This window comes from Gymnodraco acuticeps, unplaced genomic scaffold, assembly GCF_902827175.1.
Source record: "Gymnodraco acuticeps unplaced genomic scaffold, fGymAcu1.1, whole genome shotgun sequence".
Taxonomy (NCBI): domain Eukaryota; kingdom Metazoa; phylum Chordata; class Actinopteri; order Perciformes; family Bathydraconidae; genus Gymnodraco; species Gymnodraco acuticeps.
The window spans coordinates 8340410-8484588 of record NW_022990238.1 but is presented as its reverse complement, the minus strand read 5'-3'; the positions used below and the strand labels follow the sequence as shown (position 1 = coordinate 8484588).

Sequence of the window (144179 nt, the reverse complement as noted above, 5' to 3'; positions counted from 1 at the left end):
GTCTGAAGGAAGGGGCAGATTTTTTTCAGCTGAATACTTTCAAATTCTAGCGCACTCGAGCGGGTTTCTCCATTCTTCCCTACCCTACCTTTAAGTCAATCTTACCAAAAACGTTTATTTTAACAGGTTTTGCACTTCAGGAGACTGCTCAGGTGCATGGATTGCCGGTGTAGAGGTTTTTGTGAGATATCATGCAAAAACGTATGGCGCATTTCCACTACAGCGCGGAGTGCGGTTTAAGCGTGCCGTGCCCGGCCCGTTTTTGGTTGCGTTTCCACTAGGCGTAGTTCTGGCTAGCTGGTACTTTTTCACAGTTTTCTGGCTCTCCAAAATCAAGGTTCTTTCTGGGCCAACAACCGGGCTGAGTATGCTAAACTAGTGAGAGAATCGCTGGCAACTACAACAAAATGAACATATTTTACCGTGATTTAATTGTAATACACGTTTCAAAATGATGCCGAAGTAACAACATACTGATACCGGTTAGTAAAAACCATGAATTAATGCTTTGACAAGTCTGCAGACAGACGGCAGGCGAAAAACCTTTTTAAATGCATGTTTTCTGAATGGAGATCAGCTAAGCTAACGCAGTATATGCCCCGACCGTCCACACTCTATACCGTGCAAGGCCCTGCAGTGGAAATACGCCATTACATGCTATGTTGTTAGTGATCTAGAGACATGATGACAGTTCCACAGCACAATGTTTTGCTGTTTGTGACTTGGGCTAACAAAACAGTCCGGCTAGTGTCCCTGACTAATAATCTGTTGGGCTGTATTCAGGCCCGGTTCTACGGGGGTGCATAAGGGTGCATTGCACCCTCAGTTGAGTTGTTATGTACCCTCATTTGAAAAATGAAAAGTGAAAAAAATGAAAAGTGAAAACTATTGCATATATAATAATAATAATAATAATAATAAGAAGAAGAATATAGTTGAAATAAAATAAATTGTAATTGTGGTTAAATAACATTGTCTGCTGCATTTATTTGGTCAATTTAAACGTTAAGTAACGTTATTATGTCAGGTGCGCGTGACCTGTGCAGCTGCGCGTTCTTCATCTGCAAGGTGCAGATGAAGCAGTCAATGATGGACATCAGAAAATGGTTAAAACAACCAGCCCTTATCGCCAGCAGTAACACTGCATCTACTGCAGGTAATAACAGTTCAGATCATGGGGCCACTGTCGTGGACAGTCCTCCCGCCCGACTCGCCGGCTTTGCCCGCCTCGTTCACGGAGGCGGAGCAGCCGCAGCCGTCTTCTTTGCCCCAAACACCGCCACCCCTCGGCGGCCCGCAAGTGCCAGAGGACCTCGGCAAAACAGAACCTGCCCAGGTATATTTAAAAAACTACCCAACTCGCCTGTACAGTGGGGTAAGGCGCTCATTTTGCAGCTCATGTTTTCAAAACAGAGATTGGCTGGAATATTCATGTACAAAAGATGCCATCTTCTGCTATGCCTGTAGACATTTCGGTCTTAAAAGGGGAGTGATTTGTAAAATATCCAAAAAGAAAATCTGATTACAGTTCTGTTTCATATGGGTGTTGAGAGATGTATCCATAGATCTCTTCATTTTGCTCTCAAAGTGCACCAGATTGATGCTTTTAACTTCAATATTTCAACAAAAAAAATCTTCCCGGGGGAGCATGCCCCCGGACCCCTAGAGGAGGTGAGGACCCCCCTAGAGGGTGTTAGGTCCACTCCCCACTACAAAAAGCACTGCACCCTCTCAAATCTCAGATGCACCCTGAGTCATTTTGTTCTGGAACCGGGCCTGGCTGTATTTCCTTAAAGCACTTTGCATAAAAATAGGTTGGCTGAGCATTGTTTTGAATTAGACACAACACTACAGCCCTGCCAGCGAGCTTAGCATCGCAGTGGCCAACATCACCAGACAGGTTGTTAACATGTTCCCACTTTATTTGTGTTCAAATTACTTGGACGCGATGTTGACTACTTCCCCAGATCTCAGTGTTTAAGTTGGCGAGCAAACATTTTATTAATAGGAATTATGCAAAACCTACACAACCAAAACTGTGTGTATCTGCAAAAAGAGATTCAAGGTTTAACAAACCATAATTTTGATTTTACTTGCTCCTATTGAAACACTCTGCACCAAATCACTCTCTTTAAAATCTGTAAAAAAACACGTCATAAATATGTAATGTATATGTAATGTAATACAGTGTGTTTCTTCATACATTAGATACATAAACAGATAACTTCACCAATGTGTTTCTAATACTTGTATACAAAGACCGGGCTTAGAATAATGAGATATTAGGCTTATATTGCACAGACAAAACTTGTGGAATTGTCGATTCATAATCAAAAAAGGTACCTGAGATATTCTTGAAGGAAAGCCTTCAAGACTCCTGGCTTTTACATTTAAACTTTATGCACTTTTTTCCGGCTGAAGCACTTCCATCTAACAACAGCATTAATCATTATGTGGAGCGAAAGGAGAGACAATAATAAACAAAGACTTATCTCTACTTACTGAATATATTTTAGACAAATGATGATGAACTCCAATCAATTTCTCATCAAAAGCTGGATTCTGTATAAAGTTTAGGTTTATAAACCACTAACCTAAACCAATCCCATACTGGAATAAAATAACATTTCACTCAATGACCCACATTTCAGTCATGTTAAATCATCAATAATAAAAGTGGAGTATCACATACTGTCACCTGGAGAATATATGAAAGAAGATACCTTTATATACGCAAAGAAGATTATTAAGAGCGGTGGGAAGAGATTCAACTGGGTTTATTCATGGTAGAGGACTCGGCTCTGCTAATCACATTGTGCTCCGTGCCTGATGCTGTAAATAACGCTTATATCAGGCAGGGATTAATATCCAGTTGTCATATTAAACAATAAATGGTGCTGTTGGTGGCAAGTGGGTGGAAGAAGATCAAACAACTGCCATGGTGATGGTTAACTCTACTTAGTCTTATTGGGAACTGGGGTTATGGGATTTATGTGTATCTAGGCACTGCCTGGAAAATCCAATCAGGTCCTCATTATATATTCTATTAGGCAGAAAGATGCACAAAGCGCTCTCTACCTTTACATTTACACACTTACAAACTTCCACCTATATTTATTAATGTTTGACAGTTGCTTTTAATTAGATACTCTTTGGTTATTAACCTCACAGTAATTACTGCAAAATGCCCTATCCAATTTCAGTGAAGCAATATTAATAATGGAGTGTAATGAGAGTACAGTAGCCTTTGTATGACAGCCACAGCAGTATGTGACTTCTTAAAATAAGCAGGATGTTCATAAATTGTTCGCAGCTTTCCTACGAAAAGTTTTGTTCTGTAATTTGTTTATATTCCAAAAAATGTATTTGTATATATATTTAACTTTGTTGTGAAGTATAAAAAGCGAAGAGGTCTGCCTAGGGAGGAGGACTTTAAAAAACACCAGATTTTATTCAAGAACACAGCTGTTGTTGTCCCATGTGAAACTTCACTTTTGTAGTTATTTAATCCCAAACCGTGATCCTAAACCTAACCAAGTAGTTTGTTACATTGACCTTACCAAGTTTTTTCTTGTGTTTATTTTGAAAATACCTTATGCTTATTTCAATAGATATCTCTGCCACACTAAAAACACATCTTTCACATAAGATCAACACTGTTATATTACACATTGTGTGGTACACCCCAAAAATGGTACAATTATTTGTGTATTTACTTTTATTTATTTTGCTAAACAGTGAATTTATTGTTTTGAAAAGCTCAACATTATCTGTATTTATTTTGGTGACATTCATATCATTTTATGGTTTATCTGTACTGTTTGAGAAACAGTAATAGTAAGTAGCATAGATGGTAAGTAGCGCCAAGGTGGAACCTTTGGCAGGTGAGCGGTAACGCCTGGGTTATTTTAGGGGGAACACTTCCGCCCCCTCCTCAGAAGCAATCCAGACGATCAATTGGATCCTGTGTCTAATTCTTGCTGCTGCACTTTTCTGTTTTCTACAGGTCAGTACATGATACAAATGATCGATGTTAACTTGTGTAAATGAGATATAATGTTAGAGATGTTTAAGAGAGTGTCAGAAAGTTTTGAGCATGTTTGACATAGTAACGGTATTTTAAAAATACTAAACTGTCGGCAACTATAGATGCCATTTCCGCGGGCTTCAGCCGCACCGTGTGTAAAGGTAACCTGAGCAAAGGCTCGCAGGCAGGTTAGCTGCTGCGCACAGATATCTGTTTTGTTCACCTGAGTGTAGTCTTGCAGGCACATTGCCTCGTTTTTTGTTTATTAACACTGACAGTGTATTTATGTGAGCTCCATAATATGTTATATTTGGTAAAGATAGATATATTGATAGAAAGTATTATTTGATAGCGTTATGTGTTTATATTGTTTATTGTTGAATTTCTCCTTGAGATACAGTAATTGGCTGTGACAGACGGATAACTTAAATGGAGAAATGTGATATGTTTGTAAAGTACAGCTATTTGAATATAACTATGTGTACTTTGAATTTTGAATAGGAAGCAATCCAGACGATCAATCGGATCCTGTATCTAATTCTTGCTGCTGCACTTTTCTGTTTTCTACAGATATAATTTATTGTTGCTGTGGTACCCAAGCTTTTGGGACCCGTAACACATTTTGGGGACTCGTCCTGGATCTGTCTTCACAAATCAAGGGGAGCAGATCCAGAGATATCAGAACCACGAGGCCAAGGTGAGGTGATGTGACTGCGTCTGTGACGACAGCTGGTGGGTGTCCACGAGGGGAGAACAGAGCCAGGAAGGTCTTCATTCTGCCAAGGGAACCGCACTGCTACTGTGTCGAGCCATCGTACATCATGTCCATAGCACGCAAAGAACTCGCTTGGAGCATAACAAATAAACTGTTCAATCTCTCAGGCATCGAGGTCTACCAGCTTGCCCGAGACATCGCAAAAGACAGTTCAGGTACACACGACTTAGAGTCTACTGATGAAGAAGGTTGGGTGGACTATATCTTAAGTTATATGCAGTCTTAGGAACTACTGAGTTCTGAAGATGAAGGTATGAGTCAATTGCTCATGTTAAATGACCTTGTGTGTAATATCATCCATAATGTTGATGCAGATTTTGTCACAAATGGGCTAACACACGAACAGAACACATTCACAGCTTCACCTGTTAGGGAAAGTAATGCCAATACATCTTCACATGCTAACAGTGACATGTTAACTGCCAGACATAGTACTGCACACACAACAGTCTATTTTACACAACCACCCACTGACATTAACACAGACATAACTACCCAAAGTGTAGAGCAGCTCCAGCTAATGCACGAAGAGCTAGGCAAGAAGCTACAACACCACAAAGATATGGCAAGCCCAGCACGCAGTAAATACCAGAGCATAGGTGAGCCAACACCACAACACACCACATCAAATCACAACACAACACACAGAAGGCTGACACTGAGAAGATGGTTTCCTTAAAGGACTTACCTTATCTCCAGCGTAGAGAATTCAAGGTACATGACGGACAGATTGGAGACCAAAACTCTGAAGTAACATATAGCAACATCTCCAAACAGATAGACGAGGGAATCAAAGATGGCTTCACAGAGACAGAGGTTATCCGAGGTGTGCTGAGGATTGTTAAGCCAGGTGCTTTCAAAGACATGCTCACCAATAAAGAAGAGATAACAATCAGTGAACTCAGGGGATTCCTCAGGTCTCACCTTGGTGATAAGGCCAGTACAGAACTGTTCCAGGAACTCATGTGTGCAAAACAACATGACCAAGAACCACCCCAGCAGTTCCTGTATCGCATGATTGGACTCAAACAGAAAATCATCTTCCAGTCAAGACAAGCTAATGCGGACATTCGCTACGACCCTAAAACCATTCAGGAGGTTTTCCTTCATACTATTTACCAGGGTCTAGGATTCAAACATACAGACATGAGACAGCAACTGAAACCACTCCTCTCAAACAGCCAAGTTACTGATGAGGAAATTGTCAGTCAAGTAATGAAGATAATCAGTGATGAAAACGAACACCATCGCAGGTTAGGTTATGCTTCCAGACCAAAAGCAACACATACACATAGTGAGTTCAGTTTGATGGTGGAGAGCAGATCAGCAACAAGAAGGAACTTTAAACAATACAACAGCTCAGCGCTCAAGTGGAGAACTTAACAAAGATGATGGCAGCTTTGATGGATCAGCAAAAAGCAGTGATACAAGCGACCTACTCAAGGGTTTTACCTCCTCCCACATCAGGTCAGCTTCCTCTCACAAGGAAAGGTAAAATCCCCCTCTGTGTTAACTGTTCACAACAAGCCTGTAGCCATTGTTTTGTGTGTGGAGAGCTTGGACATCGTGCAGTTGGCTGTTCAAAAAGAACAAGGCAGCCGGGAAACGAGAGTCGGTATCTGTTGAGGGACAGCCAGAGACCGTTTCACAGCTCCAGTCCCACTCAGTAAGCTCCAAATGTAAGCAACAACACTAGGCTCAAATGTTCTCAGAGAGATGATAAATGGACAGGTGTCCTCTACTAATGAGCTTGACATGGTTATCAGCCTCTTACGCAGAGCACTCGGCGTGGAAGAAGAACAGGCAATGGCTATGGTTAATTTTATTCAGGTCCAAGAGACATAAAGCCACAACATGGCCACAATCAGAGTAGGTAGAGATGACATATGTGACCTGCTCTATCGAAATCAGTCGCATTGACCCGAAGACACATTTTGAGTTGAATACACTGCTGGAAAGAGGATATTCCTAGCTTTCTAATGATATCAGGATTGTTTTTGTACTCCAAATATTAAGCGAAATATGTCACATTATATAATGACTGTCACCGAGTCATCATTTTGAGAAAAATGCCTTCAAAGTTTTCTCTTCTCTGGAATCCATCGATCTGATTGATTATTAGCAGAGCAAATGATCAAAATACTACGGAGGGAAGATATTTCCGTTTGGATTACTGGTCTGGGGGAAGCTCGCGAGTGTGTGTATACGTGTGTGTGTGTTTGTGTAATTTTGCGTTTGTGTGTATTGTGTTTGTTTCCCGGGGAAAACCCTCACGAGAAACACCGGCTGTTGTTATGCCTGCTGTGACTTTAAATTACTCTGTTCTCCGCTTGTAATTATGCCGTCACAAGCTTCAAAGTTGTATTTATCATCTGAATTTGCCGAAACAAGTTTAATATTCTGAAAGCCAAGACTTTGTTTAATTGAAATCAGATGAAAACAAACTGTAACCGGACCCTGCCGTGTTATTTATGATTACTCTACGCTTACATTCATAATGTCAGCCGGAGGGAGGGGGGGGGGGGCGGCGCTGCAGAAGAGCAGATTGCCTGTCATCTTCCCTTTACAAGCTTAAAGAATGTATTTATCGTGTGAGTTTGGAAATAAAAGTTTCATATTCTGAAAGCCAAGACTTTGTTTGTTTTTTACGCAAATCCACGTTTATTTTTAAATGAGCCGTTGCGACTTCCGACTGATTTCGATAGAGTGGGTCACATATGTATTCCAGCAGGAAGGACAATGCATGTAAGGTGCAGAGTACCGCCTAGCTTGGACACATCTGACCCAGTTGTCCTACTGTATATGTGTTACGAACTCAGGCACTTAGGTGGTAGGACCCAATTGCACGACCCGGGAGACAGAGGTAAAGTATTGTAAGATACTTTATTTTTCCATGAATAGCAAAAATGAACAAAAAGGTAACCACCAAAACTCTAGTCGAGATGACAAAAAAACAGAGAACAAAAAATGAAAGCGCTTACGCAGTGAGGAATCAAAAACCTTTCAAGAGTACCAGGAGCATAGACCTTACCATGACATAGACAAGACGAACTGACACTGAACACTGGGAGACAGGGGAATTTAAACACAGGTTAACAAGACACAGGTGGGAACAATCAGGGGCGGGGCTGACACTGATGAGCACAGAAGACACATAAGGAGTGACAGGTGAAAACAATCAGGAAATTAGACACACCAGGGAAACTAACGACAGACATGAAAACACAGGGGAAAAAGACCAATTGCACGACCCGGGAGTCTAAGTCTCCATATGCTGCACCTGTTGTGTGTGTGAGAAAGAAAGATAGGTCATTGCGCCTGTGCATTGACTACCGACTGCTTAACAAGAAGACTGCCAGATAAACATCCGCTTCCCCGCATTCAGGACCTGATTGACTCGCTTGGAGGCTACAGCTGGTTTACCATTCTAGACCAGGGCAAGGCATATCACCAGGGCTTTATTGCCGAGGGTTCAAGGCACCTGACTGCCTTCACGACCCCGTGGGGTCTATATGAATGGGTCAGAATGCCCTTTGGCTTGTCAAACGCACCAGCAGCCTTTCAAAGAAGCATGGAGGAAATGCTCGAGGAGCTCAGGGATGAGTGTTGCATCCCTTATCTAGACGATGTCCTCTGCTTCTCTAAGTCTTTTGAAGAACATGTTGAGGTGCTGCGACGTGTACTGAAAGCTCTGCAGCGTCATGGGGTAAAGTTGAGACCAGAAAAGTGCGAGTTATTTCGCAAAGAAGTAAGATATGTTCGATGGCTTGTGTCTGCAAACGGGGTAAGAGTGGATCCGAAAGACGTCGAGGCTGTGCAAGCACTGAAAGAGAAGACACCACAGACTGTAGGTGACGTCAGGAGGCTGCTGGGTTTTCTGAGCTATTACCGAACATATGTGCAGGATTTCTCACGAATAGCCAGACCACTGACTATACACGCTGCTCCAGATAAAGTCTGGCTCACCTCAAACCAAGCCGACCAAGGGTAAAACAAAGGGCCCTCAACTGCCTTCACGCACCCCAGTAGAGTGGAACAGAGAGCACCAGCAGATCCTTGAACGTCTCATTCACATCCTAACCAACCCACGAGTGTTGGCATATCCAGACTTCGAAAGTCCTTTCACACTCCACACAGATGCCTCTCAACTAGGTCTTGGAGCTGTTCTTTACCAGAACCAGAATGGAAAGATGAGAGTGATTGGCTATGGGTCCCACACACTAACACCAGCCGAACAGAGTTACCATCTCCACAGTGGGAAGCTCGAGTTCCTGGCCTTGAAATGGGCTGTATGTGATAAGTTTAGAGACTACCTGTTTTATGCCCCACATTTCATTGTCTATACTGACAACAATCCTTTGACTTACATGATGAGCACTGCTAAGCTCAATGCAGTGGGTCATCGCTGGGTAGGGCAGCTTGCAGACTTCCACTTTGAAATAAGGTACAAGCCAGGCAGACTCAACGTGGACGCAGACACTCTTTCTCGTTGCCCCCTTAACATTAACACCTACATGAGTCAGTGTTCAGAGAAACTGTCAGAAGAAGCAGTTTGTGCCACCTGGGACGGTAGCAGGACAGCCGAACAAGGAGAAGTTGCATGGGTGGCAGCACTGAACATCTCATCTCAACAACAAACACACACATAACCTTTCCCAGTTATCGACCACAATGAACTGGTAAGCGAGCAACGGAAAGATCCTGCCATTGGGAAAATATTGCAGTTAAAAGAGAACAACGCAGAAATGACTGAAGAAATACGCGGGACTTTGGACAAATCGACCAGGAAAATCTCAAGAGAGTGGAGCAGGCTGTACTTGGAAAATGGCCTCCTGTATAGGAAGACGCTTGGTCGCAAACAGCTAGTCTTGCCGACTACCTATAGGCAGACAGCCCTCACTCACCTGCACGACAATATGGGACATGTTGGTATAGAGAGAGTCTTGAGCCTTGCAAGAGAAAGATTTTATTGGCCTTTTATGAAAAGGGATATTGAAGAGTACATAACCAGGAAATGTCATTGTATAAAGCAGAAGAAGCCAGCTTTACATGACAGAGCGCCCATGGGCGGTCTAACATCAAGCTCACCTCTTGAACTTGTCTGTATTGACTTTCTCCACCTTGAGACCAGCCGTGGAGGGTACGAGTACATTCTGGTGGTTGTCGACCACTTCACCAGGTTTGCCCAAGCATACCCCACAAGAAACAAGGCAGGCAAGACGGCTGCTGACAAAAATATTCAATTACTTTGTCCCTCGGTTTGGATATGCTAAACTCCACCATGATCAGGGAAGGGAGTTTGAAAATGAGCTTTTCAGAGCCCTCAGACAGTTTTCCGGTGTGAGCCATTCCAGGACCTCCCCATACCACCCGCAAGGCAACCCTGCTGAGAGGTTTAATCGAACCCTGTTGTAAAGGCTCCAAACACTGGGCGAGAAAGAGAGAGAGAGCTGGAAAGATCACCTGCATCATGTCGTTCATGCATACAACTGTATCAAGCATGAGTCGACGGGTTACTCCCCACACTATCTGTTGTATGGTTGTCACCCACGACTTCCTGTTGACCTACTTTTCGGGTTGGTAGCAGAAGACGAACCAAGGACAGCCAGAAGTTACGCAGAAAAATGGGCAGAGAAAATTATAGAAGCATATAAGATAGCTAGCACCAACAGCCAGAAGTCGAGTGCTAAAGGCAAACATTATTATGACAGAGAAAACAGAGGTGTGACTCTTCAGCCAGGAGATAGGGTCCTTGTCTGTAATCTCGCTGAACGAGGAGGTCCCTGCAAGTTAAAGCCTTATTGGGAAAAGACAATCTACGTCATCAGAGAACAGCTTGGTGATAACCACGTCTATAAGGTGAGCTCAGAGACAGGGGGAGGTCGCATCCGCACTCTCCACAGAAACTTGTTGCTCCAAGTAAACGACTTACCTGTAGAGCCAGTTGTCACAAACGCACCAGCCAAACCACAAAAGAGAAACGTCAAGACAACAAGACTATCAAACACGATTGAACAAAGACATGATGATGACACAAGTGAATCAGATGAAGATGAAGCTCCACGGTATTGGCTACGTATGCCAAGAAATGAACAAGCCAGGCCTCATCTAAGGGTTAACTGTGGGACACAAAACCCGCCTGAGCAGATAGAAGTTTGTGTTGAGGAAACAGCTCCTGTTGAGCCTGAATCTGAAAGTGTTACTGAGGAAGAACAAGAGAGACAAGATCAACAAGTGCCAAGCGCTGGTGAGCCTCAGCCCTACAATGAGCAAGTTCTGTGTCAGTCCGATGACCAAGAAAGACATGTCAAGAGACTCAGCCTGCACTAGGGCTGTGCAATTTAATTGATCCTGCGAAATATATCGATATTTAGTTTTCCGAGAAAGTATCGATATTTCAGCCGCGGGTATCGATACATTAAGTCTGATAACTGTGTTTGTTATTCTCGCGTCCAGGAGAGAAGCTTTAAAAAGGAGACTAATTGAGTCTCTGAGAAGGTTCAAATGTATACTTTAATTAATATTAAGCGCGGTAATGTTACAAGCAGAAGATGATTCAGTCAGAAACACAGCTGTGTTCTGGCTCTCATGAGCGAAGGGAAGAGAGCGAGCTCCACCTTTCCAGCTGTTAAATATCCTCTGCTGGCTGCTCCCTGTGGGCCGGTTGGCGCTGCTGGGGGCCGGCCCTCCACGTCTCCAATGTTCGTTGTTGCGCATTACAGAGGATTCAGACATTGTACATTAAATATATAACTAAACACGCCTTTTCTCCTCCTTATCTCTTTCATGACTTTTCATTTAATACATTTTAAACGCTGTAATCAATACTCCAAAAATACCTCACGGCTGGTATCATTTCCGGTAGTTCCGGATGTTGTCTCATGCTACCCACGTCTGTAAACAAACGTATTCAAATAAACTGTACCTTCATTTAATATTCAGCAATAATAATATCTCGACGTCTATAGTTGTAGTGTTGAAATCAGTAGGTTTCGGTGTGCAACACTCCGTGTCATATCGCTACTAAATTCACCTCTATAGTAAATGGTATATTAGCCACATGCTAAATGCTAACCGGAGATGAAGGATTTTCAGAATAAAATCTTAACAACTGGTTGTGCCCAAGAACTTCTGGTTTTTCAGTATAAAACAGCATTTAAACTGACGGTATGTTTAAGGTACTTTATGCCATCAAAACATTGATTTTAATTTCTAACAAGTCCCATTCAAATCCCCCATGTTCCGCCACCTGCTGCACCTTTTAATTGTCCATTGTGATACTGCACTTTATGTACTTACGTTTCAAAGGCTTGTAAGCTACAGTTTGCACTGTTTCAATAAATGAAACTAATTTTCTCACCACATCTTTTGATTCATTTTGTCCAGCATTTGCAAGCTGTAGACTCTCTGTCAGAGCCATATATTGTATAATTGATGCTTTCAGTTTTCAGTTGAATTAATTCAATCCAAGTCAATGCAACACTCACAAGATGTCACCAAAATCACACTGTCCCTTTAAAATCTTTCAGAAAATGATATAAGTGTATCGAATTATATCGAATCGTATCGAATCGTATCGTTGGCTGAATATCGTGATATATCGTATTGTGAGCTGAATATCGTGTATCGTATCGTGAGATTAGTGTATCGCTACAGCCCTAGCCTGCACTAAGAAGATCTACCAGAGACCGACGCCCTGGCCAGATGTTCACATACACATCCCTAGGTCAACCGACCTACCAGCCACGTATCATGATAAATACCATAGGGACACAGCCCACAGTCTACACTCACCAGTATCCACAGCCATATTTTCACTCATTTCAACACGCACCCATCATTCCTCCCACATACCTACTACCATACACATATCCTATTTACTGTTATTGAATGGTTAATAGACACTCACACATGGGTAAGGTTCTAGTATTCAGATGTTGGGGTATCCCACAAGGTTAAATGTTTTGTATATTGTTGAGAGTTTAAATGACCAAGGGAGTCGAACTGTTTTAAATAGGTAGTGTCAGGAGCCACTTTTGTTTGTGGGGGAGTGTGTGGTACACCCCCAAAATTGTACAATTATTTGTGTATTTACTTTTATTTATTTTTGCTAAACAGTGAATTTATTGTTTTGAAAAGCTCAACATTATCTGTATTTATTTTGGGTCACATTCATATCATTTTATGGTTTATCTGTACTGTTTGAGAAACAGTAATAGTAAGTAGCATAGATGGTAAGTAGCGCCAAGGTGGAACCTTTGGCAGGTGAGAGGTGACGCCTGGGTTATTTTAGGGGGGACACTTCCGCCCCCTCCTCAGAAGCAATCCAGACTAGTGATGGGAATTCCGGCTCTTCTTGGTGAGCCGGATCATTTGGCTCGGCTCACCAAGAAGAGCCGGCTCTTTCGGCTCCCAAACGGCTCTTCAGTTTACCACATATTATACCTTTTAATTAAATCAAATGTAGCTCTGTTTTGACTAATGATTTATATGTGTACACATATATCACTTAAATTATTCAATACATCCTTTGTACTGAAGTATTCAAAAGTAAAAAATTACATGTTTAATATAAATGATTTGCTGTGGCAAATTGTTTTCATTGCATTTACAGACCCATGTAACTCTCTGATACCACCCAATGAATTCATTGACTTGCTTGTAGAACCACGCTACACAAAACAGATAGCAACACCTATAAAAACTATTTTAAAAAAGGGGCTACTGTATCGACCTATATAAAGTATATAAATATAGTTTTTTTTTCAAAATACCAAAAAGATCCTGCATTTTAGCCATGCCTCATTTCGCTCTATTTGCTCTTTCCAGCGCTGTTTTTGCAGGGGGCTGATTCTGTGAGCTGCAGCTGACCACGCCCTCCTGCAGGAGAGGGGAGCGTGCTTTGAGATCAGCTGCTGGGCTGTCAGAAGAGGGGGAGAAAAAGAGAGCTCCGTCCTCCGTGTTTTATTCTTATAGAAGTAAGAGAAGTAATGGGGCAGAAACCCTCCTTTTTACGCAGCGGTCCAGACATAGACATCAAACGGCGACACATATTCAGTGTGCAGTTACTTTGGCATTAGGGCAGGGATATCTAGATACTTTCCAAGGTTTGACATAATGAATTGTGCTACTTTTAAAGCAAGCAACGATGTTTTCAAATCTGTAATCAAAAAGCTCCTCAAAAACACTATTGAAGCAGTTCCTGCCGTTGCTACGTTAGTTCAAACAGTAACAACGGACTACTTTTCTTAGCGGATGCATGTCAATTTAAATCAATACATAAAACAATTTTTTAAATCAATAAAATCCTTTTCTAAATCCACAAAAACATTTAAATTAATATTGGGAGTCATGTCGTTACTTTGTTGAGAATGTGGCCATGTGTAATAAGCGGGATAATGTGCACATTGCACATTGCATAATGTGCCTTCATGCCGATCTAGATCCCTCCGCAAAAAAGAAAAGAAAAAACGGCTCGTTCGCGGGCGAGAGCCGGCTCCCGTCGTTCACTTAAAAGAGCCGACTCTTGAACTAACCCTTCACATCATATTAGATCGGTTGACCTTTCTGCTCACTCCCTTCCTGCTCACTCCCTTCCTGCTCACTCCCTTCTCAGACAAATACACTTTAATACTGTAATTATTAACTTGTCTTAGCTTGAGTAACAGTGACATCCAGCTGTACATTTGTATGTAAACTGTACGTTTTTCATTCAATTATACTGAGTTGTGTATATGTTATGACAGAAAATAAATGTCAGTAAAAATTGCTATGACTTGGCACTTGCTCTTTGGGTTAATCCTTCTCTGAGTTTTCTGTACATATTCCATAAGGCCCTTGTGATTAATTAGTTATTGACTGAATCTTTTTCCTTTGAATTTCGTCAATATTTCATTGGTAACACTAGGCAATGTGCATATCAACAGAGAGCTTTAAACGTACTGTAACATGACAGAGCTGTGGGTTTTCTCACTTCAAAGGCGTTCATAGATCAGCTGTCACTCGGCTCACAGCCTGCAGCTGAGAGCCACTTCAGCCCGTCTGTCAGAGCGTATACGACAACCAGCAACAAAGACTTTGGCAGGATTTCACACAAATCGCCCCCGAAAATAAGTCTTTACTAAAAAAACTAATGAATTCATGCACATCTGTTTTCATCCTTAAGGTTCTTGAAATGTAAATCACAAGTAGAAAGCCTGCAATAACGCCAGCGTGCTGAAGATATAGAGCTGTGATATCAATACACATCAAGCCTCCTACTATTTCAAGTACCCATAAATTAGAAGGCTGGGTCACTTTTCCACTGTCAATTAAAGCCTATAACATAATGCAATGGCACAGTTCACTGTAATTGAGTAAATTACCGCTGGTGGCTTGACTGTTAACACACCTCCCATACACACACTCAGGGGTTGAAAGGTCAAAACACCTACGCTGCCGTCATGGAGAGCTCCCTAGAGAGGGCTGCTCGGGCGGAAGAGGACGTCACTGTGGCTCAATTGTAGCCTTTATTTAACCAGGTGAAGCCCCTTGAGATCAAAAGATCTCTTTTTCAAGGGTGACCTGCAGGACATTAGTTACACATGTAACATAAAAACAACAGAACAACAATAAGGATGACATACAACATAATGTACAGGGTACAGTTTACAAACTCTATTTACAGAGACAGGTACCATGAGTATCAAACAGCATGTCACCCAGCTGAGTTTTAAAATGATGCAGGGGAACCAAAGTGCTCAGTTTTAAACAAGTTTGCAGACTGTTCCAATTTAGTGGAGCTGCACAACTAAAAGCTTTCTTCCCTAAGACAGTCCTAGCACTTGGCACATTTAATAAAACAACATCATGAGATCTCAGGCAATATGTACTTTCAATTTGTCGAGAGATCAGAGAGCATATATAAAAAGGTAGTTTACCCAACATGGCTTTGTAAACGAACATGTACCAATGACTGAGCCTCCGTACAGTTAGTGAAGGCAGACCTGCCTTGGCATATAGGGTACAGTGATGAGTAAGTGCTTTACAGTTAGTAACAAATCTCAGGGCACTGTGATAGGCGGCATCTAACTTTTCCAGGCAATGGGCAGGTGCATTCATATAGATCAAATCACCATAGTCCAGCACAGGTAAAAAGGTCACAGTGACTAGCCTTTTCCTGGCTTCAAAAGAGAAACAGGACTTGTTTCTGAAAAAGAAACCTAGTCTAACCCTCAGCTTTTTAAGCAGGTTATTGACATGAAGTTTAAAAGTAAGACAATCATCAAGCCAGATACCTAGGTATTTATAACTGGTAACCACTTCAAGTACTTGTCCTTGCATAGTAACAATATCCAAAACAGGCTCTGGTGTCTTTTTAGCTTTTGTAAATAGCATTACCTTGGTTTTATCAACATTTAAAATAAGCTTAAGTTCAGCAAGCTGAGTCTGAATAATGTTAAAAACAGCCTGTAATTTAACACCAGCCTCCTTAATGGAGGGACCTGCACAATACATCACAGTATCATCAGCATAAAAATGTAAAGTAGCTTCATCCACATTTTCACCTAAACTGTTGATGTAGATGGAGAATAAAAGTGGACCTAAAACAGAACCTTGAGGAACACCATTAGCAATGTTTAACCACTCAGAAGACAGCCCATCAAAGTGAACACATTGGGACCTTTCAGAGAGGTAGTTCACAAACCACCCCACTGCATGGCTGGATATGCCGATACTGAGTAGCCTCTGCTTTAAGATGCGATGATCGACGGTATCAAATGCTTTGGAAAGGTCAATAAATAGAGCTGCATAACTCTGCTTATTGTCTAAAATACTCGTAATGTCATTCACCACTTTCATTGTGGCAGTGATGGTGCTATGTTGTTTTCTGAAGCCTGACTGATGTTTAGACAGGATATCATTTTTACATAAAAACTCCTTTACCTGTTCACTCACTAGGCGTTCGAGCACCTTCGCCAGAACTGACAATTTAGAGATTGGCCTATAGTTATTTAATAAGGTGGCCCCCCCTCCTTTTAGCAAAGGCAAGACATAAGCTGACTTCCATACTTTTGGAATTGCATTTGTGCTGAGGGAGAGGTTAAAAAGAGTAGTAAGAGGAAGAGCAATAACATCTGCAGCTATCTTTAAAAAGAAAGGTTCTACGTTGTCCGGGCCAGCCGGTTTCTTAAGATCTAGCTTAGATAAGGCTTCATGAACAACATTGACAGTAAAAGGAGTAAAACTGAAAGGGTTTTCCAGACCACATTGTTCAGAGTCACGGATTGGGGTGTTCACAGAAGCAGAGTTAGTCACAGAATCAAACATAGAACCGCAGGACACAAAATGCTCATTAAAGCAATTTAACATAGTGGCCCTGTCCGATATAGTGCCAGATGCTGTGGTAAGGCACGGAGGTAGCTCATTACGGATCTCACCGGTGGATATCGATTTTATTGCTTTCCAAAATGTCCTAGGATTATTTAGGTTTTCTGTGGTAACTGACAAATAGTACTTCGACTTTGCACTTTTGACATTTGAAGTGAAGCTATTCCTTAGCTGCCTAAAACGCAGCCACTCTACCTCTGAGCCTGATTGCCTAGCCTTTGCCCAGGCCTTGTTTCTCTCATGAAGGAGACTAGACAGCTCAGCAGAAATCCAAGGATTGTCTCGTCCCTTTACTCTAAATTTACGCATGGGTGCATGTCTATCAATGATCTCCATAAAACCAAGATAAAAATAAGACCATGCGGTTTCCACATCAGCACACAGATCGATTTTACCCCAATCAAAATCAAACCGATCATGCACAAAACCCAATGTATTGAATACCCTTTTAGCTCAGGTTGAAAGAGTCGTTGAGGGTGGTGATAGACAACTCAGTCTCACATTCATCACACCAGCTAACATGCATGTAAGGTTAAAAGGACTATGAAGAATTGACCCTAAAGCGACAACAAACTGAAGCAAAAAAGTATTGAATATCTGAAGCTTGCACATTTGTGCATCTTGATTCCTTTAGGCAGTCATGAAAAGATCTATTGCTGAGCAGGAGAATAAGGAACAAGTCCAACTCTTCTGTCTCATGCTTCTTTGATGTATTAGCTCTAAAGTTATCTTTTTCTGCCCTCACTCTTCATCTAGCTGCTCTTTTTCAATCCTCTCCTCGCTTGGGATTCACTGAGCTCCAGGATTAGATTAGCTATCATTTATAGCAGGCCTGGGAGGCTGTGAAGAGCAGACTCCATCAGATGGAGAGATAATGGTGCTTTATGATAGACCCTGGCTAATGAAATGCCACTGTCTGTAATGAGATCAGTGAAAAGTGAGCTTTTGACCTTGTGAAAAGAGCATGTTGAGAAAGTCTACTGACAATGTTCTTGACGTCTAAGATTTCTGCCCTCCTGTTCATGCCCGATCCTTCTGAATTCATCACAGTACAAGCTTTTTTTTTCCAGAATAAAACTGAAAATGTCTCACAGGCAGCACTGCATTAATACAGACCATGGGCTACACTTTCGAGCTGCAGCTCAACACGAATCTCTCATGCAAAAAAGTACAAATAGTGTAAATGCCAAAATGCTAATGACAAAATGCTAATGCGAACGTTTACCAGAGGCTTTGAGGTGGGGCTGTTCAAACTGCGCAGAACGTGTAAGGTCAAGAAGGTGATTACTCATTCTCCGTGTGCCTCAGAGGTCTACGCATTAGGGGTGCAACAACTAATCGATTCAAATCGATGACCAAATTAGTTGCCAACTAATTCAGTCGTCGATTCGTTGGTGACGTCATCACGTGTGTTTTACACGCCGTTAAGCTCCAACGTTATCGGACGTTCTTTTTATCGGTATTGGAGACATTTAAAAAATATATGTCATGTATTATTGCAACTCGTTTCTAATATGCAAAAAGACAAAAATATGCGTCTATGGTGTATTTTCGATCTTTCCAATCGAGACGAGATCTATCTCTCCCGTCTGTGTGCGAGGGGGCGGGACAGTTTACATACACGCTCTGCTACATGCAGCAACACACGGCTGGGATGGCGGAGAGAAGCGCTCCAAGGTGTGGTTAAACTTGAACTTTTGTGGACAATGCTCGTTGCCAAAAGTGCAATAAGTGTTTAGCATGTAAGGGCGGCAACACGAGCAATTTGTCTAAACATTTAGCAAAAGTGCACCACATCCAGACGGAGGAATGCACCGGGTTCGACTGTCTTTCTAGTAGCTCTGTAGCCCCATCCACGAGTAACGTTTTCCACGTCAGGTGTTATGTATGAGTTAACTCAATGATACAAACATGGGTTAATGATTAGAGGTAACTGAGTTATTTATTTTGTTAAAGTTTCAGCTATTCTGTTTACAATTATGTTATCACATTATTTGATACGAATTGTTAAAACATTGTTGTTTCTTTTGATGTGAAATTTTAATTTAAATAAAAAGCTATGTTAATTCTGTTCACAATTTGTTTAGTTAATTTAATAATATAAGTATTTTTGAATCAAGTATTCATCTTTATTGTCTTCATTGTTAGTTTCCACATGCCTAAAACAACCTCAAGCTAAATCTAAAAGTTGATAAATAAGAGCGTTTGATAAATTGTGCAAGGCATAATAGTCCGAATAGTCGATTAATAATTTCATTAATCGATAGATTAATCGATTATCAAATTAGTCGTTTGTTGCAGCCCTACTATGCATCTGTAAAACAGCACAAATACACAACATCATTCCCAAATGCAGCATGAAGTGTGAAAGGCTGAGCCTACTAACAATACAACATTTAATGTCACGCATAACTACCTAATAAAATAAATAGATACATCTTCCAATATCAATGTTTAATCTTAAACCCCCAACATAAAAAAAAAAAACTATTTGTTAAACGCCTATCCCATTTTTAGCCACATTTTTAATTTTATTTTTTTACAATATAACAGATAAATAAATAACAGAGAAAGTTGGTTTATCATCCCCCAGTATACATGATCATTATTATGAAACTCCTGAAACATTATCGGTCTCATGATGGAAAGGAGGAGGCAAATCCTACTTTGATTGAGCTAAGTATCGTTGGTGTTTTTAATTTTTAATTTTGTTGTTTAGCCCCTCATGCTATAATCATGTGTATTTTCTCCATTCCTGTTCATGTGTCTTCTCGCAATTATCACTGGCCCCGTGTATCTCGTAATCGATATAACCGGCCTGCTCTCGTCTATCCCACGTGCTCCACTGAGATCCAACATCTAGTTTCAGGTGGCCTGTGGAACTGCCAGTCAGCTGTTCCTAAGGCTGACTTCATCTCTGGCTACACCTCCCTGCAGTCTCTGGATTTCCTTGCTCTCACTGAGACCTGGATTACTCCATCCAACACATCCACCCCAGCAGCTCTCTCCACTGCATATTCCTTCTCCCATACACCCAGACCCACTGGCAGAGGAGGTGGCACTGGTCTCCTGCTCTCTCCCAAATGGAGCTTTTCCCTCTTCAAGCTACCTAATTTTACTCCTTCCACCTTTGAGTTCCATGCCGTCACAGTAACCCATCCTATACAGTTAATCATTGTTGTTCTCTACCGTCCACCAGGCGCCTTGGGGGACTTCTTGGAGGAATTAGATCATCTCCTCTCACACATCCCTGAAACTGGCCCTCCCGCTGTACTTCTCGGAGACTTCAACCTCCAGATGGGGAAGATAGACGAACTAACATCTCTGTTAACCGCCTTTGCTTTCTCACTCTCTCCGTCCCCACCGACTCATAAAGCTGGCAATGTCCTTGATCTCATATTCTCAAGGAACTGCGCTACTTCTAACCTCTCTGTAAACCCGCTCCACACATCCGATCACTTCTTCATTTCATTCTCTCTATCACTTTCAAAACATAACAAACTAATCTCTTCCCATCCTACACTTGTCCGCCGTAACCTTCGCTCCCTCTCTCCCTCTACCTTTGCCTCGTCGGTGCTCTCAGCCCTCCCTTCCTCTGATTCGTTCCAACTACTGCCTCCAAACTCTGCTGCAGAAACTCTCCTCTCTACTCTCTCATCCACTCTGGACTCGCTCTGTCCTCTGACATCTCGGCAGGCTCGTCAGTCCCCTCCGGCTCCCTGGCTAAATGATGCACTGCGTGCTAATAGAACCGTCCTTAGGGCAGCAGAGCGGAAATGGTGGAAATCCAAACACCGTGACGACCTCCTAACCTATCAAGCTCTCCTCTCCTCTTTCTCTGCTTCGATCTCTCAGGCAAAAAGCACTTTTTTTCAAGATAAGTTCCAATCTTCCTATTCCAATCCTAAAAAACTATTTTCCATCTTCTCCACCCTCTTGGACCCTCCAAAAGCTCCTCCCCCCTCCTCACTTCTGTCAAGCGACTTTGTTACCCACTTTGAAAAAAAGGTTAATGATATTCGCTCTTCTTTTTCTGACTCACCTTTACTCACCGCTGGGTCACCAGACCTTCCTTCCACCAACACACTAACCTCCTTTTCCCCTCTCTCTCCAAGTGAGGTTCTTACCCTCATTACCTCTGCCCGCCCTACCACCTGTCCTCTGGACCCTATCCCTTCAAACCTCCTTCAGACTATCGCTCCTGATATTCTACCGTTTCTCACCCATTTCATCAACACTTCTCTAACTTCTGGTCACTTTCCAAACAGTCTCAAGGAGGCAAGAGTAAACCCTCTCCTAAAGAAACCCACTCTCAACCCGTCTGATGTTATAAACTACAGGCCTGTCTCTCTCCTCCCGTTCCTGTCTAAATCACTTGAACGCGCTGTCTTTAAACAACTCTCCTGTTATCTCAATCAGAACAACCTTCTGGATCCGCACCAGTCTGGTTTCAAGGCAGGTCACTCCACAGAAACTGCTCTCATTGCTGTCACGGAGGAACTGCACACTGCCAAAACTGCATCCCTCTCCTCTGTCATCATCCTGTTGGACCTGTCTGCTGCATTCGACACGGTGAATCATCAGATCCTCCTTCGCACTCTCCAAAAACTTGGAGTTTCAGGCTCTGCACTTTCCCTCCTCACCTCATACCTGAAAGACCGTACCTACAGGGTGACTTGGAGAGGGTCTGAGTCCGACCCTTGTCAATTAACTACGGGGGTCCCTCAGGGCTCTGTTCTTGGTCCCCTCCTCTTCTCCTTGTACACAAACTCGCTCGGATCAGTCATTAGCCCGCATGGTTTTTCTTACCACTGCTACGCTGACGACACCCAATTAATTCTGTCCTTTCCCCGCTCAGAGACCCAGGTCGTCGCACGCATCTCTGCTTGTCTAGCTGACATCTCTCAGTGGATGTCTGCTCACCACCTCAAGCTCAACCTTGACAAGACTGAGCTGCTCTTCCTCCCGGGAAAAGATTGTCCAACTCTTGACCTGACAATCAACATCGGCACCTCAGTTGTTTCCCCCGACTCAGACTGCAAGGAATCTGGGTGTGACCCTAGATAACAACCTGTCCTTCACTGCAAACATCGCTGCTACAACCCGTTGCTGCAGATACACGCTTTACAACATCAGGAAGATACGTCCCCAGCTGACTCAGAAAGCGACTCAGGTTCTGGTCCAGGCTCTCGTCATCTCACGCCTAGACTACTGCAACTCCCTCCTGGCTGGTCTACCTGCATGTGCCATCCGACCTCTGCAGCTCATCCAGAATGCAGCGGCTCGTCTGGTTTTCAACCTTCCTAAATTCTCCCACACCACTCCGCTCCTCCGCTCCCTTCACTGGCTTCCGGTAACTGCTAGAATCCACTTCAAGACACTGGTACTTGCTTACCGTGCTGCGAATGGATCTGGCCCTTCCTACATCCAGGACATGGTTAAACCGTACACCCCAGCGCGTGCACTACGCTCTGCATCAGCCAAACGACTCGTTGCGCCCTCGCTGCGAGGGGGACCCAAGTTCCCATCGGCGAAAACACGTGGGTTTGCTATCCTGGCTCCAAGATGGTGGAATGAGCTCCCCATTGACATCAGGACGGCAGATAGCTTGCACATCTTCCGGCGCAAACTGAAAACTCATCTCTTTCGACTCCACTTCGAGCGTTAGAACGATTAACGAAGCACTTTTATACTAATAAAGGACTGGATTACCTAAAGCCAGTTGAGTAGCACTTGAAATGTTTGGCTCTATGAAACCTGATATACTTATATGATTCTGTTTTCTTCAAGGTTGTGTCTTCCTGGTCGAATGTACTTATTGTAAGTCGCTTTGGATAAAAGCGTCAGCTAAATGCAATGTAATGTAATGTAATGAAATAAATCGATTTTGCTCTCATTAGTGGTTTATGATATTTACATTTACTCTTTTGCTTGCCTAACTTGTCCCTTTATCCATCATAAACACACTGTATCTCTTTCTTATCTCAAATGGTCTCATATGGATACTGTTCTGTAGGAATAAGAGTAAAATGAGATGAACACAATATACACAACATACCAATTACAAACCGTATGAAAATACAATGTTTTTATATATTGCCTGACATATTTTTACCTAATTCATAAGACCTGACCTATTTTTTTAAAATGCGGCATTCAAGTAACCAACGCAACATAAATGTTATAACTATTTTTATACATTCATGTATAAATAAAGTGTTTATACTTCTTAAATGTGACAACGTTTCCCGTCCCCCATTGCCAGACATGAGCACCTGACCTCACACAAGCACCACTAAAAATCTATTAATAAAAAAACATACATAAAGACAATTATCTTGATTGCATCTTCCTCCTACACTTACCTCATGAAATATGTCCTGCTTTCGCTTTGTTTTATTGCTTCCTACTTCACATGCCGTCAACATCTCCTGTCCCCTTCATTTTCTTTCCACTCTTCACTTTGCACTCAGTAAGCCGAGGAGTTGTGTGACATCAAAACAGATCTGAGAGCTGTCATCTCCCCCTCTCTCATCATCCCAGGAGCTCAGGCACATGTTTGAGTCTCTGAAGAGAGGTCAAGGGTCAGGCGAAGTCATCTATAGCTTGGGGAGAACTCAGGAGGGGGCTTTTATGTGACTGACAAGTTTTCATTTACACCTTCTCCGCATCGCCTCACTCGGCTTCATTTTTCATCTCTGCTGCCATTCCCGGGGGAACAGCACATACTTGCTTCCCCTTGGAAATATGTGTTTAGCATCTCCGAAAGAGAACGTTAAAAAAAGGAATAGTGTTACAATTCTTTCCTCATACATTTCTTTTTTAAATAAAAGGCATAATGTGGCATTTTTCAGTGATTGTTTGTACACGCAACATACAGAGTTGGCCCCTCCTCCAGCTCAACAAAGGTTACGGTGCTCACTAGCGGATGATACCATGCTACATGTCGGTCTTTGTCCACTTGCTATTTTTACATTTCTTGGTGGTTTGTCCAATGGTATGTGCACCATAGTTTTAGCTTCTTCTACGATGCATGCTCACTATCTGGCTCCTGGTTACTAGGTTTTGCTACGTTTTTATAGAGGTTGACACCCAGAAACACGTTGAACACAGCAACATGTAAAGTACAGATAAAAACAGGCAGGTTCAGGATCTGTCCTGAAACTGCGACTTAAGAGCTGACAACTACAAATGGCGACTCTCTATTTGTTTGTCAAGCCTTTGCAAGCAGCTTCAGATTTTCTTATTATAAAAACTGCTGTTATGTTAGTACATTTCAACCACTACATGTGCTGTGAACTCAATCTGATTGTGTAAGCTAACTTAACACTATTGACTAAACCCAGAACGAAGAAGGAACAATGCTTGTGTTTTTTTATGACTGACTATAACTGATGCTTTAAGTTTTTACTAACATATAAATCACCATTCAGTCCAAAAATCGTGCTCACTGTGTTTTAAGGAAAATACAATGCATTGCTCATTTTAAAAGTGTTTTATTATTTATAGCCATTTAATCATGCCGGTCACAGTGGCTGTTTTCCTGCAGAGATTTTCCTAAATCTACTTGGCTGTCAGTATACAACTCACTATAATTATTACTTAATAAGGTTGACCTGTAACGACACACTAAATTAATTTAAAATATCTTCAACGAACATCAACTTTCCCAGTCTGCCTCTCGCTGACAGGAAGCTCGCCCACTGGCTGCAGAAGAAAGACCAAAGTGTCCTCTTCTACTTTCTAATAACAATTCTATTATTGTCAAGAAGTCATTTCCATGGCTAATCCCCTTTGGAAATGGAAAGAGAGAAGTCACTGAGTCAAATGTGTTTTTTGCACTTTATTTTAATGGAGGAGTCATGGCAGGATTATATTTTATTTGGTCTATAGGGGAGCAGCCGGTCCTGGTGAGGCGAGAGAGGAAATTGATTTTGTGCCCCACATCCTTTCCTGCAGTCACTGGCACGCGTTAAGATTGCACGGCACATTGCCATGTTAGGGCAGGCGGGGATGCAATATAGCTTCATGCATTTCTTTATCTCTGAGAGTGGGAGGGCGCTTGGCCGTTTTAGAGTATTGAGAGTGGGTAGGAAAAGACTGATCTGCTTTAATGGATTTCTTGACTGTGGGTGTAGTTTATAGGCTAATCTAGTTCCTGCCAAAGGTCAGCACACACTTGGGAAACAAATATAAATGCATCATTTGGATATGAACGGTTAATGTGCTAATATAAGTTAGAGACTTTGCCAAAAGTGATTCAAATGCTCAGAGCCATTCAGATTAGACAGGGTTCAAATTCTATGTAAAATAACACAGAAAAAAGTAGTACTGATGTAGTATAATTAGGCCAAACATCAGTGGTAGCAGTTAATTTCAGTTCTGTTGTGAAAAGTAGCAGTCCCATTACATATTCTCTGTAACAAATAAAAGTCCTGCATTCAAAATTGTAAGTAAAAGTAAAAAAGTATCAACTAAAAGTACCAAAAGAAAAATAACTAATTATGCAGGATTGTAAAATGATGTTCACCGTATACTATTATTTTATCAATAATGTGAATTACCTTGCTGGGTAAAATGTGAGTTTCAGGGCAGAAACAACCTTCTAGTCTAAAACTGCACATACATTATTTTGCACAATAAAGGTCAAACAGTAAAGTAACAATTAGCAAACCACCCTTTTGACTGGATAGAGACATGCTTTTGTATATTCTATTTGAGATAAACACAGTAGCTTTGTGTTACACCCATACAGTTAAAATACCAGAGAGTGGCATTCAAATATCTCTGTCACACTTCCTATCCCGAACAACAAAGCTCCATCAGCTGCTCGGCAAGTTTATCCATGTTCATTGCGGCCAAAGGACTGGCTTTGAATTTCAACTACGATGCCATATCTCTGGATAGGAAGCCCTTTGAAGATCCACAGAGCCTGAGGGAACACTGACCCCGGTGGACACCTCCTGTCCACTTGGCATGCTCTTAATATCATGACCAGTGATCGCCTCGGGTGCCGCCGACAGGCCTAAATGTGCTAAACTGACCTTTTGCTTCTAATTAAAGTGTGCTTTGTGTGGCCAACCAGCATGTCTGTGGAGAGGGTTGCATTTCCTAAAGCTCTTCTCCTGTAGCAGCACATCACATTAGCTCATTTTCCTAACCGTCACCTCTTTAGCACCATGTTTAGAAATGTGTAAAGCCCTGACACCCAGCTGATTGCTGCATGGGCTGCTGTCCTTGAGGAACGTTAAGTGCACCAAAAACACTGATCCAGCATGTCCTTCGACCCGAGGATGAGTGGAAAACTACACACACAGGTGGCAAACATACAGTACACACAGTAATATACACACATACACATGTTGGCACACCAGGGACATTAGAAGATGCTCTACATCTTTCCATTTATTTCTTTACACATCACCAGGAGCTGTGAATTGAAACATTTCTCACTATGGGCACCGTCATCCTGCAAAATAGTTTTCTCTGGAAACGATCTGTGAGTTCAGGGAAAAACTGCACTCACCGACAGTACTTTCCCGTCCATTTGGTATGTACCATTGAAAAAAGCTAGAAACAAATACATAGACAAAAGAAAGGAGGAAAATACCACTTATTTAAAAAAAATTGAAACATGAAACCACCAACGTGTTGTGAAATAGGCTTTGATCAAAAGTAAGGCAGCAGGTCTCTTCAGTTTGCTGGGAATAAAGATCAAAAGTGGAGAAAACCCATGAGAGGTCCTCAAGAGCTGATGTTAATTGCCTCTTTCTATTAAAGGTTAAAGCGTCTCATGGTGGAGACAGTATATTTTATTGTGGGAAATAGAACAAAAGTGCCTGTGGTATCTCCAATTCCTCTGAATAGAAATGTTTTCCAGCATCCCTTTGTAGTTCTATCGGAGATAACACAATACAGTAAACTATTTAAATAGCAATTATTGACTTTCACATTTACCTTTTTTAACACCGAGCTGTTTTTTGCGGCACAAGATGAGATGATGTTGAGACAAATTGCAGTTTTCTTTGTTGAAAAATTGCAATCCAAGCCTTGTGCAAACTGTTGAAAGGACAGTTTGCGCTTGTGTTGTTGGGTGCGTGTGATTAGTAGAACAGCGTGTTGTTTGCAGGAGAGCAGAAGGGTGCAGGCCAGTGGGGTCTCACAGGGAAACTATCTCAAGCTTCCAACGGTGGTCGTGCTTGTTGGCTCTTGAAGGCGTTAGGGGAGAGAGATTACTTTAAAGAGTCCTCACACATATTACAAAGCTGTCGCTGGCAGGAGTGTTGACAGCTGATCGCTCCGTGTGACGCTCAGGGAAACAGAGGGTGCTAAAATAGCAGTTGTCAGGAAGGTTAGAGTAGGACAGACTTTCCCACCGTATGATTACACTGATACCTCCATCTGTCCTCCTCCTGCAGCGCCCACACAGACACTGTTCGGAGCTACACCTGGCATTTAAAACAATCCTGGATGATTGGATTATAATCCCACAAATCCCATTTCAGGGAGTTTAGAGTTAGCAAACACATGTAGATCCAGCTCTCTCCAGATCACACATTAATTAATGGGTACATCATTTGATAATTCGAACTGAAGATATCTCTGTTTTGTAGTTTTTGGAAATATTTTATTAAAATGGAAACTAAAATAGCATCAAATATGGATGTTCATTTTCTTTAAAAAAAAAAAAACGAGTCTATTTGAAAAAGAGGAATTTGTGAGGGTTTTATTTGGATTGAGGTTTTATAATTTATTATTGCACTTTTACAGCAATGCAAAAAACCACTGATATCTGTGAGTTTTTGGGTAAGTCTGACAGTAGCTATGGAGCTAAACAGCATCATAACTGAGTGTTAAGGGGAACATTGATGGACTCAAATTAACTATTTAATCACATACACTAGGTCAGTCATACTCATCTGGTGTATAGTGCGTTTGCATATTGTACTGTCAGCCACAAAACTAAACATTTTCTTATTTGGATATGAACCTTTTACACCCTGTCCGTCCCCAAAAATGAAACCTTAATCCTAAACTATTAGAATCTTGAGCTTAACTAGAAAAACTAAAAGTGTTTTAAACTTTAACTCCACAGTAAGAGTTTCCACTCCTGCCTGCATGGACCAACAATCATTCCTTTGGTAGTTTCTAAACCAAATCAATCCGTCTTTAGTACTGGGAACACACTTGTGTTTTTGTTTGGGTGTAACATCACTTTCCATTCTTGCAGAGAATCTGATAAAAAATGGAGCACAACAGATACAACTATCACCCTGGGTTTCTAATCACAGCAGAAACACACAGAGATACATACAATTGTTACGTCAATCAGCTTGAAAATGGCATCTATGCTTTTTTTTGGTCTGTTTCTGTCTCATCATAACATCGCTTAGCATCACTTCTCCTTCACCAACAGTCAGCAGAGTTTAGTTGGGTGATGGCCTTTTTGTTAGTTTAGTTGGGTGATGGCCTTTTTGTTATTATTAGCAGTAAGGTCATACTGTGGCAGTTTGTAGCAGCCAATGGCGTGTCAGGACAGTGTTTCAGGTCGTCTGGAGGCTCGAGAGTCTGACAGGAAGGGCCAAGCTGACAGTGAGCAGAGGACGATCACTGACACACACACACACACACACACACACACACACACACACACACACACACACACACACACACACACACACACACACACACACACACACACACACACACACACACACACTTAGGATTACTGGCTGCATTATCTCTGTCCATTAGTGGCTGTCTCTCAAAGGCAGGAAGTGACTGATTGAGGCAGATGTGTGGGATTTATTTATATCACAGCTTATAGCTCCTTTATTGGCTAGTTAGTCGTCAGGCACCATTTGAAATAATATCCAGGAGATCTGTGACTGAGGAAGATAAGCAGACTGTGTATGCATGTGATTTACATGTTAATGTGTTTGAGCCTTTCTGTGTTGTGAGTGAGCCAATGGGTGCTTACTGCACCAAAACAAAAACAAACAAAAAGCTTTTTGTTTCAGAGCTCTGTTTTTACTGTTTTCTGTCCCAATTTATCTGCACAGTGCAAAGCCTTGATTGCTCTCACACAGAAAGTTTACAAAAACAAAAGGGAAAAAGAGAAGAGATCCAGCAAATCAGCCAACAAAGATAAACACAATTTAACATACAATGGTCAACAACACTTCATTTGTTGCAGAATGATGGGAAAACAAACAAAAAGCGGTCATGCTAATTACTCCACACTCTTTGTTCAGGTTTTAAATGTGCAATGACTCACATCCCATTAAAGCTACAACAAGTACAAACAAATACTACTCACTGATCAAAGCCCAGCTTGTGAAAATGATTGGCCAAATAAAAAACAAGACACAAACTTCACACAATCTAACACAACTAAGAGCAAACTCAAGTGATATAATACATTGAATGTTACCGCTGACAATAGTGCGTGTGAGAGAAGATACACATGAGGCCACAGAGCGAGTCAGTGATGGCGATGATTCCATTTGCTCTATTCATCTGAAGGATTTGGAGGTAATTATTTGTTTGTTTATTTAATGTTTTTTTCAGGACCACAGCCAGAAATAACGGACCTCGGAGAAAACTGATGAAAAACTGAAGTTAATAAGAAACAAGTCACCATCAGGAATAGAGCTAGGGCCTTACTTTTATATTGGGATGTGGTGTGGGCTAATGTTCTGTTGCCTTCTTGTCATCTTAATCACCACCTGAATTATGCTACAGTTTGTCTTACTCCCCCTGATTGGCTCTCCTGGCTGACTCCCCATGTACCCTTTGTTCCCTGGGGTCTCTTTGCTTCATATTTGTTGGCAATGCCTGCCTGTTGCTTTTGGAACAGTCCTTAATGCCCGTATCTGTAACTGTTTTACTCCTGAATAATTTCTGTCAACTGCCATTTTGTGCTAAAAAATACCATATCTATGCAGCTCACTGCAAAGACACTGGTATCTATGGAAATACCCAGAAAGGTTATCTGTGAGCACCTGAATCTTCACATTTCTTGATGTTTTGTACTGAAAATGGTCAACTGCTCTTGTGATCGGTGTTAAGGAGTCCAGTATTTCTTTGGGGGTATCATCAGCTGATAAATTGAAAAAGTTGATCTAGACATCTATCAACCTAAATGAAATCATCTTCAAATTCACAGTCCTTGGTCCAGTTATACAACAGCTAGATGCGCTGAAGCTGCAAACTCAAGTTTCCACCTGATGGATTTGTTTTGCCTTCCCTTACAAAGTGTTTTCATTAAAAGCATGTTACGAAGAGCTTGAAAGGAATTTCTAGTTGCAGTTTGCTGTTTAATATAAAACCACATTTTTCAGTATTATGTTTCTTTTTCTATCTTGTTTTCTATATATAAGACATTAAGAGACGCTGACATCGCCACACCAATATTTAGAAGCTGTGCAAATATGACAGCTTTTGGTAATATTCTGCTTCCCTCCACTCTGCCTGAGGTGCTCGCTCTCGCTCTCTCTGTCTTTGCCTTTAGCCTCTTAATCTCTTTCTGAAGCAAATATTAACCGAGCTATAGTTTTCTGACAGCTTCTTCTTTAATGTTTGGCATGCATTACCAGAGATGAAAAGTTTGTGAAAAACAAAAACGTCTCCTCTCTCCCTTTCTGTCTTCTTACAAAGCAAACTTGATTATCTTAAATTCATGTTAAACAAGGTAGAAGGGATGTCATGGTGAGGACATTTTTCCATCAGTTACTTGACTTAATTTGTCCGTTAGAGTGTACTGTATTTATTCATCCAGGTTTCACAAATGAGTCCCTTTTATTTTAGCCTGACAATGTTAGCTTTGTCTATTGAACAAGTGGGTCACCTCTAAAAGGATGTCATCTAAATGATAGCTGTTTTAAACATTTGTTTTCCCTTTTCAATTATTTAGTTGCCAAGTTTGTGTTATCATCACATTTTGTAATTCATTGAAAATGAATGAATGAGTTCTGGTTAGTGTGTCCTGCTCATCCTTAGCTTGGTATTGTGCTGTTGTTCTCTTTCTCCATGAAAAGTGCAGAACCAATCATCCTGCACTTTAGGGTGTTCACAAAATGACATGTAATAACGTTTGATCACAGAGTTTGGGTCCAATCCCTTTGATCTTATAAAAGCTGCAGGTCTACCAATGCATGGCATGGTAGACACATTTTAGTTTTTAACAACATCTCTGTCCAACATAAATGCTAGCTTTCCCCACGATCAAAAGCACATATTGCCTGTATCACAGGATGAAAACATGCCCCTCCTCTGCATTCTGCTCAACTGTCTCTATACCTATGGTGGCTAAGAGATGTTATAGTTGCTGTTTGTTTGTTTGTAGCCTTTATTTAACCAGGTGAAAGCCCCTTGAGATCAAAAGATCTCTTTTTCAAGGGTGACCTGCAGGACATTAGTTACACATGTAACATAAAAACAACAGAACAACAATAAGGATGACATACAACATAATGTACAGGGTACAGTTTACAAACTCTATTTACAGAGACAGGTACCATGAGTATCAAACAGCATGTCACCCAGCTGAGTTTTAAAATGATGCAGGGGAACCAAAGTGCTCAGTTTTAAACATGTTTGCAGACTGTTCCAATTTAGTGGAGCTGCACAACTAAAAGCTTTCTTCCCTAAGACAGTCCTAGCACTTGGCACATTTAATAAAACAACATCATGAGATCTCAGGCAATATGTACTTTCAATTCGTCGAGAGATCAGAGAGCAGATATAAAAAGGTAGTTTACCCAACATGGCTTTGTAAATGAACATGTACCAATGACTGAGCCTCCGTACAGTTAGTGAAGGCAGACCTGCCTTGGCATACAGGGTACAGTGATGAGTAAGTGCTTTACAGTTGGTAACAAATCTCAGGGCACTGTGATAGGCGGCATCTAACTTTTCCAGGCAATGGGCAGGTGCATTCATATAGATCAAATCACCATAGTCCAGCACAGGTAAAAAGGTCACAGTGACTAGCCTTTTTTTTTCCTGGCTTCAAAAGAGAAACAGGACTTGTTTCTGAAAAAGAAACCTAGTCTAACCCTCAGCTTTTTAAGCAGGTTAATGACCTGAAGTTTAAAAGTAAGACAATCATCAAGCCAGATACCAAGGTATTTATAACAGGTAACCACTTCAAGTACTTGTCCTTGCATAGTAACAATATCCAAAGCAGTGTCTGTAGTCTTTTTAGCTTAAAGCTGTGTTTGCTAAATCTGTGTTGTGGCTGATACAGCGTATATGCAGCAAATGTGTTTCATGGCTTTCCTTCGTAGTTATTTTGCAGTCCCGACTCCCTTTGAACTGTAAAGGAAAAGATGATTGATTTAAGGAACAATGTTTTCTTCTTGATGCCAAATAAGCCAATTACAAAACAAAGCTGGAGACGTACAGAACGCTGTAGTCGTATGCGAGTTAGAGATAATAAGCTCTATAGGACTATGTTTTATAAAAAGATGATTTTATGTCTCTGCTCAACAGCCAAATCCCACACATTCATGCTTTAACATAATTGTTGTCTTCCTAATTGTTGTTGCTTAATATTGTCCAAATGGTTAGAGGTGCCTCAATGCCTCATTTGTATCTCTATTAAATATATAGGCCACTATTGTTGTTGGATTTGAACTGTGTCCAAAGTAATATAGTAGATATCAGTAGTATAAAAATGTTTTCACTGCAACTCACTTAGTTCTTAGACAACAAAGGGCTCACAATACTTTTATAACAAAAAGCTCTGTTATGAGTTTCAGTAAGGATTATTTGGATGTTCCCAGAAAGAAAACTTTTAATATAGTATATCACGAGTTGGTAGAACATCAGCTTAATTGGCCTTTCCACAGTTTTGTCTAAGCAGCCTTCACTGATGGAAGTGAGCACCAGGGGAGGGTTTCTACACACAGTGTGTTAACTGTGTTTGACAGGGCTAAATGCAGGAGACCTGTGGTTGTTCCTCTCTCCACACGGAGCTGTCAGCATAATTTGGAAGCTGCCTCTGGTTAGCAGCGAGATGCCTTGTCATCGACTCGAACACTGCATTTGGCTTCTGCTCCCAAAGAAAGCATCCTTCCAAATTACATTCGTCGAAAAGATGCAATACATACTTTAATCTGACAATGGCTTGTACATTGACTAGAACAGAACAAACCGAACCAGAGCTTGTTATCCGAGACTCACTTTGCTCAATAGATCTGATTAAAACTGCCTCTGTTCTGATGCGACAGATCAACCAGATATCAGAGAACAAATTAGACCGGTGCATATTTTGCTCCTTTTAGACACACATCTCATCGTGGAAGAAATTGAAATAAGCACTTTATTTGATAATGAGTCTGAGATAACATCAAAGCTCCAACTCTCCTCGTGTCTCTCTGAGTCCTGACTCTCCATTGCTGCAGAAGTTTCCCTTACAGGGCTTAACAGGTATTAAGTATTACAAGACATAATGATATGATGATCTCGCGCTACGGGTACTTTGTGCGTGCATGCATGCAGGGCCGCCCCTGGCCAACTTGGGGCCCCAAGCCACATTGTGAGATGAGGCCCCCCCCCCCCCAACCGACAGGAGTGAAAACATTTTTTTTGGAAACAAAGTACTTTGCAAATATAATTCCTGTTTATTATTATTATCAACACAGTTACTTTTTTATACAGTGAGGTAAATGGTAAATGTGCATGCACTGAAAAAAGTGCAACGACTGTGTCATTTAATCAAAGTACATTTTTAAATTGGTCTAATTAAGAATCATGGTTTCCGTTTTTGACATGATTTTTTTCGTTTGCCCAGAAGCAAAACACACCCCCCCTGAAATAACTTAAAAACAATATTCAACCTAAATCGTTATTTTCACTTCAAAGTATGTCACATGACCACGTGACGTACAAAGCAAGGTATTATCTTTTTATTAATATGGTTTTATTATTATCCTAAACTAAGTTAATGTAGATGACTCAAAAGTATAATTGCCTGTATTAAAAAAAAACGTCACAAAAGAAACAAACAGGTGCTTGTTACTCTGTTTGACAGAATGAGCACCCCTCCCTTCATTCATTGCATGGTATGGGCGCCTGAGCAATGGAGCAAGCGGAGCAGGTGCATCCCCACAATTGACCTTGGGGGAGCAAACGTGTGCTTTTGCACCCCCACTTTTTGATCATATGAAAAATATGATATGTCCCCCCCCAATATATCACTGTAAACATAAGTATGTAATTTCAATCGAATTAATAATACGCAATGAAATAACTTGTGCTGATTATAGACACTTAATAGCGAGTTTTTAAGTTTCCAAAGATTGTGACCCCCCCCCCCCCCCCCCACGCATTTCGCTCACAATGGTTTGATCAACTGCCTCCCACCCACAGCAGTCCTGATGCAGGTAGGCTGAGTGTAAATCACCGCGATCAGTCTGTCATTGGTGGCAGACCTTTTCAGTAAGTTGTTCAAACAAAGAATATGTTAGACATGTCTTTACTTCTACCACTCAATACAATAAAACACATTTATAATCATCACCTTCTCTTCATTTTCGCTGCATTGAATTACAGGTCAGTCTTTATGTTAGCTAGCGGTTAGCTGACGTTTGCTAGCTAGCTACCTGGTAGATCGAAGCCCATTAGAGTTTGAGTTTATTAGGATCCCCATTAGCTGTTGCATGACAACAACTAGTCTTCCTGGGGTCCACACAAAACATAAAACATTACATTCGACAAGACTTTTACAGAACAGAAAATAAAAAACTGATTTCCGAAGTCCATTTTCCTTCAAGCATTGACTTTCATATTTTCCATCATATACCACTTATTTTCTGATTTCATTTCATTGGAAAGAAAATAATGATAATGATAATAAAATAAGAATAAAGTACTTATATCTATCTGCATTTACAGATGCCAGCCTTCAATTCTCTTAAGGTACAACTACCTGAAATGAAAATAAAAGAAGAATGAATTATAGAATGATAGAAGATAATATGATAGAAGCCCATCTCCTACTGTAACTAACCTGCACACTGTGTGTGTGTGTGTGTGTGTGTGTGTGTGTGTGTGTGTGTGTGTGTGTGTGTGTGTGTGTGTGTGTGTGTGTGTGTGTGTGTGTGTGTGTGTGTGTGTAGCCAGCCAACCAGGTAGAACATGGCAGAAAAAAGAAAAAATCATGTATTCAACCCAGTTCAGTGTATTCATACGTGTATTGCTCTCCTGTGTAGAATGATGTGGTGGTGACAGTGCAGACTCAGGGAGGAGGCAGAGAAGGAGAGAAAGAGACACAAGAGTTACAGGTAATGGAAATATCAGTCAGCTTAAAGTGTAGGATAAAATAACAAATTAAGACACAAATACTTGGATAATATATTCCCCCCTCTCTCCCTTTCTTTACAGAGTAGCATAAAGATTGTGTATTCAAACCAGTTCAGTGTACTCATAAGTGTATTGCTCTCCTTAATGTAGAATGATGTGGTGACTGTGCAGACTCAGGGAGGATGCAGAGGAAGTGAGAAAGAGACCCAAGAGTTACAGGTAATGGGATATCAGACAGCTTAAAGTGTAGGATAACATCCCTAGTCAAAAAATGCTATAGGAATCTCTATACGTTTTTGGAACCCTATAGGAATCCTTTAGGATCCCATAGGATTTTGAGACAGTTCTGTGCTCTATATTGCAGGAGATTGCACGTACAGGTGTTCATTAAATTAAAAAAATTCTGCCATGGAGGTGGTCTTGCCTGACCCACTCCAAACCACCCCTTGCCTGCCAGTTACTAATCTTGCACCCCCACTTTCAACTATAACTAGGCGGCACAGCAGCGCACCAGCAGCTTGCAGCTTGAACAGACTGACGGGAAAATGTCCTCTACAGCTCATGAATCAGGAGCTCAGAAACGAAAGAAAAAACGTCAGCAAGAGGAAAATAATAAAAGAGGTCGACAGCTAGTCACCAAGTATTTTCACAAGAAAGGTATTTATTCACAGAACTTGTTTTGAAGCCCATAACAGCTTGGCCAACATTTTGTGGCTGACGTTAGCTACCTGTTGCTATCAAAAATTAGATGAGTGTAGATGAGCCCAGTGAATTTGTATCCAGCAGCTATGCCCTTTTGCTATGGCTAGCTAACCTAACCTGTATAATGTTACATGCTAATCACATCTGCTCTAATGCACAGATGCGGCTTCAGGATCAGTACCCCTTCCCTCAGGCCAGCTCCCAGTTGAACGAGAGGGAGGGTAAAGCAGCAGGGCTTGGGGTTAACAAACAGATTTTAAATATGCTTACCATGCATTGAATACAACTTTAGGTAATATTCACATTTAGTTACTCTAGTTCTTCCAGTAATTGCAATACCATTGACCACTGGCACATTACATTGAGGTTGTTACAGTAGCTATAGCTAGATTTGAGCAATTGGAAAATATCTATACAAATGATTATTATTATTATTATTATTATAACAATTAAGAGATAGCTCGAGCTGTACTGTGTTATTACTATTATAGGGCATTTTATAAATTATGTACACTATGGATACTCTAGAGCCAGGGCCCTCGAGCAAGGCAGCCAACGAGGAGAGCAGAGGTGAAGAGGCAGAAGTACCAGTACAAGAAGAGGTCGAGGACCATGAAAGCAGCACAGATGAGGAGGAAGCAGCTATGGACAGTCAATGTCAGGGACAAAGTGAGGCTCCGACACAGGATGCCACAGATACTGAGCCACCTGTAGTGGTGTCTGAGGTAGAAGATCTGCTATCACTTGACCCAGGGTTGTTCCCAGCTAGGATGAATGACAAGGACAGGGCAACTATTGTAAAGAAATTAGCAATGCGAGAAACAGATCAAGAATTTCCACATGATTCAAAGGGAAAGAGATTTCCAGATTACTTGAAATACACCAAAGCAGATAAGGGTAGGGGAAAAGTGAAAAGGGACTGGTTGATTCACAGTGAAAGTGCAAATGCACTGTTCTGCATACCATGTGTTCTTTTCTCCAAGGAGTAAAAAATACCCTCTCTTAGTGCTTTGAGTAGATGATGTGGCGTCGCATGTATGATAAATTCCCAAGCCATGAAACAAGTAGGAATCACAGGGACTGTTATTTGCGATGGAAACACCTACAGTGTTCGGTTATGACTGCATGTGGCGTTGATCATCAGTTGCAGAGAGAGCTACAGTCTGAAATTGAGAAAAACAAACCTATCTTGCAGAGACTCCTTGATGTCACTCTGCACTTGGCAACGAGGAATTTAGCTTTCCGAGGTAAAACGCATGCTTTGGGCGATTTCCACAATGGAAATGTTGTAGGTACGCTAGAACTTTTGTCACGATATGATCCACTCTTGAAAGACCACTTAGACAAAATCAGGACATCCAAAAAAGGAAGCCAGCTAACTCATTATCTGAGCCCAGACATCCAGAACGAGTTTATTGAATTGTGTGGGGGAAAGGTTTTAAAAACCATTCTGACGGAAAGGGAGGATGCCATATACTATGGAATTATTTGTGATGCAACGCCTGACATTTCCCACACCGAGCAAAATGTTGTGCTCATAAGATATGTACATTATAATGAAGACACAGGCGAATGGGAGATCACTGAAAGATTTATTGAATTCAAAGATTTCAATGGAAAAACAGGATGTGAAATAGCAGGCATGATGGAGAGTATGCTTCTAGATCTAGGGATAGACATTAGTGATTGCAGGGGGCAAGGGTATGATAATGGGGCGAATATGTCAGGGAAAATCAAGGGAGTCCAAGCCCAAATACTGAAAAAGAATAATCTTGCTACTTTCTCACCTTGTGCCTCCCACACGTTGAATCTGGTAGGCGTGCATGCTGCAGAATCGAGCCCTGAAGTGTCCAACTTTTTTGGTTACATTAACCGCCTCTACACATTTGTAAGTGCCAGTCCATCTCGTTGGTCTATATACAAAAAGAAAACAGGTTGCTCTGTACATAGGCTATCTGACACTCGCTGGAGTGCGAGAATTGATGCTGTGAAACCTGTAGCAAAGCACCTACCTGGTGTCATTGAAGCCCTTGCTACCATACTGAGCTCATGCAGTCTCACAGGTGAGGCCAGATCTGAAGCTGTTGATCTGAGGAACTACCTCATGTCATTTGATGCCATTGTCCTTCTCACCATTTGGGTGAAAGTATTGCAATCTATTGATGACAGAAATGTGATACTCCAGTCAGGGAAAATCTCAATAGAGGTGGAGGCAGGTAATGTTGCTGCACTAAGAGATGAGATGCAGACTCTCAGAAATGGATGGGATGCTATTCTGTCTGAGGCATCAATGGTAGCTAAGGAAATGGAGGTTCCACCTCATTTAAAAAAAGAACTTTGCCGTGAGAGGAGGAGGAAGAGGTTTCATGATGAAACTGCTGAAGGAACAGGTCAGGAGGATAGGCCAGAAACAACATTCCGTAACACTGTGTTTTTCACTGCCATGGACCAGATCATAAGTGACTTGGACACTCGGTTCCAAACAACAGCAAATATTGTTGAAGAATTTGCTGCCATACTTAAAATTGGGAAGTTGAGTGACAGTGTCATGGCTTCTGTGTGTCAGCCACTGAGGGAGAAATACTCACAGGATCTCACAGATTAGTTTGAGAGTGCGATAAGGCATCTCAATAAAATATTTTCTGCCACTTTCCCCCCTGATTGTAGCTCTCTTGATCTACTGAATGCAATATACAAGATGGAACTCCAGAGCATTTTTGGAGACGTTTGCATTGCCCTCAGAATTTTCTTACCGTAGCTGGTGGTGAAAGATCATTTAGTAAGTTGAAACTTATCAAGAGCTATTTAAGATCTACCATGTCGCAAGAGAGGTTGAACAGCCTTGCAATGTTATCGATTGAAAGCAAGCTGGCTCTGTCACTTGATTTCAAAGAGCTTGTAAAAGATTTTGCCACCCAGAAGGTCCGGCGATTGGCGTTCGGGATTTAGGGATAAAAATCCAGTCTATGACAGGATTGTGGGATGTTTCCCTATAGTAAGCTGACAGGCTACAGCCCACATTGTGAACAATTACTATCTGATGCATAGTCCTCTAGCACTACATTTTTCATTGTTTGCTGTAAGTGTGTTCATGTCCTGAGAGTTTATTGTTTTATAATTGTGTTCAAATCTTCAGTTAATTTATACTTTTGTCCTTGTGTTGTTCAAATCTTAATTTAATAAATCAAAGAATGTTGAGATTTTTTGTTTGTTCATTCCTGTATTGGGTGTAATTTTCAATTAAATAGACAGAAGATAAAGTTGATAGTCAGTGCATGTTGATTTATTGCAGTCCATTACAGTTCATTAACTTCAACAGGGTTTTCGAGGTTGGGTTTCATCGTGTCGTTTAGGGGGTGGACGCAAGGTCATAACCCCACCAGTATCCAAGAATCCTGAATTGTCCCCACCAATAGCTCAACACTTGTCACTCGCGCCTCCTCGAATTACTTGCGCGTGTAACAGGTAGGGCTTTAGCACTCTGCTGAGAAAGGCAGCAACCCGGCCGCTACAGCAAAAAAGCTAGTGCTCTGCCCGCGACAGTTCAAAATCTGCTTCGTAAAAGGTATATCCAAGCAGGGAACGATTGTATACTACAGAGCACATCAAAATGTAAGTGTCTGTCAACCTAATAGTGTGCTTGAGTAGACTATTTGTGTTGGAGATGGGATTACAGAGAGACAGGACAAGTAACAGCTTTTGTATGTTGAGTATCAGAAAACATTGTCACAAGAATAGGGGAAAATATGCCTAGCTAGTGCGACTCAAGGTTCTTTGGTAGACTATTGCATTGGTCCATTCATTGAAGATGAACGCAATGTGAATTCCTTTACTAGGCTCACCCACCAACAGTTCAGGTGCTGAACTGCTGACCCGAATGTAAAACCATATTATGCGTTTTCATCAATAAATAAATGGCCACATTTTTTTGACCGTGCGCGCTAACGCGCACTCGCATGGATTGGGGGCCCACAAATAGATTCTTTCATGGGGCCCAGAATTTCCAGCTACGCCCCTGCCCGCAGCATATTAAATACACTAACGGCACGTCCACACAGCGGCGTTGGAAGCTTCTGCTGTTTCCACTGAAGGTCACAATGTATGCTGATTTGGTAAGTTCCAAAATGAACTGCAAGTAGTTTTCTTGTACGTTTAAAAAGGATTGAAAAACCCAAAATGGAGACTTACGGCCCGTCACGGCAGCGTGCGTTGAAGCCAGGGTTTGAGTTATGTGGGAGCCAACGGACGCAGTGAAATCATACATCTGTGTGGGTCGCTAATACATTACCAACAACCATTATTTTTATCAAAAATAATGCATGTGTCAATGTAATGAGTATTATTTATGCTAACGAGGTGAATAGGCTAAACTCAAAACATGTTTTCCAAAAGAACTACGCATCTCTTGAATGACAATATGCCTGCACTGCACTTCCAAGGTTGCGCAATCTATGCCTGTGAGCGTGCTGCGCGAGCCAAGATGATGTGTGTGCGTAGTTGAACCTTTTCATATTTAAGTTTGTGTGTGTGTGTGTGTGTGTGTGTGTGTGTGTTGTTGTTGTTTAAAGACCCCATAGAACTCAGTTTATAACTTGAATCCTGGTTGAAGCTTCAACGCAGCTTCCCATTCACTTTGACGTCACGCTTTGCCGAACTGCATTGTGCTTCCATCGCTTCACTTTGCCTCCGTTGCTCGCTTCAAAAGTTGAGAAAAGTTCAACTTTTCAAGCTTCGACGGAAGCGCCAGCCAATCAAATGACATGCCAGTACAAGCTCTAGCCAATCAAACCGCGTGCTTGTGTGTCCGGGGCGGGAGATCGATGTGATTGAATTTAGCTTCAACGCACGCTGCCGTGTGGACGCTGTGTTACTCTACTCTAATCTCAAGTGATAATATATCTAGTTAGGTACCCAAATGTTAAGTAAGGTAATTTAAAATATTAAAGTTAAATGAGAAAAAGTATGCATTGTACAAATAAATTAAAAATACAAGACTGCACTTCATTAATATTGTTGCATGTAAAGTCAATCCTCACATCTGTATGTTTATTGAACAAGAGCTACTGGTGGCAATCATTTGCTCTGTCATTCTAGACATGTCACTATTGTGAGACATACACTGACATTCAGTCGTCAGTGTATCATTTCACTATTACTAATATCATTGTTTATGTTCTTGTTTTTTCTAGTTCCTTTTGGGTTGCCTGACATGACCGTGAAAACGCCAGCCAAATTACAAATTATTCTGAATCCCGATGACACCAGGAAGCTAGTTCTGCCTGATGGAATTCCAGAGACAATGGACTTACTGATGAAGTCAGGAAAGTGTGTGAAATAGAGTGCCACAGTGACGCATCGTAAAACCCGGAAGTAAACTCCTTCCGGTTCTCTCGACAAAAATGCAATGCAATTTCTCCATAGGACTTTGGAAAATAGCTGGAAATAAGGTCTGTGGTTGACACACATTTAAGAGACGGATCACGTTTTGTTCAGCCGGATCATAAATCTAATTGATGGATTTATGATCAATAGATTTATGATTCGAAAATTATAAAAGTAGGGTAGACATGTGCATATTATCCGGCTGAACAAAACGTGATCCGTCTCTTAAATGTGTTTTTTAATTTACTCAATTAATTGTATTAATTTATTGATGTATTTATTTTTAATTCAACAAATATTGTATTTTATAAAACAGAATAGGTGATGCATATTTTAAAGACATCCCAATAAATGTTAAGATCTTTTGAAGAGAATATTCCTGTCTTTATGTGAACTGAGCTAAACAAAGTGTTATAAGTCAAATGTAATTTGTTTACAGTAAACAAAACACAGTATTGTATTGATGTACATTAAAGTGTTTGCTTTGTAATAAAAGAACATATTTTAAGCTATAATAAAAAATATTGCCTGCAACAAAATGAAGTATTTTTTTAAAAAAAATTTCACAAACTTAAAAACTCTACTTAGATCTAATATAAATATGAGGTTAGTCCAAAAGGAAAAATTAAGTTATAACAAAGTAATACATGTTGTGTGGTCTTCAGAATGAATCATCTTATTACTTTGTGTGAATGTAAATATATATCTTAGACAGCAGTGACATGCGGTGAAGTTCATGGCTGGTGAGGCACTGACTCTTTCAGAGTCAGATTTACAAATATTATATTTTGACCTTAATCGAAATATTCTGTTATTTTCAAAAGCTTTTTTGGTCTGATGTTTCGATTCATTTTAAACAGACCGTTCAACAAAAGGATACCCACAATCTAAATATTGGATTGTTCTTTCTTAGTAAGATCCCATTTTCATTACCAATGTGGTCTTACCTTGACTTGAAGATGAAGTCCATGCTATCCTTCTGGACAAGGACAACAATCTCTATTACTTTTTTGTAAAAGTCCTCCTTATCTTCCTCTAGTTTCAAAAGTCTAGCTTGTTGTTTGCGTTCCGTCTCTGCGTAGAATAACAGTAGCAACAAGGACCTGTGGGCTCACGTGCGCCCCCTTCAGTGCGGCAGAGGTTATGGCTGCCTCCCCTGGTGCTTTTTTCATTGCCGTTGTACGGCGAGCCTAAATATCATATATACGTGAAATAAGTTATTTAGAGACTATGGATGGCGAGGATAAATGTAATAAAGGGATCTACAAACATTACATTGGTGACCTACAGTGAGATGGTAACAGGCATGCGCTTAGTGCCCGCTTTCCAGCCAGTTTCTGTGAGGTGACGCATTCTGAGGTGAGGCAGAGCTCATCTGTGCCTCACCTTACCCCACAGTAACTGGCTGGAGAGCGCTCACAAAATAAGTGCCCGCGCTAAATTAGTGCCCGCGCTCCAGCAAGTTACTGTGGGCTTACGTGAGGCAGAGCTCGTCCCTGCCTCACTTCTCATCGCTACCCGTAGTTGTAGCGGAGCTCGGCAAATTTGCTGATTTTGACTATAAAAAGCGATTGGAATCATACATAAATCACATTTACAACACAGATCAGTGGAGACATTTTATTATTATTGTTGTGGAAATAATTATCATAAGACGCCAATTAGTAACATACAGGACAAACCTCGATGTCTGTTTACCTTCTTTAAGGACACAGGCGGCTTAGCCAATAATGTTATTGTTCCCATTCTGTGACCGGTCAATACTGGGATACAGATGGTCTGTGTTGTGGGTACACTGGGACACTTCCTTCTCTGTATTTGTGGACTCCAAGGTAAAATCTTCGAGGTCATAAGTGTCCGAGGCAAGTAGCTCTGTGTTCCCACACTGTTTAGGCTATCTCCTCAAATATGTTGTTTACTCTCTGCGAAACCAGTTAGATGGGCTGGCAAGAGAGAGGCTCTCCAGAATTGACGTGGCAACTCTACCGTGGAGTCAGAACCTCTGACTCTTGGATTTGTGATGTGAATACTCTGGTACCAACTCCAAATAAATCACAGTGGTTTGACATCAAAGCTCCGACTCTTCCCGTGTCTCCTTCCTGAGTCGGTGACTCCACTGCATAGCTACACAGAAGTTTCCTCTACAAATTGGCGTTGTCGGCAGGATTCCACTATATCTTCAGAACTGGTAAGTGTAATTTCAAATCCACATTTGGACATTGCCTTACCAGAATCTGTGATTGACGGTATCCTAAAATTACCTGTGAAACTGATCGGCTGCGTTTCCTTTTGGTTAATGAACATTTGGGGATAGTTAAACCCAGGAGATCAGTGTCTGGGGACTCAGTCCTGGCTTATTTCCTCTGTGTATGCTGATTCGGGACGGAAGTGCCATACAAGCATGCACAGCTCATGTTTAAAGAGACCTTAAAGAAAGGGCATCAGTGAGGTGGAGCTTCTGTGTGAATTGAAAGCAATGCAAAAGATTTGTACTGGACAAATCGCCGGATTTTGAGGGTCTTAGCGGCCGAACATAGCAGTTGATAATAAGCAGCCAGAGATATTTACTGCTATCACCTCTCTGTAGAAGCACGGCTCCAGCTGCAGCCTTGCGTGTGTGTGTGTAAAAACCTCACCGTGTGTGTGTGGGGCTGGAGCAGTGCAGGCTGAGAGGGAGAAAATCACAGTTCTTGTCTAGGTTTTAACTCACGGCACCGCCGTCCTTCAAACGGGACGGTCTAAAAGCACTCGTTGTTTAGGACCGTTTTTCTCATGGTTAGACGGGCCAGCGCGAAGTGCGTGCATCACCCGATGCGCTGCAGCTCTCTGGAGCAGGTGGCGGTCAGGAGTGCATACATACAATTATAGGCTAATTGATCAGAGGTGTGTAGTGGCAAGCAAGCATAGGAAAACTGTGTTTCACCTTGAGGTGAACTTGATGGCGAGTAGATATAGGCTGGTCGTACGGACTACAGTCAACTGAGCTGTTGTTTGGAGAGAAAGGGCAGGGAAAAAGTCTGTGGGCTCCGATCGGGGGGGCACAGCGCCACTAGAAACAGATAGCCTAGTGGTTGTCACAAGAGGATAAGCTTAGTTATCGCTCTTGGACGGCTTTCAAGCACCGATAAATCACTTGTATACAAGGGTAGACGTGAGCAGACGTCCACCGGAGATAATTCCTCACCCCCTCTAAGATCTCTCTTAAAACCGGACTAATATTGAGTTGAAGAGCTTTTCTGTCGCCCTGGCGTTTATTAGTGAGCTCATGTTTGTTTGTCCAAATTGCAGTGTTGATCTTCAAATACTAACCACAAACATGGGTAATCATCTGTCCACACCTGAGCCGGTGGTTAAAACTAAAACTCAAACATACGATAAACAAACATCACACCTACCAAAATTCGCAACAGACAAACAGAACTACACACACATGTTTTTCCCCAAATATGCCGTCTGGGATGGTCGGCAGAGCTGTAGGCTGGAATCATGTGATGCCTTTTACAGCATTGATGTGCGAATTTTCACAACAGAACAACCAGAGAGGGAGGATCCCGTTTGACTGGCCATACACAGGCACTTTTGATATGAGTGTGCTGCGACAGGCTTCTCAGATTATTGATGATGATCCTAACCCAGCTTGGGACAAAGGGTACATGAAAAAAAGCGTGAAAGCGTGGATGTCTGTGGGAAAAAGGAGTGAAAGGGAAGGTGGATGTGAATGGGGCTCTAGTGAACTCAGAAGACTGCTTGATAATGTTTCCAAATGTGTTGCAGGTTGTCACTTACTCAGTTTACAAACCGCTTTTGACGTCAGAGCAGATATCATGTCCAGAATAAAAGAGAGACATGGCAACGATGTAGCGGCCGTAGCTAAAACTATAATGTCAGACTGGGTTAGGCGCCAAGGAAAAGAGCCCCTCCCGTCCCAAGTGATTAGCATCTTGACAGACGCAGGGGTCCAACTAACACAGAGCATTATCAAGGAGCACACTGTAACTCTCTGCCCCAAAGTACTCCCCTCCCAGAGAGAGTTTACTTGGTCTGTGGAGACAGAGCCTACAGTTGCATGCCTTATGACACTTTTGATGGCACCTGTTATCTAGCCTATCTAATCCCTTTGATCCGTAAAGTAGAGACTGATGAGATTGCAGCAATACTCCCCTCCCTACACAGAAATCGTAGGACCATCACAACAGGTCAGCAGCTGGCTAGCGCTGTCCTGCCCTGGTACGGCATTTATGTTTCCCAGCAGGAAATCATAGCTCTCTCCAAAATAGTGGAAAACCACCTCAATGTATCCAACAGAGCCATGTTGGCTGAACACAAAGAACTGCAGGAAGTTAGAACAGTGGCATTACAGAATCGCATGGCACTGGATCTTCTGCTAGCAGCACAGGGGGGCACGTGCAAGGTGATTGGCTCTGAGTGTTGTTCTTTCATCTCTGATGCTACACCTGAGGTCATGGATATGGCTCATGATACTGCTAGGGGAATAAAAGAATTGCACGAAACTCATGGGTTTGCATTTGGGGATTTATCTGGAATATTTGGGTCATGGGGAGCGGGATTGGGTAAACTTGCCATTACCATTTCACTGTTTATCTTAGCTGTACTAATCCTGATAATGTGCCTAGTCACTGTTGTTAAACTAGTCATGCAAAAGGTTGTCAAAACCGCCCTCCAGGCCCCACAGACACTGGTGGGGTACGACACCATTGATGACACCGTGATGATGTACGACGTCGAGCTTCCCGACCCGTGGGTCTCTACCGTGGCACCCGAACCATGGGTTCCCCCTTACAATGAATGGCCAATGAATTAAAACTGATTAAAGTTGATTTTTTCCTTTTCAGGTTGTTACACTACACAATACATGTCTGACTTTTCCTTTTCAGATTTTGAATGTATTGATATTACTAAAATTAAGTGCCTGACTCTTAAGATAATCCTAAAATTGAGGACACTGCAATTTTGCAGATCACAGATTGATCAAATCACCATTGTGAATTCTATACTCTAACTGTGAATTTTTAGCAGGGTCTCTTACGATCCTGAGTTTTATTATGCTTTTGACTAGTGATTGCCTTCAAGTAAATCTTTAAAGCGGCAAGCTGGTTTTGATTTTATAGTTTGATGAATGAAATTAACTAATGGTAAATGATAAAAGATATTAGTTTAAAACAAATATTTAGCCATTGTGCACCTGTGTTTTATGTGTGTTCATTATTATGCTTTTGACAAAAGATGATCAAACCACTGATGAGAGATGATTTTTCCTATTATGATTGGCTGTATCAATCATTGTGATTGAATGTTTCAATCTTATTCCACTTTGTGATATAATTGATGTAAGGTGAGACCACACTCGAACCTGGAGACGCCTATTGAGTTAATTATTGACCAAATTATTATTAGACTAATGTTTTTAGGTTATCATAAATGATAAAAAGAGAGGACTGTTGTGGAAATAATTATCATAAGACGCCAATTAGTAACATACAGGACAAACCTCGATGTCTGTTTACCTTCTTTAAGGACACAGGCGGCTTAGCCAATAATGTTATTGTTCCCATTCTGTGACCGGTCAATACTGGGATACAGATGGTCTGTGTTGTGGGTACACTGGGACACTTCCTTCTCTGTATTTGTGGACTCCAAGGTAAAATCTTCGAGGTCATAAGTGTCCGAGGCAAGTAGCTCTGTGTTCCCACACTGTTTAGGCTATCTCCTCAAATATGTTGTTTACTCTCTGCGAAACCAGTTAGATGGGCTGGCAAGAGAGAGGCTCTCCAGAATTGACGTGGCAACTCTACCGTGGAGTCAGAACCTCTGACTCTTGGATTTGTGATGTGAATACTCTGGTACCAACTCCAAATAAATCACAGTGGTTTGACATCAAAGCTCCGACTCTTCCCGTGTCTCCTTCCTGAGTCGGTGACTCCACTGCATGCTACACAGAAGTTTCCTCTACAATTATTACTATTTAGTTTTTCTTTAGTTGTTTTTCCGTTATATTGGAGTATGACAGGTGAGGCTCTTGCTCCCCTGCCTCCCCTGACTGCACGTCGCTGTTAGACAGAAGCAATATTTTTCACTTAACTCAACTTAATTTTTTTAGGTTGAAAGATCAAGTTGGAATAAACTAAAAAAATTAGCTGTAACAAATTAGCGATTTTTTTTAAATTTAGTCCAAAGTATCAATTTTTTCAGTGTGTATGTCGTTCAGTATGCGTTTACAGGTGAATACGTCTGCATTTCCTGCCAAATACTAGCCTCAAAAAGATTAAAATATAATGAATGCAAATAAACTACTTCTACTAATAATCATAATCATGATCAATGCAATAATATAAATACTATATTATTTTTATTATAATATAGTTGTAATATAGTCAAGACAAAACATGCTTATGACATGCTCAAAAACTGATATTTCTTAAATCTGTAGTTCCCTCTGTCAGCAATGTATCAACAACTACACACACATTTCTATCAGTATTTGTCTGTGTTATGGTTGACATGATGATGACTGTTAGGAGTTAAGGGGAGAGGCTGAGCATCACCATGAAATGTGCAAATTGACATACAAATGAATAAAAGGGGAAAAAATGCTCCATGTTTTTTAGGCTGTAAACTTTAACTGTTATGTAAGCCAACTAGACAGACAGATCACTCTTCCTCCTGTACATTAGCAGATAAAAGGCATAAAATACTTGAATGAATGTTAAATAAAGAATGCTGTAAATAACTGCATCTCCATTAGCCTATATGCTATGCAGAGACTGCCTTCTTCATGTTGTGAATTGCAGCTGATGTTTTAATATGGCAATTGGCAATTTGACTTATACAACATTCGCAAGTTGTACATTTGACTCATACAATAACCCACCTTTGAGTGATGCTATAGTTTCTTCATGTTTTGTTTTTTCCCTCTTGCTTGTGCCGGACTGAAACGGTCTTTTCGCCGACATCTCTTCACCTGCACTAGTGGCCGTATCAAAGCCGTGATTGGTCAGATGTCGATTCATTGCAACGGTGTCGGGTTACAGACGTGCTCCCCTTGTCACCTCTCCCTCTGGGCGGGGCCCCCTGCGCAAGGCGGGGCCCCATGCAGCCTGCGTGATTGGCCTGTAGGGAGGGGTGGCCCTGCATGCATGCATGCATGCATGCAGTGACATGTAATATCCAAGGATTAGAGATTGTTGGATGCTGCTGTTTTGCACATTGCAATACATTTATTTGTATTATGTTTTGTTTATGATTAGAGACGGTTGGATGCTGTTGTTTTGAGTATTGCAATATATTTATTTTCACTATGTTATTTATTTATGATTATCTTTAGGCTCAGCAAAGATTTGATGTCAGCTGTTGCTGTCTTTTTTTCTTTAGTCAATACTGAAATAGAGCCCTGCTGTTTTGTTAGGGCTTTTTCTTTAAATACAATTTTAAAATGTCGATACAGTAGCTATCCTTTTTTTTAAATGCTTACGTTTTTATAGGTGTTGCTATCTGCTTTGTGTAGTGTGGTTCTACAAGCAAGTCAGTGCATTCATTGGGTGGTATCAGAGAGTTACACGGGTCTGTAAATGCAATGAAAACATTTGGCCACAGCAAATCATTTATATTAAAAATGTAATTTTTACTTTTGAATACTTCAGTACAAAGGATGTATTAAATAATTTAAGTGATATAGGTGTACACATAAATCATTAGCCAAAACAGGGCTACATTTGACTGAATTAGAAAAGGTATATGTGGTCAAATGAAGAGCCGTAAGAGCCGGCTCTTCTTGGCGAGCCGTGCCAAATGTTCCGGCTCACCAAGAAGAGCCGGAATTCCCATACACTTTGATAACGGCTCCCAAAGTGGTTAGGTCTGGGGACGAAATGCTTGCGGCTCCGTGTGTCTCCGTGTGTCTATACGATCATATCCCCGCCTCTCCCCACCTCTCCTGCTCACCCCGCGTTATTGCTGATGCGTTTCGCCAACAACAACAACAACAATGGCGGATCACAGGGTTGTGTTCCTGCTCCAGATTCTACTGACCATGCTACAAATGTTAGTGCAAAATCTACAGCTCCTCTACCACAACCATCAGCAACAATTGGACATGGAGAACTACATGAACTACATGTTGCTAAATCCACCGCTGAGAATAAACAGAAGGGCAACCAGACAACCATGGCAACCATGCTTGGGGGTCTTATTCGCTGCTTTTGGTGTATTTTGTGGCGGAAGTACAGCGCCACTTACAGGCCCGGCATATGTACTACAGCGTCTCCAGCAGTTAGAGCGGTTTCGTGTGGACGGACACGTTTCTTGAGCCAATTCCGTGTGGACGGAAGATTTTTTTGATATCGACTTCAGTTCGTTTTCGTCTCCGTTTCGTCTCCGTGTGGACGGGGCCTAAACCAGCAACATTAGAGCAGAATGGTGTTTCAGTGTCCACATGTTCTTGAGCAGATTTTTCTTTGCACTCTAAGCAAAGGAAGTCTATAAAAACACAGTCTAAGAGGAGTTTTAAAATGTAATCCTAGGGAAGGCCATTACAAAGCTACTAGAGCAAAATATACTTCTGTCACACCACTGCTGTTGCCGCTTCCATTATTGTGACAGGAACACGCAGTTTTTAATTTTTAGGAGAGAGAGAGAGCAAGAAAACAGCTAAATCTGCTTCCTCAGCACTTTAGCTAAGTGGCCATTATCATCTCTAATTAACTGCTTTGTGAAACTGAAAGAAAGTTAGTCCGGCTTTTATTTCACAGAGTCTGAATACCTATTCTTTGAGGGGCTCATTATATATCAGGACAAGTGTGTGTGCATGTGAGAGTGTGTGTCACTGTTGATAAAGTCGGCCCTGTCTGGCACAGAATATGAATCGTCTGGAAAGCCATCTGTCTGTCCGTCAGTCATGTTTTCTCGTCTGTGTAAAACACCAAAATGATCAAAAGACTCGTTCCTCGGCTGAGCGAGGTCGAACCCCATCATCATGCTTCAAGTTTTTCCTTTAAAGAGGAAGAAAAAGCATTTGCTTTTTTCTTGGTTGATTTGGAACTAACAGGAAAGAAAATGGCAGTCGAAAGATTAAAGCGACTTGGCATTCAGTAAGTTAGGTAGCATGGGGATTTATGTCAAAGAAAACCTTTACATCCTTATCTGTATACCTGATTTCTCTTGCAGCATTTACTCAAAGTAGTTTTCTCTGATTAATATACAATAATAACTTCTTATGTGCCTCATGAATTAAACAGAATAGGAATACAAATAAGTCTTCCCCATTTGATTTGCTTTTTTTTGCAGACCATCAGATGAGTAGATTGATGACGTCGTCAAATCTGTGTTCTCATCCAACTCTTTGCAACTAGCGGGAATAATTTCCCCTAAAAAGTATAACGAATACTTTAATGGTCTCTGCTAAGATGTATGCCAAGAGAAGATTAAGAAAAAGAAAACGTTGAAATTAAGAAAGGTTGGCTGGCAATAACTGATAAAACTTACAATTACAATTCTATTATATTTTATTCATCTCATACAACTAATCATAAGAAAGTGTAAGCGTAACAAATCCCCCTGCGGTGATCTTTGCTATGCTTACAGAGAATATTGTTTCCCGCCCCAAACCTGTGCCAAACATACTGCTGAGAAGAAAGGTAAAGGTAAGAGGCAAAGACATAAAAGGTGCACTTGCAGAGTGAACAAAACGAAATATGATGATTTCCTTTGTCATTCCTCTCTAGTCTGCTAGAATAAAAATGGTGTTGGAGAGGAAGTCACAAGGAATGAGAGGAGGATATTTTACAGACATGTTGCTGACATATTTTGTCAATGGTGTCAAACTTGCAGTGTTGTAATGTGTCAATGAGATGACAGATTACAGAAGAGACTGAGAAAAAGACAAAAAGTGCTTCTTTCTTCTCTCTTCGGTCTGTGAGTCATGTGTGGGTTTAGAGCCCTCATGCTCTGATCACATCGTTGGCAGGTTTCTGTGTCAGATTAGTGGACTGCAGGCTGAGGTCTGACCAGATGCAGCACAGAGATCTTCCTGAATCCAATAATTGAGGTTAATGTCGGGAGTCTAGATTTATACAGACTTGAGGGTATTTCTAGCTATTTCACTTTCAATTTCCTATTCAATGATAAACAACCCCAGCCCCCTGTAGACACCGTTTGAACGTTTCAGTTGTACCTGGCCTATGTGCTCTTTACAAAAATGACATGGTGCTACTGTACTGGAGGCCAAATGAGGGCATGCTGATTTGGAAGCACAATTCACCTTCAAATGAAGCAAAATTAGGAACAAATAAACGTCCAATATACAGTCTTTACCGGTCCAGTGTACGAGCTTAAACGGGTTTGATTTTATGAAAACAGGCTGAACCAGCATTTGTCATTTTTACCTGTGGCAAATGTAAAAGAAAGACTACATGGACCGCCGTATAGCATGGCAGTCGATGTACTGGGGCTCATTCCCTCAGACCCTTGATGCATGTCATACCTTTTATCTCCCGCTATCTCATCTATCAATAAAAAGTGTAGGTCTCAAGTATGGAGACTAAGAGCTGATATTTTACAAATAGTATTTTGATATCAATGTCTGTGTCTATGCGTCCATCGGAATTAAGCCTACATATGAAGAACAAAAAAGTACATGAAGTCATTACAGCTCCTCTCGAGGAGGATGGGTTGAGGGTTGGGTTAATATAAGTCAATGTGTGACTTTGACACCTGTGTCTGCTGTCCATTTTTTTTTTTTTTTAAACTGTGACCACATTCAATTGGAATCAAGTAGATTTGCCCGGATCAGATTTTCTTTTGTGTGTTTTTTTCCATACGACTTTGTCTAAAGGCCAAGTGATAGTCCATTTTCAAATTAGGCAACCTTCTGGCTGCATCCCAGAGACTCCCACATTTCTCTTAAAGAATTGTGTGTCTTTTGTTTTTGTATTCTTCACACAGTGAATTGTTTAAATAGGGATAATGGCTTACAGCTCCGCAAGGGGGGTTTCTCACACTAACAAACACTTAAGTCTTACATCCCGCTGGATCTATGCATGCTTACCAAAACACCATGTGGAGAGCCTGTGATTCTGCAGATAATTAACCTGCTGGTGTAAAATGCCTGAAATCGTCCAGGGCTCCTTTAACAGGCGAGTTGGCTTGCTGACAGACAGACAGATGTTCAAACAGAGTGTGCATTCTTCTTTTGTGAGGAGCGGTCTGCTGTGTTTGGACGCTTTTAAAGCAGACACGGTGTGGTGGAGATTAGGAGCAAGCTATGCAACCGGTGTGTAGTGGGTCGGTCGGGCAGGCAATCAGGGGACAGAATTTACATTTCAAAGCCAAGGAGGCAGAGGGACGAGAGGGAACAGGCACGACCATTTAGGCTCATACTTCATACATAAGTCAGGCCGGAGAAGAGAGGCTCTGTGAGAGTATTGATTCAAACGAGAGAAAGTCTCAGGAGAGCAGTGCTGAAGACAGTTTTTATAACAAGAGTGGAGTGAGCCTCTTAATCACAAATTGATTTATTTATATTTGGTCTTTATCTGGCATTATCCTGTTGTCCACACTTCCTGATTGTTAATGAGAGCTGAACTTGGTATCTGAGTTACTCAGATACAACAGCAACCTTTCCCAAGCTTGTTTTGGTAAATTTAGTAAATGTCTTAATTTTTTGAGTGGGGAAAACTAAATATACTTTTACTATAAGACGTTACAGTTGATTAGGAAGAGTACATTAAGTAGTCTGCTGAAAAAAACCATAACAAATTCCATCAGTCTTGAATACCTAACTAGGATGAAGCTGTCACAATAGCGTGCTCCAAACACTTTGAAAAAAGAGTGTGGTCTCGTGTACACAGCGATAAACACTTTATAGCTTTAGTAATTACTTTGGCCCTGTCTGAATCTGCAGCAGGAGGCAGTCTGAGTGCTGTGAGGAGAAGCACTAACTTCCAGTCTGTTTTTGTTTGGCTCCGCTAATTGACACATTCGGGTGATGCCGTTATAAATTAAATGTTTGTAGTGTATCCACAGAGTTACCTGATTTAAGTTTAACAGTGTCGGCATACAGTTTGGCAAACTGTTGTCCATCGAGCTTAATTAGACCTCTTGTACTGAGTCCATACAATCTAAATTCAATCTAATCCAAACCAGCTGCGACCACAGCTGTGTGTGTACTTGGTCATTTATTTAACCACACACAACTTTTTGACCTGTTCCCCTGGTCGCATCTAAAAAAACAGCCAACTGAAACCTCAAAGCAGGACAAAAACATGCATAATAAAATCTAAATAACGCTTATACGAATTAGGGCTGCACGATATATCGTGTCGTGACGATAATAATAATATTTAAAAATATATATTTTAGGCAAATTAACTCAAACACGTCATGTTACAATTATTTTTGCTGCTTGCTACAAAAGGAAAACTATAGGTTACTTACGTAACCCCAGTTCTCAGAGTAACATGAAGTGAGATGTCTCACTATGGGATGCGCCTCATCGCGGAGCAAACAGAAGCATCAATCTCATTACGCCAATCCTGATTGGCTGGTGATCTTGACGTCAGCGTCAGGGAATTCACCCCCTATAAGTAGCTTGCGCCACGACGCATGCGCCATTCAAAATAAGCACCTCTTCTCGCTTCACCATAGCAAGGAGGGCCGTCTGGTGAGACATCTCACTTCATGTTACTCTGAGAACTGGGGTTACGTAAGTAACCTATAGTTCTCATTCATAACACTCCGTTCGATGTCTCACTATGGGAAATTGTAGCTCCCGTATTGTCAGACGAGCTTATCTCGAAAATCACCAAACCAACCAGAACTTAACAGGTAGAGCTCTGACTCAACCAGGTGCCCAGCACTGCTTGAGTCACACTGGGAGCAGAACGTCCAGCCTGTTAAGAGGCGGACAAAAGTGAGCGGCGAGGACCAGCTCGCCGCTGCACCAATGTCTTGGATGGGAGACATCCTGGACAGAGTCCAGGATGCAGCCAGACCCTGAGTCGAAAGAGCTCGCGGACCCGAGGGTGCCTGCGAACTCTGACTCGTATGAGCCCCAAAGTAATTGCTTCCACAAACCAGTGGGAGAGCCGTTGCTTAGTAACAGGCTTGCCCTTATAAGGGTTAGCCCAGGACACAAGGGGTTGGTCATTATGACAAAGCACCCTTGATCTGTCCCTGTACGTGCGTAAAGCACGGGCTGGACACGGCAAATCCGGCCGCTGTTCCCCGGAGGAATACAGTGGCGGGGAGGATGCCTCAATGTCAAATGTGGTACCTGAACCAACCGCCTTAAGATAAAGGCAGGGTTGGGCTTCAACCACACTCTGTTTGCCCTGGGGCGAACTGAGTGCATGAAGACTGTACAGATAGTGCATGAGTGCCACTGGCTCGCTTGGCAGCTGCCAGGGTCAGCTTCATGTCACACTGTATTCAGATTGTACCACTCACGGGCCAGGCCCATAGAGCCAAGCGCTCTGGGTGTGGGTGAAAGATCGCCCCCCCCTCCCCGCTTGGGACAGTATGTCCCTGCGTAGTGGGAGCTGCCATGGCTGCCCGCACAGCAGCTGATATATCTCCGCTAGCCAGTACATAGCTGGCCAGTGCGGAGCTATCAGGATAAGTGTGTGGCGTTGCTCTCTCACTCTGGCCAGAGTTGGGGGTATCAGAGCCAGGGGTGGGAACGCGTACAGAAGGCCCGGGGGCCAATTGTGCGCGAGTGCATCCACGCCTAACGGTGCATTTAGATCGCGCATCGAAAAGAACAGCTGACACTGAGCGTTGTCTTTCGATGCGAACAGATCCACCGCGGCTCTGCCGTAACGCACCCACAGCTGGCTCACAATCCTTGGATGTAGAGTCCAGTCTGCATAAAGTGGTATACCTCTGGACAGTAGATCTGCCCCGAGGTTCATCACTCCCGGTACGTGCGTCGCTCTCAGAGAGAGGAGACGTCTACCGCTCCATAGGATCAGTTTGCGCGCCAGTGTGTGTAACTGGAGAGAACGCAAACCCCCTTGGCGGTTAATATACGATATTGTGGTCGTATTGTCTGTCCTCACGAGGACGTGATGTCCCCTGAGGAAAGGCAGAAAGCGTTTTAGGGTGAGAAACACCGCTAAAAGCTCCAGGTAATTTATGTGCGCCCGCTGGAGGTCTCTGCTCCAGAGACCCCTCACCGGGCGACCTTCATAAATACCTCCCCAACCTGTCAGACATGCGTCCGTGGTGACCACTTTCCATGAAAGGACAGCACCCATAGGCACACCTCGTACTAGAAAAGTCGGGTGCAGCCAGTGGCGCAGTGCCATTACGCATTTCACAGTAACCATCACTCTGTTTAGTTTAGTTTTAGGGCGAACACCCAGCGCTGAAACTCCCTCATGTGTAAGCGTCCCAGTCGTACGACCAGGATGGCTGACGCCATGAGCCCCAGCAATCGCAGGCATGATCTGAAGAGAACATGTTTGCGCAGCTGGAAAAGAGCAAGACAAGCTCTGAAAGCTTTCACTCTATCCACTGACAAGCGAGCTGAAAAGGGCACCGAGTTCAGGTGTAAACCCAGGAAGAGTATAGTCTGCGCGGGGCACAACATGCTCTTCTCTGTGTTTATTATGAAACCAGAGTTGAGCAGGTGCTTTACGAGGACATTTGTCTGCGTAACAGCCTCCTGCTCCGACTGTGCGAGAAGCAGCCAGTCGTCCAGGTAGGTCGCCAGGCGAATACCCTGTTGTCTTAACGGGGCTATCGCGGCTTCCGTACATCGTACAAACACCCTTGGACTGAGAGACAGACCGAAGGGGAGTACTCTGTATTCATAACAGATCCCCTGAAATGCGAATCTCAGATATTTCCTGTGTGGGTAATATACTGGGATGTGAAAATACGTATCTTTCAGGTCGACTGATGTGAACCAGTCGTCTTGTCGCACGAGCCGCAGCAGAGATGTGTGAGTGAGCATTCTGAACTTATATATTTTTAGATATTTGTTCAGAGCCCTCAAATCAAGTATTGGCCGAATTCCGTTCCCTCCCCGTTTGGGAACGAGGAAGTACTTGGAATAGAAGCCGCCCTGACTCTGCTCGGCGGGTACAATAGATATAGCCCTCTTTTCTAGGAGAGAGAGAATCTCTCTCTCCAGAATATGGGCTGACTCTCCTCGGGCCTGCGAATGCAGAATGCCCGAGAAGCGAGGGGGGTGACAGCGAATTGGAGTCTGTAGCCCCGTGTTACTGTCTTGAAAACCCAAGCAGATGATGTGAGCATCTTCCACTGTATGCTCCTTAGAGCCAGTGGAGATGTCACGTCTCTTCCCCTCTGAGTCTCTATTTGTTGTGTTATGGGGCCCTCTAGTGTCTGAACACAGTGGTGCCCCTTTTCGACAATCCCCACCGACACTGCGCATGCGCATGACGGTGGTGCCTTCACAACCCCAGCCGGCACTGCGCATGCGCGTGGCGGTGGTGCCTTTAAAGCCCCAGCCGGCACTGCGCATGCGCGTGACGGTGGTGCCTTCACAGACCCGCCTGTAATCCGCCTTTTGAGAGATGCCGTAGCTGCTCTCAGAAGGGGAACAGTTGACGGGCTGTTTATTGGTTTTATTGTTTTTCTTATAATTTTTTTGAGCTGCGCCCTCGGCCTGAAGCCTGGATGCGTCAGCGGCAAATGTTTTATGACAGAAGAATCAACAAATTTGTGACATGTGTTTGTGCGGACTTGAGGATGGTGTTGAGGCATCTCTCGAGGCGGCGGGAACACATTTAGAGCTGGGGAACCGTGGACTTCCAGCTCTGTCACAGAGGGGAGAAGGAGGGGCTGTCACGCCGCTCGCTTCTTCTTCCTCGACTGCTGGCCGAAATTCTGGGTTGGCTGCGCCTGAGCTGCAGCCGGAACCGGAGATTTTCTAGGCCAGCTCGCCCTCGTCTCCAGCCTGGGCTGGGGACTCGGGGCGGGCTGCGACCTCTGCGTTTTCTGTGTTTTAAACCGAGCAGGGTTCGAGGCAGCTTGGGCGAAGGACTGCTGCTGCGAAGGCAGCGGCTGGACCCTTCGAGGGAGGCAGAGGTGGAGTGCCTCATCCTCCTTCTTTTTCGACTCACACCTCCTTTGCATGGAAGCAAGAGCGGAGCCGAAAATTCCCTCGGGAACGATGGGCATATCCAGCACATCCTCCTTTTCCCGGTCTGGGAGGTTGGTGAGGTTGAGCCATCTCGCTCTTTCCTGCACCACCATGATCCCCATTGCCTTGCCCGTGGCCTGGACGGCGCAGCGTTGGACACGAAGACAAATGTCTGTGACCGCTGCCATCTCGTCCAGAGTGGCTGCCCCCGGGTTACCCGACAGGTCCTCGCAGAGCTCCGCTTGGTAAGCGGTTAGCAGCGAGGACACATTCAGGGCCCTGGCGGACAACGCTGCGGCTTTGTAGGACCGTTCAGTCATTGTCGACTGAAATCGGTCCGACTTTGCCGGCAGCGTGGGGTTCCTGCTTGGTGACGGGCCCATCCTCGGTAGGAGGTGGGCTGCTACCAGCGGTTCCATGGGCGGTATGCGGAGCAGGCCGAGCTTCTCCATTCCGTCACAGTCTAGGGAGGAGGCACCCTGGATTGGGACCTTGTTGCTGAAGGGCCGGTCTCTCCACGAGACCGACACCTCATCCAACATCTCCGGGAAGACCGGAAGGAGTTGCCTCTTTGTCCGCGCTGCTTGGGGAAAATGTTTCCCTTCGTAGCGGGACCTGGAGGTCTCCTTGGCCATTTCAGGCCACGGGATGTCGAGTCTGGCCGCGGCGCGTTTACACACGGCCTGCAGGTCCATGCTCAGACAGGGCGAAGCTGGTGTGCTATCGCCCGGGAGAGCAGCCCTCGCTCCAGGCTTTGCAGCCTGAGCCGATGACATGAAGATGTCCTCTTCATGTTCATCCGACTCGGACAGGAGGAACACCGAGGCGTCCTCTTCGTCCTCATCGTAGTCCAGCTCGAGGACATCCTCCGCGGGTGAGACCATGGTGAGGTCTAACCGGGAGCCCCAGCTCGGTAAAGCGTGGGGTCCCGTTCCCGCGTGTCTTGCCGTCACCGGGTCCCGGCCTGCCAGGGCGCGGGATTCCGGTTCTGCAGCCATCGCAGATAATGAGCCCCAGACCGACACGGAGAGGGGTTCACTCTCTGTGGCGGATGCCCCCGCGTCTTGACTGCCGGCCGGCAGGTCAGTGGACATGGGGGGGTCCTGCTCCGACAGGCTAGCTTGGCGTGCTAGCCGTCGGCGGAGGCTCTTCACGGTGAAGCGGACACAATGTCCGCACGAGCCGGGGTTGTCGATAGCGCCTCGGGCGTGTTCCAGCCCGAGGCAGGACGAGCAGACCTGGTGTGTGTCTGTGCCCGAGATCTTCAACCCACAGCCACAGAGTCGAGCCACCGAGTCCCTGACTCCTCTGGTGTGAGGGAGAGAGGCGTCCATCTTGTTCGCCTCGTGGCGTGGAGAGGACCCGCTCTCAACAGGTAGGTTGGGAGAAAAAAAGGTGTTACCACCCTGTCCTTAATCCGTCCTTAAGGACGGTGTGGGTCTTTTATTCCCGGAGAATACTGACTGGTGTGACAGTATGCTCCTTTAATCCTTTCCTCCTCCGTGGGGAAGAGAAAATAAAAAACGTCCTCGCTACCGTGGTGTCGATAGTGAGGGAGCGAGCTAACGCTAGCTTGAAAAAATCAGACCTACCTTACTTTCCGGGGAAAGAGAACGGCGAGGTCGATTTCAATACTAACTGGCGTTAGTATTACCGTCTTCCTGCGAAGCAGAAGGAGTAGCCGGCGAGCGCCCGTCGACCGTTAAGCTTGTCCGGCTACCATAGAGATGTGCTCTGAAGCGAGAAGAGGTGTTTGAATGGCGCATGCGTCGTGGCGCAAGCTACTTATAGGGGGTGAATTCCCTGACGCTGACGTCAAGATCACCAGCCAATCAGGATTGGCGTAATGAGATTGATGCTTCTGTTTGCTCCGCGATGAGGCGCATCCCATAGTGAGACATCGAACGGAGTGTTATGAATGAGAACTTGCGCGGCTCTCATGTCAGGGGTAGCCTACTTGAGTGAGTGACATGCAGGCTCTGCATGCACAGCAAACCACCAATCACAATCAAATCTCCAAAGCAAACGGACCCGGTGATTAAAGGTAAAAACACTGAATAAAGTAGTTCCATGTGTTTCTCCAGGGCAGTTCGGCGCTGCTAACCGAGCTAGCTCAGCTTGTTGCTCTGATAACTTAAGATCCAGACGTCCGTGACTAAAATCATTTTAACATCCGGTTAAATGTAGTTAAAAAAATACCAATTGTATAGCATTAAAGTTCAAGAAAGGATGGTTTGCGGGAAAATAAACGGTCTTTTCTTCAATTCCTGTAGGCTATGTTTTTATATCGCAATATATCGCAGGGGGGAAAAATCGCAATGTCAGTTTTTTCCAATATCGTGCAGTCCTAATGCAAACACATGTCAGCGGTGTCACTACTCTGTTTCCAGGCAAACCTCTGTGACTCAATTATTTTAAGTTATACTGAGATTCAGCCCCTGTCTGAGGTGTTTTCAGAGGTTTTCAGCCTCTGCCATTATGCCATCACTGAAATCTCCACAGGTTAAAAATACCTGGAACATGAATACTTTATAACAAGACAAGGCATGGAGAGGCTCATTATTAGCTCGTCTCTCTTTCTCCCTCTCACTGTCCTCCAACTCAAAATACCTCTGACAAGGTAATATCAGCTCCGAGATGAGGGAGTTGAAAAAGTTCTAAATGAAAGGACATCAGTCTTATCTCTGTTACAAAAGAGAAGAATAATCTGAACATTTGATTAAAAAAAAGAGAAGAAAAATCTGAGTAAATTAATTTCCCTTTCTTTCCCATCAGATAGAAAGCTTTGGGGATGTAAAGAACAGTGAGCTTCTCTGTGTTGCTCCGACTGTACATGAATGGCTAATTAGGCCACTTGTGGTGACTGAAAGGGAAATTTGCCTGACTGAACCACCTTACTGAGACACATACGTGCGTCTTCAGGCACACACACAAAGGGATGCTTCAGCCGTCAATCACAAGTAAGCCACTTCTTTGCACCGTTGTCACCACGGCAACATGGGAGTCTCTTTGCAGTGGGGGCTAAGCGTTCAGCTGAGATGTGTGGGTGTGTGTGGGTGTGTGTCATTCTCTTGTTTTCCCTCTCTCCTTTAGCAAATTCAAAATGAGTGTGCATGTGCCTCTGAGTTGGACCTCCGATCTAAACTGCAGATATCAAGGTTGTCATCGATGGTTTATTTCTTCTTACTCATGCAGAGTTAGCCAGTAGGAAACAGGGGGCAAAGAAAGATTGCAAATGACATCAGCGCTCATCTTAGTGTATCATTTTAATTTCAACATGTGTGATTTACACTGGAGACAACCACTGTTGACGTGTTTTGAAAATAATGAATGGCCGACTGCATTGATTTTTCTTCATGCATATTAGCATAATACTCCCCCGTGGGCCATGTGTGGGGAGTGTATATTGGTTCTTTAAAGCCAGCATCTGAGACTGGACTGAAGTGCCGGACTGAAGTGCCGGAATGAAGTGTAGTCGGAGCATCCTCTGGGGACGGCCCTCTCATTGCTCCGCCTAACGCAACTAGGCTAAAGATCGAAGGACCAATCAATGCCTTGCTGCCACAAGCCGACCCATGACCTGCAGCACAATGCGATGCTCGGAGGATAATCACTCCGCTCTGCAGAGACAGCTGGTGTCAGGTTTTTTTTGAAGAATGAGGTCCATCTAAAGATCAAGAGAAGTTTGGTACAAACCTCGCACAATTACCTCATGTCAAATGACAACATATCAATAGCTGTGAGCTCCATACATCACTCAGACACAAGGTACTATTTTCTTTGAAGACATTAATTTACTCTGTACAAACTGAAAATGTGTAACGCATCTCTTCATTAGGGCTTTTTGTATGGCAGAGATCAAACACCAGGGAATAGCAGTGCGTCCATTACAAAAAAGCAGCTATGTGACAACAATTTGGTTGATTGTAAACTTAGAAAACACCAAAAGCTGCATAAAAGGATTGTTTTATCTAATTAATTTGAATTTTAGCCTGTTAATCAAAGGCTTGCATTTCTGTAAAATAACGAATCTGAGTTGTTTTAGCATCAGTGGGATTTTAATTCTAAAGCAACTGTTGAAGGTTTGGTTAGTGATAAAAGATCAAACCAACGGTAAAATAAAACTACATTTAGGATGCACGCACGCACGCGCGCACACACACACACACACACACACACACACACACACACACACACACACTGACACACTGTGCCAGGGACGTGCACAGACATTTGGAGGGGCTATTGCTCTAAACTGGAAAAAGGGCCTCCCCCCGAAAAAAAACATAAGACCAAAACTATTATTACATTATTTTTGAACAGTAATTCACATCAACATCTCATAACAAAATAAGCTAAGGCAACTACTTGCATTTGGTGACTTGATTTTGTAAATGAAAACGAGGGAAATTTTTTGTTTTGCGGTCCATGTCTCATTAAAATATCTAATGTTAGTAACTATTAAAGAAAAAATGGGGACAATTCAATGTAGTTTGACCATTGTAACTGCTGTGCAGACATACTGATAAAATAGGGCTTCTATAATGACCTTAAATAAACTCACTAATTAATTAAACCAGTTCAATACGCATTATTCTTATTCTTATCATTCTTTATGAGCGCAGTAAATTACTTATTTATTCAGTGTTCCATAACTTAATAACAGAGATGGTCTAATTAAAGTAGAGACATGGCAGAAATCCTACAATGAAGCAGGACATTGAAGTGTCCTCCTGTGAGAGGGCGATCAAGAAAAGAGAGCGAGTGGCGCGTTGAGGGAGTTTACCATGGATGTTTAATAGGAGTTTACGGAGCAGATGAAAAGACACAGAAAGACAGAAGCACAATAAGTATAGTTTTTTTTTTTGTAAATAACCGACGGTGTCAAGAGGAAGTAAATAATAGAACATAAATAATAAAAACGTAGGCCAACCTGGTTTAAAACACTTTTGTGGTCATGTGGAATGAGTTCACACTGAAACGAGTTATTCATTAAAAATGTCGCGGGCAATTAGGCTACATAGGCTAAGAAGAAGGAGAAGAAGAAGTAAAAGAAGTAGTAGAAGAAGAATGAAGCTGGTGTGTTTCAGCGAGACACTACAATACTAATTGTGGGCTTATCATGTTGATTCGACCACAACAGAAAAAAAACAAAAACCTCTTGCTCTCTCCAGAGGGGCACGTCAGCCAAAAAGGGAAAACGGGCCGTTGCCCGGGCAACAATAGCCCGTACCTGTGCACGTCCCTGCACTGTGTGCTTGTCCAGAAGTCAAAGCATGTAATGGACAGCTTCTTGTCTGGAGTTATTATATTATTACAATAACCTGAAGGTTTCCCCTTCTCTGAATGAAAACCTGGAGTCTCAAACCTGTACACATTTATAATAGTTTCCTTTATGCAGCATTTATTCATTCAAAATGTATTTCTTTTTGGTTTCATCTGGCTGTTTAACGGCTGCACACTCCTGGCTACAATGTGCCTGATAAGCACTTTTTCTCCCCGGCCGCATCGTTTGTCTGACACCACCTCTTCTGTGAAATTGTACTTGTCACACGCAGGCGTGAACATTGACGATATATGATTACACAAAATCAAACGCACATGCATTTCAACATCACTTGACTGCAACAGAGAGCGCTGCCCCTACCCTCACTCGCCTTGTTTCCCACTTTTCATTTAATCACTTCACAGCACTCAGCAAAATCTGAATAACATTTTCTGAGACCTTATTTGCAATCCATCTTTAGACACTAAAAAGTCTTCTACTTTATCTGTAAGCCTTTTAATCATACTGCTCCTGCAGCCCACTGTATTGTACTGATGAAGATGAGGGGGTGACAGTGATGTGGGCAGTGAGTGAAAGCCTAGAGAATAAAAAGAGACCCGATCATTACGTCCAGCCGTTCATTAGAAAGAACAAAATGACCCTTATCACCCTGTCTTCCCTACACAGACATGATTGGGTTTTCAGAGAAAAACCTAAATTGCATTTGTTCAGTCCAGCCCAGTGCTGCTCACCCCCCCCCCCACCCCCCTCCCCCTTGCAGCGTACAGTCTTTGTCGGCTCCACTGGGAATGATAATTCCTGTTGTCACCCACTAATGGTCATTGCTTCATAACTGCATCGCTGCCATGAAGAATAATGACATTAATTTGGTGGCAATGGGAATCGTCAACTTATATATGAGGATAATTTATTGGGATGTAAGTAGGGTGAGGTTGTGAAATTATTAAGGAAATACAGAATGAATCATTGGATCGCCTTATTGCTTTTGCCTTTTGGTAAGACTTGACACATAGGTGTGTTTAATCACTTCAATTAAAGTGCTGCTGCTGTAACTTAATCATTTTTACCAATTTGGGATCAATAGGTATTTATATATCATCTATCTATCTAAAATAACAGAATCATTCTTTGTGAGGTCGCCAGGGTAAACGCTAGCTGAAACTGTTTAATTTACTTCCCACATCTTCATGAATTATTGGCCGTTAAGAAATAGATTTGGTTTTATGAGCCATACCAAACATTGTAGGTGACAATACTTATGCGTCCGCAAATCCCATTACCTGCGCAAATAACTGCCTCAAATGGCAACATGCGTGTGATATGGACACAGTGTTGTCCACATATTAAAGTAACACTCTCCATGTCAACTTAAAATGATGTTTGAGAGAGGGATTCATCACAATTGCTTGTTTAGAGACAAACCAGATCACCCACCATCCTCTTGTCAGAATGTTTGGCATGATTGATGCATGTAATGCCTTTGTTTAGTGTATTTTAATCCATCACATGAAAAGCTATGCATCGAAATGTAATTACTGGTTGAAGCTGTTAAGAGGTGCTTTACTGGCACATTATGGTTTTCTTAAGATAATTTTGGCGTCTTAATGTGTAATTAACGTCTTAATGTTGGGTACCATCATCATACTTACCTATTATTGACTCTCCCTGTTTCAGCCGAGGTTCTGTGTAATGAGACTATCTTTATTCAGGTTTGTGTCATTTGGTAAATCATACACAGCATGAAAACACTGACAACCATGTGTGTTTTGATGAAGTGTACAAACACACAGAGGAGACTATATTAGAGGAATAGAGTGTGCGGAGCAGTTCTGAGTAACGTGAGAGGGCGGTCGAGGCTGCAGATGCGTAATGAAAGGGGGAGGGTTCCTGCGAGTGGGCTGTTGAAGCAGGGAAAATCTATCTCCCTCATCCATTGATTTCCCTTTCTTTGTGCTTTCATTGTGGTGGAATTAGGGCTTAGGTGATGTGAGTACCTCAGATATGTTTACGCTGTGATGCTGAAGTCGATTTTTGTGGCGGTACATTTGCACATTCTTGGGTGTTTACTGTAATTTGATTTAGCCCTGTGTGTGTTGCTTTAATCACAGATTGTTGTTATGAATGGTTGGAAGACATCAGGAACAGGATTGTGCTTTACAGTAGATCACCATTACCTATGTTGATACAAAAGCTAACCAAATATGATTTAAAATAATGTGTTTACATTCCTGTGCTTGTATTAATAGATACCAAGCAAAGGTATTTAGTGGGATAAATGTATTGCAAACAAAGACCATATTGTTTTGTCTGTGAAGAGGCTTCAGTATACACATTATTTATTTGTATTGAACCATGGGTTGACTATAAAAAAAAATTGTTCTTCACAAAAAATGCTTCATATTTCTCTTATTAAAGTGCCATAGCTCTCAATACACTCTCTTGCCAAGGGGACAAGATTAGACCATTAACATCAGCCTATTAAACTGCAGTGAATTGCACTGTTGAATTAATTATTGACTAGCAAAGCTGTTGCTAACAACTTAACTATTTGTGTGACAATAACAACACAGGAGAGAGAATCATCAAACAGCATTTATTTTCTTTATTTAATAGATTTTTTAGATAAAACTAAGAATTACTATTAAGTGTAATTGGACATAGATTTAGTGGTTACATGCAATACTCTTGCAGAATGATCAAGTTTGCATTAGCCATGAAGTTTTTGTGTGATTTTCATGTGTAACGAAGCCTGCATTAAGCTATAAAACACATCAATCACAGTCATTCCAATAAAAGTTGTGTCTCAAAGAGAAAATCCAATCAATAAATTGTCAGAAAAACCATCATTTTTTTATGATAAAAGCCTCCAAACGCAAAGTTAATCTCTGTCCAAGCTCCTCCTCCTCCTCCTCCTCCTCCTCCTCCTCCTCCTCCTCCTCCTCCTCCTCCTCCTCCTCCTCTTCTTCTTCTTCTTCTTCTTCTTGACGGAGGTCAGTGGGAATGTGTTGTTGGGATTGTCTATGGTTTTCAGCGGTCAGCGTTCATCCTCCGGAGCTTTGCTGGCAGGTTGTCCTCTGGCCTCCGTCCAGCTGACAGCAGAGGGCTGTACACGGGCACCGGAGCCGGGGCCAGCGTTGGCGTTAAGCTGGGTTCATACAGGTCTCCAGTTGACTGGGTCATGGGTTCGAAGCCCACCTTGAGGGCCTTGAGTTCCAGCTGGTTTGCCATCTCGGGCCCTTGCGAGGAGCTGAGGCGTTGCAGCTTCAGGGGCAGGTCTCCTGTGCTGCAGGCCTTCTCCGAGTGCTGGGAGCTGAGCCGGAGCACCTTCCTCTGCAGGTCATCCTTCCCCGAAGAACTCATCCTCTGAAGCTTGCTCGGCAGTCGACCCCCAGCCCCTCCCCTTCTATCCTCAGATGTGTTTATGCAATCCACGGAAAACACCCGGTCACGCCGGGCACCGTGACTCTCATTGAGTGTGTGGGTGGGAGTGGAGAGAGGTGAGGGCAGTGCATTTTTCTCTTCATGCTCCTTGACACTGTACGGTGGAGTCGGTACCTCAAACGTGCTGTGGAACTGAGAGTAGTCTACCCTGAAAAAGCCCTCCTCCAGGGACATCACCGGCAGGAAGCGATGACCCCATAAAACCTCGTCCTCTGTATATGATGTCCGTGCCTGGCATGTCATACCTAGGAGAGAGTAACAGGGTAGTAATAAGTAAATGGAGTTTAGCTCCATTAAAACAATTATTAAGTGTTAGGAGGAATGTGAAAGGGCAGCATCCCCTCCCATTATCTCTTTTTCCGCTCGGCTCGTCCTTATTGCTTATGGAAACACCGCTTCATGCTCCTGCTTTTTCAATCTACCACCTAGATGCATTTAGTCACATACTGGAGATTGAGTAATGCAAATCCACTTGGAAGGATTCCTGCCATTTCCCAAATGGTTCATGCAAGATGATACACAGATATTTCAACTAACAATTATAACTATTGTCCGTCCAAATCATCACTTCTAATGCACTCAAATGGAATAACTTTGTTTTGAAATTAGACAAAGGACATCTTTGTATAGCATTTCACAACGGGATGTTAATCTGTCTCTAAATGTTCCTTCCTGGAGGTCAAATTAGTGCTATTTGTTTCCCTGTAATGCTAAGTGATTCCCATTGTTGCGTGCTGTTAATGTGGGTTAAAGGTTGGTGGGGCTTGTTATCAGTGTGGCTCATTGGTCGTGATAATTGCCTGTCAAGTCTGGACAACAAAACAAGCAGCCCCCCAGCACCCTCCGTACATCAATACATCAATGTCAAGAGCCATGGGTCTTTAGTGTCTGTAATGTAGTGTCTGTGTGTCTGATGAACACAAGATTACAACCTTGAGAACTTATTTTAAAATGTTCTTGACATTTTGATGCTTATTGTAGGTTTTCCACGATCCGTACATTTTTATATTCTCTCTGTTCCAGTGGCTCAGCTTCTACCTGAGCCTTTCTGTTAAAAACTACAGTAAGCTGTAGAGTCTGAGTCCGTCCCTCTGAGGGAGTGTTATGTCATAGCCTGATGCTATTCCAGGCTCACTACTCATCTTTATCCATAGAAAAGTCAGTTCTACAGTTGTTTTTTTCTTAATTAGCCCAGAGGCTTGGCTTTAATCACAATGGGGAGTCGAGGGTAAATATTGAGCTGAGTTGTGTTCTTTCCATAAATATCTGTTTATCTGCAGACAATACCGGTCAGTGGAAAACCTTGTGGGGTTAGAGCCTGACAGGCCTGCCAGTGTTGTTTCATCATTCAGGCGTCATATGGGTATTCAACCAGCTGGTTAATGTTTACTTCATCTTGTATAAAAATAAAAGCCCTCAGCACAACTATGCAAACACTTGGCAGACGGCAAAGAGGGCGTCCCTGAAGGAGACTTTACGTAAAATTGCTGGCAGGAGCTTTCACTGGCACTGTTTACAGAACAAATTATTATGCTTTGCCTTTCTCATGAGAGTCTATTTCAATCGGGCAATGTCAACTCAAAAATAAGCTAAATGAACAGAGAAAGAGAGAGACATGTCATCTGCATATATGTGTAACCTTCATAGAGAGTTAGTGCATTAATTGTTGCTCTTTCGGCATCAATCGCTTGTTACTTGGTGAATCATGCTACTATCAGCATTACTGTGCTCTTTCCATTCGTGTCCATTTGTATTGACCAACACATCCTCACTCCCAGGTCGGCCTATGTTGACGTTATGTCAAGTCCCCTGTGTCGGCTTTTTCCAACGCAAGAGGGGGGCGGCCGTGTCGGCTTTTTCCAACGCAAGGGGGGCGGCCCTTAGCGTACATTTTCAACTTTCCGGGATGTCCATAGGCTTCTATAGCTCCCTAAACGTATGTTGTAGACGACTTGAGATCGTGAGCGAATGCTACCTGAAGATCAATTCTCATAGCGTTTAGCAACCTTTTTCTTACTCAATATCAAGCCACACTTATTGTTTTTACTTCTTTATTTTAATTGAATAATGTAGGACTTTTGTTGACGTCAGTTATGGGGAGAGTAGGGGCTCAGAATACTGAAATCTGTATCTGTATCTAGGCTATTTAATGGACGTGCCGTTGTGCAATTGCGTTGCTAGGCAACACAATAATTTACAAACTCTTCAACTACAACCCTAATTATATTTTAAAACATTTTAGAAGGCCTCACGAAATACTTTAATGTAAATTAAAATGTAAATGTGAAGGGATGTGTGTAATGTGGTGATTGACATTATTCACCCACGGATCTATGGGTTGGGTTATTGTTCCGCACGGATATTTTAGTTAACCGGACTTCCTGTTGATGTGAAATACGAAAACATTTGTTTTAAATAAAATAATACTTTATTCCGAATTTGCTTGCTTTTCTCTTAGGAGTCATCACATAACGGCATTGTAATACACGGTTCGGCTGCATTAAATATTACTATCTGCCGTAGTTCGCTATTTATAGAGCCCGGATGAGAAGACTTCTAGACAAACAGGAACAACTGCCGCAGAAAGTGAATATGTGACGTGTATCATAAATATATCAGCAATTAAACAAAATCTTCAATTTCTCTTCACACAATAAGTCTCCTTGCAGTATCAATACTAATTCGGCTGACTTTTATATTTGATCCAATCAGAAGGCCTATATTGGTATATTTACACCATAACGGCGCACAGCTGATAGAAAGGGACACCTGGTGGTTTAAGCACGTTATTGAAATGTATTATTTGTATTTAGATATTAATAGGAGACACAGACAGACAAACTAAGGCTTTATTTACACTTTTATTTTTTTCCTTAAACTGTGGGTTTTCTCTGGAAGTTTTTCCTTGTACGATGTGAGGGTCTAAGAATAGAGGGTGTCGTTTTTCTCATACTGATATTCTGAACAATCTGTGCTATTGTATTTTCTGTAAAGTGTCTCTACTGTAGGCTATTTTTATTATATGTACAGCACTTTGGCTCGACCAAAAATCGTTTATAAATGTGCTATATAAATAAAACTTGATTTGAAACATTAAATAATACTTTAGGTTAATAAGGCGAGACACCCCAGGTGAATAGGGTAATTTTTTTAACTTAAAGGTATCAGCTAGACATTTCTCCAGTTAATTACTTACAATAAGGCAATTGTCTTTTGTATTACAAGTTTCTGAAATAGCATGTTTAAATATGCAAATTAACCATTATCTCATTAAATATGCACTATTTTAACACATTTCAGGAATCGAAATCTGAACTTTGGATATAGCCAGATTCAAAATGATTGTTTCATTTTGTAGTCATATTAGTATCTAAGGCTTTTACAGAAGGGATATTGGATATCTCTTTTTATCACTCCATAAATCAGAAAATACTGTCAACAGCCCTAAAATATCCATTTTCGCCATGTTTTTAGGTATACAATGTTGTATAATTCAGGCTATGAATTATATATGAACAAACCCTTCTGTAAAAGCCTTCATAATATTGATGGGAATATAACTGGAAGGTTTGGTGTATGTACGTGCTACTGAAGTTGAAATTTCGAACTCAGGGTAGGAGAAAAAACTCATTTTGAGAAAACGACCTTTAAAGATTGCAGTGAGGCGCTAGCTAAACCCTCCTGTTCTTTGGATGACAGCTTGCACATCGACGCACTCCGTGAAGGTATTTCATTTTCAGGGTCATTTTTTTTTATATAACCTTGCTTTGTGCAAGTGACAATTGTTGTCGTCTTCTCTGTGAACGTTTTTGTCGCCGTTCTTTTGGCATTTTGAGATTTCAATTTCTAGCTGAAAGCTAACCAGGAAGTGTTTTAGCACACCACGTGACGCATCTGAACGAATCACGTTGTCAGAAATTGACACCAGCCAATGAGATTTCGTTTCTTGGTTTAAGACCCCTTTGTGCTTTCACGATTGGTTGCTGATATAAAGGAAATGACCATATTTGGATCCGATGAGATTGTGCAGGAGAGACACAGCTTTCCAGCGATACCTCTGTTGACATGGTGCACACAGCGGTCGCGGTACTTTATGTTACGTTAGAATGCTAACTTTTGGTGAATTTAGGAGAAATCTACAGACGCAAATAGACAAACTATAGTAAAATAAACACTTAAATGTGTATTTTGTACGTTTTCCTTCCAAAAGCCTGAAAGAAAACATGTTATGGAATCAAAATAGCACAAAATCTCAAAATGGACCAGTACTTGAAAAACGATGTTTTTGCCTGCCGTGTCTCGCCTTAAGGTCTTATTTTGAATAAGAAAAAAGCTTTGGGGGTATAAATATTAAGCCTGACAAAGTACTAATATATTGCTTTCCTGCAATGTTAACTACTGTATGTTTAAGCACTTATTTTAACTGATATTATATTATACTCTTATAAGATGTATGTAGATAGTATAAGAAATGTGCAGAATAGAACAGTTTAATGGTGGAGGTATACACACATATTGATAGATGTCTTGTAATGCACTGTTGAGGAACCTGCGACCCAAGTTTTTAATCTCCGACCTTGTCAGGTATTGAACATTCAATAAATAAAGAACACAGCATTATTAAATAAAACACAGCATTTGTGTGATTATACTAAATGATTTACAAATAAACACCACTGCATATTTACAACTGTTACACATGCTGATGTAACGCAAATGTTTCCAACTTGGGATCAATAAAGTATATCTTATCTTAAGATGATCGATGGCTACTGCCATATTTGCAAAATGTGCCTCTGAACCTTGACAAGTGCATGTTTCAGGCTTATCAATGAACAACAGGAGGGGTCACAGACATAAGACCATGGGCCTCATTTATAAAGGGATATGCGCTCAAAAAATGGTGTACGCCAGTTTCTACGCAATGTTTGCGATTTATTAAATACTAACTTGACAGGAAAACATGCGGTCCTCCACGCAAACTCTAACCCATGCGTACGAACTAAGCACAAAAACGGGAGAGACGAGAAACTGCGACACCGTTGGCAGAAGGAAGAATGGAGAGAAATATGTGGAAATAATACCATAAATAAAATGTTACCTCTCATTTATCATATATGAAGAATTCATTTTCAAACATTGATTAAAGCCAATCTTAAAATGATTAAACAAACGCCTGTTTGAGACTTCTCAGTGCACACAAAAACATAACTTGGAGAAATAAATAAATACGGATATGTTATTTAAAACCACCTTGAATATGTTCTGTTAATGTTATGAAATGTTTTCTCATAAATGATGCGGTTTTGCATTTCTATAGGTTGTACGAGCATGGTTTTATATACTACCATGTTTAATCATGTTTTATGCCATTTGCTAAGACTTGATAAGTCGCTCGTAAAACACAGGAGGTATGGAAACTAAGAACACCATATGTGGTAAATTGTACAGCTAATATAACACAACATATTAGTTGTATTTCCTCTAACTGGTGGATATAGAGTTGCTGCGGGGAGGGGGGGGGTTGAGATGCACAGGCTGCAGTGGAGACGCTGCGCACAGCTGATCGACAGCTGGGACACAAACCACCAAATACGAAAACATAATTCAGATCCAGTCGTCATTATCCACTCCGGAGGGATTCCCCGATCATTTCTTATAGTTTCTCATCAAGGGGGTGTATCCTGTCCCCGGTACAAACACACTGCCTGAGGAAGGCTATGTGTATTTTTTTTGTCATGAACCTTTTTCGGACCACTTATTTATTTATTTTGGTGACGATCCGACCTCCATGCTGCTACTCTGGTTCGAACGGCATCCACCAAACAATATGATTTATCTCGACCTCCCCAAAATAACCAAAATCTGACACGGTGTGAGATGTCTTTTTTTAGCTGTTCTGTCGTCATTTCCTGCTATCTTCTTCATAAAGTCAGTCAAAATGAATGAATGAATGGGCGTTTCTTTGACTATTAATCGGCAAATATGGGCGTTACGTGAAGCCCGCAAAAGCTGCACCTCATTTCGAGTCGATTGTGATTTATAAAAGGGAAACCGGCGTAAAAAGTGCTGTACGCACTTTCCTCGCCGGTACGCAATGTTTGGTGAATCGGAAAATGTCGGAAAATTTCTCTACCTATTTTTTGGATTTCTACTACGTAAGCAACCTTCCCACGTGAATCCTACGCACGGCGTTATAAATGAGGCCCCAGAGCTTAAATCCCGTTCAAATCCAGTTTTGGACAGTCTGCCGTGGTTCCATCCCATTTCAAAGTGCAATTCGACGCTCGGCGTAACCCTCGGTGCACACTCAAACATCCAATCACAGAGCTTGAGGACTAGTTTTGGCGCAGTGGTTAGAGCGTTGGTCATCAGATCAAGGGGCGTTGGTGAACTCCAGTTCGAATCCCGCCTCGGCCGCCACTGCGTCAGGCAGTTGTGTCCTTGGGCAAGACACTTTACCCGCATTTGCTCCTGTGTCCGCAGTAATGACTCTTACATGTCTAATATGTGTAATGTGTACTTGTAAAGCGCTTTGAGCACCTGTAAAAGCGCTCTAATAAAAAATGTAATGCATTATTATTATTATTATTATTATTATCACGGGGTTTGTCAAGCGAAGCGGAGAGAATACTTACTTCCGGGTGTAAAATTATCTAAAGCAACTACTATGAGCAGCTCCGACCCTCGGTCCTGATGGACTCCAACTTGTGTTTATTAATCAAACAAATAAATAAACACAAGGGTAATTATGTGTTATTGTTGAGTAAATAGCAGTGTGTGGTTTAGAAAAGAATACAAAAAAAACGATGAAACAATACAGATTTCAGTATTCTGAGCCCCTACTCTCCCCATAACTGACGGAAACAAAAGTCCTACATTATTCAATTAAAATAAAGAAGTAAAAACAATAAGTATGGCTTGATATTGAGTAAGAAAAAGGTTGATAAACGCTGTGAGAATGGATCTTCAGGTAGCATTCGCTCGCGATCTCAAGTCGTCTACAACATACGTTTAGGGAGCTATAGAAGCCTATGGACATCCCGGAAAGTTGAAAATGTACGCTAAGGGCCGCCCCCCCTTGCGTTGGAAAAAGCCGACACGGCCGCCCCCCTCTTGCGTTGGAAAAAGCCGACACAGGGGACTTGACATAACGTCAACATAGGCCGACCTGGGAGTGAGGATGTGTTGTATTGACAGAATATGAATTTGGTCTAGCAATCATCGGGTCTATTTTGAAAATGTATTTGGTCTTCGCATGTTTTCCGAATTGCCGATTTTGGATTAGGTCCCAACCTCCTTTTTTTTAAGGTGAAAAACATTTATTTCAAGACAATTAATTATCTGAACTGGATTGATTAGATGATGGCAAAATACTTGTATTGTACAGTATAGTGTATTTGATACAGTGCTGATGTTGAGTCTACACTGTAAAATATTACCATGATTTCACAATATTTAGCTGTAATATTTTACAATAAATTACTGTTCTACCACTTTACAGTCTTTACCTGTAATGTTCACAATATAACACTGTAATTTAGAATGTCACAGTGAAATCAATACAGGCACAGTTCATTACTGTGAATGTACAGGATAAATGATTACCAGGATTTCACAACATGTTACTGTATTATTTCATTGTAAAATACTGTATTCAGACCATCCTCTGTGATAACACAACAAATTAAGTGATTTTCTTGCTTGTATCGCTCTCGCTTGGCTTTAAATACTAATTTCTTTCTTTGGTGCAGGTTTTACTTAAATTGAAAGGGGCACCGCTGCATATGCCTTAAAATAAATGAGGCAACATACATCTATGTAAATTGAAATTGTTGTCTTGGCTTATTGTTTTCAGGTGCTTCCTGGGCATTAACCCTGAGACGGGCTCGAAAGCCAAAAAGAGGCATGGCAATTTAAACCCCCATGTCAGCACATTCTTCAGAAAAATTGTTGACTTTGAGTGGATGTCTGTGTAGACATGTGTTACGTGCTCCCCTCCTTGTTTTCTGTCTCCCTGGCTCCGCCTCTGCCCAGGTGCACCTGGTCTGCCCCTGGCTCCGCCTCTGCCCAGGTGCACCTGGTCTGCCTCTGGCTCCGTCTCTGCCCAGGTGTTCCAAATTCCACTCAGCCGTGTATATATAAAGAGAAGCTGGAGGAGAAGGATGTCTCGCCTATCCTAACGCCGGAGACACTGTCCTTAGAATACCTCTTTGTCATTTTGAGCTGTAGGCCATATTTTTGCAGATGTGTTTATGTTTAGCCTGGAGGACCTGGTAGACCAGTTTTTGCGGCTTTATTTTGTTTCCCACAGGGTTTATAATTTATTTCTGGTTAGGGGGGAGATCTGGGTCCTACGGCCCGTGGTGTGGCTGGCTCGGTTTCCCTCCTTCTGTTTGTTCCTTTTGGCCACTCCTCCAGACCTCTTTTTGTTTCCCGTTTCGCTTGTGTGAGCAAACGGCTGATTATCAATAAATGCTCGTTACCAAGTACCGGTTATTGCGTGTATTCTTTCATGTTGCGGGTCTCAGCACGAGCCACTACCGCGGAGTAGAGGTTGGGGCCGTAACAACATTTCCAAGACACTGTGAAATGTACTTTGCACTTCAATGGAGTAATAACAAGTTTAAATGGGCATTTTCTTTGTTTTTCTTTGTTGATTGAGCTGATTGAATTGTGTAGTTATGGTACAATCCCAGTCAAATTTACAATATATTATCGTATGATTTAGATTTGTATATTTACAGTAAATTACTGGCTACTGTGTTGCATTACTTCTACAGTAATAGTGTGAACATACAGGTAATTACTGTAATTTATGTACAGCAAGGTACCATAATACCACAGCTCTGTACTGCTATATCACAGTAATTCCATGGGCATGGCAACTGTAAAGTCACAGTATTTAGTTGTACTTTTATTCTAATTAACTGTAAAATATATACTGTAAATTACTGTGAAATATTTACAGTCAATTACTGTGAAATATTTACAGTAAATTACTGTGAAATCCATGCAACTAGTAGCCAGTAATTTACTGTAATTTTACAGCCAAACATTTTACAGTGTGAGTTAGGGACACCATCAACAAGCTGAACAGCATGTGGGGAATACCTGTTAATGTGTTATTGGATTAACAGGGTTAATGGGATGTGTGTCAGCATGAGGATGATGGGATATTGTGGCCCATTGAATGTGACACTGCCAGGGCTTCCCTTCTTTACTCCTCAGCTCCGAGGGCCACAGCACTGCGGCACTACACTTCTGGCTGTCCTCTGATTTAATGGCATTATCAACAGAGCACAGACTGTGCCTTTACGCTTCCCTGCTGAATCCTCCCTCCTGCTCTAAGACTATTCAGCTCTGTGGTTTCTTCTACAAAAGAAGCAAAATGAGGGTTCTAGGGGATGGATGGAAGCAGACCAAATAAGAAAGGAGGGATATGTATTTTTCAGTTTTGGACTTAAGGTAAGAATCATTCTGTTACATGTGCCATAGAGAGAACAGTGAGAGTCCTCCAGCGGCCTGTAGTTAACAGCAGCGGCTGTATAACAATGTCTCACAGGCTCAGAGTTACCTCTGCTCTCAGTCATCATCTGAAAAATGTAGTGGAACTTCAACCAAGACCCAGGGTCATCCATCCAAGTGACACACGCATCCATGACCACAGGCTTTTATTATGCATAGGGTGGGCTTAAACCGATTCTGCTGTAATAAAATATCCCTCGTAATTAAATCATGGTGTCAGTGTTCTTATTCAATTTTGTTCATTTCCTGTGTTCTTCAAATATGCAAAACTGAGGCAGGGAAATTAGATTTCTCAGAGTTTAGATTGCGCAGTATCTATTATACGAGAATGTTTTGTGGGTTCATATTAATATAGGAATTTACATTTAGATTGAGAGTAAGGAGAGTGAAGAAAAGAAGAAATGAGAATGGCATATAAGTGGATACACATAAAATGAAATGAAAGAGGTGCAGTGAAGGGAAAGGAGTTTAATTCAGGAAGAATCTCACCAGTGGTTTCCACGATGCCTTCGAGGATAACGACAATCTCAAACTGTTCGTTCATGAGGGAGCGCTGGGATAAGTCGAAAAAAGGGCTCTTGGGATTGATTTCATGGCAAATAGTGAGAGGTGAAACCAAGAAGAGCTGGTCTGCTCCTGTCCCAAAACCAACATCCAGTTCACACTGGTCCAGAGGCAGGAACTCGCCCTCAGGGGTCTGACGAGACTGAGAGGCAGGAAAGAGAGAGAGAGAGTTGAAAAGAAGAAGACAGAAAATAGTCAAATTGTTAGTACTGACGGATCAATACATAAGCAACATGGGGTAATTATAAAATTAATTTAATATGAGGGATCTTAAAGTGATTAATCAGAGATTCTAAGTTTACATTTTTTTATTTTGTCTTAGCTTTACTTTCTTGTGAATGATTGGATATGTTTACCACTGCTTGTCTCAAACTGCAACTTAAATGAGAACAAGTAAGAGAATGAGAAGTTTGGTAGAAATTATGATAACTCATAGACGGCTTCAACGCGACAAGAATCCCTATCCAGGCATAGGCACTGGATATTTATGCGTAAAAGCGCATTTAATTTGCAATTTTTTTAAGTATAAGGTATCAAAAAATGAAGCACCTCTACATTAATATTCAGTCTCAAAGTGTGATTATTCAACATATATCACCCTCCTGGAAAGCTGATGAAAGATATTTTCTCTCCACATATCTTTGAATTTCATTGTTTCCATTTTATCTAGAAAAGAGATGCAACAATCTAAGGATTTATGGATTGACTGGGGAGGTCGAGATTGGAAACGTGCAAAAGTTGAACTGTTTATTGGACTATTTTTAAACGTATCCCCTGAGCTCAATTTGGGGATCTCAAGAGCCAAAACATGGTGCTTGGAAAAAAAATCTAGTTTCAAGGGAAGCAGAGGAATATCATGCTCAGCCTCTTCCTCCAGAGCAGGGTGATGGTATATAACTTAACCTCGGATGCAACAGTCGGCCTGCACGCTAATGGACGCTAAAGTCCCTCAAAAAAAGCTAAATCGACTTTGATAAAATGGCTCTGTGGGACACAACCTTTGTTGACTTTTAAATCATGTTTATAGTATCCCTGACAACATATAGAATATTAGCAAAAATGGGTGGGGTCTGCAACAGTAAACATTTCTAATGATCCCCTGGATCTAACTAATGAATGTATCTGTGATCTGTTAATTACATCCAGTAATTTAATGTTTATAATCATCTGTTTTTCTTCTGCTTCGTTGAATCGTATCGTGTCTGATTATATATTTATGATAAGAAAGACTACTTATATTTCTTAAAAATGAAAAATACATATATATATATATATATATATATATATATATATATATGTGTGCCCTGTTAGCAGTGGCCACAGAATATGTGCTTCACTCACATTTTTAGAAGAACTTGCATGTATGAAATAGCCGTGTTTGGACAGGAATGGCTCACCGAGTGTTAACTGGTGCAGAAGCATTTAATTGCCCAGATGAGGCTCAAACACACACAAAGCCCTGAATGTGTTTTTCTTCTTTCCTGTCTTATTCTGTCTAATCAATCTGTTCACCTGTTCTCCTCGTTTGCCTTGGCTGCCTGTGTTACCCTGCATTCACCCTTAAATGTTGGGCCATCTTCTTACTGTACATCTGCTGTCAGAGAGAGGCTTGTGGATTTCCTAAAACCTATGTGAAATATTTAAGTATAAAAACTTGAAGGAATGGCCGACCCCTTTTTAAAGAAATAATGAAACGTGTTGCCATGCCATTAAAGAGAAAACATCTGACCTGCGAAGGTCATCTTTGCAAATCAACACCTTTGAGATAATGAGGAGCCGGTTGGATTTCCATAAGCATAAGATAAGTACGTTTATTCTGTTTTCAATGTAAGCGTTTATTTTTTCTACTTAAAATAATATCACAAAGAGGAAATTACAACAACAAAAACAGTTTATTTTTCTAATAAAAATTTGAAAGCAAAAGATTTTTCCTAAATCACATCCAACCATTAATTAGTGACTAGCCACCCACCCACACATTCATTCTCACAACAGTTCATACAAATCTCCCAACCCTATTCTATACAACTCTTTCTGCCTTTTTCTGGATCTTTTGTTCTTGTTCATGCCAAAATACTCAACATTTGAAAAAAAAATGTCTACATGGTGTTCCTTTCTTCCACTTTTATTACTGATCCATTTTCATTTCCATTTTTTTCTGGTCCAACATTGATAACAAAACAATATATATATTATTAGTAGTAGTCAATAGTTTTGAAAGAGTGGAAGATAAGAAAGATAGAGATTCTTGTGAGGTTTCAGAGTGTGAGCATATTATTTTAATTCATAAATAAATTGGCTTCTCTATATTTCTGGTTCTGTCTTCCAACCAGACCTGACTGCCGCAGCTCACATTCGGAGCACAACTACACCCTGACCTCGCAGTGACATTACCCCCCCTAGCGTATAGCTCCCTAGAAGCTAACTATGAATGAAGTGTGAGTAAACAGGCTTTGCTTTCCCAGAAAATATTGCTTTCTATTTCTATCTCCTGTGAATATCAATGAGCTGCTCTCCTGGATTTATGTTGGAAAACCACTTTCACGTCAGCGGGGCATTGTTCAGGTGCATACAGGCCAATGATTACTCTTTAGGACCTGGTGGATGTGGGTTATGTCATGCTAGCTCAGGGAAATTCTGCTTTTCTCTTTCTGTCTTCCTTGCTTAAAATTAAAATGATGGATGACTGTATGCCAACATTGACAGGCAAAGCTCCTTACACAGATCGCTCTGGCACTCTCCTACGCTTCTCCTTCACGAAGATCCTTAGAAAGCTGAGCTTGTATACAGATGTTTTTGTATGTAAATACCACACTAACAAATGATCTGATTTATCTCACTGAGCTCTGATGAATCAAAACCAACTTGTGGAAAATCCATATTTAATTATTCTTTTGGGTGATATTGCGGCAAGAACACCTGTACACAATAACTGCTCATTATCATTAGAAAGGCATTGTGGCTCTGATTCAGTTGTGTGCATGATGCTCATGGATGAAGACAGGTGATAAATACAAATGGATGACAACTAAAGTGGCCTGATCTTCCTACCCAACTCAACTCCATGCTCTGCCTGGCCTTCATCAATCAGCAGCCTGAGAGTGGGTGGAGGTGCTTGTAGGCAATCAGGTCGGCTGACAAGCTAACGGCATCTCATGGCTTCCCTTCTGCCAGATACCCTCTCGCTGAATTTTAAAAAAGGTGGGGCCATCTTACATTTCAGACAATTCAGGCAGACTAAGTGAGATCTATTGTTCAAATCAGATCAAGAGCGAAATGAATTGGACAACTCAACATGGGATGCAATGCTCATTTTTCTACTGAACTCCGAAAATGGAAATATGTAAATATATATGCTACGTGCCGCAGTTGGTGCTTGTGTGTGTGTCTCTCTCTCTCCCTGATTGTCTCCAGGTGCAGCCTCTCCCCCAGGTGCTCCCAATCCCCAATCAGGGCCTACATAAAGGACCTGAGGAAGGCTGCAGTGGTTCCTCGCCTTCTCCTCTGGCTGCATGTCTCTGTCTCTGTCTCTGTCTCTGTCTCTGTCTCTGTCTCTGTCTCTGTCTCTGTCTCTGTCTCTGTCTCTGTCTCTGTCTCTGTCTCTGTCTCTGTCTCTGTGTGAGGCCTGTGTTTTTGTGAATTGTTCGGAGATGTGCTCCAGTTTGCCTTTTTGTGTATTGTTTAATTTAGTCACTTTCTTTAAGAAGAAAGTTGTTCTTAGTTACTTTAAGTTTGTTTTGCGAATTGGCTGGAATTTTCTTTTTCATGAATTAAAGCATCACTTTGTGGCTTCAAAGGACAGTTTCCTCTCCTTTTTCTCTCGCCCGGTAGATTTTGTGTTTTGTTACTTCCCTTTGTACCCCTAGTTTAGGAGGGAACGTAACAAAATACATTTTACATTTGTGTCAAAGAATAGACTCCGCCTTCATTATTTTTGGATAGGTGTACCCAGAGCCCTAACAGAGCCCTAGAGATACTAAGAGTTACGACACTCTCAGAGTGTCGTAACTCTTATCTCTCTAGGGCTCTGGGTGTACCTAACTGAACAAAATACCTTTTTAGATAGGCGGAATTAATTGCAGGACTCTTGTATTGGTTTTATAAAAAAAAATTAAGAGATTTGTTTATTTAATACAACAAGTTCTATGATTCTGTGGAGGATGTAGTTTGTCGTGCTGCTGAATTGTTTTTTGTTAGACTGACAGATGTTCTATTATGTGTCCACCCCATTTATTTCGATTAGGGCGGGCTAAATAACAGAATCTGTGCGATGTAATACAATTTAACAGACCCATCAAACTACAGCATCTAAAATGATCATTATACCAAAAACTCATAACCTTCTTGAAGCAGATTTGTGCAGTTGCATTTGACCAGTTTATAAAGTCAACATATTAATCTCCATACAGCCAAACTGACAATTTAGACGCAATCATTCAAAATTGTTGTTTAAATTGTTAATAGTTTTTTGTTTTCAGTCAACTGAAAACCCCTGGTAGTGATCTGATTACAGTTCATTCGAGCTGTCTGTTTACCTGGTGAACAGCAATTCCTCTGCTACTACAATCTACTGTTTTACGATATCATAAACTGAAATGCAGCTTATTTACAACACGTGCTGTCTGATTGGCTGTTCTCACAATTAAAATGGGCGATCACAAAGAGACACTGAGGCTAAAGAGAATCTGTCTCTTTATTTTCCTGCCACACAGGCTGGAGGGAGCATGCTGACCATTTCCCAGTTATCATGAGGCCAGTGTTGAAAATCTAGAAAGCATATCGTTTCTTTTGGGTGTAAGAATGTTTGGAGTGTATAGAAGGCTAAAATTAAAATGAAAGATTACACAGTCAGTGTGGGCATGGTTACTGTTACTGACAACCGGACTTATCTGTTGTCCATTATCCTTTCACAGAAACAGCTGACAGAAAGCTGTAGGTAAACATATGAAAGAAAGACCGGCAAGCATAGGCGGCGCGTGAGGCTCAGGTTTGGGAAGGCTAAATAACTTTTCGTACCTGACGCTGCCCGTCTCCGGCGTCTATAGAAAAGAGATTAACTCAGTGTGCGGAGTTTAAATCTCTCAAGTCATATTACAGGATAAAGGAAATACAGTTTAAACTGCCGTATGCAGAGAAGACGCCGACGTGTCGCACTTATTATAATATCATAATAGGCTATATCATATGTCCTTATCTGAGTCAGCTTCTCCAGCCGTATCTGGCCGTGCAACACTCACAGTGTCACAGACTGTATGCAGAAGTATTATTTTAAGCAACACATTATGTTGACGAAACACTCGAGTCAAATGTAATTAAAGTCAGATCCACTCGTGTTTTAGGGGCAGTGATATCATAAAACTATACGCTTTCAAACACTCGGTAGTTATTTTTTAACCAGTTGTTCTATATTCACCTTGCAGGTGCAACTCTGTGGCTTGTATCCTGGATTATATGTTTAAGTCATGGATGTTTAAAGCTCATATTTGTCTAATATTAGTTTACTTTTCATTAATGAAGTATGACGCTGCGCTGTCAGTAGGCTACACTTGTCCCTGTTTGTGATTGGTCAAATGTAGCTAACCCCGCCCCCGTGAACGCCCTCTCAGCTGGAGAGAGAAACCCTGGCTTGATTTACCGAGTTGATAACCAGCGTCGTAGGCAGTGCTTGAATTGGAATGAAAACGGTGCCAGTACTCTAAAATCAGCAACTTTTTCAAGTCAATTTTATATATACAGCCCACAAACAAGAATTTGGCTACTATAATGCTGGTGGGTTTGTCTCTTTACTACTGTATATTTTAGAAAGGTTCACTGTACTTAACATTTTTTATGATAGGCAGCGGATATGGCTAAAGCTCAGTAAGGTCAATATTAACTGAAAATATAGCAATCAAAGTCTAGATCTTCTGCTGAAGACACATGAAGCAGAGACCTTTTCAAGTGAGAGCCCCTCTGGTGGTGTTCAACATTAATGACAAGGAAACAAAGCTCTGGTCAGAAGCATTTTTTATAAAAAGCTTTAACAAAATTAAGTATTTCTGTACATTTTGAATGCAATCTAACTTTCCAACTCAGAAAACGAAAAACGAAAAAGTGCCAAAAGTCTTCTCACATGGCTGAGCTGCTTTGCAATATACTTCACCACTGAAGAATACAAATATGTATAAAGTAAACTATGATGCAATCTAACTTTCCAACTCAGAAAAATGATAAAGAGCATGAACAAAGAACATGTAAAAACAAATGCAAAATTTGCACAATCTAAAATGAGAAACTGTAACTGCAAGTAACAAAGTCTGAGCCATGGTAAAGAGTTACATTGAACACCAAGCTGATCAGATAACTCCCTGGTTGGTCTGAAGTCCTTCTATCTCCAGGATCTGTACAAATCGGCACATTATGCCAAAAGTCTTCTCACTGGGTGAGCTGCTTTGCAATATACTTCACATTGTTAGAAAAGGCTCCAGAAGGCCTTGGGGACATCAGTATCAGGGGCTGGAGCTGGACAGGCTCTTTCATCAGCACTTCTCCTTCCCTTTGCCAGCCAGGACCTCACATACTGTTCCGGATTGAACTGTCCTAGTGATGGTCCATTACATTTAATGAAAACCAGGCTGGACAGTCGGCTGACAGAGAGAGCATTCCTTTTTGCAGTAAGGATATCGTTCATGCAGCTGAATGCCCGCTCACACTCACTAGTGGAGACAGCGATGGTTCGGACTGCTTTCAGTAGAGGCTCCATGGCAGCAGGTGTACGGGATGCCCTGGTTTCCTTGTATTCGCGAAAGCCCTGAACAGTCTCTCTTCTGTCCACTTTCAGCACTTCGCACAAACGTAGCACCTCTACGTCCCCATACTGTACGTCTAACTCCTCTTCAGGCCAACTTCCAGGATGGATCACTTTCATGTCCTGGATTAGCTGATTGTCCCGGGCCTCCCGGCCATGTAATGGGATTTATCTTGTGCTGACATGAGAGGAGGTTGTGGAAGTCATTCTGTGTCTCAGATTCTCTACCATACTGCGGAAAAACTGACCTGCATGAATCTGTACAAGCCTGCCATTCTCACGCAGGGCAACACCCTTGAAGGACTTCTCAGCTAGAGCTGTATGAACTGTAGTCATGTGTGGGCCAGGCATGGTGACCATGGATTCAAAAACTCGTATTTCTCGAGTTAAGAGCCTATCTGCTGTAGGCAGTGTCATCTCTCTTTTTTGGAGTTGCCGAGAGAGGTCGCTGAGCTCTGTGAGCGCATCGTACATCAGTCCCAGATTGCTGACAAACGTTGCAGATGTGAGCACATCATCCAGGCCCTTGTACTTTGCTCTGTCTCTGGAATCCCTGCTCGTGTCGTTTGCAGCATTTGTGAAGTGATCATGAAGCACTCGGTAGTTTTCCCAGACTGCTCTGACGCTCCTTTCACTTGAAGCCACCCAGCGGATGGACAAAACACGCCCTATCACCAGGAGACGCTGTCCGACTGCTTGCGCACACTGTGCTAACTGCCTCTGATTTTTGGGGGAGGCATGGAACAAGGAATAGAGTTTGTCAAAAAAGATCTGGAAATGATTGAGCCCTGAGACCTCCTTGACCACATCCCCAACTGCCAGCTCTAGACGATGATTGGAGCAGTGCCACACAAACAGGCTTGGGAATTTACTACACAACTGGGTAGCAACGCCTGTTCTCTTCCCTAGCATGACTGAAGCCCCATCACATGCAAAAGAAACGAAACACTGACCTAAAAAGTCCTCGTTAAAATCTCTTCCAAGACACTCCATTAACGCCTTTGTGATGTCATCAGCCGTTGTTCCATCCAACTCGATCAGCTCCCAAAAAAAACGTTTCGGGCTTCAGCATCAGCTAATGCTGAGCGTAGACACACAACAAGCACCGTTTTACCACTAATAGTGGTAGATTCATCGACCAAAACACAGAGTTTTCTTTGGTTTTCTGTAATGTCTTTTGCCATTTTTTTCTTCAGCTCATGAGCTATGTGGTCGATGATTTCGCCACAGGTTTTATTGGAGTGCAAAACCCTGCCCACGTTCAGCCCATTCAGTTTCTGTACATTCAAATCAATTGGCATGTCTGTGAATGGCCGGCTATGTTTGCCAATTTTATATGCCGTTCGAAAAACTCTGATAGTGGTGTCTAATTCAGATTTATGCATAGACTGCACTTGATGTTGAATAGTTTCACATGAAGCAGATGTAAGGATGTCAGCAGCTTTTACATGGGCTTGTGATTCTTTATATTCTTTGATTTTTTTTTCTCAGGCTAGCTTGTTGTTTGCCCTTGTCAACACCGAAATGAGACACTGCACACTCACCCCATTCAGTTGACAGTTTCAGTCCTTGTCCAGTGTGTATTCCCAAAGATTTGACATCTCTGCATATCCGACATCCTAGCTTCTTATCTTTAAGAAGGAGCCATGCATTGGTCTTGCAAAAATATTGCACCTGGTCCGTTGTCCAGCAGTCAGGTGCATCGCTTTGCCCGGTGTTGGTGGTGGCAGTTGCGCCAGCAGCAGCTAACTTTAGAGGCTCTGGAGGAGGCGGCGGAGCTAGTGCTAATGCTAATGCACTAGAACTTGGAGCAGGAGGATCAACCAAAGAAAGCTCCCCATCAGACACAATTTCCAACACAGGCACAGCATTCTCTGTATTTGAAGTTTCTTCCGGCGACAACCGCTGTCTTTTTGCACTTTTATTAATCCACGCTAACATTTTAGAAATGCTAATTTGTGACGTGACTTGCTTTCCTTCTCTCGGGGGCGTGCCTGCTCTGTTCTATCACTCTACATAGCCACCCACTGGGTGGGAGTTGCACTGCATAAACACAACACACGTGCATCTAGGTATGTAAATTGTAAAGCATTAAAACATGGTTTTACTAACAGTTTTCAGTATGTTGTTACTTCGGCATTATTATTATTATTATTATTTTGAAACGTGTATTACTATTAAATCACGGTCAAATAGGTTAATTTTGACATAGTCGTTTCCACCACAGTATTTACATGGAGAAGATAAGCCCCGCCCCCTCTCCAGCACGTTCTGTTTGAATGACAGGAGTAAACAGCTGACAGCCGCTGTGAAACTCCAGCGGTTAGAGCGATGAGAATGTCCGTTCGGCACCTCATGACGCATCTACTGAGTACCGGGCGGCTGTATATATATATATGGATGTATAATAAGAACGGCGGGAGAGTGTTGAGTACTGGCACGGTGCATGAGTACCGGAGTACCGCCAGCATGCCGGTACTGAGCAAGAAGTGCCGGTACTCCATGGGTCAGAACCAGAAGTGCCGGTACTGCGTACCGGTGAGTACCGGCCCAATTCCAGCACTGGTCGTAGGACCGCTTAGCGAGATCTCGTTTGTTAGTTTGTTGTTGTTAGTTTGTTTGTTACTCAAACATATCCAGGGTCTGTTGAACTGGCTTCGTAGTAGGCCTACAGGGCACAGGTGGCTAGCAGCGCTAATGTCAAAGACACAGACATTATACATTGTATTTGTATTTTACCAGGATGCAGTGATACACATATTTGGGAAGGCTTAGCCTCCTCCCTAGCCTACAGCACCCGCCGCCCCTGCCGGCAAGCTGTTTTTAGGTTCACGTGAGTAATAATGAGCTGTTCACACACATCAAACTTCAGCCTTCTGCCGCATCTCTTCTGCTGTGAAAATGTCTGCCTCAAGGAACATCCTAGGAAAGACCAATTACTGTTCACATGCCTAGCTGCTCCAAGTCAGAACCTGACATAAATGGTCCATAAAAAGTTTACAAAAGACTACCTGAATTCATATGAAATTATGGATGACAAAATGAATATTGCAGTTATTAACCCCTGCAATATGTGCACACATTTCTGTCAAACAAATCGAACTATAAACCAATCCAACAATTTTAAACTCCACACTCTTAACGTCCAAAATGTGCTATAAAGGGAAAGCTATAACATAAATAATCTGCATTGTTACTTAAGGTATTTCTATTTATACTATAGGTTCTCTGAAAAATAAAGATGGTGAATGACAAGTGAAAAGCTGCTAGATACAATTGTAAATCTGGTAAGGATGCATGTCAAACTGATTATGTGGCAGTAGAGTCTTATGCTCACCAAAATAAGGTGGTTGTCAGGTCAGTCAAACCAAGACAAAACTGATTTTAAAATGTAGTTTGGTGCTACTTTGCCTGAAATCTAGTTGTTATGCATTATGCTCTGGTTTCCATGTGCCTCCTTGGAAAGAGTTGAAAACCTCAATGTGACATTTAGGGACTTTAGCGATTGGTGTGGCAAAAATTGTGTCACAATGTTCTTGGCCAAAAATGTTGCTTTGACTATACTACTACTACTACTACTTGGGTGTGGAAAATATTTGTCATACATTGTTATTGTCAGTAGCCTGAAGATATAATGTTTTTTCAAAAATAACATTGCATTATCTAATTTAGTCTGCAGCCTTCACATAATGAACACTTCACCTCCCCCAGGCCTTTTTTGGAATGCCTTTAAACAAAAACACTCGAGATTTTGTGTGCGCTTGTTCATTTTGAGCATGTATTCTCCAAGTAAAACACTCTATACAACTGTGTAGACTATGAATTATTTAAGTTTAGCATACAAAGGTGAAAGTAGCGTGAGGAGTCCAGAGTCTTGAGGTTTTCTGGCTCTAGTCTTCTTTCTCATCAATGCAGGTTTTCGAGGCCTTTCTGCAGCCCTCCAAAACCTGATAGTATAATTGCATCTCTATTCTTATTAGATGAGAAATGGAAATCAATTCCAGTTTTGTTGAAGAGTGTATGCAGCCCATCCTGCAATCCTCCAAGGAGATATACATCTAAGAGGATTTCTTTCCCTTGTATGTCTTTGAAATAGGAGGCACAATGAAAATATTAAGGAACAAATGCTGTAATTCTTTCTGTGCATCCCCTCTTACTACAAACGTCTCTCCAGCTTTTTCACCACTTTCAATCAATTCCTCCACCCTCCCAATACTCGAGTCATATTTTCAGCTAGGATGTTCCAGCAGGAAGCCCTCTGAGGCTGCCATGGAGGCTCTGAAAAGCTGCATTTCAACTGCTCATGGTGGGACTCTGTATGACAGCTTCGATTGGTGTATTCCTCTCCTTTCTCCTGTGTGCTGCTACCCAGTAATCATCCAAGACAGTTCAGCAGAGCTCTGGTGTCCAAACACAACAGAACCAAGTGGCTCCAATTTTAACAGGCCTTATCATCTGACAGGGCTCTGTGGATTGAAGTTATACTGATAGAATTTAGACTGCACTAAATAACACCTGCAGCTTCATCTGACGGCTCAATTGTACATTTGCACTGATAGCTTTGTCACCTTGTATGATTCCAGGGTTACTGAAACAACATGGGGATATGTTAAATGTGAAAAAGGGACAACCTTTTTTATTTTCCGTAAAAAAAAAATGTAATAAATATTTGACAGATTGTAAGGACTACAGAACAGGCTGCTGCTTAACCAAACTGCACTTGCAAGGATGTTGTTGACATATATGTTTTGCTGCCACAAGGAATTATTGGAATATTTGATCATTTCATTTTGGTAAATGATGGTCCAGTAAACTCAATGGGATAAGAAATAAAGCACCTTTCCTTTAAAATAACTCTTACCATGGCTGCACGTAGATACTTCTGGATCATTTACTTCAGTTAGGAACCTTACCCAAGCAAAACATACCATATTCGACCACAGCCCAAGACACAACAGACTAATAAGCCTTCAGGAATTAATGGTTTTCATCATTGCCCCTGTTGGACAAATATTATTTCTTCTTGCTGCAGATATGAAGGCCATGTCTTTGTTTTCTGTCTCTATTGACCTCAGGTGGCTAAAAGCTTTCTCCTGTCCCTCCCGAGTTAATGAGCAGTGTGGCCCTTACTGAGAGGAAATAATGACTTCAACTCTGTACCTGGTTGTGGGCAGATGGCCAGAGGCCCACTTCAAATCTATGGTCAGTGAAAAACTGCTACTTTAATCTTACGCTGCATTGCACTAAACTATATTTTGTGTCAACATCCCCAACACGTGAACAGGGTCAAAACCAAAGGTGCTACTGCTTCCTTTCACACATAACCTATTTGGGTTGGTTGAAACTAACTCTTGCATGTGATTCATTTGAGATGCTATACCATGAGATGGTAGCATGGAAGTAATTAAGTTGTAGAAGAGATAAGGAGCATTTGTTTAGATTGTGTGTCAGTGAGCTGTTTATCCAATCTGTTTTTAGATACAGCATCATTAACAAAAAAAATATTTTACACACACACACAGTGGTTATTTAAGTTCAAATGCTTCGTCTGCCAGTCATCCTGAGTATTTCATATGAAAAGGTATGACATGAAGAAGGTAGCAGTTCAACAGCATCACCAACATTTCTACGCCAGGATTGCACTGAAAGCATTTAGTAAAAAATATGACTACTACTTTATTTATTATTTGAGGTTTTTTTTAAACAATTTATCTGATGTGTAATATGACAATATACGATTATTTCAGTCTCAACATGCTTTTGTTGTTGCACAATGACTTGTTCATTTTTCTGTGCCCTGAACGAGCTGCTGAGGAAATTCATTCTCTGTAAGAAAGTCTTTGAAGCGGAAGAATAAGGTTAGACCTCAAAGCCCTGGAGCAAAACTGTGAAAAAAAGCCACCAACGAGCACACAGTGGATGCTGGTTTTTGTATTGTATTTCACAGAGAGATAGTGTAAAAAAGATGTGGGCTTGGCAGAGAGGTCTTGGAATTTATAGAGATTGTATTTCTTGCAGTTCAGTAGGAAAGGAGTGCATGGCTCTTCAATGCGAGACAAATCCTGAACCTTTTATTTGATGCCTTGCATGCCTTTGTCTTTTTAATCAACACAAATCTAGATTATTCCTGATTATGATTATTATTGAGTTCAAGTGTGGCGATAAACTAAAATGAACAATTATGATGGAGATGCTGATAGCTTACATGTCACAGTAGAGAGGAAGGGAGTTGGCATAGACTTTTTGTCAATTGGGTCGTTAATTTCCTCTGTGCTTTTAACTGAGGAATAACTCCTTTCCTGCATGCATCATTAAGCTGACCAATCCTTGCTTGGTGTGACTGTGCAGATGAGAACACTGACATAAACAACATCCAAGCACCTCACCAATGCTGTTGGTCTTCTTTATGGCCCTGTTTGCACATTTAACATGGATTTACATTCGTATTGTATCGCATTGCATTTAGCAGACGCTTTTATCCAAAGCGACTTACAATATATGACTGAAAGAAGATCTATTACCTTAATTATAATAGGAGCATGACCTTCAAATTGTTTGTGGTCATTTTCTGCATTTCTGCTTGTTTCAGTGTGCGAAGTTGGTTTGAAAACAGCTGAGGTCATCCTTAGTAGATAACCACCATAGCAAAGTTTGTACAGCAGATTAGAAACCTTTCTTTTTTTGGTGTGTAATTGTATATCTGAAGGGTTGAAAACTTAAGAAAATAAATCCCAAAGATAAACAAAATAATAATTTCTATATGAGGCCCATAAATACTGTCTTTCTCAGGGGGCCATCTCTTTGCCACATGTATTTACTGATACACATCTTTCTGTCCAGGTGTCACCACTGACGCTGGGCACTGCAGCGCTTCCAACAAAGACCTACCTCGCTGTCTTATCTCAGTGTTTGAGATGCACCTGCTGACACTCAGCCTCACCACCCTGCAGCTGGAGGATTATGGTAATGTTATCTAAGCCTGTTTTGTTTAACAAGTATAGTGTGAGCCCTGCTTAATATCAAGCTATGGAAAACAAAAGGTTAATTTAAACCGGCATTATGCAGCTATTTCTTTTCCTGTGGACTCAGATGAGGAAGGTAAAGGGAATGAAGATTATTCAGAGCTACCAGCTGTCATTCATTCCTGCAGTCATTGTGCATATACAAATAAATTGCCTTTTTTATTGTACTCTATAGTAAACAATACTTTGATTATTCACACTAATGCAGCAGCATGGAGTATCATAAGTTGGAGCACTGAATATTTATTTACATGTAAGAATTTAATCTTATTGAAAGAAGGTAGATTTATGGACAACAACATGTGCTTAACTTTAACTCAACTTCCGCACTTCAGCAAGTTTTTCTGAAGAGTTATTATCATCAGAAAAATCTGGTGCTCGAACTTACCTTTATGAGTTTGCACCTGATCTGAGCGGACACCATGTGGCTGTTCCTCAGGTTGCCCACACGGAACATGAGGCACAGCTTGCCGTCTCGCTGAGAAATTACCGCGTCCTGGCTGAACATGAGCGTCTCTGCACGTTTCTTAGGTTGGGACATTTTTATGAACATGCATCCGATGAGAAAAGCGTCCACTATGGAGCCCATCAGTGACTGGAACAAGAAGAGGATGATGCCTTCCGGGCACTTCTCTGTAATGTACCGGTAACCGTAACCGATTGTGGCCTCAGTCTCGATGAAGAACAGAAAAGCGGAGGGGAAATTGTAAACATTGGCCACACAGGGGGTGTAGGAAGGGTCATGGCCATGGCCATGATGTATGTCTCCTCTGATATAAGCGATGGTCCACCACATAGATGCCATGAACAGCCAAGCGATGGTGTAAGTTAGGGTGAAGATGAGAAGGTTCCATCGCCACTTTAAGTCTACCAAAGTGGTGAAGAGGTCAGAGAGGTACCTGCTGCTCTCTCCCCCGAGGTTTCCGTGCTGCACATTGCAGCGACCGTTCTTGTCCACGAAGCGCTGGCGTTTTTTCTTAACCGGAGCAGCAAAAGTGGTAGCCCGGTTTGTGTTGACCACCTGGTAGTCTTCACCAAATTTCCTACGAAGTGCCGCCATTTCAGCTCTCCTAAAGTAAAGAAAGATTACCTGCTGTTTAATCCATGTTTACGATAGTTTTAGGCTCCAAATCACTGGTTACATGCAGTGCGTAAAAAGCGCCATGGGCACTTCAGCGCGCGTAAAACGTTGGAAAAAAAACAAATTACGCGAATGTCAGTGTTTTGAAGCCACTGGTCCGTTTTCATAAATACAAATATCCAATATTCTTCCAGTTGTTTCACATGACATCAGAATATCGCTGACTGTACTGTGCGCTCTGCTCAGTCTCCACTCTCTTTGACTGGCGTGTCCTCACCAGCAGAGCGAAATACGAGGATCTTCCATTGACAGCTTCTGGTGGGCTGTGGAGGAGGGGAGTGTGTGTGAGTGAGAGAGGGAGATGCGAGGACAAGGGGGAAGGGAGAGAGGAGGGGAGAGTTACACAAGACTGCGTGTGTGTGTGTGTTAAGTGAGAGAGGTGGACAATGTGACTCTTCTTTGTAGTTCTTCTGGGAAACGTATATGGCTTGGTTTGTATATTATATATTATCAGTAAATAATGTTTACATGAATAACTTATAAGTGCTCACATTCTCTTCACATTGTAGTTGCTCCATGGTTATAAGTATAAGCATGTAGGGTCACAGAGATCCCGAGTAACTAGATTGGAGTTGTGCTTAAGTCAAACTTTGCCATCTACTGGAGAGACGATATATGTGCATATTTGATCTAAAACAGGGGAATACAAGGGACAATGACTGAATGAATTGCAAATGGGCTATGGTAGTTATGTGTGCCTCTTTTCACCTGTGTCATATTAGTAAATCTTATCAAATGTCCCAGTAACATTCAAAAGCTTTGCCCATTTTAAGTCGTTGCTTCTCCTCTTTCCTGTGAAGCCATTCTATTGATTTAGACATTGGATTGCTGCTAGAGAGGAGGATATCCTGGACAAGTATCCTCCCAAAGGACACCTTAAAAATGATGCAATGCCCTTGGATCTCTTTGCCCTGGTTTCAATTAGATATAATACAATGTCTTATTGCATTTCATATTATTAACTATAAAGTTAAAGTTTCTCCCGCAAAGTAAATAATAAATGGTGTAATGAACATATCTTTGATATTGGGGAAACATGTTTTTTTAGGTGCTTTTTGTGGAAGTGCAACACACCAGCAAGTTAAAAAAGAAACAGGTATGGGACATAATTTGAAAACCCAACAACAACAAAATACAACAAATAAAAATAGATAAGAGCTTATGATGAACCTTACTATGGGCAGTTTTAGGGTAAATTAAGTGCACATTTAGTGACTACAAAAAAGTTATAATCATTTTTCTGAGGTTAAATTATTGGCAGCAATAGTTGCATAAATTCATAAATCTGGTTACAAAAGGGGGCCTAAGGACTCGTAATTGTGCAGATGACAAAGTTATTTACTCATCAGCACCCTCTACTGACAAAGGTTTGTCTAATTTAAAGTAATTTTTTATTTTGTACTAATCAAAAGGCCCTGATATAATACTAAATATCCCTGTCACAGTTGGCTACATGACAACCACAGACCATTCCCAGATGTTCTGATGTTTTTCTGTCCAAATAACTGTATGCAAGAAAACAGTACAGTATTGTATTTTTAAAGAAAAAGGAATGTTTTATAGCCTTTTCTGCATTTAACAAAAATTATAAGCGCAGTCGAACCTTATGAAGTAGTAGCTTATAAGCTTTTATAAGTGTATAGGCCCTGTTTACTGTGTATAATACCAAATAAATAGGTGTAGTATTGATAGAGTTTCTTATTTGTTGCTTATGGCACCAAATATTATTAAACCAAATAGAATAATTTCAATTGTATTTTAATCCCCATGGTACAAGTCTAACCACTGCACCATTTTTTAATAACTAAAATACTTGTGTCTCAGTAGAGGAACCCAAACACGGCTGTGATCCTCCTGACAATTGAGGATTAGAGGTAGACGGCCATCTGTTATAAGAAGGCATCAGGCTTTCCCAGTAAGAATACAAATCAGCACGCATGCAACCACTACATTTGGCTTTTAACTGTTTTGTTGGCCTCCAATTTTAGATGAGAAAGCAAATTGAGCGTTCACAATCAAATTATTTGTTGTGTGTGTGGTTACAATGGATTCAGGAGAGGAGGGAACAAAGGCATGCTGCACACTGGCTGAATTATTAATGAGGACTTGATAACCGTCTCTGTTACACATTTTGCCATACAGAAGTAGAGAAGTAATCGCTCCTCTGTCTCCTTCGCAATGAAGGCAGATTACTTAATTCAAAGTAGAGTCAGTGCTATACGACATGACTCAAAGTGCAGGAGTCATAATGTCTCTGACCTCCGTGTCCCAAACAGTCGCTGAGTGTAGAGGGTGATGGAAAGTTGAGACAGGTTGTGATATTTTACAAATGTTAGATTGACACTCAGAACAGGACATTGAAATAACACCAGGAAGGTCCATCTTTATATGTGCTTCTCTGTGTTTGTGCGCAGGTTTTACAGGATTACAAATGCTACATGAACATTTTTATACCAACAGTGAATCAAACGCCAAGCGTAAAAACCAAATAGAATCGTTACTCAAGTTAATTCCTTCCAGCCCATTGTTTTGGTTTTACAGCCTGCATATTTACTGGTTTGGTTCACTCTCACGGCTTTCATAGTGTCATTTTGGGTCATAGCATACAGCTGTTTCAGTAAAGAGCTGTAACATCTACCTGCTCAGTACCAAACAGCAGACAGACTCAGCATCTATCAGGTAAACATAATTTAGCAGATAAAATGGGATATTTCTCTAAGAAGACTGAAACAGTTCTTGGAGTATAGTGCATATTGGATGAAGTGGCCAGAAACACAACTCAAAATAAATAATAATGTTGCTCCATGTCTGGGTGTGTATAAAGGCAACTGTTTGTTTAAAACATGCAAACATGAGCACTTTATTTACTTTTATTGGCCATGCATGACTGCAGCCACACATTTTAGAAATACTAAGATCGAGTTCAGCCATTCATTGAACACACAACATTTTTTAGATAGCTAAGTGTTTTCAAATGTGTAATATGTCCATGAATAAAACTATCCTTAAATACAGAATCTTTTTAGTAGCCTAAGAGTTGTCAAAAGCTATATGGTAACTCTTAATATACAGTTTTTAAATGTAGAATATATTATATGGAGATGTTTAAAGCTTTTAATTTCTCCTTACACCCTCTATAACAAATTCCTTCCTTTTAAACATTGTTAATTTCTTCATATCTGTTTTTTTGGTTACATTTAAATAATAAGATGATGAACTTGATTAAGCTAGAAGTTCAAATGTAATCTGATTACCATCTAGACTTATCCGGGGACCATCATACATATTAAACACTGATGAGAGTGATTTCAAAGATATCACTGATGTCAGCTGTGTGGGTTGTCATCGTGGATGTATGAAAGGAGCGAGGGCATCAAACTCACTCTGTAACCTTTTTTGCATTACTCTACTGACTGCATTTCCATTAGTTACTGCTTTCTGAATTAATTGGTTCATTAGCAAAGGCAATTAGGAGTAGGGGGCGCAAGGCCTGACTGATGTGCTCTTAGATGTATACATAGTCATTCATCTGGCAGATCTAAGGGCTTTTGAATACATCTGATCATCTGAATGCCTGGTCCGAGACTCGCTCTGCTGTGGTTTGAACCATTCAGCTGTTTGGATTTGGGGATCTTTATCCATTACTGCCATTCAAGCTGGATTGTTCACCCTTTCCATTAATGTGTGAAGCTACATTAATTTGCGAGACTGAACAGACATCCAAAAAATAAAAGTTATTTGTATTTGTATAAATAAACTACCCACTAAACCTAAATAAGACACTGAAAAAAACCTATTTGCTATTTGTAGAAATAGAACATAAGATCAACTTTAATTTAATTATATTATCTGATGTATGCAATAATGTTTTTATTTTATTTTGTGATTTAAAACTACGCTGTTTTTAATGTATACTTTTTAAGTGATGCATTAATGTGTTCATTGATTCATGTGGCATCTGGTAAAGGTGGAACTCGTTTGATTTAATGTATGCAGAAATCTATACTGCAGGGCTGCCTAACCCTAACCAATACAATGATTATGTTCAAATTAATTTGATGGATTTCTATTAGTAATTACAGTCCCTAGTAACAATACTATTTCAAAATGTTATGGTGTAAAAATAACAATGTAGTAGAGTAGACGTTTAAAGAAATATAAAATAGAAATAATCAAGTACTCGTATATTAAGATGTATGCAAATAAAATGCAAGAATTATAAAACGAATTATAAAACGTGAAGGAATAATAGCCTATTGACGATGACATTTTTTAAAGTGTTAATATTTGTATATATCTGGATTTCACGATTGCCTTTAATCAAACAACACAAATCAAAAAACGTTTCGTTTATGTTACAGGACCGTACAGGACGCATCCGTCTTCAGGACCCAGAATCCTCAGCGCCGAGGCAAGATGGAAGAACCCAGCAGCTGCGGGAGAACAATGTTTTGGCTCTAGATATTGAAACGGACAGCTGAGGGTGAACCACGCGAGCCTAAATAGCAGGTCATGGTCATGCAACGGTAAGATACATTCATAAAATCAGGTTTATCGACCTATCCGGTCGTTGTAGCAGTGAAACTCGGGACGGGACAGACAACAAAGCACGGAGCTCTAGCGTTAACGTTACCGCTAGTTAGCTGCTAAGTTAGCTGTCTCGGCTAGCCGGACGAGCATCATTGTTCGCTGGAGTTGTATGGGCCGTTTGTTATGGGTCATGCTTGTGTTGTCGTCCCATCACTTACAGTCGGTCCACAGCCCGGAAAACGAAGCCAAAAACTTGGAGATAACAGCCAATAATAAGTTAAAACAATGTACGACAAGTGTTTTATTTATTTTGCATGAGCTAACTAGCATTTGTCCTTGATCATTTCTCCAGCTCGGTGATTGTGTGCGTCTTGTGTAATGCTAGTGTGTAATGATATCTCCCTCTTATTCTTTAATTTCATCTCAAAAAGTACAAAACTTACTTTGATTACTTGTCTTAAAACAGAATAGACTTCTCTCATGCTTTTGTTGTTTTTTTCTGTTCATATTTGCTCGTTTTTTGGTGTTCATCAAGCGCAAGTCTGCTGCTGTTATTGCATGGCCATATTAATTATTGCCTGATCCTGCATCACAAAGGAGAAGGGCCCCGCAAGAGTGGTTAGCCAAATGGTTAGCTAGGTAGCTAATTGAATAGCCAACAAGCTTGGTAGTTTTTCTTAAATGCACGCAGACCACGGAGTCCTCTCAACGCACGCGTTGTGTGCTGAAACAGATATGACAAAGATGAAGTCAGTCGGAGTGGCAGATGTCTTATTCTTTTTTATTAAAAGTTTGCTTTTTGTTAGCCGGGTTGGTTATTTCTGCTAGCTCGCCATCAGAGCTGAAGGCATTTGTCAGCAGTCAGATGGCACTCATTAGCTGAACGGGTCGTTCATGTGGCAGCCAAAGATATCTGTAGAGCATGTACACATCATTTAATTTGAAATACTAATGTAACTTCAGTGTAAATTGCTAACAAATAAATAAAATAACACTTTAAAGAGTCACATGTCCAACATTTGGATACCTGCATGCATTGCATTCATACATTTTATTTAGATATGGACATGTTATATACAATGATCAAATATCATTAATAAACATCTCGCTCGGAGCTCAAAACATGCATTTGATTATCCTGTAGCGACGTAATTAAACCAACAGCCTTTCTGATGCAGTGTATGTGCACTCTCATTGGCAGATAAGCTCATGCAAATAGGATGACTGGGTCAGACAGCCCCATCAAACAGATTAACACAACTTCAATCCTCTCATTCTTCCTCTTGTGTTGTGTCTAGCATTGAGCCACTGTGACCTTTTTGCCTTGTAAAATACTGTACACACACAGTGCAATCAACTAGAGATATATTTGGTACTCTGTAGCCCAAGTGTTGTCTGTTTAGCTTGTTTCCACTTGTAAATGTGCAAGACTGCAGCCTTTTTTGTTGACCCACAAACCACCACATTTAATCCGACTAAGCGCCCAGTTGTGAGATCACACGGGCCGTGACACTGATTCCTGAAGACCGAGATTAACTGGCTCCGTAATTGTTGTCTATTATTTGTGTGTATCGCCACCGATTGTTTTTCCTTTTATGTCTTCCTTGATGTGACCTTTAACTGTTTTAATGTTGAACTTCTACTGTTTTGTTTCCCTCACAGAATGACACTAATTCCCAACCTATAGTTTTCCTTCCCGCCGGCCTCCATCATGAACATCGTTCAAGACAAACTAGGCAATGAATACCTGCGCTCAAACCAGAGCATGGACTCCAATTTCGGCCCTGGCATGTTAATGTTCAGCCACCTGCCCCCCGTGACCAGCTTCACCCGGCTGGCCGCCCACTCCGTCATGCAGGACCTTCCATCACAAGAGATGATCCTGAAGAAGGAGCGTGACTCGCCTGACTGCAGCATGGGCACCCAGGGTGGGCACATGGGGTGTGTAGGGGTGGGAGACTATGTTCACGCCATGGGTATTAAGCAGGAGAAGATGTCAGAACACGATTACCGCCTGCCAGTTTATCCCGGAGGGCTGGGGAAGAGCACAGAGCTGCTGGAGGTGACAGTCAGTAACAACCAGAGCCTGCTGGTGCATGATCTCAACATGGGCCACGTAAGTACCACTGAAATCAGAATGTGAGTGGGAGTTATAGCTGAAAAAATAGCTTTGCTCAAGTTGAGAGCTGAAACAAGTTAAATAATTGATTAATTGTCACAAATAAATACATCAATATCTCTTATACATCATACATTATTCATTAAAGTTAATAAAACACGTCAGGTACCATCCATAGTGTTAAAGAACACGTGAAGTTTTCGATCTTCTTTTGTGGTTAGCAATATTTTGCAGTCGATCCAGCCAGCTCGTTGTCATTATAACATAAAATGCGTGTGTGTGTATATATAGACATATAAACCCCTTCATTTTTATAAGCTTTTCCTTCAGTGCATTATTGTGTGGTTAGCAACAACATACACCAAGATTATTAAGAACATCTAAATTAGTGAATGCTTTTCTGGTTAGTATATGTGCCAAAACATCCCTGCTGTATTGTGAAACAGCCAATATTTTTAAAAGCCTGAGAGAGGGGGATCTGATAGAGGATGGGTGCGGGAAGAATCTGTGTGAAACTGTTTATGGTGACATAAATCTACTGACGGCTTTAGATGCAAAATATAAATGAGTGCCGCCCCCCCCCCCCCCCCCCCATCACTCCCTCCCTCCCTCTGTTTCTCTTTCTGGGTAGAAGGGTGATGTCATACCGCTTCAGCATGAATGAAAACGTCATGGCAGAGACACAGCTGTCTTGTTTGAGCTTGCCCTTCATTTCAGACGTCTTTTGTGCTTATTCAAATAGAAATACACACAACCACACACTTCTAACAATGGCCTCAAACCCAGGTCATCAGGGCTCTAGATGCAAGTTTGTTGAAACATTTTTTTAATGATTGTCCTCACACTGCCAGAATTAACATTTTTATTTTAAGGATTTAACGACCCTTAAATGTTTCAGTCTGGCTCTCATTATTACTTTAAGGAAATCTATGTTAATAAGCCTTACAGTCTGTATTCTTTTGTCGTGCTCCTAAATTGTTGCATTTTCTCGCACAGTGATGAGACCTTTTGGAAGTAAAATAGCGTTTTTAGCCCACAAACTGCTGTTCTTGCCCTAAACATTGAGCTAATTTTGAGAACAGCAGGTGTACCCTGTCAGTCTCCATATGGCACTGAGTTGCAGCATGTTCACTGGGAAATAATGGGCAATGCTGGAAGGCAAAAAGGAAGCAATCAGGAAGCAATCTTTAATTTATTTTGCATAAATATGCAACACAGATTGTTTGTGATAAAGTTTAGTGAAGCGTAATACTTGTATTGTATTGTTTAGAATGTTCAGTTTGTCTATTTCTTAGAGACAAGAGGTTAGACTAGTGGATAATGGCTCTCATTGAATTACAGGCTGCTTATACAAAGAAAGGCCGTGAGTTTATGGCATTGTTATTTTACCCACTAGAACCACAGCGTGCACAATGGGTGCTCAGCAGACAATCACTAGACATCGTCCAAGTGTTTTGTTTGTTTGTGTGAGCAAAAAACAGGCTTGTTTGCTGGATCGTTTTTTTTTTTAGGCTTAGGCCCTTAACCTGCAATCAAATAATTTCCCTGCCGCAGCTCGCTCTCACGGCCCTCTCCCTCTCCCTTTGTCATCCTCACAGCTGCCGAGTCAGTTAGGAAAGGAGCCCACTGGGAGGAAAGGTCGAAGGTCAAATGGTGATGGACAGGATGGTAAACCAAGAAAGAAGAGAAATGAGGCAAAGGTTTGACATATATCTGTGAATAATGTCATATTTTGCAAATGTAGATCTATTAAATGGATAAATGAAAATGATTACAAATATACACATTTTAAAAATAAATAAATATGTTTTTTTTAACACCGAAATCATTGTCCAAATAGATTATTATGAGCGTAATCTGTAGAATAATGCTTTATTATTTATTCTACCCAATAGGAACTGATCCTTTTGAATGATTAAAGATGGTATAGAGGGCAGCTGACTGAACCTGACCCCTGTGTTTCTGTTATTGCTCCACAGCAATCAATGATGCTGGATGGAGAAGGAGGCAACATGTCGCCGGGGAACAAGCCTCACATCTGTGAGCACTGCGCTGCATCCTTCAGAAGCTCCTATCACCTACGCAGACACGTCCTCATCCACACAGGTATTTTACAGTGCACGTTTTACCATGATGCTCATCTTTTGTCATTTGTGTATTTTTTTTTATCATGTATTTTAATAAGGGCAAAACAAACGTTATCTCAGAAAAATAGCGTGGCAGGCTGTAAACGTTTAGAAACTGAGTGTTGCTGTGATGGAAACAGGGAGGGACAACTCTTTTTTTTAGTTTTAAGCCTCTACTGCCGCGTCAATGCTGAATGTTAGCAAAGTCAGCTGAAACACTTTTAAACCCTACGGTACAACATTACGACAAACACTTTGGTTTCAATGTGAGATGATTAGCAGTTTTGTGACCAAAGCAGTTATTATGAAACGGCTAGAGTTCAGCATTTCAGAAAATTATACTATCAGGTAACCTAAGATAAAAACAGTGTACTTTCAGAATGATATAACATCTGCTAAAGTTGAGTGATTTCAGATAATTGATTTTAAAAGTATACGATCAGCACGATTAAACACTTAATTTGTATTAATTTGTGTGCCTTTTTAGAATGATGATGAATCTGCTGCATGGTCCATTTTAGTCTGTGCTCCTTTCAGAACGGCATGTGTTGTGAATGTTAATGTAATTTATTGATCTTAAATTAGTTATGTTTTGAGAAAATGGATGAAAACTCAGACTTCTGCCGAATCATTAGGTTTACCACTATTTCAAAAATAAATAAAAGGTATCAACACAATGACATGACCTGTGAAATGCAATACAATCGGTTGCCTTACCCCCGAACACACAGTGCTTTTGTGAAGAGTGCAAAGTCAGTCAATGTCATTCAGTGAACCATAAATGTGGCAATGACCATTTAGGAATGACTTTTTTTTTTTACAGTAAATATATATCTCTGTGATTTTTCCTTTCAGGTGAAAGACCCTTCAGATGCAATCAATGCAACATGAGTTTCATTCAGAAATACCTTCTCCAGCGACACGAGAAAATCCACAGCGGTGAGTGTTTCGACGAAAACCATCCGTGTCATATCTGATTTAATCTGTGAGTCATTATGTGCTTCCAATAACAACTAACCTTGAGCGCTGCTGTCTTTGTAATGCAGGAGAAAAGCCATTCAGCTGTGACCAGTGTAACATGCGTTTCATTCAGAAGTACCACATGGAGAGGCACAAGAGGACTCACAGCGGAGAGAAGCCCTACAGATGTGAGACCTGCCAACAGGTCAGTGAGCGGTTTACTAGCCTGATTATTTAATATCATATTTTATAAATCGAAAGCTTAAAGGTAGGGTAGGTAATTCACTTCAGAAACACTTTTTGCTATATTCCATGGAATGCTCTTCTCTCTAGCGATGAATAAATTAAATGCTTTGACAATAAATATATACAAATATTTCATCTGTGGAAGCCGTGGCGCTGTAAAAAGCAAGTCCAATGATCTGCCTTGGCCCGCGGCAGATAATTGGATGGCCTACCTGCCTGTCAGCCTTCCATCTGTGCACAAACCTATCTCGTGCCCTCATTGGTCATGTGCACGTTCGTGTGTGTTGGAGGAGGGGCTCTGTAAGGAAGTCTGAAGGTAGGGGCAGGTTTTTCTCGGTTGTGTACTTTCAAATTCTAGCTTACTCGAGCTGGTTTCTCCATTCTTACCTACCTACCTTTTTTAAAAGGGTGTTTACACACACTGCTTACTTTTGAGGGAAAATCAAAGTCTTTCAAATGTAAATGATCCACATAATGCTATGTAAGTGAAAAATAAATATGTAGAGTTTTGTTGAATCTTAAATTCCTTTTGTAATATCTGAAGTCGCTTCTTAAAGTATCTTTAAATAAAACATTTGTTGTTGTATCTTTCAGTATTTTTCTAGGACAGACCGACTGCTTAAGCACAAGCGAACCTGTGGAGAAGCCATAAAGAAGGGGCTGGATCCCGGGATGATGGATCTGGGTTGTGTAGACTTGGGACATGGCAGCTATGGAATAACTCAGGAAAACATTGGGAATATTGGTAGGAAGAGAGGAAGGTCCAAAAATAATGGAGAGGGAGGGGAGCGCAAGAAAAAGAAGGGGGATGGAGGAGGGTCGAGGGAACAGCACATTCACGGGGCTGTACCTGGGGGCTACAACATCCATGATTACTCTGTCGAGAATCCAACGGTATCTTCCTCTACTGAGCCAGGACCCAGCATGCAGCAGGGCCACCATGCCCGGGCTCCAAAGATGGCATTCAAGAAGGCTAATCGTAAGAGCCTTGAAAAGGGGGGTTTGGGACAGGCCAAAACTGACTCGTTGGAGCAGAGTGGGGGCATGGATGGTCTTGGCCTCATGCAAACCAATGGAGCTAAAGTAGAGCCCACCAGCAGCAACTACGACGACGCCATGCAGTTCATCAAGAAAAGGCGCTACCTTCACGCAGCAAACAATGCAAACTCATCAGGGCCAGGGGTTGCTGGGATATCCAGCAGTGAGTATGATGTCGGTGTCGGCCACTTGTCTTCCCAGCATTCTGTAAATCACGGCGTCGTTTCCAGCGCCATGAACAGTGACGCTCCTCTCTGTCTCGACAAGTCGGGCATCCCAGACGAGGTGCTGCAGAGCATCCTGGACCACTACACTCAGAAGCCAGAGGGCTCGCACCACGACGTTCACTTTGACATTGGCGACCATCACGTGGATCTGCACCCCGTCTCGATAGACGGCGCTGACATCGGCCACAGCGCCGACACCCCCAGCCCGTCTGGAGAGAAGACGGTCATGATGCACGAATACTCTCGCTTCCTGCTGCAGGCGTTGGAGCGCACCAGCCACAGTGCCAGCTTCCCTCTGGGTCCTCCCGCCTCAGGACCCTTCATCAGTTCCCACCAAGGAACTCCCATCTACGCTGACAAGAACATCTACACTACGTCCCCGATGGAGTGTGGGTACGGCCAGTCGGTGGCCTCGCCTTCGCTGCCCTCCTCTGTGCCAAAGTCTCACTTTGCGATGCTGACGGGGTCCTCACCACAGCACAGCTTCCACCTGAGCGGCCTGGAGACCTCCACCCACCAGCAGCTCACCCCTTCTCAGGAGCTTACCGACCAGATGGAGAAGCAGCACTCCTCCACTCCCCCCTCCTATCAGATCAGCCCATCTGACCTGAGCCGCCATAAGGAGCAGCTGCCCGGCAAGAACGGCACAGTGGTCTACCCTCTGGCCCCCTCGCAGGATCTGGCCTCTCTGGACTCCTCCAAGCCTTCCTACCAGATAGAAAACTTTGCCCAGGCCTTTGGCTCCCAGTTCAAGGCAGACGGCCGCGTCTTGTCTTACGGCACTGACAATGGCGGGGAGGTGGATCACAGGATACGGACGCCTGTGTCTCAATTCTCAGGGTATAGTAGTTTGTTATCTGATGTCAATGAGCCAGTAAGTACAGGTTCCAAAACTACAACAAGCCAAAGCTACAGATGAGAGCCTGAGAGGGAGAGAACACTCGTTAAAGTGGATGTTCTTGTTTGAATTTTTGTAGTGCTCCTATTTTATTATTGTTATTGTTGTTGTTATTATTATTATTATTATTTTTTAAGTGTCATCTTTCTTTTAATTATACTGATGCTCTATTTTTGTGTGCCCAGTCCTCTCCCAACAATAAGCCTGCGAGGCTTCTTGCAAATGCAACTTTTTTAAGTATCTGGTATTTTTAAGTTAAATATGTATTTACTGTTTATTCTTGTCATATTAGTGGCATTAGGACTGGTCAAGAAATGATGAACTGAAAGAACTTTTACTAGGTAGAGTTGCACCGGACTTTTTGCTTTTACAATGAGCTGAAGTGTTTGAGCAATCAACTTTACAATTGTAAAATAATAATGAACATAACAAGGATGGCAGGGAATAGCCCAGAGTTGAAATCGCAAAAAAAAGTTGTTGTCTGTTACAAGGTTTAAAGTATTACTCAGGAAAAAGTGAAAAAGGAGAAGCCTACGAGGTGCAGTGAGCGCTCTTTTCAGAAGTTAGTTTGCGACTTCAAAGAGGATTTTTCTCATGTTTTATTACTTGTTGAATGAGTGTGACATAAACAGACTGCTGCCAGCTCACATGAGCACTGAAAACACTTTCTACTTGGCTATATAGAGATTATGGTACTTTTGTGTCAATGTGAAACTCATGTTTTCTTCAATAAGGGCCATATATATATATCTATATATATTTATAAGAATATATATTAATGTAAAAACAGATTTAATCATTCTGGGGAACTGCCAGTTGAAGTAGAGGAAGAATGAGGGCGGGTTTGGGGGCTAAATGTTGTCCTTGCTATATTTTTGGAGAGCAAAAGTGATGTTGGGCTTTTAATTGGCCAATAGAGGTTGCTGTTGGACAGTGATAGAATGGCCTTCCCCTTTTCCTGCCCCCGCTTCTTCCTCGGTTCTCTTATTTCTTTAAAAGAATCCAATTAGCACTTTGAGCCGTTTTTTCTTACATTGCGTAAATTACCGTGTCGGATCAAGGAAGCTCAAACGTCAGGAATGGACTGGCTTTTGGACAGAGAGGAGTTTGGGCATATGCAGAGGGGGTTTCTGGGTTGAACATATTTTCAAGGGGGTATGATCTGGATACCCTTTGTTTGGGTGGCATGGTTTCTATGGGGATGGTGGGCGGGGGGAGGCGTTTGCCGAGTTGATATGGAAAAGTGGGATTTTTCATTCACATTTTCTCTTTCTCCTTACTTTTAGGGAACATTTAGATTGGGGGGAGGGGGGACTTTTAAAATAAAGTAACATTTAATCGGGATAATGTAAATGTAATTCAAACCTCTAGTTTTAGTTTTGACTTGTTACCCAGCTTAGAAGCTTTTGCTTTCTTATTGAATTTGATGACAAATGTGTTAGTGATTAAGTATTTCTCAAGCTGTTACTGAGAGGCAGCCATATGCATTACGAACTAAAAGGTGGCTGACCCAAATGTTTGTAAGCATTTAGATATCTCACATGTGCTGGCATTACCGAGCATATTTGTCCCAATAGAAAATGGGTGCCTATTCCTGGGCAGTGCAGGTGCAAAATATTGTCTAGTAAATGTAAAATGTAATTTCTCGCTGATTTTTAAATGTATTTATGCTGTACGATTATTTTGTAAAGACAACAATAAGTATGCAGTCTTCCATAGCTACAACTGGCCTCAAGTGCTGGACATGATATCACTCTGCTGAATGAGTCTTTGAACCCCTTTATGCCCCAATGGCCTGTTGTTTTAAGCAATCATTGAACATGGCAGAGTGAATGCAATGCTGTAATATCTTAAATAATGTGTTGCCATGCTGAACGGTTGAGGCGTGAACAAGAAGGCGCCTCACATATACCTCATATCACAGTAACCCAGGGACGCAGGAGTGATGGTTTGATGTATGTAGCAGAAATGCTGTTTGTGTGTAAAAATAAGTCATGTTTCTGTGTGACTAGTTTTAAACATTTGTGTTCATGACATTTATGTGACCCACTAAGACATGATGCTTAAGGGTTTCTGTAATTGTCGGAAGCCAGCCAGTGTTCAGTCTCTTCAGTTCGACCGCTCTCCTCCAGATCTGATTTGCCATATTGTTTCAATATGCTTATTGTTTACAAAAAATGTACAAAACACTAAATCTTAAATGAATTCTGACCCCTGTATACATTTTAATTTTAGTATATTTTCCCCCTTTTTTTTATCACCGCCAATTTTTTTTAGCTGATATCTTCCATTTTTATTTTCTTCCAGCTTCTTGTGACACGTTTCACAAGACTACTTGTCCAATGAATTTAAAACTGATTAGGGATAAAAAAATAAAAAAATACTGTTATCAAGAGCTGTTCTGTCATCCTTTTTGTGAGCAGTGCCGTTATACATGTTGAAGCATATGCATGTTTACACTAAAATGAATGTATCGGAGGCTTATTAGGAAAAACTGTCCCTACAGCATGTTTGGTAGCATAACGGGCTTACTGTATCTCAGCTGTTTATTTCCACCACATGGTGGTGTTGGTGTTCTACAAGTGAAAGGTCCTCAGTTATCAAACCCTAATGCCGCTCTAATATGCTTTGTTGCTTATCCATTCTTTATAATTCCCTTTTAGCAACTTTGTCGCTGTTTGATAGATTTGTATTAAGAAAGCATGGACTTAAACTGCATCTCTGCTTGAAATTCTATTAAGTTTTAAATGCAGGCCTGCTTTACTGGCAATTGCAACACCCACTTGGCTCATTCAACAGCTCATCTTTGGATTCTAATGCTGCTAATCTTTTTCTTTTAAGACCAGGGCTTAATAGACTTGTTGGTTTACATTCACTCGTAAAATGCCATCACACCTCATAAAACTGCAAAAAAGCTGCATGTTTCAGGATGCAATACGAAAACTAAAACGTCATCTCTAAATGAGTCGTTCCCTGTCCCGGTTTACTACATTTCCCCGTTTCCAGGATTTTTAGAGCACATGAAGTACATCACCGTTAATGTAACATTAACACGGTAAATGTTAGTTTATATGTAGGTTATTTAAGCAAACCATTGGGAAAAACTGAACGTATATATTATTCATTTATGGCGAATCTTAGTCATTCCTGCACTGCTACTGCTTATACATTCACAAATCAAGGTACATTTGCAAAACAAACAAAACACGGAAATAAAAGTAATATTAAAGCAGGCAACGAGTGTCCTCGATACACAAGATGTTGAGTCAATGTAAGTTAATATAGATAAAGTATTTCTTTAGTCCCCTCTATCAAGACGCTGCAGCACGGCCACCACTGCACGTCCAAAGAAATATAACCTTTGATATTCATATCACTATCAGTGATTTCATATTCTCTAGTTCCCATTTATTATCTCTTCAGGGAATTAACCACCTTCCTCAAAGTCATTCAAAAAGAGATGTAGGTTGTCTTCCCGTCACCAAAGCATGAAACCTGCATTTCATGTGTGTTTGTCTTGCAAACATTAACTTTCAAATCTTTCCACAGCTTCTGTTATCCACACCCAAAACCTGCATGATTCAGCGCCAATCCCATTTTGTCCAGTGAATAAATGACTGACTAAAATATTGACCTTTGTGATAATGATATGATCAAAGATGTTGTGGATTTGCTATTTCTAAACATTGTAAGAAGTGTGCATCATCATGAGTCAGTAAGCCCATTTCACTCATTGTTTGAAAATGGGGAAGCCATAAAAGTTTTGAGCAAGAATGGTCAAGGTGTGATGCAGGGATTTTATTACCTTACCACATCGTTTTGATGTTTGATGAACTGTTATTAGTGAGGCTTCGGTCTCTCTCTCCTCCAGAGGACGCAGGTCTGTTGACAGGGCGGATGCGAGAGTGACGGGAATATGATGTTCTTATCTTCAAAGCTGGGAAGAAGTTACATATGGGGTTGTGTACACAGAGAGATAGTGAATGGGGAACAGCAGCAATAAAAACAGGAGTGAGTTTTAATGCTGTAGAATGAGTCATTAGTTAGTTTAATTAAATACAGAATGCAAATAAGTCTTTTTAGGCACACTATTGTTGGCTACAGGAATAAAAGTATATGTCTGTTGGTTAGTAAGTATACCACTTTGGTTACAGAATGAAATATTTCAATGACTACTTGATGGATTACTGTTATATTCTTCACATCTAGAAGATGACTCCTAGTGGCTTTGGTCACTGCGTGATTTTTCGTATCGTGCCACCATGAGATGGACATCTGTGGTGTTGAGTAAAACTTTTCAAAATCTATTTAAGTAGACAGGACTTTGTTTGAGACTTAGATGTCCTTTCTAAGATAAATGTAAATTCCAATTGGTTACCCCTTCACCTTTACGGCTATTGCCAATGCCGTCCTACTTTGTATTTACCTTCTCATCTGCCTCAGCTGTACTTTGTGTTTATAACAGCTCATAAGCACATCTTAGCATGCAACATTGCTCAATAAGAACATGACGAACATGATACGTGCTCAACATCAGAATGTTAGCTTTCAGATTTGAGCATTTGGCTTGAACACTACTGTGCTTTAGTAGAGCCTCAGAGAGCTGTTTGCACGTTTGCTTGTCTTTTTATTTTATATTGGGATACAAATAGTTAACATGTCAAGACTTTGATGTGGTCCACTTAGAACATTTGATCATCTTTATCCAATGTTAATAATTATGACGTTTTTTATTATTAAGTTTGTTTCTCTCTTTGGTTGAAAATAAATGCTTATCTAAAAACGTAAATATTAAGCTGGACAAACATTTTGCTCAGAATCCAGTCCTGAAATAAGACACATGTGTCAACACTAACATTGATATTGGTTGCCAGGTGAAAAAAGTCAACACAATGTATTGAAAAATGGTGCAATGTCCAAAAGCATTTGCATGAGATAAGAGTGAGGTCGGCTAGGTGTATGTGTTTACACTGCTGGACATTCGTTATGTCTCTTATGAAGGAGTGTCCCGCAGCAGAGCCATAAAAGCTGTGCTATGGCAACATAGAACATGTGAAAATATAGTTTGGGAATTTGTATTGTTTTATATGAATAAATGAAATAGTTGAATTATAATGTATAGGAGAGCAGTTTTTTTTCAATTGAAAATGTTACTTCTTAGTATTATATTATTAAGATGTAACAGTTTCATTTAAAATTGTCATTTTCAAAGTTTGCATCCTGAAAACTTACCACTGACTAAACAATGAATGAAAAATCAATCATTCATTTGTTTCAGCTTCTGATTAATACACATACAAATAGTTTCTGTATGACAAATATGTCATTGATAAGCAGTCAGGGTGTTTTTATGTAGGCTGACAATCTGTTGGGCTTTCAACTGTAATGTTTTTAAATACATATGACCACAGTGGTAGTTCTTCATTTATATACATGTACTGTTCCTCTCATACGTTTGCTTTTGTTCAACATTTGCAAAATGTAAGCAAATGTCAAAACAGTTGTGCAATAAACAGTGACAATGCACTACAGTATATTGCCAAAGAAAGATTATTGTCTATAAAAAGTCAAACGTTGACTGTAATACTGTGTTTAGTTACAATGGTACAATGGAGTTTTTGTTTTCCAAATGTTATTTTATATAATGTTGGGCCAAAGCAAAGTGTGTTGATGACAATATTCCACAAAGTCTAAGTAAGAAAATACGTTTGTGATTTGATAAACTGAACTTTTTGAACCCAACTCAAGTAGAACAAATAACAAGGGTCTGTCATCAATTGCTTGTTTACTTCATAAAATAGTCTGTGATGTTACATAAACACTGAAAATATAACAGATTCACTTTTTAAGGAGCGGCCCTATAATTTCCTAACAAAGCCTATTTAGACTGAAATGGTTGAGCCCATTTAGAGGATAACAACAGGAAGAAGAGGGATGACATTGACATTTATTATGTTTGAACTCTTGTGCTCTCATTTTCGGACCAGAGTCCACCGGAAAACAAAAGACAAAACCCTTACAAAAGATATTGACAGCATTGAATGGTATTTAAACTTCACATTTATTTAATAGTTGAGTCGACCTGGCCATCTTTAAGTTCTAAAACAGTTGGAACCTCAGAGGACATGGTAATTCAGATAATATCAAATCCACAAAACTAAGTGAATGTTGATTTTAGTTTTACATTGTGGGAATTTAGGGCATAATTTAATTGAGTTCTTATGATATGTATACTAAAACAAAGTGTGTCTGGATGATGTTTAGGTGATTAACTTTATTTAAACGTTTGAGATTCACCAGGAAATATTCTCAATATAGGCCTAATTTGATTGGGTATGGATCATTGTGTGGTGGTCATGGTGAAGCCTAATGATAAAGATCCCTCAGGATAAAAAGTAAATTGCTAGCCCTGCCCAACATAACATGAACACGTTCCTTTTTGTTCACTCTGTGTAAACAATGAGCTAAAAATATGTTTCGTGCACATATAGCTTACTTAACTTCTGTATTGTTGATGACAGGTTCAAGCTCTGGTTTATGGGTGAAGGCAGAACTGCTATGCTCTGAGTGACAGGAGAGCCGGCCAATCAGAGGAGGGACTAAAGCTTTTAATGCTGTCACAGGCTGCAGCTTTCAGTCTGAGCCACCTGTAGCAGGCAGCAGAACAGCCCGGGGAAACAGCGTCTGCACAGCACCGTTATCTCACCGTTATATCCACCGTTATACTCACCGTGACACCGGCGGGACACGGAGCTTCTTCACAGGCCGGTTCTTACAACCGAAGACCGTAAAGATGGTTCTCAGTTATCTGCCTTTTGTGTTTCTCCTGGGCGCTACCGTTAAAGGTGAGTAAAGTTTACATCCCCACTGGTCAATAGACTGGAACACTTTTAAGTGTGTTACTGACTGTGTATTTATGTTTATTTACCACATATTTTATTTGGAGTAAGAGTTGAAGCCTTGAAAAGTAAATTGTTCATGTTTTTGGAACTAGTACAGACTTTATATAGATTGTGACCAGTGGTCCTTTCAAGCAATACTGTTACTACATTATAGTAAAAGCTCTGCATTTAAAGTAAAAGTACAGAAGTATTAACAGTTAAACATATTGTAAACTATTTAAAGTAAGTGTTAGCAGTATGTGTGAAGAATATGTGAAATGTGGTTCTTATTTAGGCTATCTCAGTCAGAAAGTCTAATTGCTCATCATGAGTTATGCATGTATAAAATATATATTATACCAAAGTATAGAAACGATATCTTAAAATATGTTACCACAATTTCCTTCACTGGCAAATATCCTTTCATCATATTATGTATTAGTAGCCTATGTATGCAAGTGTATTATCTATTAAGCGCTTTGAGCACCAGGAAAAGCGCTTTATAAATGTAATGTATTATTATTATTATTGTAATACAATATAAAATAAAATCTAATCTAGGTAGATTACCGTGTATTTATTTGTCTTTGTTCGCTATGAGAACAATATAATGTATTTATAAAACATATGAGTCTATATTTATATAGTATCATAAATGGCCCCACAGTTTACCACCTTTTATCTAGACAAAGTTTTACATAAACACAAAAGTTTGACATTAACAAACAAGAAGATAAAAAAATGTTTTGCATGGCGACAAAAGCTTTTCTCAGAAAACCGACCAGGTAGAACGTTTCCCGGCTCCTGGTAGAAGACATGCCTTGGTACATGTTACAAAATGCAAATATCACTGAAGAAATAAGTAACTCATAGACAAAATTACAAAGATACCCAAATTAAGTTCCAGAACTGGTGGTTTAGCCTTTGCCTTAAATGGACAAGCATTTGTTCATGTTCCTTCTCCTTCTTCTTTTTTTTTATTTCTACACATTCATGTGGTCTTTTCCCCAAATAGTCCTAAACTGACTCACTGGTCCATCAGTGTGACTCAAAGCTCTTTGGGGGTGGACAGATGCCAGCGAGGAGGCATTGGTCAGACAACAGCCGGCTCCCTGAAGCACAACACACTCCTCACACAAAGTTTACTCTGTGTGCGCATGAGAGGACCCCCTCGACAGCGTGGTGAAGCTGCCCTGAGGAATTTTGATGAGCTCTCCACTGTACAGACTCCCTCAGCTTACTTGCAGTTAAATCAATTTGTTATCCTTTTTTCATTATTTTTGACAAGAGTCTGTGTTTCAAGGTTTTATGTATGAAGACTGAGATTTAGTCACTGTCATGTGCCCGAGCCTGGGGGCCGTGTGCATGTTCCCATCCTGCCATGTGTCTTCTTCAGTAGGACACTGGACTGGGAGGCGATGGAGGCTCCAGTTTGTGGCAGTTTGAGTGTGTCTGAAGTAGCAGTAAAGAGGTCCAGATGCAGAGACCTCCTGAGGCTGGCAATCCTCCTCCTCTGAGTCTGGCGCCACATTTTCTTCTGCCCTCTGTAAGAAATCTCCAAGGGAGAGGAGCAGAGCACATTAATGGCTTGCTCTGCTCTCTCTTTTCTCACCGTGGCTGTTTCCTGTCTCAGATCACATTCAGCTTATCATGTGTCATGTTCTGCTGGTTAGTCATCGGTAAGTCATGATTAGAGCATGCAAGGTCTGCTCAGGAGTTAACAGGCAGTTGTAGGAATGTGAAAGGACACAGGCTCATGTCGGTTGGCAACTAATGGTTATTTTAAATATCAATAAATCTCAATTTGATTTACTTGATCAATAGGTAGATAAACGCTTATTATATGGAAAGAGGCCATGGTAATGTCTTTCATTTGGCTGTTTTGTCTTATAGTTTAAACAAGATATTCAATGTAACTCCCATAATTGTTACAGTAGAGCCACAAAACCAAAAGAACATTTGGCATTTTTTCCAAGTGACAGAAACAATTACTCGACTATCAAAATAGCTCCCGCAAAAATGTTCTGTTGATCAATTCATTGTTTTATCATTTTAGCTCACAAACAAGCAAGTATGTAAAAATAAGGAAAACAAATGTGCACTTTTTGGCTCTCTATGCATTTCTTCTTTTGTTTAGATGACGTTTCGGCCCTCAGTCCTTCTTCAACATTGGGAGAAGTACAAACCATGTTTAGTTTCAGTGAACACAAGCATTGTTTTTGTACCAGTCAGTTCCTCCTGATCTTGTTTTTGTTTATCTCATCTTCCTCTTTTGATGGACTCTCACCTAGCACGTATTGTTTCTACCTCCACTTCTCATGCACACTTGTTGCTGTTTCCTGCCTGTCTTTTCTCCTTGTGTCGCTGCGTCCTTGCTGCTTCCTGTTGGATTAGACCTGCTCTGGGGCAGTAAATCTCACTCTGTAATTGGAAAGCATGTGCTGGCAGAGATTTAATTGGATATGATATGTGCAGAGTCCCTGCTCCAGTCAGGGAGCGGCCATCTGTCACATCCGTGTTACAGTAAGACCTCTGCTTGCTCAGATACAGAGAGCTAATTTGGGTCTGCTTTGTCCTATTGAGGACTTAAACTGGGTACCCTCTGAGGGGAGGGGAACAGTATAAGTACCTACAGTATTACATTATCAGCTGGAATAAATAGAGAGAGAGATACCTGCTAAACTTCTTTGAACTTGTCTGCTGTGCTACAGATTGCAATATTAATTGTGCATCAGGCCTATTGCGTCAGCAGCAGGAAGAGCTGTCAGTCTCAGCCAAGATGACATTTTTCCAGATGGGAGAAAGAGAGCAATTCCCTAGCAGGACGAAGAGTGTGGCACTTTAATTCGCTCAGTCAGCTTTATTTCTCCTCTTTAAAGATACACCTCATTGTCTCTATATTGATAGATCAGATTATCTAACTGACATTAAACACAATTGTATGATGATGTTAATAAAGGCAGTACTCTTAACACCTTATGTTAACAATTTACTATTAAATGTTTTTGTGACATTACTTATAAATAAGTACACAGTAGTTAAGCTGAACAAGCAATAATAGTATTTTTAAAAAGCAAGCAATATGAAAACATGAATTGTAATATATATAGTTTCCAATACTGAATACATTAATTCACACTTTCTTGGGTTTAAGTTGGGCAATCCTTTCTAGAAATCTCAAACTCTAAATTGTACCACATTACAAAGATCTTTTCAAGAAACATACTAGATCATTATTAATAAATGAAAGAACCAAAGCAAATACTTCTTGTGCTTTCAGAAACACACTCAAATGCCACAGAAATCAATGAAATCAGGAAATGAATCTTTAGAAAGGCAACAGCTGGCTTTGATTATGGTTTTAAGACCTTCCCTTCCTCTTTTTCTTTTCTACCCCCCAGCCTTTGACTGTAGGTACTGAGTATTTCCATTACCTCCTAGATTGTGAGAAAAATAGGTATTAATGGGCATCACCATTTTATAAAGCCCATGGGATCATGATCAAATGTCTTGTTCTTTTTATAAAGCCTAAAGATACTAAATGTGCCAATCACATGAAACAAAGCAACACATCCAACCAATCTACCATGCAGCTCTTACTGAGTAAATATATCGATTTACAATACAAATAATACTGGCACTTTGCCCAGCCTTTCTCCTCCACCATATGTTGCACCAGTATATCCTCTGATCAGGACTGTGGACAGGGGCACAGCTGGATGACAGGCTGTTGTAGGGGGAAATAAAAGCTTCCTCTCGGTGTTGTGAGGTCGCTCCTGGTGACCGGCTGTGTCGCTTTGATGTAACAGTCCTCAGGACTGTTTTCCCCTTAAGGAGACTGACCTGTGTGTATCTGTTGGTCTACCGTGCCTTTTTTTTAAAAACCCACGATGAGCACCATTAAATAACAGGAGGTCATAAAGCAGTATGCAATAATTGTTGACTCTCATTAGCTGGCAAAAGGACCTTAAGTGTGACCTCTGATTCGCTGCTGATTCAAGTATGCCAGCAGCATTTTTGTCTTTAATCAGCTTGTTTCGGATGTCGTACTGCATGATTTCTGAGACACACATTCTATAGGTCAGCTCTTCACATGACTCGCCTGTTTCCTAATGAGATGCTGCCTTTGGCCTTAAGCTCTTCCTGACTGCCCCTTTCAGTTCATCTTCTGCTCTGTGTGCCTTCTTGAATCAGGGCCATCCTCCTTGCAGTGCTGTTAGTTAAAGAGAAAAACTATTTCAAGAACGCACTTTCCCCTAATCTTAACAATAAACATTCAAAAATATTTAACGGCAACATTGAGATGCCAGGATAATTTTTGTCTACAGCTCTCCATACTTCACAGGAATCATTATGGTGTGTAATGAATACAGGCTTGCTCTGGAGGAGTGGCAGTGTGAACGGGAAGTTGAGGGCGTGCGTTGGGTAACTGGATCTGACAGTCACTTTTTGAGCAGGTACACAGGAGTGCTATTGTCTTACATGAATAGAAATCCTCTGAAGTGCGGCACTGCACTGCAACACAAGCATCAACACTAACGTCTTTCTGACTGTTGGCTTCGACAGCTAGAAACATACATCTCCTTGGCAACAAATACACCTTACTTGATGTCAATGTTGAGAAAGACAGAGGTGGAAAGGCGTGGCAGCTTTAGGGGGCTTCAGTACAGTTAGAGATTGTCATACCGAAGAAGAATGTTGGACCAAAGGCTGGTAGAGCCGGATCTTCTTATCCACATCCTCCTGAATACATGTTTGCATGCCGACCTTAGACCCACTTGTCACCTTGTCATCCCTTTTGTGTCTGCAGGGGATTATCCGGCTGTAGGATAAGTCCTTAGAGACAAGGCTTTTTGTGAGACGTGCAATGCAAAGTGTGCTCTTAATAACTCCATTATTTCAAGTATAGTACACAAACTGTTGGTTTACACTGTCTCATATGGGTTTCATTGCTTTTCCAGTAGGGGTAACCCAAATTCTTCAATAACAGAAGATTGACTATCAGCCCTGTCAAAGACAACAAAAGGAATAGGGCCAAGACATGTGTTGAAGTTTGGACATAAAGTAAATTGTTGCATCTTTTGTTGTATCAGTCTTTGGCTAGGGTGTCCTAGATTATCTGTAAAACTTCACGTTTGATTTTGTGTAAATGGAAATAGAGAAGCAGCACTGGCCTTTAAAAGTGGAAGCAATTGTGTCTTTGAAAAATAGAGTGTACCCTTTTGTTTGTTAATATTAATGCCATGCAAGCTAATATTCTTATTTAGCTTTTGTTCATCACTTGTTTTCATAATCAGACTCAACATGTTCTCAGTATCATTATCTACTTTAGGTATGACTTGTTGGTATATCAGGAATCCCTCAGAATGATAAATATCATATCAGCTTTAGCCTTCTTCAATTAGCCAGCAATCATTGCATGTGAAGGCTACATGGAAAAAAAACTCAGCCTTTACTCATTGTTAATGACATTGTGATGCTCATATCAAGAATCTAGCTTAATAAGATTCTAGGAAACTTTAGTATGTCAACATACCTAAACAAACTCTCATATTTGTTTTCCACTGGTCGTGTTCGACTTCAAACGAAAGCCATTCTCCCTCTCTGTTGCGTCCTACTTGTTATCGTGTTAGCTGCAAAAGAAGTAGGTGATAAGCGTAACACTAGTTTACTGATTGGGATTTCATTGGATTTCACAACTCATCAATGCTGCCAAGATATTTATCTCTCTCTTCTTGAATGATATGGCTCAAACAAGATAGCAATTAGGGTTATTAAATCAAAGGTACCAACTTTCATCCGTCTGTTGGAGTGAGCTTCTGTTTTAATCTTTATGAGAACTTTTTTATTTCGGGAGTCATTTTTGTGTTAGCCAAAGAGAAGAGAGTAAGAATGATTATTGTGTTTTTATAGGGGAGGATTTTACCTTCATGAACTTCTTGTGGGATTCCCTACTTTAGTAATTAACAATCGTAAACTCCGTAGTTATCACAATATTTCCTTCACATTAAATGACACACACACACACACACACACACACACACACACACACACACACACACACACACACACACACACACACACACACACACACACACACACACACACACACACACACACACACACACACACACACACACACACACACACACACACACACACACACACAGAGAGATTGAGAGTATACTAGAGCTAGCTGCCCAGTTTTTATAAAGCACCAGGAATCTAAATAACAGCAACAATTTGGTGTTTTCTTTTAAGAATCAGAAAAACGTTTACCTTTGACATTTTACAGAATGTAAAGTATGCAGGGATGAAATCAAATGCCTGACCTACAACTTAGTAATTCCTTAAAAAATACAAGTCTTCAGAGTTGTTACTCTTCTAAAATGTAACACAGGGCTAATAAAGACAGCGCTGGCTGGATCTGATTGAAGAGGTTTTAATCTTCGGTCATCCAGTAAGATAATTCTATTTCCCTTAAGTCTTAATCAAGACCAACGTGTGTGTTTTAGAGCAATGATCTCATGCTATGCTACTTAACATGTAGTCAGAACTACTTAACTGCCACTCCTTGACTGTATGAACACTACAACTATTTTTATATGAGACTTTATATGTATTTCCCAACTTTCCACAATCATTGTTGATTGCTTAATATCTTATTCCTGTTCCCAATTTTCGATTTGTCACAAGGTGGTTCATTTTTAAATGAGTCTATGTTACTTAACGATAAAGAGATAAGGTCACAAAGGGCCGTGTACACAGAAATCACGCCCAAGATGTAATATCTGTGTTGGTTATTCTTACAATATGCAATTACTTCCTGGAAAATGTTCTTTGTGCAAGGCATCCACGTGTCAGTCATATATCTGGGTTTAGAATATAATTATTCAATGCAATTATTCAGCTCCCACTGTTTGTACGGCTCGTGAAGCTGCCCTCTGGCCCCCTCTCTTCCCTCATAATTATAAAGCGGAGAGTGGGAGCAGGCTAAATGGGAGCAGGCTAAATGGTAACAGGCGTCACATCACCACACTGAAGGCAGCTCTTTCCTTTAAGAAGTTCAAATTAAGTTGGCAGCACTTGTGATTTCTGTGTTGTAAACATTTACCTGTTTTTTTAACTGCCGAATCACACCTTTTGTCTACTCATGCGCACCCAATGTTAAATGTTTATTCAAGACACAATCTCTTAAATAAAAATGTAAATATACATTTAACGGTCTGTCATCAGAGCTCAAACTACTAAGATGTTTGCAATATCACATGTTGGAAAAGTTGTCCTCTTATAAATTAAAGACTAATAGCAGCAATACTGGGGGAAATGAACTTTTGTTTCTTACCTCCTGTTATTATAGTGGACAAATATGTTGGTATTTGGCACATTTGAGTAAAATCATAAAATTACACAAACATCACAGCAAGCTTCCTTTAGAAAGACACTAAGCTAGTGTTCAAGGTTCCCATTTTTTTTTTATCAATATGTTTATTGATTTTCAGCATACAAAAAATCACATACATAGGACGAAGACATAGAGCCAAAAGCAATACATATATACACAGGACAACTACATTACTTTACATTAAATAAATCATAACAACACTAAATTAAATTGGTACATACATACATACATACATACAACAAGGGCACTCTAATACATCGGCAACCATCCAGTTTTCCAGCAACCGTATATCTGCAGAGGATATCACAGTAATTCACATTTTAACATATTATCACTTTATAAACCCGTTATTAAATAGCTGCAAAGAGTTTAAGCACATAGCCTATTGTAATGTGTGTTCACATGAAAAGTGATAGGATCAAGGTTCCCATTTGATGTTAATGAAAGCATGTGATTACATTAGTATATTGAAATGGAAATTGGAGCATGTTAGTGCATTTTGGCTAATTGTTTCTAAATTATGGTCCACAGTTGTTTTTTTTCTAAATGTACTTTTGGGGCTTTTTTATTTAATTTACTATTCAGTACTCTAATGTTACACAGGAAAGGGGTAGAGAGGGGGAAGGACATGTGCCGCCAGCAAAGGGCCACTAGCAGCTATAGTAAGTAGCCTTAGTCATTTCCCCCCTACTTTAAAAGGTGAGCTACCTGGCACCATCTTAGATGTCTGGTTCAATCTCACCACACAGCAGCAGCAGACCTATAATAATCCACCACCTCTATATTCTTATTCTAATGCTGTAAGGCAAGGCAAGGCAAGTTTATTTATATAGCACCTTTCAACACAAGGCAATTCAAGGTGCTTTACAAAAATGAAAGACATTCAGACAAAGGCATTTAAAAACAGTAAAAGATAATAAAAGAAACATTAAAAGAAAAAATACATGAATAAAAAGTACATGAATAAAAAGTTACAGTGCAGTTTAAGATATGAATAGTTCACACAGAAGTTCCACTTTACTGATGAACACAACGGCTCAGTTTCAATTAAAAGCAGCGACAAAAAGATAAGTCTTCAGCCTGGATTTAAAAGTAGTAAGAATTGTTGCGGACCTGCAGGTTTCTGGGAGTTTGTTCCAGATATTTGGAGCATAATAACTGAACGCTGCTTTACCATGTTTAGTTCTGACTCTGGGGACAGAAAGCTGACCAGTCCCTGAAGACCTGAGAGATCTGGATGGTTCATAATTTAGCAGAAGATCAGAAATGTATTTTGGGCCTAAACCATTCAGTGCTTTATAAACCAGCAGCAGTATTTTTGAAATCTATTCTTTGACACACAGGAAGCCAGTGTAAAGACTTCAGAACAGGAGTGATGTGATCCACTTTCTTAGTGTTAGTGAGGACTCGAGCAGCAGCGTTCTGAATCAGCTGCAGCTTTCTAATAGATTTTTTAGTGAGACCTGTGAAGACACCATTACAGTAGTCCAGTCTACTGAAGATAAAAGCATGGACAAGTTTTTCCAAATCCTGCTGTGACATTAGTCTTTTAATCCTAGATATGTTCTTTAGGTGATAGTAGGCTGATTTAGTAATTGTTTTAATGTGACTGTTGAAACTCAGGTCAGAGTCCATGACTACACCTAGATTTCTGGCTTTATCTGTTGTTTTGAACATTGCAGACTGAAGCTCAGCGCTAACTTTTATACGTTCTGCCTTGGCTCCAAAAACCATTACCTCAGTTTTGTCTTTGTTTAATTGGAGAAAGTTCTGACACATCCAGTCATTGATTTGTTCAATGCACTTACTCAGTGTTTGAATTGGAGCATAGTCTCCTGGTGAAATGGTTATGTAGATTTGTGTGTCATCCGCAGAGCTATGGTAACTTATTTTGTTGTTTTTCATTATCTGAGCCAGTGGTAGCATGTAGATGTTAAAGAGAAGAGGCCCCAAGCAGGAGCCTTGAGGAACCCCACATGTCATATTTGTCAACTCAGATTTGTATTTACCTATAGAAACAAAGTTGTTTCTGTCCTTTAAGTAGGATTCAAACCAATTTAGAACTGTTTCCGAAAGTCCCACCCAGTTTTCTAGTCGGTCTAGTAATTATGTTGTGGTCAACAGTGTCAAACGCAGCACTGAGATCTAATAATACTAACACTGAAGTTCTGCCACTGTCTGTGTTTAAGTGGATGTCATTGAAGACCTTTACAAGAGCAGTCTCAGTGCTGTGGTTTGGACGAAATCCTGACTGGAACACATCCAAACAGCTATTTAAATGCAAGAAATTACTCAACTGTACAGCACACATTGATTCTTTTTGTGCTTTATTTTTTCTGCAGGAATGACAGCAACAGATTCCATCACACAAAATGTCTCCACCGATGGAGGAATGATTGATAAGACATCCACCAGTCCTGCAACATCACACATGAGCTTAACTGAAAGTTCAAATCCGAGCAGCAGTCACTCAACCAGCAGTTTTGTAACTTCACCACCATCCACTACAGAGCACTCCACAGCCTCAGTAGCTACTGTAACTATAGAAAAAGCCACTGCAGAATCTACTACTATGGAACCAGACTCCACCCATGCAGAGACTACCTTCTCCCAGTCCTTTACTGAGTCCAGTACCTCCAAGGCAGCAGTCAGCAGCACCATAAATGAGAACAGTTATTTTACCACCGGCAGCCCAACTGACTCTCCATCAGCTCCAACCAGCAGTACAACGCTGTCCACTACAAGCCCTGAGACAAGCCAACCCACCAACACTAGTGAGACCACACATTCAAACACCACACCTGCTTCAGATCACACATTGACATCGAGAACACAAACCACAAGCACCAGCAACGGACAATCCACCATTTCACCAATTACAAGCATTGACACAACTATAAATACGCCGATTACAACCAACGACAGAACTACCATTATGCCGATCACAAGCGACGAAACTACTACAATTACGGCAATTACAAGTGACCACACAACTACCATTATACCAATTACAAGTGACCACACAACTACCATTATACCAATTACAAGCGATGACACAACTACCATTATACCAATTACAAGCGACGACACAACTACCATTATACCAATTACAAGCGACGACACAACTAACATTATACCAATTACAAGCAACGACACAACTACCGACGACACAACTACCATTATACCAATTACAAGCGACGACACAACTACCATTATACCAATTACAAGCGACGCCACAACTACCATTATACCAATTACAAGCGACGACACAACTACCATTATACCAATTACAAGCGACGACACAACTACCATTAAACCAATTACAAGCGACGACACAACTAACATTATACCAATTACAAGCGACGACACAACTACCATTACACCAATTACAAGCGACGACACAACTACCATTATACCAATTACAAGCGACGACACAACTACCATTATACCAATTACAAGCGACGACACAACTAACATTATACCAATTACAAGCGACGACACAACTACCATTACACCAATTACAAGCGACGACACAACTACCATTACACCAATTACAAGCGACGACACAACTACCATTACACCAATTACAAGCGACGACACAACTAACATTATACCAATTACAAGCGACGACACAACTACCATTAAACCAATTACAAGCGACGACACAACTAACATTATACCAATTACAAGCGACGACACAACTACCATTAAACCAATTACAAGCGACGACACAACTAACATTATACCAATTACAAGCGACGACACAACTACCATTATACCAATTACAAGCGACGACACAACTACCATTAAACCAATTACAAGCGACGACACAACTAACATTATACCAATTACAAGCGACGACACAACTACCATTACACCAATTACAAGCGACGACACAACTACCATTATACCAATTACAAGCGACGACACAACTACCATTATACCAATTACAAGCGACGACACAACTAACATTATACCAATTACAAGCGACGACACAACTACCATTACACCAATTACAAGCGACGACACAACTACCATTACACCAATTACAAGCGACGACACAACTACCATTACACCAATTACAAGCGACGACACAACTAACATTATACCAATTACAAGCGACGACACAACTACCATTACACTAATTACAAGCGACGACACAACTAACATTATACCAATTACAAGCGACGACACAACTAACATTATACCAATTACAAGCGACGACACAACTACCATTACACCAATTACAAGCGACGACACAACTACCATTACACCAATTACAAGCGACGACACAACTACAATTTCACCAATTACAAGCGACGACACAACTAACATTATACCAATCACAAACAACGACACTACTACAATTACACAAACTATAAGCAACCACACAACTACCATTACGCCGATCACAACCAACGACACAACTACAAACACGCCAATCACAAGCGACGAAACTACTACAATTACGGCAATTACAAGTGACCACACAACTACCATTATACCAATTACAAGCGACCACACAACTACCATTATACCAATTACAAGCGACGACACAACTACCATTATACCAATTACAAGCGACGACACAACTACCATTATACCAATTACAAGCAACGACACAACTACCATTACACCAATTACAAGCGACGACACAACTACCATTATACCAATTACAAGCGACGACACAACTACCATTATACCAATTACAAGCGACGACACAACTAACATTATACCAATTACAAGCAACGACACAACTACCGACGACACAACTACCATTATACCAATTACAAGCGACGACACAACTAACATTATACCAATTACAAGCGACGACACAACTAACATTATACCAATTACAAGCGACGACACAACTACCATTACACCAATTACAAGCGACGACACAACTACCATTATACCAATTACAAGCGACGACACAACTACCATTACACCAATTACAAGCAACGACACAACTACCATTATACCAATTACAAGCGACGACACAACTAACATTATACCAATTACAAGCGACGACACAACTACCATTATACCAATTACAAGCGACGACACAACTACCATTGCAGCGATTACAACCGGAGACATGACTACAAATCTGCCAATCACAAGCAATAACACAACTACAAACACGCCAATTATGAACAACGACACAACTACCATTATGCCGATCACAAACAACGACACTACTACCAATATGCCAATTACAAGCAGTGACACAACTACAATTATGCCGATTACAATCAACGACACAACTACCATTATGCCAATTACAAACAACGACGCTACTACCAATATTCCAATTACAAGCAGTGACACAACTTCCATTACGGCGATTACAATCAACGACACAACTGCAATTAGATCAACTACAAGCAACATCACAACTACAATCACAAAGACTACACAGTCCAGCCACAGTACAACTTTCATTACAACTACAACACAGCAGAGCAACATCACAACAACACCAGCAACCACACAAACAAGCAAAAGCACAGCAAGTACTCCTACAGAAGCTTCAGAAAGCTTGACAGCTGTGCTGACTACAGCAACACTAACAAACTCTACTAACACCTCTCCTGAGACTCCTGTGATGACCACCACACTTTTACCCTCCCCTTTCACCACAAACCCAAACCTAACAGCCGGACCCCAACCCTCTTCACCTACCTCCATCACCACCTCCAGTTCTCTCCCTACCTCCCCAAGTAGTAGCACTGCAGCCCCCACTGGAAATACTACCACCCTTAGTCCCTCAGCAACAAACCCAGGAGGTAGGAACAATGTTATTTAATTCTTACAAAGTAAACTTTACAAACAAATGCTGGTGAATAGTAGGAATTCAGCAAAGACCAGGAGTTAGGCTCCATATTCCATCAGTTTACCAGATTTTCACATCTCTCAATGCAGATTTTTGAATGAAACAGCGATTTAACCTTTATCTTTAAACACATTTCCTATAGGCCTAGTAGATAAGACTAGTGTCTAATTTACACTGAAGGATTCAGCTCAACTCCATTTGATGCTGCTCAAAAGTATTCAATGCTAGCATGGTGATGCTAATGAGGTTTTTTATCATGTTCATCATTTTAATTTAGTATGCTAACTTTTGCTAACTAGCTCTGTTGGATATTCTCTTATCTGTATCCTTTAACTGATCTTCACATATTTTTGAATGTTACAGTGACCATATATACCACTATGACTCAATCACCTGAACCATCAGTTGGCGATGCATCAGCTTCATCCACCACCCTCCCAACCCCCACCTCCACCATCAGTACAGGCACCATCATCACTGACACCACCCTGCGACCAACAGAAGTCACTACCACTAACTCCACCACAGCAGCCCCACCCACCCCTCCAGTCATAGGTTAGTATCTTCCAAAAGTTCCTGGTGGTGCAGAACTTCATAAATTACCTCACTAACCAAATGTAATCTATTTCTTGGTTGGAATAAAATCCTGCATACACAAGCATCCAAATTGATGAGATGATTGTTTCAATGTCTTGTTGCTAAAACGGTTTAAATGAGAAAAAAACCTTTGCTGATTTGTTGCATTCAATGATTATAAGGCTATAATCAATATCATAAAAACAACTATTTCAATGTTATGTAAATTCTTCAAGTTATTTCAGGTTAAACAAACTCAGTTCACATAAGAAATAAATCTGATGGCTAGTTTTTAACAAACCATTTTTCTCCATTAGTGTGTCCTTCCGTCCCATGCCCACTTGAAAGCGTTTGTCTTAATGGCACTTGTCAGTGTCTCTCTGGTAGCTTCCTGGTAAATGGCCGCTGTGCACAAGGTAAGAACATAATAACATTTATTGTCTGGTCAGATGAGAAATGCCTAAAATACAAATTATTGCAGGGTGTTGGTGGTGAAGCTTCCACCTTATTTTCTACTCTCCTCTTCATTCAGCCCACGTTTTCTCAGGCAAGCTTCATCTCACCTCCTTGACATTTAAAAATGAAATGAGCAACAGGTCCTCTGTAATATTCCGCGAGACGGCGTTTCAGATCTCAGCAACGGTAGGTTGGGATCCCACAAAAGCATTTAGAATTCCGTTGACACATTATTTACAGTGCTTTAACCACATGCTTTTTCGGTTGCACAGCTCAGAAATGCCCTGAAGAATCAGCCGGGGTATAAACAGTCTGATGTTGTGCAGCTTAAGTAAGTATTTTTTTCATCTCCAACTGCTAAATATTCTATTCCATATTAAAAAAAAATTGTTTAACATCTTTTGATGCATTTCTATATTCTTTTAGACCAGGAAGTGTGCAGGCAATTGTAAATAACATCTTTGAAAACACCAACACCACTCAAAAGTCTGTTGATCAGGCCATTCAAGAGGCTATAGCCAATCCAGAAAATACATTATTGGCTGATGCTACGTTTATAGGTAAGTAGTGCTAGTAACAGGCTACATTCATTAAAGAAGAGAAGAAAGGTATTTATCCTACATTTGTTTAAAATCTTCTGTTTTAGGTACAAACCTGTGTGTGCAGGAACCCTTACCCTGTGACGTCTCAACTACAATGTGCACAAATACAAACGGCCGGCCTTTGTGTTCCTGCAGAGAGGGCTACATCTCTATCCTGTACTCAAACAGCAGCTGTAAAGGTTAAAGCAACTACTAAATATTCTTTATTCTCATATTGACTAGTGTTAGGTTTCAGTAAGTAGACTACAACATACTTTAGCATTTATGTTGTCATGTTAAAAAAAAGTACACTTTACAATGTGCTGCTACATTATGGATTATTAAAGCCTCATGTAAAAACAAAAAATGTTTAGGTAAGAGTGCTTCCTGGATCCAAATAGAGCTGAAGTGTAGTCTTAAAAACTGCGCTTCAGTTTAGAAAACTGTAACAGAGCCTTCTTATCCTCAGTGAAATACTTGTGTGTGAGAATGAGTGGGAGAAATAACATGTCGACCCTTACTTCATTTATGTCTCTAATTTACTTCTTTTTAATAGGGGGTTGTTTCCCAGGAAACACATTGAAGAATCACATCTGTCTCTGTCTTTTTCTTTTGAGGGTTGTGACTAAGGAGATGAGCTCTAGGCATAGTAAAAGAACGACAAATGCTGCATGCATTTTCTTTCCCAGCAACGACATAATGTACCATTATGTGCTTATTTAAAATGGTCCATTAAGAGGCTTTTATTATGCTCATGCTTTCATTGCGTGTGCAGCCAGCCGTACTGTACATCTCCTTCTACCGTGACTCTGAGTGGGAAACTGTATCTTGTTATGTTCACATTTCATTCTAATTTTGTAAAAACATTGTGTGTGTGTGTGTGTGTGTGTGTGTGTGTGTGTGTGTGTGTGTGTGTGTGTGTGTGTGTGTGTGTGTGTGTGTGTGTGTGTGTGCGTGCGTATTTGTTTGATTGTTTGTTTAATCATTGTGTTTCTCTTTTATAGCGTGTCCAAGTGGGCAAAGGGCAGTGGGAGACACGTGTCAACCGTGAGTATACATTTAGTTTAAAGGGTATGTTTAGCATGTGCAGGTGTGGGATGGCTGTGTATTACTGTATGTTTGGGACATGTGGATGTGTAGGTGGCCCCCCCCATGTGGATTCAACGCTAAACTTAATTGATATTCAACAAATCTTGTGTTCAATCGCTCTGTTTTGTCTCTTAGATGTGCATTTGGATATGCTGGCTTCAACTGCAACGACTGTGAGTAACAAAGGACTAAACAATGCAGTAGCAACAGTCATGTGTGGACCCGTAAACATCTAAATGTCTTTATGTGTGTATTTACAGCTGCTCTGCTGGCAGTGGTGGTCATCTCCTGTGTACTGGGAGGAGTTCTCATCATCCTTTTGCTGGCTTTGCTCATATACTGCTTCCGGTAAGGATATATTAAAAAAAAGTCCTTTACATACACTTTGACCAACATTAGCCCTGTAATTATTCAGAAAAAACGCATTGGGTAATATTCATGTCAAAAGACAGAAAAGTTGAGTTTTATTTTTGTTAAAAAGTGTTTTAGTTTTGTTGTTACAGCATCACTTTTGATAAGGCTGGTGGTATTCCATATGTTTCTATTTGTAAAAAATATATTTGCAATTCATTCCATCTTTCAGTGTACTTACAACACGTTGGTGGTAAAAAAGACTGTGGATATGTATATTGTTTTTTTTAATAGTTTTTGAACAACAGTGTAGCTCTGTGACACAGGAATAATTTAAACAAGCTTTGGAAACAAAGACAATTATTATTGCATGACCATTTGACATTTTCTGTTATCTGTGCATCAGTATGCGAAGCTCAAAGAGCAAGCCAGACCTCAGTCGCAGTCCATACTCATCAGGGGACTTAAACCATCCCTGGCCCACTGGCATCACCCCCATCCCCCGAGCCACCTCTAACTGGGATGCCGCTACCCCCATAGAGATGACAGATGGGGGCAGCGCTCGTGTCAAAAAGCATCAAACCAATGGATTGGTGAGTTATCACACCTATCAATCACTTACCAATAATCCTAAACTCACAGTCTTGCATAGTGTCGATCTACCACTAAATCAGCCTTTAGTTTGTTCAATGTTGCCCCAACATCTTACATCCATTTTGCATCTGCTTTTCCAATGAGCATACATTTGATAATTTACAGGACAAAAATACATCTAGGTGAGGTGAATATCTGGCTTAATTAGACATGTACATTTCTAGAAACATATATTGTTTCAATGGCTGTAGCTACCCTAGTTACGCTGAAACATGTTTTGTTGTACACACATTTAACTCAGTCTTAGCCCTAAACACCTGGATATTTTTGACCTGCAAATCAACACATCCCTGCTCACTGGGTATATAATCATCTCGTCATTTCAGAGACAGATTCAATGCTTTGCTGATATGTTATCAGTCCTACCCACATCACAATGTTCAACCCACTCATCCAGAATGTATATTTATAGTGGTAACACATAGCTCCCTACCATGCTCCCTGCTTTGCCTGACTCCCAGTGTGTTGCTTTAGGGGTTTCATCCGAAGCAGAAAGGATGGAAAAAGGTAAGGCATGGCTTTGCTTTTAGTTTCTGATTTTGCCTTGATTCCCCCTGCTGATGATTTAGCATAGTGAGAATAACGGTGGAAGGATTCCCGGGGTGATGGGGAGCTTCATGAGAATCTGATTGTTGTGGAAAGCCGTGTGCTTTCATCTACATGTTAATGTAGTGAGTGACAGTTCAGAGAACCTCAGCTGATGCTAGGTGGGGGAGTAGTCATTTTCACTGCATATTGGTGAGGGTTACTTGTGTATGTGTGCTTGGCTTTGGTGGGTGTTTGTATATGTCTTCTCTGAAAGATACTAACATGTTGACTGTTTCCACTGACGTTTCAGTCAGGATCATACGATCTCAACCCAGATGGAATGAACACCTTCACAGGTAAAAATACCTCTCGTTACTCCTATCTGGTTCAAGGACATGAGAACCCCTACTTCTTACCAGGAGAAGACAGTAAAAACTGAGGACATCTGTGTGAAAATGAGGAACACCTCAAAGAGAAGCCACTGATTTAAACTGGGTATACAGGACCAGGAACATGTATCCGTTCTTGAACTTGCTTTGAGTAAGAACAATTCTTTATTGATAAACAGCCACCAAAGATCTTCCTTCATAAGAGGATGACATTTTGATAACATTTTTATTTGAGGTTTTGTGTTCTTTGGGAAAGCTGAATGTTGCGACTTATAACCAGTAGGTGTCACTGTTGCTCAGGGACATTTTCTTCTGAATCTGACTTTTTAATACTTATAAGAAATCCTCATGTTGACTTTATAAATGAAGGTTCTTATATTGATAATTGCACTAGAGTGTATGTTAAGTTTACGACCAATGGTTAGCCTGGAATGGAACGTACTTTAAATATTGGGTTTATTGACACTTTTCTGATGATTTTTTAGACAAATTAATCTTGTAAGACTAAAGGGGCTGGATCCCTTGTTCTGGGTATTTTTAAAGGGATTTATTTTATCGCCTCTTCAGCTAAATATTCTCTGTATTTGTTTAAGCTGCATTTGCAAAATGTGCCTGTTTCAATAGTCTGTTTGACACAGGAAATATGCAAAGCTGGTGATAAAGTTTGTCTTATGGATGTGCCAACTGTCACTTTTATACATTTAGTTTGACATTTCTTAAATATATATTTATCCGTGTGTGTCTGAGACAGTGCGCTATTTAAGTGTGTAAAGGCTATGTAAATAATTGAATATCTTTGGCACAGAATGAGTGTGTGTGCGTGTGTGAATGCAAATAAATTAATTTAAACACAACGATCATGTTTCTCATCTTTGGTGGCTTTGTTAATACTGCTTACATTTCCCGTTATTTAATTATAATGCATTTCTGTGTCTTTTACAGCCTCTCCCTGTCACTAATCATCATTATAGATTAGGATGACACTGATAAGTTAGTATTTTTATATTGTGCTTTTGAGGTTGTGGAGACCCCAAGCCATCTTAAGCACCTTTAAATCATATCATACCTTGTTTTTTTTGCCTTTATACTTCTTGACTTGTCTTTTACAATCAGATTTTCTGTCAAACTGAATTTTAAAACACATTTAAAATAGAGCAATCGGTTGATTTAGCAGATATTAATCACACACATGACGATGAGGGTGCCAACTGTTCTTTTTATTTATTTATCTAACGACCATTCTACTAGCATTTACTAAACTGACCAACAGGTGGCGATAAAATGCCAGGATTGGCCAGAAAAGAAGAAGAAGACTACAAACTAGGAAAAGTAACGCAAACAATTCTGTATTTATAATCCTTAGAAATGGGCTTTGCAAAAGATTTCTGCAGAACATACTTCCAAAACGTTTGTTAGATTGCAGTAGTGATGGCAAAATGAAGCTTTGAATGAAGCATCGAACCACTTGTACAATTGTGTCGGAAATAGGTTCATTTCTCGAAGCTTCAGTGACAGCTGTCACCATAGATATATATAAACACATGGGAAAATCTCCCATGAGCCATCTAGTGTTTATATATATCTATGGTCACTACCCTATCCGTCCCCCTGCCCGATCGGTACTGCGCATGTGCGAGATGTCCGCCATATTGGACAACTCCGGACGGCAACCCAAGATGGACACTTGACACAGTGGCTTTTAGCAAAATAAGTGAGAAATGAATTTAACTACTGTTAGACAGCCATATGCCATACATTTTTGCATACATTCACAGTAAATATTGATTCAGTATGATGGCTGTCTAAGAGAAGTTAAATCCATTTCTCACTTATTCTGACAATGTACTTAACCCCAAATAAAAGAACCCAATAAAAAGAGTTGTTAAATAATAGTGAAGGCACGTTGTAATAACAATAACTCATCTCTCTCGAGTTTTCTTTTTGAGCTTTGCTAAAAGCCACTGTGTCAAGTGTCCATCTTGGGTTGCCGTCCGGAGTTGTCCAACATGGCGGACCATCTCGCACATGCGCAGTACCGATCGGGCAGGCCATAGACTATAAAAGTCTTACCCAAGGCTGAATCATAAACTAAAATGTATATGTATGTATAAAGGGTTACGTCCTTAGCTGGCTAATACGTAGCAAGCTAAGCTACCAAGCACACAAACATCTGCGAACGGGGTGTATAATATTATCATTTTAGACTTCTTGGAAGTTCTGTTAGTACATTCAAGTGCACAGCACAACATTTTAATTGTCTTTCACACACACATACGGGTTTTGGGCCGAGGGCGACACCGTACTTCCGGTATCCACCATTTCACACGAGGTGCAAGCAGAATATCATAGTCTATTGCCTTAATCAATATCTAGTCAACTCTAAAATACCACATATATGCATTGGCATGATAATATTATTGTGACAAGTGGGGTATTCACCTGGTGTTTGCAGAAGATAGACGTAGATGCTGCCAAAATCGACCGAAGGCCACTTTCAAGGGTCGTTTTTCCATACATCTGCAGGCAGTCTGTAAGGGCAATCGGACAACCCACACAGCTCTAGTTTACGCTGGTAACGACCTAGAGCACACCCCTCAAGTCCAGAGATGTAATCCAAAGACATGCAGCGATTTCTTCGGTCGTTAATTCAGAAAAAAAACCTAGTGCGCTCTGCCTGGCTACATTACCTAGCTGTTTATATTAGCACCTCCAGGATATTAGCACCTCCAGGAAAATGGCGTATTTATATATATATATATATATGGCGCCTGTTGCATTGTGGGTAGCTCGTGACGTCACTGTGTGTGAAAGAATTTGTAACAATATTCCCTAAAAGGCACAATCACCACGAACACGGCTAAAGGGTCAAGTACAGTAACTACAACTAACCAGAGCCATATAATAGAAGAGTTACGACATCTCCGTTCACTCCAATGGACCACTTTTTTACAGCAATGGCGGATCGTGGAGCCTCTCAATCGTTCCCCGGAAGTTATAGAGCATAATAGACCGTTCGTGACGGACTTTTAAAGGTAAGAAGAAGTTTAAAGATTTATATTGCGGATATTATCAGTAGCCTACATCTGATTCAAATTAACATGTGTATTAAAGGATGTCAGTGGATTATCCCTAAATTAGTAGATTTAGGGAACGTTTACAGATAACAGATTAAGCTAGGATACCGAAGCAAGTTAGAAACAGACGTTGAACAGCCTTTTAATTGTAAATTCCGTTCTCTTAATGTCTATTTGGTCCAACGTTGTTGAATTAGAGAAGAGGGGCTTCTAAACGGGATTGTATGCGGGGGTGGAGGGAGTTAAATATTAGATAAATATAACTTTGGTGCGTGTAAGAGTGAGTGTTTTTAGCAGAGCCATATTGTGTCCTTGTGATTATGTTGATTATTACCAGTCTGTATAATGTTGCAGCTCAGCTGATTTTGGATTGATGGCAAAGGGAGAGGAATTTAAGTGAGAGTGAAAACACAAGGTAAGTTTAATACTACTGTTTTATATAAGTAAGCATATTAAACATGTATTCTATCACTGTATTATATAAGTAATCTTGTTAGTAACCTACTGTATGGCAGGTGGAGGGGCAGTGATGTTACAGGTGGAGGAGCAAAACTGCAAGACTGCAAACTCACAAGACAGAGAAATCAAAGTTTGTTCTCCAGAGAAGAGGTTGATTTCACTTCAATTTTTTATTTCATATTTTCTAAAGATGTGGAAATGGCAACAAAAAAAACTTGAGAGCTGTAACCAAGACAACTGTAACAACATGAGTAGAGAGCCACCAAGGTTTTTCAAGTCCCTCTCTTACTCCATTTTGCCAACCCAAACTTCCAGGTACATGACGGGACACCTTGCTTGTTTTTGTTGTTTGCGCTCCTGTGGCTGGGTGCTGGCAGGTGGAGGGCAGTGATGTTGGCAGGTGGAGGGGCAGTGATGTTACGGGTGGAGGGGCAGTGATGTTAGCTGGGTGCTGGCAGGTGGAAGAGCAATGTTTAGTCCAAATATTTCCATTGCAACGACTAATGGAAATGATTGCAGCTGTGGATCTGTTTGGGGGTTGCTGGATGTGGTAGCGTGGCTGCTGTTGTTCCTTTTCACCTTTTTGGATTGGCTCTTGCTTCCAAAATGGCCATCTTTTAATTTTATTTATTTTCTGTCATTTCTGATTTGTTTGGCCTCAATTCTCAGCCTCAGCCGTATGAATCTTTTTACGAGTTGTTGTTGTACTCCACAGCATGACGGAAGCCTGCTGGAGAGGGCCTGAGCTTCTTTCTCCAAGACACCCACTGCGTTGGGGAGCTGCATGAGGGAGGAACCAGTCTTGGTCCTAAATAGTTCCTCAATTTGGTGAATGAAGTCAAAGGCTTCTTGGGAGGGACGACAAAGAGCACCTGCCTTGAAGTCTTTCAAGTCCACTAACAAGCTGTTGTCACCAGAAGGACTCTCATCATGGTGCTCTGTTGCAATTTTGAATTTTTCACAGATGCTGGCAAACTTGATGATTTTGTGGACGATCTAGCCTGCAAGATGGAAGAGAATACATTTCTCAGTTTTTGTGAGGTCAGGTGCTGCTGCTCTGTTCACCGCCATCAGCTGTTCCACTCTGACTGATGGAGTGATTTTTGGCTCCCCTGTGTCCAGGAAGTCTGCCAAAAAGCTACTGTGGTCTTCCTGGTAGCTCCCAGAGCTGATGATGGTGAGGAACTGCCCGACAGATATGATTCTCAGTGCATGAAGGAATTCCACTGGAGTTGGGACAGGATTTTTAGACCTCACACAGCTGAATGTATTTTCAAGGCAGTCTTGTGTGAACCTTGACGTTAACACAAACCTGTGTCCTTGTGTAAGCATCTCCTCTTGTATGGCCAAAATTGATGTTGTTGCCATTATCACCCCTGTTTGAACAGGCTTCCAACCTCCCTTTTGACCTATCTTTATCCCACGAAACAGATGGACGATGTTCTGGAGGAAGGTGATGGCCTTTTGGTACTCCTCCATCTTGAGCCTGCTCAGGGCTGTAATTGGATGGCGAGATGACATCAGATCAAACCAACGATCAACCTGCTCCAGGAACCACGCTGTCGTCAGGTATGACAGAGGGCGGTTTTCTTGCTGCACCATGTATTTCAGCCCAGCACTTGTAGCCTTACTGAACACATTTAGAGCAAGACCAACCTTCATCTTATCAAAGTGACTTGGCTCGATGGCTGCAGCTGAAAGATGGGGAGCTATTTTTAAGGCCATCCCTTCCTGAAAGGTCAATAAGTCCTTAATGGGGACCACAGAAACCTCGTTAGAGGGGAGGTTCTCTCTGTTAACAACATCCTCAGGAATTATGAAGTCCTGCCCACGGACAAGGGCACTTTTTAAAAATGTTACCAGATGTGGGACATCGGGCATGAAATAGAGCTGCCCGTCTGGTTTTGCTGGATGTGGCACCGATGTTTTATTTTGGTCCACCCCAAAGGATTTCCACATGGCTCGGTTAGGGCTACCCATGTCGGTGGTGACATCAAGCACATGTAGCCCTATGGATGCTGCCCTCTGTATTATATCAATAATGATTGGCCTGTACTCTGCTCCATTGGTAGAATTGCCAGTGTAATGATATGCCACTACTTGCTTCCACCGTGTTGTGTTTCCAGCCAACATAAACACACAAGCATGTGTTGCCACCCCTGTGTGACCTGGTAAAGTCACATCACCGTACAGTTTGCCTGTAATCATGTCTAACTCCACACTTGGTGTGATTGCCATTTCATCCAAGGTCAACACACACTCCCTTTCAAGGTCTGTCAATCTATCTGCCTTCAATTTTAGGAAATCGAAGACCTCTGTCAACACACCAGGCTCAAACTTAACACATTGCATCCTTCTTTGCAGTGTCCTTATTCCTGGAAGGGGAATCTTCAATTCCTGCAGAGTTTTGTAACCCGTTGGTCCGCTCGCAAAGCACATTTTTAAAGCCTTCTTAATTGTCTCATTGCTCCATTTCATCCCCTTTGTGGTGAGTCTGCCTAATGCCTTCAGTTGGTCTTTTGAAAATGTTTTCTTATATTTCTTGTCCCTAATTTTCATTGTTTTCTTGAGAGCTGCATTTTCCTTCCTGATTTTTCTTAGTGCAGCCTTTGCTTTTTTGGTGATTCCTTCTTGGCTCTTTAATTTTCTCTTTAATTGTTGTAATATATCTGTTTGACTGGCTGCTGGTTCCCTCGTATGCTGACTGGCTGCTGGTTCCCTCGTATGCTGACTAGCTGCTGGTTCCCTCGTATGCTGACTGGCTGCTGGCTGAGTGGGTGGTGTCCGCCCTCCCTGTCTCTCCTCACTAGCCATGTCCTCTCTTTCTTCACCCTCACTTTCCTTTCTCTCAGTCTCCTCATCCCTTCTTCCCTCAATCTTTGAGACTAATGTAAGTAGAAGACATGGCACTGTACATTTTTGAACATTTTAAATATTATACCACTTAAAAATAACAAATATTACTTTTGTTACTAAGAGTTCATACTTATTATACCTGTGTCACCTTTCACACTATAGCTGTGATCATGAGCTATGGGCTTTGTAGATACAGGTCCCGGGGTGAATCGTGGTGCAGGGGCCCTTCTCTTTTTGACCACAGGGCGATGCACGAAGATGGTGGGTATAGCCTCTGCTCTCAGCCTAGTCTTGACAAACTGGCCTGCATCAAAATGTGCCTGCGGAGTGACTTGAGGTTACTTCACACACAGAACAACTGTGTCTGAATCTTGTCTGCCCACATACATATTCCATAGTGGTTGAATACACAGTATTAGGAAACACTTTATGGACTGGACATGTTATACTCATTACATACTGTATATAAAATATGACCAAGAATGTGAGACAACTTTATAGAAATTCATATCACATCTGTTACTGATGCCATTTGTCATACTTTGTTAAACTCACAAATAATAAAGTTCCATAACTTCAGTTGGGAACAAAGACCACACCTTATCTCCCCAATTTCCCATCCAATAGGTGTGCTATATAGGTGTGTATAACCCTTTCTCCTGTCTGTTTATCCCTCTTTCAGCACAAGAACCAGAGGGGGATTAAATGGAGCCTGAATACCTGCACTGAGACCCGCACCCTGCACCCTGAGTCTCAACTCAGTGTTTTTCAAGCCTTTCCCTGTTTTTTTGTATTAAACAAAACATTAAGCTTTCCCAATGGTGTGGTTTTCGTTTTGTGAGAAAGTGCAAATGCAGTGTTTGTATATAATTAAATCACATATTTTTTTGCTGTTGGTCGTGAAATTGCTCCTGCTGACTTGAGCCAGCCATTTTTTCCTCCGCTCTGTGTCAGTGGGGAAGCCGTACATTCGTACTCCTTTCTCGGAGCGATTTGAGCATCCCCAGGCAGCACAGCAAACCATGGTGGCGACTAGGAGGCAGCACAGCAAACCAGGACAACACGGAGGAAAAGGCACAGACAAACTGCATGATATGCTATTCAATGTTTATTGAATTCCATGTATTTGCAATGGATGTTCCTAAAACAACACATTTAACATCATCATCATGCTGCTGCTGCTAGTCACCTGTCGGTCTCCTGTCCTTTCTGAAAGCCATAAAGATTACATTAGTCATTTAGATAACTTGTGTCCTCAATTACCATGGGATTACTGAAACTACCATGAATTTAAGAAAATGGTAGACATTAATCTAATCTGAATTGTAAAGCATTACTTTAGATCCCCTCCCTCTAAATATATCAATAAACATTAGAAAGTGATGCTCCTGACTACCATACAAGTTTAAGAAGATACTATTGGTTTTAAAGAATTCAAAGCTATAAATAAACAGCAACAGGCTCTTTAACCAAGGCACTGTTAGCCTAACATGTAAACTAGTTGTTCACACTAATCCTAATATTATCACTTAATATTATCAAATTCAATTTTATTTTTTAAAACATATTGATGTAAATACATACACATATCGATTTGTTGTATACATTTTGCAAATCAAAACCTTTATTCACTAATAATTATCAAAAATCGTAGTTCTATCTCGTTATCAATGCATTCACATTGCCCGCCATGAACTTCCGGGGAACGATCCTCGTCTACATGAACCACGTGACGATAACCGTTTTTGGACTTCCGTTGTCGTAACTCTTCTATTATATGGCTCTGCAACTAACTAACGTTGTAGCCTCTATGGTTGTAGCCTAGCAGAGTGGACAAGTTACTGTTAGCTGACAGTGAGGCATGTACATGTCCATCAAAGTGACCACGCCCTAATTTATGCAAAAGCTTTAAGGCTTAATATTAATTAAACAGATGAGTTGAGAAAAAATTCACCCCCCACACAGTAGTAATGAAGGGGGAATCTAACTATACAGAGAATATGGTTTTTTGAACCACGATGTAAACATGTTTATTTCTGCTGTAAAGTTGGGCATTTTAACATGGGGGTCTATGGAAATTGCTCCCTTCTGCAGACTGCTCCTACTGGCCACTAGATGAACTGCAGTTTGAGACACTTCCGTATTAGCGTCCCGGCTCTTCCCCAGAGTTTGCCGCTTGACAACAACCCACACATTGCGCATTGTTTAGAGCGGTCATAAAGTGTTGAAATTCGAAACGGTTTCAACCTGTCACCTGTCAGAATAGAGACGAGGCAGTGCATTGAATCACCTGATTGGACGAGAAGGGTCTAGCTGCGGCCGCGGACAGTGTGTTGGCATTAGAGTTCAGAAGTGTGTTCCTCACAGGCTCTGAAAAACTGGGATTTGGTCTGCCGGGAGGCTAAATCTGGCTTTGCCAGGCCTTAATCTTGGGCACTATGTCACACTGTGACTGCCATACTGTACAGGGGGTAAATATTGCATGTTAATTTGTGTTTGCATGTAAAGAGTGACTATGGGCATGTGTTCATATTATTTCCATTTGCAGGGCTTGATGTGTTTGAGTAAGATCAAGGAAGCAGATCTTTAAAGAAACGGGGGAAGTTGTATTTGGTTTTGTGCATTTAGGAAAACTAGAAGGAGATAATGTGCGATCTAGTTATCCCCAGCATTCATTAAACGGATTAAACGTATGTGATGATCATAAACTTTTTATCCGGGATTTTCCAATTTTGGATCCAATCTAACAAAATAAGATTCTATATCTAATTCACCTGCTTATGCCATATGTTATACAATTTATTGTATTATTTTATTGACAAGAATACCGGTAAGTAACATTTTAAACTCATAATGTTGTAATAACAGTTAAGGGATTCCTCTATTATCAGTAATATTGCTAGCCTATTGAAGCATTTTCTCCAAAGTATTGGCACTCATATTCACACTAAGATAAGAGCAGCCAAATATTTTCATTTTAGATAAAATGTGTAAATCATGCTATAAGGGGTGGCAAGTGGGTTCAATAAGAATATTTGCATAAAGCACAAAAATAAATATGGTACTACCAGCTTTTTCTTTCTAAAAATGTTAAATGTCCTCTTTTATTACATTACATTGCATTTAGCTGACGCTTTTATCCAAAGCGACTTACAATAAGTGCGTTCGACCAACAAAATACAAACTTGAAGAAAACAGAATCATATAAGTACATCAGGCTTCATAGAGCAAAAACATTTCAAGTGCTACTCAACTGGCTTTAGATAAGCCAGCCCTTTATTAGTATATAAGTGCTTTCTTAATAGTTCTATCGCTCGAAGTGGAGTCGAAAGAGATGAGTTTTCAGTCTGCGCCGGAAGGTGTGTAAGCTATCTGCTGTCCTGATGTCAATGGGGAGCTCATTCCACCATTTTGGAGCCAGGATAGCAAACCCACGTGTTTTTGCTGATGGGAACTTGGGTCCCCCTCGCAGCGAGGGTGCAGCGAGCCGTTTGGTTGATGCAGAGCGGAGTGCACGTGCTGAGGTGTACGATTTAACCATGTCCTGGATGTAGGAAGGGCCAGATCCATTCGCAGCATGGTACGCAAGTACCATTGTCTTGAAGTGGATTCTAGCAGTTATCGGAAGCCAGTGAAGGCAGCGGAGGAGCGGCGAGGTGTGGGAGAATTTAGGAAGGTTGAAGACCAGGCGAGCAGCTGCATTCTGGATGAGCTGCAGAGGTCGGATGGCACAAGCAGGTAGACCAGCCAGGAGGGAGTTGCAGTAGTCTAGGCGTGAGATGACGAGAGCCTGGACCAGAACCTGCGTCGCTTTCTGGGTCAGCATCCTCCTGATGTTGTAAAGCGTGTATCTGCAGCAGCGGGTTGTAGCAGCGATGTTTGCAGTGAAGGACAGGTTGTTATCTAGGGTCACACCCAGATTCCTTGCAGTCTGAGTCGGGGAAACAACAGAGCTGCCAATGTTGATTGTTAGGTCAAGAGTGGGACAATCTTTTCCCGGAAGGAAAAGCAGTTCAGTCTGGTCAAGGTTGAGCTTGAGGTGATGATCAGACATCCACTGAGAGATGTCAGCTAGACAAGCAGAGATGCGTGCGACGACCTGGGTCTCTGAGCGGGGAAAGGACAGAATTAATTGGGTGTCGTCAGCATAGCAGTGGTATGAAAAACCATGCGGGCTAATGACTGATCCGAGCGAGTTTGTGTACAAGGAGAAGAGGAGGGGACCAAGAACAGAGCCCTGAGGGACCCCTGTAGTTAATTGACAAGGGTCGGACTCGGACCCTCTCCAAGTAACCCTCTAGGTGCGGTCTTTGAGGTATGAGGTGAGGAGGGAAAGTGCAGAGCCTGAAACTCCAAGTTCTTGGAGAGTGCGAAGGAGGATCTGATGATTCACCGTGTCGAATGCAGCAGACAGGTCCAAAAGGATGATGACAGAGGAGAGGGAGGCTGCTTTAGTAGTGTGCAGTTCCTCAGTGACAGCAAGGAGGGCAGTTTCTGTGGAGTGACCTGCCTTGAAACCAGACTGGTGCGGATCCAGAAGGTTGTTCTGATGGAGATAGCAGGAGAGTTGTTTAAAGATCAAATGCAAAGCTTTTTGTATAATTGCCAGTACAATCGAAATCATATAGCTACAACACTATCTAAGATATTGCAGTCTGGATAATATGAGTCTGGCAATGCGCAATATTAATTTTGTTCAACCCCCAACACCAAGTCCGACGATTTATTTTCTCCGCCAGATGTGCCAAACATATTTCCACCTAGCTTATCAATCACAGCGGCTTCCGCCGATAGTACAACTAGTTTCGTCTATCATGTCTGATTCTGAGTAGACTAAAAGCTTTAGGAATCCAAACTATAACATATAATAAGTACCCTGTATCAAGATTGATGCAAAACAAGTGAAATTTGACCTTTTTAGAGAGGTTTAGAAAAATAAATTCCAGGCGGACTCACCTCACAAGGACGAGGTGGATGGGAATTTGTTCAATGCCTAACATATTTCCACCCGGCTTATCATGTCTGATTCTGAGTCGGAGGCCACACAATATCTGGAGTATGTTGTCGACATCCAACCCTATCTCTACGAGCCTCTGATGTCGAAGAGGAAATACAAGGAAACGTCACCTGATATCACCGATGAAAGTGCTGATGGTGATGATTCAAGTTCGCCATCTGAGGAAGAGGCCGAGGGTGCTGAGAATTGGTGTAGATGTGGAAACTGCCAGACCATGCATACAAGCCGAGAAAACAAGTGCTGCCACAACTATGGGAAAGTGAAGGAAGAGATGGGAGAAGAAGTCTGCATCACCGACTGTAGGACGTTCGACATTTTCCGTTATGAGTGGAGGAGCGATGAATGAGCTGCAGATAAACTACAATGCTAACAGTGAATTAGCCCCGAGCGAAAAATGCTAACCTATCACTCCTAGTGCCCTTATTACTTATCCTAGCTCCACATCCAACACATTGTTTATGATCGTAAAGACACAGAATCTAACGGTGCCCACCTCTATAAGCAATAAAACTGCAATTCCGTTATCTGCGTTATCTGCTGTGCTCCGTGCGCTTTGAAATCTAATCAAAAGTTGTTTACCTCAATTCTTTGGCGTTTCTGCATCGCCCGGCTCTTTCGTTCTTTCAGTGGTTTCTTGTGCTGAAATATGGAGGGGACGGCTCCGGGTTTCAGCCTCCGACGTGCTATTAATGCTTCTCCACCAACAGACTTCATGATAGCAGGATCAACGTCGTATGCATCACACGCGAAGTGGTCAGAACACAACTTGCTCCATTTTGTCGGTTGCCATCCAACACGATTCACTAAAAAAAAAAAATGTTTTGCAGATGATTTGGTCTTTGGGAAATGCATGTAAAACTCTCCCAAATCCCGCACCGTTCGTACAACAAAAAGCTCAACAATAACTCATGTTAATTCAGTTTTCTTTTCGAAAAACATGTGACCGAGACTGCCGAGTCGGGATATTTGGTCCAGAGACTGTTTGGCCACTATTACGTCACACGCGCGGAGGCTGCTGGGAATTACATGTCAGAAATTCAGACGGCTTTGGGTCGAGTTTTGGATCAATAAAAAGCTTTTTTTTGGGTGTATTATCTCGATTTAAATAAAATAAAAAATACAGGCAGTCTTAAAAACAACATTTCTATAAAATTGTAGCATATTTGGAAGCTTTGCATTTGATCTTTAAAGACAGCGCGTTCAAGTGTTTTAGACAGGAACGGGAGGAGAGAGACAGGCCTGTAGTTTATAACATCAGACAGGTTGAGAGTGGGTTTCTTTAGGAGAGGGTTTACTCTTGCCTCCTTGAGACTGTTTGGAAAGTGACCAGAAGTTAGAGAAGTGTTGATGAAATGGGTGAGAAACCGTAGAATATCAGGAGCGATAGTCTGAAGGAGGTTTGAAGGGATAGGGTCCAGAGGACAGGTGGTAGGGCGGGCAGAGGTAATGAGGGTAAGAACCTCACTTGGAGAGAGAGGGAAAAAGGAGGTCAGTGTGTGGGTTAAAGGAGGGTCTGGTGACCCAGCGGTGAGTAGAGGTGAGTCAGAAAAAGAAGAGCGAATATCATCAACCTTTTTTTCAAAGTGGTTAACAAAGTCGCTTGACAGAAGGGAGGAAGGGGAAGGGGCTTTGGGGGGTCCAAGAGGGTGGAGAAGATGGAAAATAGTTTTTTGGGATTGGAATAGGAAGATTGGATCTTATCTTGAAAGAAAGTTATTTTGGCTGAGAGATCGAAGCAGAGAAAGAGGAGAGGAGAGCCTGATAGGTTAGGAGGTCGTCACAGTGTTTGGATTTCCACAATTTCTGCTGCCCGAAGGACGGTTCTATTAGCACGCAGTGCATCATTTAGCCAGGGAGCAGGAGGGGACTGACGAGCCTGCCGAGATGTGAGAGGACAGAGAGAGTCCAGAGAGGATGAGAGAGTAGAGAGGAGAGTTTCTGCAGCAGAGTTTGGAGGTAGTAGTTGGAACGAGTCCGAGGAAGGGAGGGCTGAGAGCACCGATGAGGCAAAGGTAGAGGGGGAGAGGGAACGAAGGTTACGGCGGACAGGTGCAGGATGAGAAGAGATTAGTTTGTTATGTTTGGAAAGGGGTAGAGAGAATGAAATGAAGAAGTGATTGGATGTGTGGAGCGGGTTTACAGAGAGGTTAGAAGTAGTACAGTTCCTTGAGAATATGAGATCAAGGACATTGCCAGCTTTATGAGTTGGTGGGGACGGAGACAGTGAGAAAGCAAAGGCGATTAACAGAGATGTTAGTTCGTCTATCTTCCCTGTCTGGAGGTTGAAGTCTCCGAGAAGTACAGCGGGAGGACCAGTTTCAGGGATGTGTGAGAGGAGATGATCTAATTCCTCCCAGAAGTCCCCCGAGGCGCCTGGTGAACGGTAGAGAACAACAATGGTTAATTGTATAGGATGGGTTACTGTGACGGCATGGAATTCAAAGGTGGAAGGAGTGAAGTTAGGTAGCTTGAAGAGGGAAAAGCTCAATTTGGGAGAGAGCAGGAGACCAGTGCAACCTCCTCTGCCAGTGGGTCTGGGTGTATGGGAGAAGGAATATGCTGTGGAGAGAGCTGCTGGGGTGGATGTGTTGGATGGGGTAATCCACGTCTCAGTGAGAGCAAGGAAATCCAGAGACTGCAGGGAAGCGTAGCCAGAGATGAAGTCAGCCTTAGGAACAGCTGACTGGCAGTTCCACAGGCCGCCTGAAACTAGATGTTGGATCTCAGTGGAGCATGTGGGATAGACGAGAGCAGGCCGGTTATATCGATTTTGAGATACACGGGGCCAGTGATAATTGCGAGAAGACACATAAACAGGAATGGAGAAAATACACATGATTATAGCATGAGGGGCTAAACAATCAAATCAAATAAAACACCAGCGATACTTTATCTCAATCAAAGTAGGATTTGCCTCCTCTTTGCCTCCCGCAGGACTCCAATGTCTTTGTCAGTCTTACTCCCGCAGGACTCCAATGTCTTAGCCTGTCTGACGCTCCAGGAAAGTGCTACCTAAAATGGACACCTGATTACTGAGTTCTCACAGCTGTGGGGCCACGTCCCTTTAATTAGTTAACTCTCTGCAGCTGGTGGCCCTCAAAAGGAAATCTAGACTGGCTCCCTCCTGACTTGTTATTGTATTTTAAGTGGCCCAATGGTTTTACAATTACATTAAACCCTAAGTTATAAAGTTATGAGTTTAACCCTCAATACAGTTATACCTACTCAATAAAGCTTAGTATTCTACAAATGTTTAAATCAAAGTTAACCCTAGCAGTCAGTTAGTTCAGTTTTAAGGTTTCAGTCAAATTACTTGTCCCAAGTTTCTGCCTGACAGATACTGTAGCGGTTTTGAGATTTAAAATCACAATTTCAGTCAGATCAACTACAGAGCATTGATACAGAGTACACACACTGAAACAGAGAAGTCTAAAAACAGAATGTTACTCACACAATTCTAGAAGTCTCCAGTTGCTTTCCTGTCAAAATCGAGTTGCACACTGCAACTTATAACAAGTTGGTTTCAGTGGAATACAGGCAAATGTTATAACCCTAAAACTCTCAAAATTCATGAAACACAAAACTGGTGGTCAAGATAAAAACAGTATTCCCACATTTCAAGACAGTAGTAAAATTGGAATGTATGAACTGAGTAAAGAACAGCGTTTCCCCATTAACTTGAGTTATACTGTACACTTGATTGCCTGCTGTAATGGGCTCCTCTCTCTCAGCTGTGCAGGAATGCATCGTATTTTTTCCCCATTACTAGCCTGCGGCAGCACCTCCCATCAGCCCACAGGCTCAGCTGACTGATCGATAGACTACTTAGCGGCCGTGAGCTACACATCCCAGTCATTTGACCCGCTGGAGCTGTGGGAATGGGCACGCAATCCAATAAGCATCGAGCCAATGAGACAAGCGAGCTGGACCGCCAACTTGAGGACCCCCCCCCCGAGAGACTCAGGACAGGGGGATACAGTTCTCTGCAGATCAGGCGGTCCAGCTATCGTCTCATACTTATGGTGAGATAAAGATGTGGCTCCCCAATTAGTTATTGATTTTGCCTTCCTCTTAATAGAGAAATGGTCCACTATAGTCATCTGCAATTGTTTCACAACCCAATTCTTGAAAATAAGTGCAGGGAAAGACGGAGTCTCTGAGACATTAAGTTATATTGGTCACAATTTGCACATATTGCAACAATATTGTCTTTGTGCTTTTCTCAGTTTTTTATCATAATAAATATGTCTTATGTTGTAGTTCAGTGGCTGAATTTGTCATCTTCGGCTCGGCTAAAAATGATAGTCAACACAATAATCTTTTATTTGAGATAAAAAAATCACAAGATCAATCTGTTATGCAAATAATTGCAACAGTAATATAACGTGCAGAAATAATAAACATAACATAAAATCAACAATAAATA

At 41.3% G+C, this 144179-nt stretch overlaps 3 protein-coding genes across 5 annotated transcripts; 2 read left to right on the top strand and 1 right to left on the bottom strand.

Annotated features, from left to right (window-relative positions):
• Positions 1 to 65938: 65938 nt before the first annotated feature.
• On the bottom strand, positions 65939 to 91705 carry kcnj19a (potassium inwardly rectifying channel subfamily J member 19a). Its single transcript, XM_034219974.1, has 3 exons — positions 90705 to 91705; positions 76433 to 76649; positions 65939 to 66660 (listed from the first exon to the last, which is right to left on the bottom strand). The coding sequence occupies exons 1-3, from the start codon at positions 91374 to 91376 to the stop codon at positions 66002 to 66004; spliced, it is 1548 nt and encodes a 515-aa protein (XP_034075865.1). The 5' UTR covers positions 91377 to 91705; the 3' UTR covers positions 65939 to 66001.
• Positions 91706 to 95847: 4142 nt separating this feature from the next.
• znf281a (zinc finger protein 281a) lies at positions 95848 to 105994 on the top strand. 2 transcript variants are annotated; one of them, XM_034220081.1, is made up of 7 exons: positions 95848 to 95983; positions 97650 to 98103; positions 99705 to 99800; positions 100086 to 100212; positions 101088 to 101171; positions 101279 to 101397; positions 102033 to 105994. In XM_034220081.1, the coding sequence occupies exons 2-7, from the start codon at positions 97699 to 97701 to the stop codon at positions 103620 to 103622; spliced, it is 2421 nt and encodes an 806-aa protein (XP_034075972.1). In that variant the 5' UTR covers positions 95848 to 95983; positions 97650 to 97698; the 3' UTR covers positions 103623 to 105994. The 2 variants fall into 2 exon arrangements, with proteins under 2 accessions (XP_034075972.1, XP_034075971.1); XM_034220080.1 differs by having other exon boundaries at positions 99705 to 99806.
• A 4259-nt stretch (positions 105995 to 110253) lies between these two features.
• Positions 110254 to 129175, top strand: si:ch211-198m17.1 (mucin-2). Of its 2 annotated transcripts, XM_034219546.1 has the most exons (13): positions 110254 to 110446; positions 120230 to 123676; positions 124087 to 124278; positions 124617 to 124715; positions 124832 to 124941; positions 125028 to 125086; positions 125182 to 125315; positions 125402 to 125536; positions 126341 to 126383; positions 126561 to 126598; positions 126686 to 126773; positions 127183 to 127369; positions 128269 to 129175. In XM_034219546.1, exons 1-13 carry the CDS (start codon positions 110395 to 110397, stop codon positions 128395 to 128397), a joined length of 4713 nt encoding a protein of 1570 aa, XP_034075437.1. In that variant the 5' UTR covers positions 110254 to 110394; the 3' UTR covers positions 128398 to 129175. The 2 variants fall into 2 exon arrangements, with proteins under 2 accessions (XP_034075437.1, XP_034075436.1); XM_034219545.1 differs by having other exon boundaries at positions 127183 to 129175.
• Positions 129176 to 144179: the final 15004 nt, after the last annotated feature.

Coding starts and splice junctions, on each gene's coding strand:
- si:ch211-198m17.1 (XM_034219545.1), top strand. CDS start 110,395: ATGGTTCTCAGTTATCTGCCTTTTGTGTTTCTCCTGGGCGCTACCGTT. Junction 126,384..126,560: donor GTGGGAGACACGTGTCAACC/GTGAGTATACAT, acceptor TTTGTCTCTTAG/ATGTGCATTTGGATATGCTG. Junction 126,599..126,685: donor TGGCTTCAACTGCAACGACT/GTGAGTAACAAA, acceptor GTGTATTTACAG/CTGCTCTGCTGGCAGTGGTG.
- kcnj19a (XM_034219974.1), bottom strand. CDS start 91,376: ATGGCGGCACTTCGTAGGAAATTTGGTGAAGACTACCAGGTGGTCAAC. Junction 76,650..90,704: donor TCAGGTGCAAACTCATAAAG/GTAAGTTCGAGC, acceptor CCTGCCTCTCAG/TCTCGTCAGACCCCTGAGGG. Junction 66,661..76,432: donor AGGCATCGTGGAAACCACTG/GTGAGATTCTTC, acceptor ACTCTCTCCTAG/GTATGACATGCCAGGCACGG.
- znf281a (XM_034220080.1), top strand. CDS start 97,699: ATGAACATCGTTCAAGACAAACTAGGCAATGAATACCTGCGCTCAAAC. Junction 98,104..99,704: donor ATGATCTCAACATGGGCCAC/GTAAGTACCACT, acceptor TCATCCTCACAG/CTGCCGAGTCAGTTAGGAAA. Junction 99,807..100,085: donor AGAAGAGAAATGAGGCAAAG/GTTTGACATATA, acceptor ATTGCTCCACAG/CAATCAATGATGCTGGATGG.